Here is a 144,179-nt window from a genome sequence, read left to right as displayed (position 1 = left end):
AAGCAGACTAGCACTAGCAAAAAGGGCATTCCTGGACAGGAGAATTCTACCAGTATCAGACATAGGTCTTAATTTGAGGAAGAAATTTCCGAGATCGTACTTTTGGAGCACAGCATTGTAAGGTAGCGAAACATGGACTGTGGGAAAACCGGAACAGAAGAGAATGGAAGGTTTTGAGACATGGTGCTACAGAGAAATGTTGAAAATTTGGTGGACTGACAATGTAAGGAATGAGGAGGTTCTGTGCAGAATCGGAGAGGAAAGGAAAATGTGGAAAACACAGACAAGGAGAAGCGACAGTGTGATTGTTGGACATCTGTTAAGACATCAGGGATAGACTTCCATGGTACTAGAGGGAGCTGTAGAGAGCAAAAACTGTAGAGAAAGACAGAGATTGGAATACATCCAGCTAGTAATTGCGGACGTAAGTTGCAAGAGCTACTAAAAAAAAGATTGTAAAAAGAAAATACAATTTTTCATGCTAGAAGAGAAAAAGGAGAGTGAAATTTCAAATTTCATGATCGAACCGATGTCCTCTCCAGTAACTATATAAAAAAAAGCTCTGCAAGAACGCATCATATGTGTGGAGTGCTTAATCTAAAAACAATGTAAATATCAGTTCTACTCTGGTTTTGTGGTCCCTGGCAAGGGGTATTGGTTAGTTACATGAAATTCTTTGTTAAAAATTATTTTCCGGAAAGTTAGTTGAGCTACAATTAGCAGGGCAGCGGCCAGACGCCTGTGCGGATAAGATAAATACTATCAGCATTTGCAGCTCTCTTATTGCACCACCAAGTCTTTCATCATATCCGCTTCAAACCGTCTGACATGCCCGAGATCTGACGTTAAGGATCGCGCCTGGTCTGAATTTTCGCCGGCTGATGTAGCAAGTCAACTCACACTGCATAGACTGAGAACGTAGAAACTGATCGTGAGCACATTTTAGTACAACACTTTCTGCCATACTCTTGGTATGTACCATAGCTCATAGTGTTTCTGTTGTAATTACTGAAACATATTTTGTTACATTTTCTACAGAATGTTACTGAAAATGGAGAAGTCAGCGAAATAGTGCTGCAAGTTTTCGTCATATCTGTTCTTCTGGACGACAAAACAATCGTTGGCGCTGTGGTGGGTTCTTAGATTTACTTCTGGAGGTGTCCCAGTTGTTACTGCAGCACATACAAAATATTATATCACTTTATAATAACTTCGAAAAGATGCAATACGTATCTTTGAAACAATATATGGCCACTGGAATGTCAAACTTATTTGCGAATGTCACTGAATACTATAGTATCACCTGATGCAGAACAAGATAATTGTCTCCTCTCTTGAAGTACAGTTGACTATAAACTCTGCTACATACTTCTGACTAATGCAACTCTGGCATTGCTGGCTCTGTAGTGAGACGATGTGTGCAGAGTGGGGTGTGAGGGGCCTCTGCTGTGTCGTAAGTAAGCATTTGCATGGTGCCCCTGGGAAATATGGGCCCCGCAACGAACGTTTGACGTCATACTAGCTGAGTTGCCCGATTACCACTCAAAGACAAAAAAAAAGGTATAAATGATGACTATACTGCCAGCATTTACTTTATTAGGTCTTAGTCATGTTTATCATTATTATTTGATTTTTTGTTTTACTGTTATTATTATTGCTTTTATCATAATCTGTATGTATAGCACTTGTAAAAATACTTCCGCATTTACTTTATTAGGGTTTAGTCACTACTCTTTATTCATATTGTCACTAGAGTAAGCTAATTTTCTCATTTAAACTATGTTCATGATGTAACTCTCATGTGTGAAATGCTGCATGTGTGGAACACTGGTCCGAAGTAATCAGGTTAAATAAATAAATAAATAAAAATAAATAACTGACAACCTCAGCTGCCGACAGGTGTTGTTGATATACCCAGCCATTGACCTTCGTCTGTGCGAATGCGCACAGGTTGCCCAAACGCTTACGGGAATCGCCAAAGCGTGCGCGAGTAATGAGTGGGTGGGCAAATGTCTATAAGGAACAATACATATGTAGAATTGTGGACAGTTGGGAATGTGAGTCTCACGGGAAGCGTGCAAGGGATAAGTCCCTGCAGTTGCGCTATGCATCTGTGTCCTCGGTGGCTCAGATGGATACAGCGTCTACTATGTAAGCAGGAGATCCCGGGTTCGACTCCCGGTCGGGGCACACATTTTCAGCTGTCCACATCGAGGTATATCAACAACACCTGTCGGCAGCTGAGGTTGTCAGTTAGTGATCATTTACTCCAGGGAAAAGCTTCGTATATAAAAAAAATGGTACGTCACTCAGAAATTACCAGAATGGGATGGAAAGCAGTAGATGTGATGTATGTGTAGAGACAAATAAATAATTACAGTTTTAGGAAACGTGGATGATTTATTCGAGAGAATCAGCGTCAGAAATTGAACAAGTCATTAATGCGTTGGTCCACCACTTGCCCTCATGCTAGAATTTATTCGGCTTCGCAATCGTTGACAGAGGTGTTGGATGAAACTTACTGGCAGATTAAAATTGTGTGCCAGACCGAGGCTCGAACTTGGGACCTTTGCCTTTTTGCGGGCAAGTGCTCTGCCAACTGAGCTACCCAAGCACGGTTCACGACGCGTCCTCACAGCTTTAATCCCGCAAGTACCTCCTTTCTTCCAGGAGTGCTAGTTCTGCAAGGTTCGCAGAAGAGCTTTGTGAAGTTTGGAAGGCAGGAGACGAGGTACTGGCGGAATTAAAGCTGTGAGGACGGGTCGTGAGTCGTGCTTGGGTGGCTCAGGTGGTAGAGAACGTACCTGCGAAAGGCAAAGGTCCCGAGTTTGAGTCTCGGTCCGGCACAGAGTTTTAATCTGCCAGGAAGTTTCGTATCAGCGCACACTCCGCTGCAGAGTGAAAATTTCATTCAGAGTTGTTGGATGTCCTCCTGAGGAATATCGTGTCAATCTAAGTCCAACTGGCGCGTTAGATAGTTAAAATTCCAAGATAGTTGGAAGTCCCTGCCCTTGATGCCTCAAACATTCTCAGTTGGAGAGAGATGTGGCGACCTCATTGACCAAGGTAGGATTTTGGAAAGCGCGTAGATAAGCAGTATAAACTCTCACCGTGTGTCGGCAGGCACTATCTTGCTGGAATGTTGTGGTGAGCGTACTGTAAGACCTTCAGTACAAACACCATCAGATTATTTGACTTGTCACTCTAACGAAGTAGGCGAGTGTCAGCAATATGTCTCGTGGTCTTATCGTGGCGTGTTTATCTTCTGCCGTTAGGTCAGACGATATAAATGCCATTTGCACGCTTAGAGTAGCAGATTGACGGTGACCAACTTCAAACAGAACTTGATTAATTTTCACACACATTTATTAAAATAATAACAAGCATAAAAATTACTTAACTTGGTTCTGGATGCTATTTACAATTGACAATCTGAAGTTCCTTTGGTACTGGTATGTTAATTTTATTCTCACACATATCTCTGACACTTGACAAAAGTGTCTTTACATTTATCTTCATGGCTATGTACAGGAATATGGTAATCTTATTAGGTGCAGACTGAAACTTGACTATAGACTGGTACAGACAAATGTAGAACTCGTACAGACTGGTACAGACAATTGCAGACTGGTACCTTTTGTGAAGGGACTGGTACAGACTGGTGCAGACAAATGCAGACTGACTAATCGGAGGTCTGTACACTCGTTATAATACCTCGCACATTCATGTATCACTGCGCGAGTGTGATCTGCGAGGAGAATAGGTTCTATGTTAGCAGCAATCTCATTAGCTGTGTTACATATCAATACGTGGATCGGTGGAAGCAGAATTTGGTCCGTCTCTATGGCAGCGCCATCTCGTAGAGCGGAGAAGGACGAGCGCTGCGCCTGCGCTGTTGTGCTTAGCGGGGCGCGCTCTAGTGGGAAAGTTGTGTATGCTCTGATTACGTGGAACTATGTACACAACAAATGTAAACCCAGGATGGCCTGCCATGAAGAACAACAAAATGGGGACAGAATATCGTCGCCTGCATCTCGTGGTCGTGCGGTAGCATTCTCGCTTCCCACACCCGGGTTCTCGGGTTCGATTCCCGGCGGGGTCAGGGATTTTCTCTGCCTCGTGATGGCTGGGTGTTGTGTGCTGTCCTTAGGTTAGTTAGGTTTAAGTAGTTCTAAGTTCTAGGGGACTTATGACCACAGCAGTTGAGTCCCATAGTGCTCAGAGCCATTTGAACCAGAATATCGTCGACGTACCAGTGGGCTGTCGGCCACCAAAGGCATGCTGCCATGAAATGAAATGGCAGTCCATATCATCACTCATGTTTGTCAGGCTGCATGGCGGGACCGATTGAGATGGCACAGTGGTTACAAAATGGACTCAAATTTGGGAGGATGACAGTTCAAATCTCTATCTGGCATTCCAGATGTAGGTTTTCCGTGATTTTCCTAAATTGCTTCTGGCAAATTCCGGGATATTTCCCGTGAAAGGGCACAGCCGATTTCCATGTGCTCCATCTCTAATGGCCTTAATGTCAACGAGACTTTAACATCAGTCTCCCTTCCGTATAGCGGGTGACATTCAGGCTGGGGCCCATTTTGTTCTCATCCACAACACCCTTAGAGCACAGTGGTATGTCGACGATATCCTACACAGCTCTTTGTTGCCCTTCGTGGTAAGCCATGCTTGTCTTACATTTCAGTAAGATAATCGTCGCTCGCACATGGTGAGATTTTCTACTGCTTGTCTTTGTGTTGTCCAAACCATACCTTGGCCAGAGAGGTCGCCGGATCTCTCACCAACTGAGAATGTTTGGAGCATTTAGGGCGGGGCCAGCCAACTGTGTCCGGACTTTATCGATCCAACGCTTCAGTTGGACAGAATTAGGCACAATGTTCCTCAGGGTACATCCAACAAGTCTGTCAATCAATGCTAAGCCTAATAACCTCTTGCACAATGGTCAGAGGTGGACCAACGTGTTACTGACTTGTTCAATTTGTGAAGCTTTTTCTCTTGAATAAATCGTCCATTTTTTCTGAAATTATCATTTGATTCTCTGTGCATGATCTTCGTCCTACTCGGATAATTCCTCCGTGGTGTGCCATTCTTTTTGTCTTAGAGTGTACGTCGTGAACGCTCGGTTACGTCTGTGGCCAAGCTGGAAATCAGTACGTCGTATGGCATCGAAAGCATGAGTCTATTTAAACACGCAGCCACGAAGTATCAAAGTGGTCTGAAACAGTAACTCGCTTCCCGCTGTAGGCGGTCCCTGCAAATCATAAGACCGCTACTGCCACTGTTCAGTACGTCACATGGCCCCTATACCTCGTTGGGCCCAGCATTCTATAGAGGCGACGTATGGAACTCTTGAGGGTGTGTCTACGCCGGTGTCTCTCGTTCGTCATTGCATCTGGCAGCGACTGTACTTACTTGTCGTCGTGTGGCGTGGCACCGGGTTTGCCACGGGACATCGTTCTTCGGACGTTTGTGAAGGGCACGTTCTTCGGACGTTAGTGAAGGGCACGGTTTTACATTTATGAAAATGTGCATCACATCTAAATTTTAGCAATACCCCAATGAATAATTAGGGCAGCTTCTTTCAGACAGTACTTCATTACAGATACCTGCACCATCTGCAAAAATGATATTACTGTTAATATTGTTGGTAAGGTAACAAAAACAAACATGAACAGGGTCTCGAAACACTACCTGGGATACACCCGAATTTACGTCAACATCTCTTGATGACTCTCCATCCAAGACAGCTTGCTGCATCTCCACTAGAAAAAACTCCTCAATCCAGTCACAAATTTCACTTGATATCCCATACGATCATACTTTTGATAATAAGCTTAGGTGTGGCATTGAGTCAAATGCTAGTCGGAAATCGAGAAATACTACACCTACCTGACTGCTTTATTTTTGGCTTTCAGTATGTCATATCAGAAAAGTGTGAGTTAGGTTTCACATGATCGATGTTTTCGAAATCCGTGCTTGTTGGTATGGAGAAGGTCATGCTCTTCCAGATACCTCTTTATGTTTGAGCTCAGAATGTGTTCCATGACACAACAAATTCACGTGAATAATATTGGTTACTAGTTTTGTGGCTGACTTCTCCTAACCTTCTTGTGGATGGATGTGACCTTACGCTTCCTTTCAATTAGTGGGCACGGCAGGGATCTACGACAGATTACAGTTAAAAGGCGGAGGGGGGGGGGTAATCATACTGCAATATAAATCCTGGGGCTTTGTCCAATTTTAAAAAGTAGATAAACTCTTTACTGACTGCAAACGTTAAGTATACAATTTCTCGTAGGACAGGAGCCATTGCTTTAAATTGTACGAGGGTCATTCAGTAATTAAAGAGACAAATTGGTCTGTGGAAAAAACCGTTAGTAGGGCGAGTTTGGTACTTACAGGGCTTTAAGTTGGCATCACTGGGATGAGCCCTGATCAGCTGATGTATCAACAGTGTTTTGTTTATAACCTCAAAAATACATTTCAAGATGGCGAGTCTGCTTCAAACGTCCACATTAGTTGAACGACGTTCTGTTATTCTGTTTTTACTTGCTGAAGACGAGAAACCAGTGAATATATACTGTAGAAAGTCTAAAATGGTTCAACTGGCTCTAAGCACTATGGGACTTAACATCTGAGGTCATCAGTCCCCTAGACTTAGAACTAGTTAAACCTAACTAACCTAAGGGCAGCACACACATCCATGCCCGAGGCAGGATTCGAACCTGCGACCGTAGCGGCAGCGCGGTTCCAGACTGAAGCGGCTAGAACCGCTCGGCCACAGCGGCCGGCTTTTTCTTACATGGAGTTCGATTTTCTAAGAAGTGCTTTCAGTTTTGATCACATGGTTGCTTGCATGCTAGCCATAATATCTTTCAGATGCTTTAAGATGTAATATAACTATATAACTTCCAGTACATAACACTATACTGTACTTCATTTTGTGTAACTGACTGCATGTGTGAATTAACCTTTTTGCAAAAATATTTGCCATTTTGAACCAGTTTATTAGTCATATTCCTCCTAGAATTGGCCTTCAGAATTCTCTTATAATCTGCATCCTCTGTACCGTAGAAGAAGGTGTACTTCCTCGACTGTTCGATAAGTTTGTTTGCATCATTTCCACACGCTCACTGATAGCACGGATCTGCCTGCAACCGCTGCTGTCTCGGCCGCACCCGTCGGTGTGAGAACACGGCAAAAAATGCGGCTGCGGGCGCTCACAGCCGCCATCCGCGGCGGCGAATCTGTATTTTGAGACAGACGCGGTCGCGCCGGCGGCTGTCCGGTCCCCGTGGCAGCAAGACAGTCCTCTGTGTGTGATAGACACGATGCAACGACGCAGGTCACAGACCTCGCGGGCAGACCGCGTTCTGTGTGGCCAAGCCTTAAGGCGCACCACAGCCTCGGTTGCCACGGAAACGGCATCAGCGGCGCTGCGTCACGGTTTTCCCACCTCGAACCGCTGTAGCTGCCGCGTGCCGCGCTGCAGGTCTGCGCCACCAATCACAGAACGCGCTGAGCGTGACGTCAGGTACGCAACCCCCTGCTATACGAACTTTTGCCGAAGCGCTGGTGCGGACGCAGCAGCAGCTATGAAATACGTACACTATGTGATCAAAGTTATCCGGGTCTTGTGAAGCAGGGGATACAACCCGTCGGCTTTGACCAATGACGTCATGCATTAGTCATAGATAGTAATGTCTTCACTTCGAGGTGTAGATAATAAAACAGTTTTGTGTTCCGGATAAGCGCTATCATTGTACATTAAAATTATTCGCAAAGATGTTGAGGTAATTTGGAGTATTAGTTTGTTATTGTAGAACAATTTATACTGTCTTATTTTCGTTTATAGGAATGGATTTGTCTGTTTGTGGGTATGTAATTTTCGTTACTGTCTGTCTAGGCGAGCTTCAGTTATTCCTCGATATTTCCGTGTGGTAAGTTCACTTTTCCATTTGCTTCTTTCACTGTATTTCACTATTTTGACATATTTCACTGTTTTATTCCACCAATATGTGTATTTTCGTGTTGTGAAGTACGTAACAGAAATTTCTCAGCTGTCGATCTTCTTTCGTTTCCCAGCACTAGTATCAGTACGACATTTACGAATGTGTACTTGCTATATCACAGGCGAAACCCATGACACAACTAAAATTTGTATCCCGTCCTTCACTTCGCCTTTACACCGACACTATACATGTCAATTGGCGAGCAAGATACAAATGTTGCGTATAGCTACATAGCTCAAGTAACGAATGGGATACTACTAGCGTCCAAAGCAACAAGAAAACTGTACCCCATAGTGAAGTACGGGATACAAATTCTACATGTGTCGTCTTGTTGTCTCCGTGTTGTTCAGTTGTGGTACAGGTTGCAAATGTAACTTACGTCAATTTCCACCTTTTAGTTACCAGTGTACATACATAGAGGTCAACGGAAGTCTGGTATACATATATTACATACGTAGGTCCTTCTGTCATCAGTCGTACTGATATGTATGTAACAAAAGACTGTTAATAATAGCGGAGACGAAATAAACAACAAATGTACAATTTGTATCCAGTTTTCCACTTAGGGTTTGATACATCGTTCAAGTGAAGAACAGGACAGTAATGCTAGTGAAAACGAAGAAATCGACGTACGCTGAACTTGTATCCCGTTCTGCACTTAAGCAATACAGTTCTAAAGAGTTTCGAGATACAACTGACATACATGTAACGTGACGTATTCTTTGCTAGTAATATATTTCATTCATTTGTATTTTGCGGAGAAATACTAAGATACAAACCCGCGATATCGTTAACGTGAAAATGCTTCTGGCCCTTATATATGTGAAGTACAGTTTTTTTCTCTTGCATTCCTTTGTTTCTGAACATTCTTCTCAGCTCTTTCATCTTTGTAATACATGCTCTCTGGCCAATTCTGATGTCATTGGCCAACGCTGACGGGTTGTATCCCCTGCTAAACTAGACCCAGTTTTTCGTTATTAGGTGCATTGCGCTGCCGCCTACTGCCAGGTACTCCATAAGAGCGACGTCAGTAATCATGAGACATCGTGAGAGAGCAGAATGGGGCGCTCCGCGGAACTCACGGGCTTAGAACGTGGTCAGGTGATCGTGTGTCACTTCTGTCATACATCAGTATGCGGTCATCAGTCCCCTAGAACTTAGAAATACTTAATCCTAACTAACCTAAGGACATCACACACATCCATGCCCGAGGCAGGATTCGAACCTGCGACCGTAGCGGTCGCGCGGTTCCAGATTGACGCGCCTAGAACCGCTCGGCCACACCGGCCGGCTCCCTATATGATAGTGAAGTGGAATCGTGAAGGGGCACGTACAGCACAAAACCGTGCATGCCAACCTCGTCTGTTGACTGGCAGAGGCCGCTGACAGTTGAAGAGGGTCATAATGTGTAATAGACAGACATCTAACCAGACCATCACATGGTAATTCCAAACTGCATCAGGATCCACTGGAAGTACTATGACAGTTAGGCGGGAGGTGAGAAAACTTGCATTTCATGGTCGAGCGGCTGCTCATAACCCACACATCACGCCGGTAAATGCCTAATGATGCATCGCTTGATGTAAGGAGCGTGAACAATGGACGATTGAACAGTGGAATAACGTGTGGAGCGACGAGTCATAGTACAGAACGTGGCGATCCCATGGCAGGGTGTGGGTATGCCGAGTGTTCTGTGAAAGTCATCTGCCAGCGTGTGTGGTGCCAACAGTAAAATTCGGAGGCGGTGGTGTTATGTTGTGGTCGTGTTTTTCATGGAGGGGACTTGCACCCCTTGTTGTTTTGCGTCGCACTATCACAGCACAGGCCTACATTGGTGTTTTAAGAACCTTCTTGCTTCCCACTGGTGAAGAGCAATGCATCTTTCAACACGATCGAGCACCTGTTCATAATGCACGGCTGGTGGTGGAGTGGTTACACGACAGTAACGTCCCTGTAATGGACTGGCCTGCACAGTGTTCTGACCTGATAGAACATCTTTGCGATGTTTTGGAACGCCGACTTAGTACCAGGCCTCACAGACCGACATCGATACATCTCCTTCAGTGCAGCACTCAGTGAAGAACGGGCTGTTATTCCCCCAGAATCCTTCCAGCACCTGATTCAACGTATGACCACGAAAGTGGAAGCTGTCATGAAGCTTAAAGGTGGGCCAACAACATACTGAATTCCGGCATTACCGATGGAGGGCGCCACGAACTTGTAAATGATTTTCAGGCAGGTGTCCGGACACTTATGATCACATGGTGTGTCATCCCATTTCAAGCAAACTACTTCGTGAAAAAAACTGATTTTTCTGCATCTTACAGCCTGATATTTTCGCTCGACAAAGGACTGAATTTGTTTTGGTTATTCGTCGTGGTTACTTGCTGCATCACTTTTATGTAAACCACTAGACGAAATTTTATTCAGTGTGCAGACGTAAGAACACATTTCGTCCACTTGCGTATAGTTCATTTTAGGTGGTGTATTACTGTGTATGAAATTTAGTCAACATAGCGAAATCGTGTTTAAAGTTGATAACAGAACGATAGCTATCACCCTTATGGAGATATTGGGTGACATATTGGCGGGCGCACCGCGCGGGGCGCTCGCGATACGACCGATACTTCGCCCTGTACGTCGTAAATCATGTGGCTGTATCGGCCCCGAATTTCTTAAACGGTACCAGATATAGAAAACTTTTATTTTTCAAATTATAGCTCGTAAGGAGTCATGTATTTTTTTGCATTGTAAGTATGCAAAATCTATTCATCTATCGAGACTTGAAAGTAACTATAGTTACTGTCACAACATGGCGCCATATGTGATGACCTCAACCCGGAAAACCACACTCTTTGTTATACTTCTCAATTGGTCACGACCCCACTTTGTTTATGAACTGAAAAAACTAATATTCACGAGAAACTGCTCTGAAATTAACCTGAACCGACAAAATTGTGTATATATTCTCTGAAACTTCAAAGACATCTAAGACAATATCTGAAAGGAATTAGAAAATGTGACAAAATTTCGTGAATTACACACAATACTGTTAATAATCGCATGAACACTGGGGGGTTTCACCATACATCTACCCACTTTTGAGTATAACCAGTGTCTCTTAATACTACTACTTGTAGCAATACAATATCAAATGCTTTTATTACTGGGTAAACAGTCCCTATGTGATTTGACAGCTGAAATTTATAATTCACACTCACGTCACGAAATGCACCAATACGGGAATAGCAGCTTTTACGTTATTGGTCAGAACGCAAGCAATTATGGCGGTCGCCGTAATTTTCGTGCGAAGGCATATTTCGCGACAAAATACTCTTATTAGTCACTGTCACATATCTAGTCTCATAACAATACATAAAACTACATAAAATAACTACAATAATTTTGACATGCAAGGAGAATTAGTTCTAATGAGAGGAAGAAGTTTATATTTACTGGTGTTTCAACAATGACTACCAGGCAACTTTTAATTCACTGATCGTAATTTTATTTTCGTTAGCAGAAAGCAAACATAAATTAAACAAAGAATTTATTTGAATAGAGTCTATAATTCTTATACTTTTAATAGAGAAAGAAAGTTTCTAGATCAGGGGATAGCGTTCGGCGAAATCTCTTAACTTTTTGTTGCATACGAAGTGTTGCGTTGGGCAGCACGATGTCGGCGGGTTATGATGATGAGAGCAGGATACAGGCAGTTCCGCTGGTTAATCTCCTCCGGCGAAACGCAAATAAAGTTCCGACACAGCTGTATCATTAACCCCGTGGTGATTAACAAACCACAAGACGCCAGTATACGACCGTTGTTGACATGTCCTCTCTTTCAAAGTACATTACGTAGAGATCGCTCGATTTTACACTTTATGCACTGTACGTGACGCTATCGTCCATAATTACACAGTTCGTCACATTCATATAGTCTTAGCCACAAATACACAGTTCATAGAATCGTTCTTGTGTGTGAAGCACACCGTAAACAATGTCCACTCTGTTCTCGCATTTCAAACTTCGACAACGTCACTGAAAGTCATTTATATTGCACTCTTAATTAAAGTTTTCACTTTCACGGTTCGATAGAATGTGACATACAACAGTTCCACCACCCAAAACCAATACCAGCAAAGTTCATTCGCATAAAAGCACAGTTCGCGTCGGCCACAACAAAGTATTGTTAGCGGCACTTTCACAGTCCGGTTTATTTGCTCTTAAAGTCCGCTGGCGATGGCATTACATACCGCAGTGGTAAAGAAAATTAACAATCTGATAGTTCGGTATCACTGTCCATACAATTACGTATGCTTTTCATAAAACACAGTACTATTTTTCCGCGCACGCTTCACAGACACACCATCCACCATCCCCTCTACTACACAACAACCTTCCAACTATCGATATCACTATCGCTGTCCCCATGTCTATAGATGTTATATCGTTATCGTAAATTACATAAATCTTTATAAATGTTATTGACTGCATAAATAATATTCCAAAAGAGAACTTTACAAACTTTACCACTGTTACAAAGCAAGAAACATACTTATCCATTGGCAAACGAAATAATCACAATTACATCCTTACATTTAAAAACCACAGTAGAATGTTACATAATCACAATTAGAAATGCCCATATGAACAAAAGAAAAAGAATAGAAATCTAAAGAAAATCACGAAAAAATTTTATATGCGTAATTAGCAATGCCTTCACAAATGGATCGATGAACTTTTGTAAAACGGCATTTAATAGGGTATGAAATGAGGATTGCAGTGACATGGACCACATCAATATTTACAATATACTATGTAGATTTACAGAAGTTAACTCGAAACTAACTTGCTGGTGTGTCATAAAATGTAATTTGCTAAGTATCTACAACTATTGATTATTTCGTTTTGTAAGCATCTTACTTTCTGCAATCTATTTTCTTCGTTCCAGACGCGTTTCGCCTTTTGCTTTGCGACATATTCAGTGCAATTTACACTGTTTCAGTTTTGCTTTGATATGCGATAGTTGTAGATTATAAAGCAGTTCGCATCTTCTTTTTTTATGTAAATAAGTGATTACTTACCGTTAATCGAGTTTTTGGCTGACCTATGCCTGTCTCTCACCTGGTCACATGCTGGAGGTCGCACTAAAAGTTTACTTACACTAAGCGATCAAAACAGGGTGCATATGTGGACAAGGAAAAAAAATTCCCGGATTTCTCTCGGATTTCCCGGTTAAAAATACACTTTCTCCCGGGTGGAAACATAGTTTTTCCCTGTTAATTGACAGTATATTTTATCTCGGAACTGTATAACTTATCAATCCTTTGAATGGTTATGGTTTTATACATGGACGTAGAATTTCCCGGTGCTTTAGAAAACGAAACACCTTTTGGAAAGATGTTTGATGTCCAGTAACATGTACGCTGCATATTTTCGTATTACGAAACTATAAATTCGAATTCCACCAAACACTGCATGTTACTTTCCAAAGCATTGAAATCGAGATTGCGATGCGTATTTGTAAGCCAGTCATAGCTCATGTCACGTGATCTTGCCAGTCGATGACAGCGGATATTCAGAGCTCTGGACACGTGGTGTAGTCAGCCAATAGCAACATCACTGTTAAGTGGCGCCAACACACGAGCAGGAAAAGTTAATGGTTTAAATTAATATATATATATATATATATATATATATATATATATATATATATATATATATATATATATAAAATGTTGCTACAAGAAAAACAAAGCTTTCACATATAATATTGGTCTCTAAGGCCAATACGCTGTAAGACAAGGTAAGCTATCATATATAATGTTGGTCCTTTATGCACGTATTACATTTTAAGATATATAACACAAATATGCCAGTAAATTTTTTAATAACGACATAAGAGTGTGATCTTCTGGGCTATAAATTCTTCTCATGGCTCGTCATGAAAGAGCTGATTTTTCAATGAGTCCCAGTTTCCCAGTGAAGTAGGCATCGAACTGATATTTAACTTTTCAATGTGGTTTTGGGATGTAAATTTCCTTGGGTACCAGTACTTTGTTATCCCATGTCTGGTTCTTTGTTATGGCATTATGCCATATGTGCTAGAAGATGAAAACGTACACTTGAAATGCAGTGAAAAGTTGAAACTAGCCACTAGTTTGAAACTAAACCCTTTGTCTCAAATATATTGACTGCCTCAGCGGAAAAAATTAATAAAAGAAAATTTCTTCAACAAACTGATAAAAATAACTTCTTTGTTTTGCATGGTAATTAATGCGTGACTGTCAGAAAGGTGGAAATAAAATAAAATCTGAAACTAATAACGTATTTTAGCCTTCCGTAATTATGTGAATGTATTTTAATTCACATGATAGCTCCCGGCCAAAGAAATCAATATTGTTTCATTTGACGTGAGTGCAGTAAACAGAGAAGAAACAGCAAAATCACTAAATGTAAACACAGGTCACGTGGAGACTACCCACTTCCCTATTATAACAGAGACTGCTCTGTGCATCAGACCCGTATTTACGATATTTCCGAACCGGGGCAATAGTAGATTGTGGCGTCCCTCGAGCGATTGAGAAAGGACGTCAAAAATTAAAAAAAAAAGTCGAATTTTCAAAAATATGTTCATTTTGTAGCGCATATCTTTCTGAAGACTCTGATACATAAAACATATGTGTCCGGGGAATTGTAAGACATAAGACTCCCAAGCTCCCAGCTTCAGGCAGTGTTGGCTTCGGTCACACAGCTTGAGGCTGTTGCCAATGGGCATCACTGTGGGGGTCCGGATGGGGGTTTGTCGGGGACGGCCAGCTCTTCCCACGCATCCCCCTATCGGACTACGACTGTGGCTGTCCGGGATACTGCCCACATTGAGGCTGATCCCTCACCTGTGGTACAGTGGGAGGTCATCTCGAGGTGTGGCAGGGGGCGAAAGACATTCCGGAGGGCTGAACAGAAGGCCTCTCCAGTTTGTCTGATAAACCGGTTTCAGGCTCTGTCTCACGCTGATACTGATCTTCGGCTGGACATGGCTGCTTGTCCTGTTCCAGAGGTTGCCCCTCAGTCTGCAAGATCCGGGTAGTCGCAGAGGGTGGGCTTACTGGTAGTTGGTAGCTCCAACGTCAGGCACGCAATGGGGCCCCTTAGGGATATGGCAGCAAGAGAGGGGAAGAAAACCAATGTGCACTCCGTGTGCATACCGGGGGGAGTCATTCCAGATGTGGAAAGGGTCCTTCCGGATGCCATGAAGGGTACAGGGTGCACCCGTCTGCAGGTGGTCGCTCATGTCGTCACCAATGATGTGTGTCGCTATGGATCGGAGGAAATCCTCTGTGGCTTCCGGCGGCTATCTGATTTGGTGAAGGGTGCCAGCCTCGCTAGTGAGATGAAAGCAGAGCTCACCATCTGCAGCATCGTCGACAGGACTGACTGCGGACCTTTGGTACAGAGCCGAGTGGAGGGTCTGAATCAGAGGCTGAGACGGTTCTGCGACCGTGTGGGCTGCAGATTCCTCGACTTGCGCCATAGGGTGGTGGAGTTTCGGGTTCCGCTGGATAGGTCAGGAGTCCACTACACGCAGCAAGCGGCTACTCGGGTAGCAGGGGTTGTGTGGGGTGGACTGTGCGGTTTTTTAGGTTAGATGGCCTCGGGCAAGTACAGAAAGGGCAGCAGCCTCAAAGGCTGCGGGGCAAAGTCAGGACATGCGGGGGCCAAGCAGCAATCGGTATTGTAATTGTAAACTGTCGAAGCTGCGTTGGTAAAGTACCGGAACTTCAAGCGCTGATAGAAAGCACCGAAGCTGAAATCGTTATAGGTACAGAAAGCTAGCTGAAGCCAGAGATAAATTCTGCCGAAATTTTTGCAAAGGCACAGACAGTGTTTAGAAAGGATAGATTGCATGCAACTGGTGGTGGCGTGTTTGTCGCTGTTAGTAGTAGTTTATCCTGTAGTGAAGTAGAAGTGGATAGTTCCTGTGAATTATTATGGGTGGAGGTTACACTCAACAACCGAGCTAGGTTAATAGTTGGCTCCTTTTACCGACCTCCCGACTCAGCAGCAGTAGTGGCAGAACAACTGAGAGAAAATTTGGAATACATTTCACATAAATTTTCTCAGCATGTTATAGTCTTAGGTGGAGATTTCAATTTACCTCATATAGACTGGGACACTCAGATGTTTAGGACGGGTGGTAGGGACAGAGCATCGAGTGACATTATACTGAGTGCACTATCCGAAAATTACCTCGAGAAATTAAACAGAGAACCGACTCGTGGAGATAACATCTTGGACCTACTGATAACAAACAGACCCGAACTTTTCGACTCTGTAAGTGCAGAACAGGGAATCAGTGATCATAAGGCCGCTGCAGCATCCCTGAATATGGAAGTTAATAGGAATATAAAAAAGGGAGGAAGGTTTATCTGTTTAGCAAGAGTAATAGAAGGCAGATTTCTGACTACCTAACAGATCAAAACGAAAATTTCTGTTCCGAGACTGACAGTGTTGAGTGTTTGTGGAAAAACTTCAAGGCAATCGTAAAATGCGTTTTAGACAGGTACGTGCCGAGTAAAACTGTGAGGGACGGGAAAAACCCACCGTGGTTCAACAACAAAGTTAGGAAACTACTGCGAAAGCAAAGAGAGCTTCACTCCAAGTGTAAACGCAGCCAAAACCTCTCAGACAAACAGAAGCAAAACGATGTCAAAGTTAGCGTAAGGAGGGCTATGCGTGAAGCGTTCAGTGAATTCGAAAGTAAAATTCTATGTACCGACTTGACAGAAAATCCTAGGAAGTTCTGGTCTTACGTTAAATCAGTAAGTGGCTCGAAACAGCATATCCAGGCACTCCGGGATGATGATGGCATTGAAACAGAGGATGACACGCGTAAAGCGGAAATACTAAACACCTTTTTCCAAAGCTGTTTCACAGAGGAAGACCGCACTGCAGTTCCTTCTCTAAATCCTCACACAAACGAAAAAATGGCTGACATCGAAATAAGTGTCCAAGGAATAGAAAAGCAACAGGAATCACTCAACAGAGGAAAGTCCACTGGACCTGACGGGATACCAATTCGATTCTACACAGAGTACGCGAAAGAACTTGCCCCCCTTCTAACAGCCGTGTACCACAAGTCTCTAGAGGAACGGAAGGTTCCAAACGATTGGAAAAGAGCACAGGTAGTCAAGTCTTCAAGAAGGGTCGTCGAGCGGATGCGCAAAACTATAGACCTATATCTCTGACGTCGATCTGTTGTAGAATTTTAGAACATGTTTTTTGCTCGCGTATCATGTCGTTTTTGGAAACCCAGAATCTACTCTGTAGGAATCAACATGGATTCCGGAAACAGCGATCGTGTGAGACCCAACTCGCTTTATTTGTTCAAGAGACCCAGAAAATATTAGATACAGGCTCCCAGGTAGATGCTATTTTCCTTGACTTCTGGAAGGCGTTCGATACAGTTCCGCACTGTCGCCTGATAAAGAGCCTACGGAATATCAGAACAGCTGTGTGGCTGGATTGAAGAGTTTTTAGCAAACAGAACACAGCATGTTGTTATCAATGAAGAGACGTCTACAACGTTAAAGTAACCTCTGGCGTGCCGCAGGGAAGTGTTATGGGACCATTGCTTTTCACAATATATATAAATGACCTAGTAGATAGTGTCGGAAATTCGATGCGGCTTTTCGCGGATGATGTTGTAGTATACAGAGAAGTTGCAGCATTAGAAAATTGTAGCGAAATGCAGGAAGATCTGCAGCGGATAGGCACTTGGTGCAGGGAGTGGCAACTGACCCTTAACATAGACCATTGTAATGTATTGCGAATACATAGGAAGAAGGATCCTTTATTGTATGATGGAACAAACACTGGTAGCAGTTACTTCTGTAAAATATCTGGGAGTATGCGTGCGGAACGATTTGAAGTGGAATGATCATATAAAATTAATTGTTGGTAAGGCGGGTACTAGGTTGAGATTGATTGGGAGAGTCCTTAGAAAATGTAGTCCATCAACAAAGGAGGTGGCTTACAAAACACTCGTTCGACCTATACTCGAGTATTGCTCATCAGTGTGGGATCCGTACCAGATCGGGTTGACGGAGGAGATAGAGAAGATCCAAAGAAGAGCGGCGCGTTTCGTCACAGGGTTATTTGGTAACCGTGATAGCGTTACGGAGATGTTTAGCAAACTCAAGTGGCAGACTCTGCAAGAGAGGCGCTCTGCATCGCGGTGTAGCTTGCTCGCCAGTTTTCGAGAGGGTGCGTTTCTGGATGAGGTATCGAATATATTCCTTCCCCCTACTTATACCTCCCGACGAGATCACGAATGTAAAATTAGAGAGATTCGAGCGCGCACGGAGGCTTTCAGACAGTTGTTCTTCCGCGAACCATACGCGACTGGAACAGAAAAGGGGAGGTAATGACAGTGGCACGTAAAATGCCCTCCGCTACACACCGTTGGGTGGCTTGCGGAGTATAAATGTAGATGTAGATGTAGATTTGATCTTAAGTCTGCCAAAGTGCAGCGCCACTCCTCTTCACACAGCATTCTTCTATCGCACGACACTGTATTTCGGTCTGTGGAATTGAAACGTGTATATTTTGCACTGGGAGCCATCAAACTATATTCAGGACAGTGGAAATTAAAATGTCCTATGGTGCCTCTCCTGCTTCCAGTCGGCCGGTTTCACATCCTGACCATCTTTTTTTAAAAAAAAAAGAAAAAAAACTCTTCAGACAATTTACAATCTTTATTCCCTATTAGCTAACAACTTGCTGCTTTGTGTGACATAAAATTAAGTATAGGATACATAAAACCAGTAAAGAGAAGAGACAAGCAAGACAGTACACATTTCTTCAATTCTTAGTTCCTAGACTTTTTCTCTCTCTAATCTTGCTACAGCTTTACATGGCGTGCTTTCCTTTCTGCGAAAGGATCTGTTACCTCATCAGAGTTCGTCAAACGTTTTGCTACATGAAAAATCGAAATGTCGCTGACTAGTACTGAAAAAACTGTAATTACAAATAGGCCCAAGATTGGTGTGGTTTCTCGACCTGATTACCTATATTTTGTCACTGTCTGCGAGATAAAACAAAATAGGCCTTTATAATACTGCAGCACCTGTAACACACGCCAACTAAACGAGTCTGTTTTGGCAGAAATGGTCATTTTTATAACACGGCAGAATATAATTCAAAAAGTACCAATATCAAATGCCTATTAGGCCTACTACAAGCAAAAAGCTTTACGTTAGGAAATAGTTTTACACTTCATTCATACGCTCCAGTTTCTCAAGCATGAGATCAAAAAGTAGTAGCGCGAAATTTTTATATAAACTTGGAATCGTCGTATTCTTCCATAATTTATGTGATGTCCCGGTTTCTTCTCCTTCCTCGTTCTAACAAACAATGTTGTCATCACTAATTCTGTATCTATTCCTGCCAGTGTCAAAGCTTATTCGCCGGTTAACTTAACTCTGCCAGAATCACCTGTTTAGTTATCCCGCAATTATTCTCGGGTTAGGCGTTATTACGTGTTCGCACAACGGTTTTCCGCGCTACTGCCAGAATAGACCTTAAAGCAGCTGCTAGCCGAAGACTGTACAACTGGCCCCTGCAAGCATATCGATCTGGCCAAAAATTTTCTGTCAAAATTTCATTTTCTTGGACACACCGAGAAGATAACACATAATCCCTCTTACCTGTTATTCCTGTTAGTCGTTTATTCGCACTCTGGTAGTCTGAAATAATGGATTTAGATAATCATAACAACGCTCATCATTCGCAAACCCAGTCGACCACATAATCAGACAGTGGTTGGCTTTCCTTCGTTCGGCTATACTCTGCTCAGCTCGTATAGCCCCTTTTGTCTGCAGGAAAGTTTATTTCTAGATGTGACGAGGGTTCCACTGGCAGAGACATCACGTACGCTATGCACGCATTCACGAATCAACCAATGATTCATTCAGAAATCAACTTAGAATGTGTTCAACAATGTTCAAAAACCGACAGGGACACGTTTCAAAGTCATACGAATAATCGATAGACCAAAGTGCGCTGGATGCTAGGCGCTTTGTGAAACAAGGTTTTTTCCTCAAGAATATTGCCCCCCCCCCGCCCTCCACACACACACACACACACACACACACACACACACACACACACACTCCTAGATACAGGTCTGGTGCGCAATCTGTCAGCTTGGGCACGCCAGTAATGTTTCTTTTTTTTTCCTGTGGCTGCTTACACAGCCACGTTTCTGTAGCCACAAGCGGAAGATGGTACTACGCAACTGCGCATGCGCATGATCGCATGATCCCACTCGTAACTGCTAAAACAAATCTAATGTTAACAGTTGTAACGTCATGCTCGTCGGAGGCAATTTGTTGTTACGAAGCATTCCATAGTCTTCCTAAAGCCTTTGACACATTTTGCTGTTGGCAGACGCTTGTATGAGCACTGTGTTTAGTTGCTGTATATGGCGCATTTCCTTTGCAATTTAGGTTTTATTTCAGTTTTTTCTCTCGTTCATGTTTCATTGCTGTAGTATTATTCTGCGGTAGCAGGATACAAAATGGCTCTGAGCACTATGCGACTTAACTTCTGAGGTCATCAGTCGCCTAGAACTTAGAACTAATTAAACCTAACTAACCTAAGGACATCACACACATCCATGCCCGAGGCAGGATTCGAACCTGCGACCGTAGCGGTCGCTCGGTTCCAGACTGTAGCGCCTAGAACTGCACGGCCACTCCGGCCGGCAGCAGGATACAGTAATATCCTTTGTCAGAGTATTGGTTCTTACCAGTCAAAATTACAAAAATTTAACTAATAACAAAAATAATGAAAAATTCCCGGAATTCAAAAAGTTCCAGGGTTTTTCCCGGATTTCTCCCGGATAAAAAAATTCCTGGGTTTTTCCCGGATCTCCAGGTTGTCCCAGGTCGTAGACACCCTGCAAAAGTATCCGGACACCTGGCTGAAAATGACTTACAAGTTCGTGGCGGGCTCCATCGGTAATGTTGGAATTCAGTTTGGTGTTGGCCCACCTTTAAGCTTCATGACAGCTTCCACTTTCGTAGTCATACGTTCAATCAGGTGCTGGAAGGTTTCTGGGGGAATAACAGCCCGTTCTTCACTGAGTGCTGCACTGAGGAGAGGTATCGATGTTGCTCTGTGAGGCCTAGGACGAAGTCGGCGTTCCAAAACATCGCAAAGATGTTCTATAGGATTCAGGTCAGAACTCTGTGCACGCCAGTTCATTACAGGGATGTTACTGTCGTGTAACCACTCCACCACATGCCGTGCATTATGAACAGGTGCTCGATAGTGTTGAAAGATGCAATCGCCATCCTCGAATTGCTTTTCAACAGTGGAAAGCAAGAAGGTGCTTAAAATATCAGTGTAGGCCTGTGCTGAGATAGTGCGACGCAAAACAACAAGGGGTGCAAGCCCCCTCCATGGAAAACACGACCACACCATAACACCACCGCCTCTGAATTTTACTGTTGGCACTACACACGCTGCCAGATGACGTTCACTGGGCATTCACCATAACCACACCCTGCCATCGGATCGCCACATTGTGCACCGTGATTCGCCACTCCACACAACGTTTTTCCACTGTTCAATCGTCCCATGTTTACACTCCTTACAGCAAGCGAGGCGTCGTTTCGTATTTACCGGTGTGATGTGTGGCGTATGAGCAGCCGCTCGACGATGAAATCCAAGTTTTCTCACCTCCCGCCTAACTATCGTAGTACTTGCAGTGGATCCTGATGCAGTTTAGACGTCTGTCTATTACACATTACGACCCTCTCCACTGACGACGGTCTCTGTCAGTCAACAGAGGAGGTCGCCCTGTAAGCTTTTGTGCTGTACGTGGCCCTTCACGTTGCTACTTATCACATCGGAAACAGTGGATGTTTAGGTGTGTGGAAATCTCGCGTACAGACGTATGACGCAAGTGACACCCAATCACCTGAGCACGTTCGAAGTCAGTGAGTTCCCATTCTGCTCTCTCACGATGCCTCATGATTACTGAGGTCGCCGACTTGGAGTACCTGGCAGTAGGTGGCAGCACAATGAACCTAATATGAAAAACGTATGTTTTTGGGGGTGTCTGGACACTTTTGATCACACAGTGTACAAAACGAAAGCACGTTTTTACGTTCGAAATTTTTTCTTCTCCTTTTTCATGTTCTTTGCGCTAATTGGTGTGGAGCGCTATTATTCGTCTGTCATTAGCTATATAGCGGTGTACTCAGCTTCGTGATGGCAACTGAGGAGCTACTCGACCGAATAGTAGCGACTCCGGTCAAAGAAAACCATCATAACGACCGAGAGAGCGGTGTGCTGACCACACGCCCCTCCTATCCGCATCCTCAGCTGAAGATGACACGGCGGTCGGATGGTCCCGATGGGCCACTTGTGGCCTGAAGATGGAGTGCTTGCTTTACTAGCTGTATACATTTTACAGAAAACTGTGATTTTAAGTTGCAACCACAGTGTGTAGACTTTATATCTCTTCCTATTTGGTTTGTTTATGTACATTTGCCAACCTACAACCTAACGAATTACATGCTGAAAAGTAACATTTGTTCATTTCTGTTCTCCTCATATCTGTAAGTGTGTGGCTAGTCAGTGAGAGATATAGAAAGTTGGATGTGACAACAAGTTTTGGTGTTCATCTGCCTTGAGTTATGGTTTATATATATATATATATATATATATATATATATATATATATATATATATATATATATTTATATTTATATTTATATATTGTGTAGGGGTTCATGTAAGAGTAAACTCATTGCTTACATTAATAAATAAAATGATAGAATATCACTTCAACGGATGATTATTATCAGAACATTAGCATCCAATCCTTTTCTCCTCAATATTACATGAACCCATCCACAAATCATTTAAACCAAAACTCAAATCAGCTGAGCACGAAAACTTTCAACCACTATCTGAGAGCTATTACGTTCACATTACATTCAACTTTCTTCAACTCTCCCTAGCTACACACACACACACAGATGTAGAGACGAGAACGGAAATGAACAGACTTTAGTTTTCAGCATATTCTTCCTTAAGTTGGCATAGGTTGGCAGTGTGTACATAAACAAACCAAATAAGAAGTGGCATAAATCGAAGGCACAGTAGCTATGACGTTAAATCAGTTTTTGGTAAAATACCCTCAGCTAGTGACAGAAGAATAACAGTGTTCCACACCAATTAGAGGAGAGAACATGAAAAATGTGGAGAAAAATGTTTGTAACGTGAAACTGTGCTTACGTCCTATAATTGCAGTTATAGTGCGACCTCCAGCCTGCGACCAGATGAGAGGAAACGCAGATGCCAGCCAAACTCTCGATTAACTGTACGTAGTCACTTATTCACGTAAAAAAATAAGAAGTGTACTGTTTTACAATCTGCAAATATCGCAAAGATTCCACTGGAAATGCCTTAAAGTAAAAGGCAAAAGCGTCTGGAGCAAATAAAATATATTACAGCAAGAAAGAAGCGTCTGTTATTTACAAAGCGAATATTCCTGTGTGTTGCTGCGGACTATGACCACGCAAACAAACTTGTTATTAATTATTTCGTTTTACCTTAAGACATTTTGTTTATTTGCAGCGTTTAGAATACTTCATAATTAGAAGTAGTAACTCCAGATTGCCAATTAATCTTTCCAGCATGGATGGCTGAAATAGTCTTCACAGACAGAAGACATTGCCTCTGATTTGTTGATTTCTTTTCCCGAACGATTTTAAATCCCTAATCGAATCTTTGTGTCAAACACCTTGGTTTAAAGTACCAAATATAATATTCTGTGCGTCGTCTTCAGTATCCCTAAAGTCTCATTGATTCCGGTCCTGCAAGTAGTTATGAAGGAGCAGTAATAATAATTGGTTTCATAGTTACTACTTTAGATGTTATGATCAAATTTCCGATTCGGTATTTGGTTACCAAAATGCTGTACTTATTTTTTGATTAACTTGCTTTACCAACGCAAACGGCAATTAAAAATAATTTTATACGACATTAATGCACCCTTTAATATGCCTGAGAATGGTCACATGATATTTGAAGTCAGTGGAAAAGTTTCCACTTCAGAAAAACGTATGGCGGCATATGCAGTACTGCATTACGATACATTTGCCATCGATGACTTCTGCACTGTTCGAGAACTGCCCGTGGATTCGAAAATCATGGATAATACGTAACCGATCATAGGTCGTTGGTCAGAGAGGCCAAAACAGTAATTCAACTTTATCATTTGCTGACAGTCGCCATAAGAAAATTGCGTTCAAGTTGTAACTTTTCCATAACATAAAGCTGTTAGTAATGGGGAATAGAGGTGCATACATATATACATCACAAGTGATATGTGCTAGGGGCTATATTAAAGAAATATTCTGGCAATAAATACTGCTACAGGGTTGCATTAACAAGAAATACATTCGTCTCACTGTTTCTTTTGCTGTGAGGTTCAGCCTGAAGACTGTGTTGATACAATGCCCCCACGACACTCTCCCTTGTGCAGGCCTCTTCGTCTCTACGTTAACTACTGCATCCTGCAGCCAATCGAATCTGCTTACCGTTGGCCAGCCTTGGTCTCTCTCTCTGCAATTTAACGACCAAACTGATGATTCCTTAATGCCCCAGAATATGGCCTGTCAATAATTTCCTCTTTTAGGCAAGTTGTGCCACAATTTTCTTTTCCTCCGCAGTTTAATTCAGTACCTATTTAGTTATACAATCTACATACCTAATATTCAGCATTATTCTTTATCACCACGTTTTGAATGCGTTCATTGTCTTCTTGACAGAATTGTTCATTGGCCAAATTTCACTTACACACAAGGCTACACACCACACAAATACCTTCATAAACTACTACCCAACCATTTAAATATCTATACGATGTCAAAAAATTTTCTTTTCCAGAAACACTCTTTTTGCTGTTGGCAGTCTGCATTTTATATCCCCCCTACTTCTGTCTTCTCAATTACTGTATCCCTTTAAAGTCATTGAAGTTTTACAACTGCAGTGTGATTTCTGTTCAAGTTTCAGATATCTTGTGTCTCTGTGTTTTACCGCTGATACCACCAGAGTTTCTAAGAGTTTCTTTCAGTTAAGACTGTCATAACCTTTCTCTGAAAATAAAAATGCCATAAACACAAGCTTCCCTTTCTTTAGTCTGTTTAATAAGCTATGTGGTATTATTAGTATTGCCTCGCGTGTTCAGAAATTTCGCAGGAATCTAACATTGTGCTAATGTTAGCTTGTATAAGCCCTCTCCCTCCCCTCTCTAAATACGAGTACTCCTTCCACCTTCCAGCCTTCTCTTCTTTGCTTAGGTCTGGCTTGGCAAATGAGCTCTTGACAGTTCTCTCTTTAACAAAGTTTTGTTCCCTCTTGATCTTTTTTAATTTCAGCGTATATATTTTCCAAGCGCAAAATCACAGTTGCGATTTTGGACTTTCGGTCAACGTCATGTTTTAGACATTTCTGTTCCATACGGCCTACTTTATTTGCTGAATTTTTATGTTTTCCCCTGTTGACAATTAAATTCAATATATCGCGTTTTATCCAAGGATTTCTACTGTAACTTGTTCCCATTTACATTCTCTGCTGCCTTCACCACTTCCTCTCTCAAAGATATTCAATCGTACTGTAGTGGATTCCTTCCTCTGTTTCAGTTAGTCGATGCCTAATCGTCCCTTTAAGACTATCGAAAAACGCTGGTTCTTAAATTATTCAGGTTCCATATCCTCAATTTGCTATCGTTTACGGTCTCTTGAATTGTAACTGCATTTCATAGCCAATAAAATATCCTCGGTCAGCGTCTGCAATGGGAAATGGATTACAATTTAAAATCGAGTTTCGAAAATTCTGCTCCAAATATGCATCCTTCTTTCATCATTCTTAAGCGAAGTGTTGGCGATGATAAAATTGTGCTCTGCGCAAAATTCAATCAGGAGGCTGCCCCTTTCATCCATTCCCCCAACTCTACCTTTTCCTACTATTTTCTCTTCCGATATCTGCAAACGAATTCCATTCTCTCATCACATTTTAAACTTTTGTCTCGCTTAACTATCTGAATAATCTCTTTTATCGTACATTCCTCCAATCAGTTCATCATCTGTGGTGTAGGTAGGCATGTAAACCTGTATCACCGTGCCAGCCGGCGTGGCCGTGCGGTTCTAGGCGCTACAGTCTGGAGCCGAGCGACCGCTACGGTCGCAGGTTCGAATCCTGCCTCGGGAATGGATGTGTGTGATGTCCTTAGGTTAGTCAGGTTTAATTAGTTCTAAGTTCTCGGCGACTGATGACCTCAGAAGTTAAGTCGCATAGTGCTCAGAGCCATTTGAACCATTTGTATCACCGTGGTGTGAATGTTAGCGTTATGTCTGTCTCGGTAATGATAATGTTATTGGCAGTTTAGAGATGGAGCTGAGTTTTGTGATACTACTTCACTGGCAGTTTCAATAGCTGACACTCACAGAGTGGTTGAAATACATGATCTTAACATAGAAAGTACCGAGGATCAACTGTCAGATATTTTCAGCAATAAATACATGACTACCACATAAGAGGTAACGTGCTATCGTTATAGTAATTTGCGTCTAGGCACTGCAATTTCCAATACTAAAAGCTGGTATGGAAAAAAAACAATAAAGTTTCTGTTCTAATGTAACTGGGTTTTCTCTTTTGATGCTAGTCAGTTGTCAGGATGAGCATTACTGCAAAGGTCATTTGATTCTAAATCATTATGTCAGGGTGGAAAACACTTAATAAATTAATTTTTCTCTCTTAACAACATGTGGGCAGGGTGGGTTCTATCTACGCTCGAGTATGAGGTAGAATGAAACAGCATTTTTACATAAGATAACTTTTATTGAAGATTTGTGCAACGGTTTCCTTACTGGATTGTTCTGGCTCGGAGAGCGGCAGCTGTGTCGTTTGCGAAGCCTTCATGCTGCGTGAGCGGCGGCGTCTGATTACGCCTGGCTGTGTGTATCTCATGTCGCCGTCTCGCCCAGTTCACTGGAGATGCGCACGTGCTGTGGCCCGTTCAATTATTGAGAACGAAGTCGTGAATCGGATGGTGATACCTTGGATGTGGCGTCCCAGTGTTCCTCTTCTCTGTGAGGCCGCGTGTGACAGTGTTGTGCGTCGGCCAGCGGAGCGGCGCGGCGGGGGAAGGCCAGCGTCCCGGACTCGAACAACGGACTCCAGCTCGCCAGTCTTGTCAGATCTTCATCCCCAGCTCACGGGTGACTGCTGATGTGAGGCCGTCTCCTTCCCGTCCTCACGAGTCACCCGGGTACATAAAAATCAGTCTTCAAATACCTTTTAACTTCTGTCTTCTGGCGGCGAGGCTGTGGCTTGCTATTCCATCACAGCGACGGACTTGGTGCTTCTGTGTACGATGTAGTCTCTTCCTACATTACGGTCTTCAGCACCAAAACTGAACTGAAAACTATCTTGTCGGGCGCACTGCATCTCGCGTATTTATTCACTGAAGGTGAACGACTTCAGGGTCATTGCCTCTTCTGTCACATTGAAAAGCTCCTCGAAGAATCTTCTTGACGTCGGTCATTGGCTTTTGGAATGTAGGCGAGGGCCTTTGATCACATGTGACAACAGAGGAACACGTGAGCCGGTCATTGCCTCTTCTGTCACGTTGAAAAGCTTCTCGAAGAATCTTCTTAACGTGGGTCATTGGCTCTTGGAATGTATGCGAGGGCCTGTGATCACATGTGACAATTGAGAAACACGAGCTGGTCTGGCGATGCCCTGACGGCTGACTCGACAGTGTCCGCTTATGTGGGGAGGGCGATGGCTTCTCTTGAACGTGCTGACTTGCAAGCACCGGACGTTGCCACTGCTGCTCTGTCCGCAGTTTGCCAGTGTGTAATTCTTCTAAACTAAACTAAGTTTTTCATTCATTTTCTAATTTCTACTTCACTTCACATTGATTTCACTACATTATTTACCTATCTTAAGTACCACTCAACACTGGGGCGATCGGTTTTCTAAATGAGATAGTGAACAATCATGAACGTTAATCATCAAATCTGTTTATGGTAAAATAAGTAAACACGAATAATGAAATGTGTGAAGGAGTACGTCGTAAAGAAAGTAAAGAATTGCTGTGTCTTGACCCAACTTCGTCTTTCTTCTTGTAGATTCACGGTACAGTTAATCAAATGCACGGCGCGTACCTCAACGGCGGTCCGTCATTGGCTACCGCTATCTTCCGCCGCTTCCAGATGGGAACGCCTATTCCGCGATCCGCCGCGGAAAAACGCTTGCCGCTGCTGTTGCCTCGCGCCGCGCAGTAGCAGGAATCAACATCGAAGAGGAAAACCGCACCGCGCATGCGCGGAGTGCCGCTGACGAAGTCTCGGGCGGGGCGGCCGTTGTGTGAGTTCGCAGTTAGTGTCACGCGGCAAGATCCGGTATCTCCAAACGTAAGTTCGCTGGATGGATTACGATTTTTCACGTCGTTCTATGTGCTTCTATGCCTGCATATAACTATACCTGAATATAACTGTAGACTACTCGCTAAGGGCAGTACAGATCTCAATATTCTGAGACTAGTCTGCTCAACCGGCAGTTCTCAAACTTTTTCCGTCGTGCTTTCCTTCTGAACCGTAAATTATTTTACCCTCCCCCTCCTACTTTTCTATCCTCCTCAGCACTTCTCGTCCCTGGCACAGAAACACTCCACTTACTTCGCTCTAATTTTTGCAACTAACAGTTACAACAATAACAATAATAATAAAAATTAGAGACTGCCCTTCGAACGTATCAAACATTGTTTTTAATTATCACACATTAGGGTTATTCAAAGGTGATGAAACTTAACGGTTACTTCTAGTTTATAAATAACCACGACTGTGTGTGTTATTAGATCTGAACAAAGTCTTCATTTCACTGCATTTTTTTTTTTTTTTTTACAAATTTGTTAGTTAAAGCTTAGCTTTTTCCGTCTACATTGCTTCTAATTTATTTAAAAAGTTTTATTATGTGAAATATTACGACGTACAAATGACGATAGAACAGTGAACTTTTAAATGCCAATCAAAACACTCTTATATTCAAACTGATCATCCAAAAAGGAAATAAGAGCAAAAATGCACTCGATGAAAATTCGGGATGTTTCTGAAATTTGCACGTTTACTGTGATGTGTATACGTGAATTTGTGAAGAAAGCAGAACCAGCTTTGGTATATCTCTGAAACAGGAACTCGCAGATCCCGTTCAGGCGCATTGGGGGCCCGTATTTCGTCTTAATACCATTGCGAAAAATGTTGACTCACACATGTAAGTTAATGCGAAGAGTAATAACGTGTCCACTGTCCTTCATCATTCCGAATCTGCATTTAGAAGTTTTTAAGAAACTTTGCTATAAGTTTATTTCCGAATGTTTTATTGTTTTTGTTGTTGTCTTCAGTCCTGAGACTGGTTTGATGCAGCTCTCCATGCTACTCTATCCTGTGCAAGCTTCTTCATCTCCCAGTACCTACTGCAGCCTACATCCTTCTGAATCTGCTTAGTGTATTCATCTCTTGGTCTCCCTCTACGATTTTTATCCTCCACGCTGCCCTCCAATGCTGCTAAATTTGTGATCCCTTCATGCCTCAGAACATGTCCTACCAACCGGTCCCTTCTTCTTGTCAAGTTGTGCCACAAACTCCTCTTCTCCCCAATTCTATTCAATACCTCCTCATTAGTTACGTGATCTCCCCATTTAATCTTCAGCATTCTTCTGTAGCACCATATTTCGAAAGCTTCTATTCTCTTCTTGTCCAAACTATTTATCGTCCATGTTTCACTTCCATACATGGCTACACTCCATACAAATACTTTCAGAAACGACTTCCTGACACTTAAATCGATACTCGATGTTAACAAATTTCTTTTCTTCAGAAACGCTTTCCTTGCCATTGCCAGTCTACTTTTTATATCCTCTCTACTTCGACCATCATCAGTTATTTTGCTCCCCAAATAGCAAAGCTCCTTTACTACTTTAAGTGTCTCATTTCCTAACCTAATTCCCTCAGCATCACCCGACTTAATTCGACTACATTCCATTATCCTCGTTTTGCTTTTGTTGATGTTCATCTTATCTCCTCCTTTCAAGACACTGTCTATTCCGTTCAACTGCTCTTCCAAGTCCTTTGCTGTCTCTGACAGAATTACAATGTCATCGGCGAACCTCAACGTTTTTATTTCTTCTCCATGGACTTTAATACCTACTCTGAATTTTTCTTTTGTTTCCTTTATTGCTTGCTCAATATACTGATTGAATAACATCGGGGAGAGGCTACAACCCTGTCTCACTCTCTTCCCAACCACTGCTTTCCTTTCATACCCCTCGACTCTTAAAACTGCCATCTGGTTTCTGTACAAATTGTAAATAGCCTTTCGCTCCCTGTATTTTATCCCTGCCACCTTCAGAATTTGAAAGAGAGTATTCCAGTCAACATTGTCAAAAGCTTTCTCTAAGTCTACAAATGCTAGAAATGTAGGTTTGCCTTTCCTTAATCTATTTTCTAAGATAAGTCCTAGGGTCAGTATTGCCTCACGTGTTCCAACATTTCTGCGGAATCCAAACTGATCTTCGCCGACGTCGGCTTCTACCAGTTTTTCCATTCGTCTGTAAAGAATTTGCGTTAGTATTTTGAATGTTTTATTACTTGAGAGTTTTGTTAACTCCTCATGTTCTATTGTTTTAAGTGTGGTTAATGGTGTAGGATCTGACGGGTTGTGGATCTAGTCTTACTCAAATGAAGGTTCTGGAACTCTGTCCTTGAATTGTTGACGAAGGTTTTTGAGATGCTACGCCAATTCTACTAATTTTGCCTAGATGCAAGTCCTTTCCTCTTTACGAATTCAGAGAAAATATCTCGCAGTTGCTATTCTCCATCTGTATTTTCAAAAGTCCACGTCTTCTCTTAAACGCAAGCACTTTATTGTTTAGACATATATTAGTATCTCTGTCTTGAAGTGATACGTTAAGATCATTCAGTTTCTCATAAACGTCGGTTCAGCTGTTCAACAAGAAAAGACGGACATCATCCTCCAGATCCGCAACTCGACAAAGAATTATATCACGAGACAACCAACGTACTTCCGCGTGCGATAGAAGCGATCATGATTAGAACCTATCTCCTCACAAAGACGGAAAATGGCCTACTGTTTAAAGCTCGAGCTTTCACAAAATTTGCAACACTGACTGCATCGTTGAGCACTTCATTAATTCCGTTCGTATTACTTTATAAGACAATGGATCCTTGTGTACCGTGAAATGTGTGAACTTTACAGAAGTAGAAAGGGCGCACTCTTCCTTGAACCCCTTTTCAGTTCCAGTAAACGCTGCTACCGCATCGTTGCATGTAACAACACAATTTGTCCGTCACAGATTGTTGTCAGCAAAAAAGTAATTTACAGAAAAGAAACTATCTTCGCCTGCGGTCCCCCCTTTCAGAGATTTACAAAATAGACCATCCTCGTGTATTTCGCGTTCGTAACACTAGCGAACAAAAACAAGAAGCTGGGAAAGATTTCCTGTATCAGTACCGTCATGAGGTCGCAGGGGGAATTTTGGGCTATCATGAAGATGTGGTAGTAATTACTTTTTCATGTCACGTTATAGCATTACTATGACGATCACGGTATCATCTGAGAGTGGTATCGATTTCACACTCGCCCCAAACCTTTCTTCGTGTATTTCGACGGTTGTGGGAAGAAGTAATTTCTCACAAACAATGGTTGCTGATTTGCATATTGCAATTAAGTACGATAAATCTTGAATGCTCGTAGTGCTTTCGTAGAAGCTAATACCTGGTTTTTGAGGAATCTGGAATTTCGTTTTAGTTGTTGCTAATTACGCTGTAAAAATTCGAGGGTTTCACTCATACGATTTGGATGTTTTTTTTTTTTTTCAGGTGTCTCCTTAGTTTTACACTCTTCAAGCTATTGGTGGCTAAATAAAAAATACATTACAATCTTCCTCGTTATTTCAACTGATGCTGCTAAACTGTAGTGCCAGATTATCAACTTGATGTTTACGCACTTTGGTTTAAAACTAACATTGCTGATAAGAACAGAGAAAGACACACAATTTGATTAAATTCGAATCATTTTCCTTATTAGAATCGCATACTTTCGAAGGAGAAGGCACTCGGTAAATCCCTCCCGTGGGATCTCTTGTCCCCACTGCGAATCTTTCATTTATCCATGGCAATGGAGGAACTTGGATTACTTTATTTTAAATCCAATTGACTGCTTCCAATGAACATGCACTAGTACTCAGCTTCTAGCCTACGTACTACCTTTCGACTGGTTTCGGAAGCTTGGCTGAAATCGTGTGGACCGTCACAGTACTATGATTAACAATCTGCTATTGAAGTCAGCGCTGTAAAGAAGTGGCAGTCACATTGTCCAGTGGTTTATTGTCATTGGTGATTGGTAAATGCTTGGTAAGCAACTACACATCTGCGTGTTTGGTTTGATTCTCACATTTCCTGCTGACAGGAACTACTGATAAGTTCTTGCGAAATAAATCAGCGAATTACCGATGCTGTCTCCGCCCCCGGTAGCTGAGTGGTCAGCGTGACAGACTGTTAATACTAAGGGCCCCGGTTCGATTTCCGGCTAGCTCGGAGATTTTTCTTCGCTCTGGGACTGAGTGTTGTGTTGTCCTAATCATTTCTTCCCCATCGACGCGCACGTCGCCAAAGTGACGTGAAATCGAGAGACTTGCACCTGGCGAACGATCTACCCGACGGGAGGCCCTGGACACACGACATTTATTTACCGATGCGGTAGCTTCCTAACTTGGTTCATGGAAGGAGAATCTGACGCTAACAATATTTGTTCGGCGGATGTCTGTTGTAATATGAAATGCAAAGATTTCAATGAATAGCCAGCGCCCCCCTTCTATTACTCTCTGTCCCCCATCCCCCCTCCAAAGTGGGGGGGGGGGAGGAGGGCGGACGCATACATCATTATTTAACGAAACTACTAGATGTAATGTTACAAATAACATTTGATAACAGTGTGCTATTTAACATTTGACTCCTCTCCAGGCCAGAGTAACTTTTAAGTGCTAGTCGAATAGCAAAAAACCTCTGTTTTTGACTGTTTTCATGTTTACTTCGGTCAGCAACACAAAAAAGTTATAAAAAACTGATAGTGCGCCTTCCCTCTTTGCCAGTGCAGTGATTTATGGCACTGAAAACGATTCTTCACCTCCAGTGCATGGCAGAATGGTGATTTATTCTTTTATTTGGCTGCTAATACTGTCAAAACAGGTGACATCCACAAAAAAAAAAAGGACTGTGGACTGCCGCGGTAGAATTTTATCTTTCTCTGATTAATATTAGCTCTCTGGCCAGTACCTAATGCATATTTTATCCTTTTTTGATATAATGTCTGCAAGAGTGTGACAGAAACTAACCCCAGAAGAGCATTAAGCATGGAATGGTAAACAAAAATGTGTTGCTTCTCTGGTCCTGCAACAATAAAATACAGGTACCTGCCAACTAATACCAAGTAATTTCTATAAACCTCCGTGTTACTCACTTACTCTTACGGCCTTCTGCCTCCCCTTCAATTACCCATCTCATCAATGTGTACTGAAATAATTCCCACTGCATCATCAGTAAACATTATCATCTACATCACATAGTCTTGACTCACCGCAGGAGCTGTTCCTATCTCAGTTGTCCTAGATAAATGAGTGGTCAGCGCGACAGAATGTCAGTCCTAAGGGCCCGGGTTCGATTGCCAGGTGGGTCGGACATTTTCTCCCGTCAGAGACTGGGTTTTGTGTTATCCTAATTTCGTCCCCATCAACGCCCAAGTCGCCGAAGTGGCGTCAAATCGAAAGACTTGCACCTGGCGAACGGTCTACCCGACGGGAGGCCCTAGTCACACGACATTTACCTTTAGTTGTCCTAGAAGCCTAGAACACTGACCTAATCTGGCACCCATACTTCTTTCTCTGGTCCCGTGATTCTCTCATGTACTACACCAATCAAGCTTTTCAGCACCTTATACTCTCACGGCCGATATATGCTTAAACGAGGGAGTACCCAATAAACGGGAATAACATTGCCGTGGGCGGAGCTTGTGTAGTACACATTCGTGCCGCGAGGCGTGCGTAGCGCAACTCAATGCCAGTTCAGTTCCGCCTGTGTTCACCGGGCTTGCGCTGTTTATCTGCAGTGACTGTATTTGTTAACACTGTTTTGTTCTTGTTTAGCTGTTTTATGACGAGAAGTTTAAGTGAACAAAATTACGGTATATTGATAATTTTTACTTATGGACCGTCTGACAGCAACTGAATAAAACACAATTTTAGTGCCATACGCGTTTCGCCTTTATTTTCTGCAAAGCATCATCAGTGGCCTGGAATATGTACATATGATAGCTATTTTATTTACTGTGCCTATAGGTTATAAACAGTTCTGGTGGCTGCTATTTCCTATTAAGTAGTAATGTTTTGAACTGTACTTACAGGTTGCGTGGATAATTTCTTACATATTACGCTCCTGTTGCATTTTTGGTGTTGTTCTTCTTCTTATGAACGCCAATTTGCGGTTTTTTCCACATTCCACAGCACTATGCACTGAACGCTTGTTTTAATGCAATGTTTAGGTTTCTGTTGCCGACTGTCAGATGTTTTTGCCAAAGATCGAAACTTATGAGTGTAAATGTTAAAGTGTCTCTGGTCTGTTCGTTTATGCATTTGTGTGTGCGTTTGTGTATGTGTATGTGTGTGTGTGTGTGTGTTTCGGTGTGATATTAATTTAACTTTTTTTTTTTGCTCTGTGTGTGCGTGTGTGTGTGTGTGTATGTGTTTTGGTGTGAGATATATTTTTTGTGCTGTGTGTGTGTGTGTGTGTGTGTGTGTGTGTGTGTCTGTATTTTCGTGTGGTATAATTTTGTGTGTGTGTGTGTGTGTGTGTGTGTGTGTGTGTGTGTAAGTGTATGTATGTGTCCAGATGGTGTGGGGAAGAGTTTTCTTGTTTTATGTTATCATTTCCTTTATTAAGTGTAGTAGGGAGCTTGTGCTGATGTGTGTTTGTTCATTTATCACATGTTTGTTTTCTGCTATGGCTTTCTGGATGTGGAAGTTTTCTTGTGTTTGTATAAGATGTTTGTCATGGTTGCTTATTCTCATTATTTTCATTTCTTGTTCCATGTTTGTAGGATGATGGTTGTAGTGTTTTAAATGCTCTGCAAATGTGCAATGGTTTGTTTCATACTTCCAACATCTGATATGTTCTTTGTATCTTGTTTCAAAATTCCTGCATGTCATGCCTATGTATACTGCATCACAACTTTGACATTCAAGTTTATATATTCCTGATTGTTGGAATTTGTCTCTCTTGGTAATTGGCTGGCTTAGGTGTGACTACAGACAGGACTAAAATAGTTGAAGATGTCATTACAGCTATGTCAAGCATTCCCTGTAACGAGTACAACAGGTTCAAGGAAATACATCTGAGACTCCATAAGACGATACAGCACAAAAAATTCAACAAAACATGCAAAAAGAACGATTTAATTCGAAGTTACATTAATGTAAAGGTAAAAAACAGTTCTACAGTGGCACAAAAGTCGAAATCATTTGCAGAACGATATTGGTTACTACATGAAATTAAGATGCTCTATTCGAAAAAAACAGCACCTAAACATGATGCTCTATGAGACTCATCTAGAATTGGCAAAAAACGTAGGAAATGCCGCAGTTTTCATGGCACTAGTAGAAAAAAACTGAACACAACACATACACAGCAATGAAACATTTACAAAACAAACATAAACAGAAGATAATGAAACTAACAGTAAAAAAGACGCAAAAATACGTTTACATTTTAAATGTGAAACCACATGAACTCCAACACACATTCCATCCACGCTTAGTTAACCTAACAGAGACAGAACTACACGAAAATGAAAAAATGCTCTTGGAAAAACGTTTGAAATACTGCACCAATAGCAAAGTCAACAATCAGTACATAGAAAATCTCATTGTAGAAACTGAACACATCCTTACACATGAAGAACAACAAAATAATTGTGAAATAAACATAGGACTGACAAGAGAGCTAGTAAAAGAAGAAATAAAAGGCATAATAAAACAAACACAGCAGACGCACAATAAGAACAACCAAACAGAAGCAGCCACTATGAAATGATTAAAACAAAAGTTAACAAACAATAATGTATTAATAACAAGAGCAGACAAGGGAAATGTAACAGTACTCATCGATAAAGAGCAATACATCACAAAAACCAAGGAATACATAAACACCAATGCCATACTAAAACTGAAGTCAGATCCAACTACACGATTCCAGGCAAATGTGAAACGAACACTGAAAAAAATTGAACACATACTCACAGACAAACAGAAATACTACTTAACACAGAAAAACTCACAAGCACCAACACTCCACAGTCAACCGAAAGGACATAAAGATGGAATACCAATGAGAGCTGTTATCAGCTTCAAGAAAGCCCCAACATACCGCATAGCCAAACACCTCCAAAAGTTAGTTACAAAACACTATAAAGTAGAAAACAACAGAACAGTGATAAACACAGGAAACCTAATAGAAAACATACAGAACATACAGGTACCACACACAGCATCACTGATTTCATTCGATATAGAAAATATGTATACCTCCATCCCTATCACAGAAACAATAGAAATCATAGAATAAAATCTCTCATCCCACAGCAACCTCACCACAGATGCAATAAAAGAACTAACAGATATGCTCAGACTGACAACTGAACAAAACTACTTTCAGTTTGAGAAAGAATATTATCTACAAATTGATGGACTGCCCATGGGATCCCCAATATCAGGAACACTAGCAAATATTTTCATCAGTCACCTAGAAAATCAGATATTTGAAAAGATAACCACAAATGAAAGTTTCAAAATCATATATTGGTACAGATACGTGGATGACATTATTTGTCTGGTAGATGAGCCAAGTGAAAAAATAGATGAACTCCATTCAGAAATAAACAAAGCTCACCAGAACATAAAATTCACACTTGAAAAAGAAAGAGAAAATCAAATAAATTTTCTTGAGATTACAATTAAACAAGAAAATGGCAAACATACATTTAACATCTTTAGAAAACCAACAGCCACAGACACAATAATACATTCCACATCCAACCACCCCACAGCCAGAAACTTGCAGCACTAAGCCACATGTTACATAGATTAAACAGAATCCCACTCAGCAAGAGAAACTATGAACAAGAAATGAGTACAATCATACAAATAGCTAGGAACAATGGGTATGACACACATGTGGTACACAGGCTCAATCAAAAAATAAAAACACAAATAAAAAACAAACACAACATTTCCAGAATACAAAAGAACTCACAAACTGAAAACTTACAAACACACTCAACAAACACTCACAATGACAACACCACACAGAAAAGAACCAGATGGTACACCATGACCTACACACATAAACTAACACACAGAGTTGCAAACATCCTAAAGAGACAGGGCTTCAAAAAAGCATATAAGCCTGGGCAAACCCTTCAATCACACCTATGCCATCCAGCTACCAAGAGGGACAAATTCCAACAATCAGGAATATATAAACTTGAATGTCAAAGTTGTGATGCAGTATACATAGGCATGACATGCAGGAATTTTGAAACAAGATACAAAGAATGTAGTGGACTGACAAGGCAGCCAGTCCACAGAGACGGGTAGCCGAAAGGCACACGTATACACACGCTGACTGGCGCGAAGTCTGGAACAGGACACGTGATGAATGTGATAAAGAAAAGAACGTAGCTACTAGAACACTTAACTTTTATATCGTCCTTTGATATACAGCATTCTTGATGATACAAGTGAGACTATCTTGAGATACATGCAATGGTACAAATGGCGCCTTGCTAGGTCGTAGCCATTAACTTAGCTGAAGGCTATTCTAACTGTCTCTCGGCAAATGAGAGAATGGCTTCGTACGTGTAGTCGCTAGCAATGTCGTCCGTACAACTGGGGCGAGTGCTAGTACGTCTCTCGAGACCTGCCGTGTGGTGGCGCTCGGTCTGCGATCACTGCCAGTGGCGACACGCGGGTCCGACTTGTACTAACGGACCGCAGCCGATTTAAGCTACCACCTAGCAAGTGTGGTGTCTGGCGGTGACACCACATTCCTCCCCCGCAAATCGGCGAACGGTCGTGTGATAAGGCTTCCGCCCGCCGTGGGGAGGACCCCATGTTGACGTATGCGACGAGGTGGGGAGCCTAACAACAGGCGAGGCTGTGCCACCCGCACCCTGCCATTCGGTCCGAGGGGAGCTAGGAAACGCCTGAAAACCTAGTCCAGGGTGCACGTCAACATGCGGTGTATGCGCCCGTAATGAGACAGGAGGGGCCGAAGGGTCGACCTCCATTGCGTCGGGGGATCCGACGCGCGATTACGACATCTGGGCCGGAGCGGGCAAGAGTTCCACGGCGGAGGACAGCTGGTCACGGGAAGCGATCGGCGGCGCGTGACCCAGGGAGGCGCTGGGCGGCTGCAGTGAAGCGTCCACTGCGGGAGGCGCCGGCAGGAGAACAGGCGGCGGCGCGGCGGCGCCGGCATGTCGCCATGAGGCAATAGGGAAGGCAGCGTCGGTAACACCTGCGGATGAGGCGAGCCAGTAGATGGGTCCCCAGGGCGCTGACCGGACGGCACCGTCGCTGAAAGCAGACGGGGAGCGGCAGAACCCAGGCGACGACAGAGGCGCATCTGATTGAGATGCCGACGCACCTCACCAGAGGCCCCCAAAACCAAATACATCGCGCGGCCGAGGCAGCGAAGAATGCGCCCTGCGAGCCAACGCCGTGAACCTCAATAGTTGCGATAAAATACAACGTCGCCAGGAGCAAAAGCAGGAGTCTGCCGCTGCACAGGAACCTGATGCGGCGGATGCAGCAAAGACATCAAGGTTCGATGAGGACGACCGTGGAGCAACTCAGCCGGCGAGCGACCATCGCGGGGCTGAGAGCGATACGAGGACAAAAAGAGCAATAACGCGTCCTCCCGAGAATGCGACTCTTTCAACTTCAACATCTGTGACTTGAAAGTCCGGACCAATCGTTCAGTGGCACCGTTTGACTGAGGCGAAAACGGCGCGGATGTCAGATGTTTAATACCATTGGCCTTGCAGAATGACTGAAATTCTGCGGACATGAATTGTGGGCCATTGTCGGAAACAATAGTCTGCGGAAGACGTTCAACGCAAAAAATAGCAGACAACACTTGGATGGTGGCAGAAGACGTCGTGGAAGACATCCGGACAACAAAAGGAAAATTACTGGAAGAATCGACCACAACCAACCATCGAGCATTCCAGAATGGACCGGCAAAATCTATGTGCAAGCGTTGCCAAGGGGAAGTGGCTTTCGGCCATGCAAAGAATTTCCGCGGTGGCGCGGATTGTTGTTCGGCACTCGCCAGGCAAGAAGAGCACATATCCGTAATCGCAGCATCGATTCCGAACCAAGTACAGTGCTGACGAGCAAGTTGTTTCGTGCGCACAATACCCCAATGTCCTTGGTGAAGAAGCCGTAAGACAGAGGACTGTAACGACCGTGGGACCATGACTCTGGACTGGTCATTATCAGAACGCAACAACAAAACACCACGTCGTACAAAAAGTCTCTCCTTGTGAGCAAAAAATCGGCGAACCAACGGATCCTCGATCCGTGACTTCGACAAGGGCCATTGCGTAGCAACAAAACGCAAAACAGTAGCAAGGACAGGGTCAGCAGCTGTGGCTGTAGCCACACGACGAAAATCAATCGGAAACGATTCGACCACGTCATCGGTTTCCGAATCAATGAACATGCAAGCAAGTGCGGAAGAATCGAATGCTTTATCCTCAGCAACAGGCAAACGGGACAACGCATCAGCGTTGCCATGCTTAGCAGGGGACCGATATAAGATATCGTAGCGGTGGGCGACCTCATCACGCAATGCGTGGGGAACATTGCGCGCTCTGAAAATTTTCGGTTGCGCGTTCACTTTCAGTTCCAATTGTGCTTCGTAGTTCTTAGCGCAACCAAGGCCCGGTGCAAAAATGTCTGCAAATTCGTCACACAGACGAGAAACACTGTCTGAAGGCATAGTCTCGTTCACTGATAGGACCTGATTGACGATAGACAAGTTAAACAACTGAAATAAATCTAACCCAAACAAGTTCACTGCAGTAGAAGAACGAATTACGTAAAACGACACAAGTTTTGTTTGTCCCTTGTATGTGGCAAGAAGGCTGCACTGTCCTAATACAGGGATAGCTTGTCCGGAATAACTCGTGAGCTGAACATTTGCGGCACGCAACGGAGGTGCGCCCAGTTGTTTGTACGTGGCGTGATTGAGCAATGAAACTGCAGCTCCGGTATCGAGCTGGAACGGTATCACTTGTCCGGCAAAGTCCAAATCTACAAAAAGTTTATTGTCCTGCTGACGACAAGAGCGACTGTTTTGTGCAACGTGAGCAGACACTGGTACAGAATCACGTGCGACGTGACGGGATTTGCGTCGACGTCGACGCACACTTTTTGTGGGACGAACACAGTCACTGTTAGCGAGAGGAACACTGGGCGGAGTGGCACTAACTACATGAATGTCCATGGGCGAAGGGTCACGAGCCAGATTGTCCTTGGTTCTATTCCAGCGCGAAGCAAAGGGCCTGGAATGGTTGTGAGTGTCTGATCTGAGCTTTTTCTGGCAAACACTTTGAACATGTCCTTTCTTATTACAGAAAAAGCAAATAGCTTGGCGTGACGGGCAATTCTCACGCGAATGTCTAGTTGCACACCGCGGGCATGATTTCACTACATTTGATTGCTTGCGCGGGACACGTGGCTGCGCGGACATGTGCGAGGGCAGGTTAGCGTTCCGTGCAGCGGGCCCGGCGGGCCGGTTAATGTGACACATGGCTGGCGAAGTTGCAAATGATTCCTGAGCAAAGTCAAGTGTGTCTTGCCTATCCAATATGTCTATCACTTGTTGAAGGGAGGGATTAACTAGTTTCAAAATCTGTTCCCTTATACGAACATCAGAAACGTTCTGTGCTATTGCATCACGCACCATAGTATCTGAATAAGGGAGTCCACAGTCACATTCAAATGCACACTCCCTAGTAAGTCCTTGCAAAGTTGCAACCCACTCCCTATTAGTCTGACCGGCCGTACGTTTTGTACGAAAGAACGCATACCTTTTTGCAACGACATTTACTGTTTCTTTCAAATAGGCATCTAAAGCAGACAAAATTTCTTCGTATGACAGAGTTGCTACATCGCGCCGGGGAAACAATTTCACTATCACACGGTAGGTGGACACACCTACACACGAAAGCAAAAACGGCTGCCGCTCATTACCTTGAATTCTGTAGGCGGCGAGATGAAATCCAAATTGTCGTGACCATTCCGGCCATGTCTCGTTGGCCGCCTCGTAGGGCCTAAATTGAGGTGCAACAGCATGGTGTGGCTGCGGTAGCGATGAAGCGGCGGCGGCCGCATCGTTTTGCAGCGCACGTTGACCCTGGATGAGTTGTCCAAGGGCATCCAATAACGCCTGCGTCTGCTGATTCTGCAAGCGATAAAATTCGGACAGTACATCTGGAGAATGTGGCGAAGCCATGACACAAGCAAATTAGTGCAATACGAATGCTAAAGTCCCTTTTTAGACTCGTCGCCAATGTTGTGGACTGACAAGGCAGCCAGTCCACAGAGACGGGTAGCCGAAAGGCACACGTACACACACGCCGACTGGCGCGAAGTCTGGAACAGGATACGTGATGAATGTGATAAAGAAAAGAATGTAGCTACTAGAACACTTAACTTTTATATCGTCCTTTGGTATACAGCATTCTTGATGATACAAGTGAGACTATCTTGAGATACATGCAATGGTACAAATGGCGCCTTGCTAGGTCATAGCCATTAACTTAGCTGAAGGCTATTCTAACTGTCTCTCGGCAAATGAGAGAATGGCTTCGTACGTGTAGTCGCTAGCAATGTCGTCCGTACAACTGGGGCGAGTGCTAGTACGTCTCTCGAGACCTGCCGTGTGGTGGCGCTCGGTCTGCGATCACTGCCAGTGGCGACACGCGGGTCCGACATGTACTAATGGACCGCGGCTGATTTAAGCTACCACCTAGCAAGTGTGGTGTCTGGCGGTGACACCACAAAGAACATATCAGATGTTGGAAGTATGAAACAAACCATTGCACATTTGCAGAGCATTTAAAACACTACAACCATCATCCTACAAACATGGAACAAGAAATGAAAATAATGAGAATAAGCAACCATGACAAACATCTTATACAAACACAAGAAAACTTCCACATCCAGAAAGCCATAGCAGAAAACAAACATGTGATAAATGAACAAACACACATCAGCACAAGCTCCCTACTACACTTAATAAAGGAAATGATAACATAAAACAAGAAAACTCTTCCCCACACCATCTGGACACACACACACACACACACACACACACACACACACACACACACACACAAACGCACACACACACACAAATACACACACACTCACACACACACACACACACACACATGCAAAAAAAATTATACCACACAAAAATACAGACACACACACACACACACACACACACACACAGCATAAAAAATATATCTCACACCAAAACACATACACACACACACACGCACACACAGAGCAAAGAAAAAAGTTTAAATTAATATCACACCAAAACACACACACACACATACACAAACGCACACACAAATGCATAAACGAACAGACCAGAGATACTTTAACAATTACTCATAAGTTTCGATCTTTGGCAAAAACATTTGACAGTCGGCAACAGAAACCTAAACATTGCATTAAAACAAGCGTTCAGTGCATAGTGCTGTGGAATGTGGAAAAAACCGCAAATTGGCGTTCATAAGAAGAAGAACAACACCAAAAATGCAACAGGAGCTTAATATGTAAGAAATTGTCCACGCAACCTGTAAGTACAGTTCAAAACATTACTACGTAATAGGAAATAGCAACCACCAGAACTGTTTATAACCTATAGGCACAGTGACAAAAATGTAAATAAAATAGCTAACATATGTACATATTCCAGGCCACTGATGATGCCTTGCAGAAAATAAAGGCGAAACGCGTATGGCACTAAAATTGTGTTTTATTCAGTTGCTGTCAGACAGTCCATAAGTAAAAATTATCAATATACCGTAATATTACACGCAACTGAGGAAGACAGGACTACAAAAGTTGAAGATGTTAAGTGAACAACGCGCAGCTGTGAAATTTTGTTTTCTACTCGGTAAAAATGCTGCTGGAACTGTTTTAATGTTGAGAACAACTTAAGAAGATGACTCTATTGGAGAAACTCAAGTTTACGAGTGGTTTGCTCGATCTAAAAATGGCGCCTTGTCGATTGATGCAAACCTCATTCTGGACGTCCATCAACTCCCGAATCGACGAAAACACTGAAAAAATTCGAGAGCTTGTGCTCATAGATCGTCGACAGATAATTAATAAACTGTCAGAGATTAGTGGATTATCTTGGTGCTCCGTGTTCTTAAAAAATGACCCGATTTGTGAGAGGAGATTGGTTCTTCCATCACGACAACGCACCTATACACACAGCCATTCCTCTCAGGTTTTGGCTGAAAGTGGTACTGTTCCGCTGACCCACACATCTTACTCGCCTGACCTGGCTCGTGCGACGTTTTTTTTTTTATTTCCGCGCATAAAAATGGGCATGAAAGGGCACCGATTACACAACACTGATGAAGTCAAGAAAAAACGAGGGAGTAGCTTTCAGCCATTTCTAAAGATGACGACAAAAAATGTTTCGAAGAGTGGAAGTACCCGTGGGGGATATGTATTAGTTGTAATGGAGAGTATTTTGAAGGCGATAAGAATGTTTTGTAAACGATTTGAAAATATATAGCTTTCAAAAAATTATTCTGCTTTTTTCTTGGTTACCCGCTCGCACTGTTCTTTAGTAAACGTCAGTCACGTTGTAGGGAAGCAGCCTACTCACGATATATAGAATTCATATGCTTTCCATTGTTTGGGCACAGTGAACTTTATTTACAGGCATCACGTCTTTGTTAATCACTTTCTGGTTTCCAACATTGTAGTTAGAGAGCCTGTGTTGAGAATGGCAACAACAATATATAGAAATTTTCCACCCACCGCCCCACAACGTCTTGCACAGACAACAGAGTCTTTTTCCATCCACACAGAGCAGTTTCTTATTATTACCGAAAATCCGCGGCTCGTGGTATTGCGGTAGCGTTCTCGTTTCCCGCGCAGGGGGCCCCGGGTTCGATTCCCAACGGGGTTAAGGATTTTCTCTGCCTCGAGGTGACTGGGTGTTGTGTGACTTTCATCATCATTCACTCGCAAATCGGCGTAGTGGCGTTAAAGAACTTGTGGAGCGGCGGCCTGGTTCGGCATTATTATATTACCCAAACATAGTAGTACCTCATCAGCGATATGGCATTGTTTTATTTTTGCCTTCACTTCTCTCCTTACTGCTAAGATTGAAAAACAAAGAGAAAAAAACTTAAGTTCACCATCATTTTAACTTTTTTCTCTGCAAACCACACTAGACCAAGCAAAAGAACCTGCATTCAAGTTTACTGCCGACAGTAATGACTGTGTATATTGCATATCCTCAGTCCACAAATTTACTGGAACCTCTTCCTGTACTTAACAGCCATTTGTTCCAGATATTGTTGTAAATACACACAGAAGTTACAAAGTACTCTAGCCTCTACACTTTACATGCATTTACCCATAACTCTTCTTGAATTAAACAATAACCGTTCCCTGAATCTAATGCTGTGGCTACTTCAAAATTGACCACTGGTCGCGACATTGCTTCCTCTTAGCCACGTGCTCTCCTCATAACTACTTCGTGGTCATGATTTAGTGGTCACTACTTACTGCACTTCCTTTACGTAACATACTGTTCCACTTAGGGCTGGGCAAACGATACTCGCATTCGAACGGGCAATAAATTTATTCTTCAGACACCTCAGCGTTTGATGCAGTATCGAGCTAGTTCGAACAATCAAGTGACATTTGACTAGCGCAGGGTGAGTGCAAGAGAGAGGCAAGAAACTACGTACTAGCCACAACAAAAAGCTGTGGCTCTGCTTAAAATTTGGCAATTTCTTGAAACACTGGAGTAAATAGCATTAAATCCTACCACTGCACAAACTCCTGTTGCGTTTGAAGAAATTTACGAGTTCTCATACACTAGCGATCTGTAAGGATAGATAAACATTTATGTTGATTTTTAATTAAAGGTAACAAAGAAGATACTATTATCCTCTAGAAGTATTACTTGACTGAGCTCAGTAAAATATTTTATTTGTCTATGAGAGGCAATAATGATAGGTTGTAAGTGAGCAGTTAAATCCCTGTTCACATAATAGAATAACAGACAAAAACTTTAGCAGCTTTTAATCAGTTTGAACACAAGACTGCAACATTCAGATGAAACAATGGAGACTGTTAATCAAGAATTAAATGTCGAACAACCGAAATGTATCGTAATAAAGTAACTGTAATTTGTATCGTGAGAATGAATCACAGCGGCAAGACCTGTCTTGGAGAGAGAACATTACATCTCACTAGATGGCAGGACGAGCGAAAGCTCGAGAATTGGACAGATCATGAGTGAAGTTTTTTATTTGTTAGTTGCTGTTGTTACGCGTGAGCTGCACCTTGGAAGATATTTCAGTCAGTGTTTCACAGTTATTTTTGTTACTAAAATCCACAGTGCATTATGAAAAGATTGAACATAATCTGAGATTTCCTGGACTGTGGCCGAAACGGCTCGAAAAATTCGAGTCATGTTCAAATACAGTAGTAGATCCAATGTGACGGAACAACAGTTACGTAGTAATATTTGTGTGGTAAATTGTCGCTACTTCATGTTTTAATACGCAGAAGCGACAATTTTGACAGGCAACGTAACTCCTTGTGGTCTACTGCAAGTAAAGAAATACTATCAGCGGTCCAACACCTCCTTGTGCAGTAGCTAGGAGCAGATCTTAGTCGGTAACCACTTCTTGTATTGTTTTACCTAGAGTGGAATTCGGGAAGCGGTTAACTTTAAGCAGTAGTAAATTATACAAAACTTATACCAGTGTACGCTTCTTACAGTAAATACCACTTATAATTTAAGAAGCAGTCTATAAGTCACCACCTACCGTGTGACCCAATGTGCTACTAATTCCTACAAACAACGAAATTGTTACTGTGCGGAAATGCCCTGACTATTCGTCTAAGGTTACTGCGTCCCAGAATAAGATGATTTTGCTTATTAAGTTATTAAACTCGTCTAAAGTTACTGCGTTCCAGCGTAAGATGATTTTACTTATTAAGTTATTAAACTCTTGCAATCATATATGCGCACGCATCTGGTTCGACAGTACTAAGATATAACAGTTCTTGCACACTTTCTTTGTAGGCATAAAATCGTAAGTTTGGGATCGATCCTAATATTACGGTTAAAGCCTGCACGTCGATGTATACGCTACGTACTTTTTGTGATTTTACGCACGTAATGTACCTTTATGATGATCACTAATTAAAATGAATGGCACATAATGAACAAGTTTGCGTGCACCACACTGTCGTTATCACAACGAAAACCTCACAGTAGGTATTTGCAGTTATCTAGCAAATGTTATGAATTTCAACGAATTTACTTATCATACTCAATCTTTTTGATAAATAAATCTTTAAAAATAATTACAATCACAAAATGCGTCTACGTCCGTTGATCCATTTGTATCATCGTTTCCTGCATTGAAATGACGTAAAACGACTTGACTGATCACAAGGCTAGCAAACATTTTATACTTGCGATTCTTTGTTATTATTAATTATCAGGTAAACAACTTGTTACTTACGATACTGCTCTTTTAAGGAAGCCTAATTTTCATATACTATATCTGGCGTCAAATTAGTATCCAGAGATGTAACTGGTTGTTCAGTCTGCGATATAATATTCAATCGCCGCAGATTGTTTTTGTTTTTTCACGTAAAAAAATTAATGTCCTTACTACATATCTATTTAGACTTCAAATAAATAATCCAGAACTATAGTCTTCACATCTCCTGCCTTTAAACTAAACGAGCTGTTTTGAAAGTTTCTGGACTTCAGTAGTAATTATTTTCAGACAGTATCTCAGACATGATGTTAAAGTGCTAAATCTTTGAACTTCACAATCTCAAATATTAGCATCGAAGAAATATCTGTCTGGTAGTGTCCAGTACTATTCCTTGTAATGAATCCTATTATTTCAATTCGTATAATTCCCTTTATTTCATCAGGAAGAAAAAAGGTCTTTTAGTGTACTTCTTGTAGTGGGGATATTTTCATTTCTCTTTATCCGCAGCTCGTGGTCTAGGGGCTAGCGTTGCTGCCTCTGGATCCCGGGTTCGATTCCCGGTCGGCTTGGGGATTTTCCCTACCCGGGGACTAGGTGTTTGTGTTGTCTTTCTCATCATTCGTGACAGTGGCTACATAGGACTGTGAAAAAATTGGGACTTTGTACGCGAGCTGATGACCGCGCAGTCGTGCGCTACACAAACAAAACATCATCATCAGTTTTCTTTGAAATTAAGAGTCGGTATTTTATTTCAGTTTAACACACCTTTGCTTTATTTGAATTCTGTGTACGGTAATGAACGATTGAAAGTATTGCTAACCCGCAAGAATGCTATTCGACACTGAAAATAAAAAAAATAAATGCTTGCCACAACCATTTTGTGCCATACATAATAAGAACAAAATTAAATCTCTTTCAGTGTTGACTAATAACTACCTATCTTTTCCTACTTTAAAGGCCATCCGGCACAAAGAAAAAGCTTTGAATGTGATATGTGAAAGATTCCAGCTGATTATTAATCGACTTTTAAAGTAAGATATTGTCGATGAGTGAACAATTTTAATATCGTACGACCAATCATCATGTCCTAAAATTCGTTAGTGCCAACAAAATACCAATCGTCGCTAGATAGGTTTCTATTCTGCAAAGCGAAAACCAATCAGCTTTTTTACAACAATGACGCAACACACTATTCTCTCGACGAGTGCATAATTCCATAACTCTCCACGTCCATCACTCGATTCTATCAATGTGAACCAAATTCCTATCCCAAGTGATTAAAGCAACACTCAGTCATAGATGAATCTGCGGACTGGGACACTAATACGATTTTAGAGAACCAGTGAGATCAGATCCGTTTACAATCACGACTTATTGACTACAATCTGGTCTCCGTACTGTCTACACAACATAACACTCGCTTCGAATAAATATTTAACCCACTCCTCACTATCAAATAGTTAGATCTCTCTCCTTACGTTAAACGTTCAACACTTTAACGTTTACTAAGAATTCACTAGGGGAAACAGTATCAATCCTCCGACTATATAGAGTTAATCAGTACCACCAAGAGCGAGCAGCACCATATCTCTAGGAAGACAGAGTTCAGCGCCCCCTGTCAGTCCTGATTTAATTAGCTTCCCATCGGTGGTCGGCCCTGTTCTGTCGCAGACTTCGAGAGCATCAGTACTTAGTAATAGGAACACAATACGTAACCTGCGTTCTGTGAGTACTATTAGTGTGTAATATAGCAAGCAGTTTTTCATTTATTTATAGAAAGAAAGTGTCTGTTATTCTTGCAGAGTGTTTTGTACAGATGATTGGATTCCTGTCCGGCTATTGCAACTTCTCTCCTTCCTTGCAGATTCCCACAGCAGCCAATACAACAAACTCCACTCAGCAAGTGCTACTGTTTTGCTGAGATTAGTGCCAACAGAGCTAGCAAAAACTATACACATGTCACCTGTTACTGAGAATACCCAGTTCAGTTCTTCTGGGTTGAGTCTTCCCCAAAATTATTTTAACCACTGCTAATGTAACCCTTTGTAAAACCATTTAGCAACCATTTACCAAACAAGTGTAGAGCGATACCATTACTTTTAACAATTAATTCAATTTTTAGATGGCCTTCGACTCTTCTTCGCATGTCCGAATGCCATCAAAGTAATATTTGACACTCGAACCGTTCATGCTGCCTGCACACTGTAAAAGGTTTCTTTGAAGCTCACATTTGAATTCAGCCTCGCATCAGCACTGGTACAGTATAACATATGGTTCTAAAGAATACGTAAAAGTAACATATAATAATAACATCAAACACACATTTTATACATATTCTTTACAATACAGCCACTGCGACAATATATTGAGGCGAAACAGAGTACTGTGACGACACTTTAAGTAATACAATTTCCTTTCGACCGGTCATACTGTCCATAAGAATCCCTAACATTGTCTTATATTCATTGCGCAACTACCCTAAAGCCAACCAAACTTTGAATTCATTCCACTACCTATCTGCAAGGGACTGTGGGTCTTTACGCCAGTTGGCTGTGTTGTGAGCCGATTAAAGCTTTTCGTAACTCTTGTTTGTGGAGTGAACTATGTTTCGCTTGCTTCTGTATCCTAGTAGTGTGCCAATCACAATTCCGTCAGTTGGTGATGGATTTCAATCGGCGCAGTGCCCTTTGCGTTCAAAAACCGAATAACTGCGCGCAATTCGCACTTGGCGGTGACATCCAATAGGAGCTCCCTTCTCAACGGCTGCCGAGCCAAGACTGAGCGCCTCAGCGCGGCGTGCGCATGTTTACACACAGCGCGTTAAGCACTCTTCATAACAGTGTGACCAACTGCCACACAGAGTTCTGTACTTACAAAAAAATAGGAGACCTCACTTTTGGGATTACCCTCGTAATACGATTTGACCCAGATGTCCGGCGATTTCGAAGTTCTTGTCTGGGGTCAGTAATTTAAGTGTTGGTAGGCATAACTGGCATATTTAGCTTTCATGATTATTATAAGTGGTACTCGTACATTAATATACATACAATGTATATAATAAGATGCCCATTTTAAGTTAAATGATATTTATTGGTTTAGATAGTAAGCTATTTGCCGCTCTTAATGGTTGAAATGGCTCTGAACACTATGGGGCTTAACATCTGAGGTCATCAGTCCCCTAGAACTTAAAACTACTTAAACCTAATTGGTCTATGGAAAAAACCGTTAGTAGGGCAAGTCTGGTACTTATATGGCTTTAAGTTGGCATCACTGGGATGAGCCCTGATCAGCTGATGTATCAACAGTGTTTTGTTTATAACCTCAAAAATACATTTCAAGGTGGCGAGTCTGCTTCAAACGTCCCCATTAGTTGAACAACGTTCTGTTATTCTGTTTTTACTTGCTGAAGACGAGAAACCAGTGGATATATACTATAGAATGTCTAAAAATGGTTCAACTGGCTCTAATCACTATGGGACTTAACATCTGAGGTCATCAGTCCTCTAGACTTAGAAGTAGTTAAACCTAACTAACCTAAGGACGTCACACACTTCCATGCCCAAGGCAGGATTCGAACCTGCGACCGTAGCAGTCGCACGGTTCCGGACTGAAGCGCTTACAACCACTCGGCCACAGCGGACGGCTGCCGCTCTTATTCTTTCGTTAAAATGTGTTTGAAATACATTGCAACTTATATTGCTACATAATTATAAAAAAAAGATTGACTCTATTGAAGTAATAAATTCGCTGATTTCTGAAGTCATTTTATCCAGTGTAATATGATACTCCATTGGGGAGGGAGCTGTAGCCCCCATAGATCCCCCCCCCCCCCCCCCTTGCCAACGCCCCTGATGCCAACAGTCATATACCTAAAGAATGCCGCATAGCTAACAAGGGGAAGACAAGGGGTTTGGATCACGGATTTTTTGCAAACTTTGTACTTCTTTTGTACATACATTAGGACTACATAATGTGCAAGTAGTAAGTGGTACTACTTAGGCGAATTAGAGGCAATCGCAGGAAAAGTTTCAAGCGTCTGTGATGTACCGGTGCATTGCACCCCCGAGACTGAGCTGGTGGCGGGTATGTGATTAGCATTCGGATTCCGTAATCGGTGGATCGCTGGGTCGAGTCCCGCTCATGTTTCTTTTTTCTTTTTAATTTACGAATATTTTCTCCAACACTAATATATTATTTTAAGCATTTTACGCCTGAAAGGTAATATAGTGAAAATCTATATGTGCCGGCCGCTGTGGACAAGCGGTTCTAGGCGCTTCAGTTCAGAACCGCGCTGCTGTTACGGTCGCAGGTTCGAATCCTGCCTCGGGCATGGATGTGTGTGATGTCCTTAGGTCAGTTAGGTTTAAGTAGGTCTAAGTCTAGGGGACTGATGACCTCAGATGTTAAGTCCCATAGTGCTTCGAGCCATTTGAACCATTCATATGAACTTGTATTGAACTTCCGGTGTTATATGGTTGTTCGCCAATTTTTGTTATCACAACAAATGTTACGTTTATAATTATCGACAAGTAAACGACCAAATGCATAAAGTTTTCCTAAAAATGCATGCTTGTTGTGATTTCCGAAATCCTTTATACCTGCAGTCGGGTAAGATACTGATAACTGCTTTGTACCTGGGCGTTTCGATCTGTACACACAGGTTTTAAGAACGAGAGACAGCCTTGGATAGCAAACATCGATAAATAAAGTGTAAATAACTTTATTCAGTACGGTGGGGTGGGTGGACTGCCGTAGCCTGCTGTCAACCACTGATGGCTACGGCGGGGACGAAGCCTCTCCGTCGTTTCTAGATCCCCAGTTCCATACAATACAAGTGGAACGAATGCAGTTTTCCCGCCTTCATTAGTACTCTTCAGAGTTTCTGGGAAAAAACAAAACTAGCTGACATTTTGAAAAAAATTCTCTTTCTTCCGATAATTTGGATACAGACCACGAGTAACGCAACAGTTTTGTAAATATTTGTGTCGAATATTGGTGATGTACGACAGAATATATTTTGAGAGCATCTTCACGAGAAGCAATTTCTCGTTCGTTGTCAATAAAATATGAACAAGTCTGAAGGCGCTGGATAAAGTTTTTTAACTTGTAATGAAAAAATTAGTAAACAGTGAAATAACATTGGAAATTCAAAAAGGGTCATGCAAACACACGTGTATTCTCATCGTATTACCTTTCAAATGTAATATGTGCAAAATAATGACTGGCGTTTAAAAACAAACAAATTTAAAGAAATGGGAGCGCAGTGGGTCTCGTTCCGGCGATCTACCGAGTACGGAGCTTGAACGCTTACAACATGACCGCCGGCAGTTCGTGGTCAGGGTCACAACGCAACAGTACATCATCGACGCGTAAAGCTTCGCGTGCGATTTTCTCGAAATCGTCTTAGTACTGCGCCTTACTACTTGCGCATTATGTTGTCGTAATGGACTGTTTAGAATGTACAACGTCTCAAGTAAATCCGTTATCCGAACGTCGTGGCCTCCAGTTGTGTGAAATGCAACTCACCATCACATCTCAGTCTTCTTGTCCATATCTGAAACGTGTGTTCGACCGTTGTGGGTAGTAGGATGTGTTCTTTCCGTCTATTTGGTGTTAATCGTGTGGCTTTTTTAATGGATGTTGTGAGGCATGTTCTTTGTTCAGTGTGACACTAAATCGAAAACTGGTCTGGAAGTTAACCAAATAATATCCATGAAATCTTCACTCTGTTACGCTCCAATCAAGTCCCTACAGTAACTTACTGATAACACAATACTCAGCTGATAGGCTTTGTTTAGCAAACATCTGCAGGTGGTCGCTCATGTCGGCACGAATGATGTGTGTCGCCATGGATCAGAGGAAATCCTCTCTGACTTCCGGCGGCTATCTGATTTGGTGAAGACTGCCAGTCTCGCTTGCGGGATGAAAGCAGAGCTCACCATCTGCAGCATCGTCGACAGGACTGACTGCGCACCTTTGGTACAGAGCCGAGTGGAGGGTCTGAATCAGAGGCTGAGACGGTTCTGCGACCGTGTGGGCTGCAGATTCCTCGACTTGCGCCATAGGGTGGTGGAGTTTCGGGTTCGGCTGGATAGGTCAGGAGTCCACTACATGCAGCAAGCGGCTACACGGGTAGCAGGCATTGTGTGGCGTGGACTGGGCGGTTTTTTAGGTTAGATGGCCTCGGGCAAGTACAGAAAGGGCAGCAGCCACAAAGGGTGCAGGGCAAAGTCAGGACATGTGGGGGCCAAGCAGCAGTCGGTATTGTAATTGTAAACTGTCGAAGCTGCATTGGTAAAGTACCGGAACTTCAAGCGCTGATAGAAAGCACCGAAGCTGAAATCGTTATCGGTACAGAAAGCTGGCTGAAGCCAGAGATAAATTCTGCCGAAATTTTTACAAAGGCAAAGACGGTGGTTAGAAAGGATAGATTGCATGCAACTGGTGGTGGCGTGTTTGTCGCTGTTAGTAGTAGTTTATCCTGTAGTGAAGTAGAAGTGGATAGTTCCTGTGAATTATTATGGGTGGAGGTTACACTCAACAACCGAGCTAGGTTAATAGTTGGCTCCTTTTACCGACCTCCCGACTCAGCAGCATTAGTGGTAGAACAACTGAGAGAAAATTTGGAATACATTTCACATAAATTTTCTCAGCATGTTATAGTCTTAGGTGGAGATTTCAATTTACCAGATATAGACTGGGACACTCAGATGTTTAGGACGGGTGGTAGGGACAGAGCATCAAATGACATTATACTGAGTGCACTATCTGAAAATTACCTCGAGCAATTAAACAGAGCTGGCCGAAGTGGCCGTGCGGTTAAAGGCGCTGCAGTCTGGAACCGCAAGACCGCTACGGTCACAGGTTCGAATCCTGCCTCGGGCATGGATGTTTGTGATGTCCTTAGGTTAGTTAGGTTTAACTAGTTCTAAGTTCTAGGGGACTAATGACCTCAGCAGTTGAGTCCCATAGTGCTCAGAGCCATTTGAACCATTTTATGAATTAAACAGAGAACCGACTCGTGGAGATAACATCTTGGACCTACTGATAACAAACAGACCCGAACTTTTCGACTCTGTAAGTGCAGAACAGGGAACCAGTGATCACAAGGCCATTGCAGCATCCCTGAGTATGGAAGTTAATAGGAATATAAAAAAAAGGGAGGAAGGTTTATCTGTTTAGCAAGAGTAATAGAAGGCAGATTTCAGACTACCTAACAGATCAAAACGAAAATTTTTTGTTCCGACACTGACAATGTTGAGTGTTTATGGAAAAAGTTCAAGGCAATCGTAAAATGCGTTTTAGACAGGTACGTGCCGAGTAAAACTGTGAGGGACGGGAAAAACCCACCGTGGTTCAACAACAAAGTTAGGAAACTACTGTGAAATCAAAGAGAGCTTCACTCCAAGTGTAAACGCAGCCAAAACCTCTCAGACAAACAGAAGCTAAACGATGTCAAACTTAGCGTAAGGAGGGCTATGCGTGAAGCGTTCAGTGAATTCGAAAGTAAAATTTTATGTACCGACTTGACAGAAAATCCTAGGAAGTTCTGGTCTTACGTTAAATTAGTGAGTGGATCGAAACAGCATATCCAGATCCTCCGGGATGATGATGGCATTGAAACAGAGGATGACACGCGGAAAGCGGAAATACTAAACACCTTTTTCCAAAGCTGTTTCACAGAAGAAGACCGCACTGCAGTTCCTTCTCTAAATCCTCTCACAAACGAAAATATGGCTGACATCGAAATAAGTGTCGAAGGAATAGAAAAGCAACTGGAATCACTCAACAGAGGAAAGTCCACTGGACCTGACGGGATACCAATTCGATTCTACACAGAGTACGCGAAAGAACTTGCCCCCCTTCTAACAGCCGTGTACCGCAAGTCTCTAGAGGAACGGAAGGTTCCAAACGATTGGAAAAGAGCACAGGTAGTCAAGTCTTCAAGAAGGGTCGTCGAGCAGATGCGCAAAACTATAGACCTATATCTCTGACGTCGATCTGTTGTAGAATTTTAGAACATGTTTTTTGCTCGCGTATCATGTCGTTTTTGGAAACCCAGAATCTACTCTGTAGGAATCAACATGGATTCCGGAAACAGCGATCGTGTGAGACCCAACTCGTTTTATTTGTTCATGAGACCCAGAAAATATTAGATACAGGCTCCCAGGTAGATGTTATTTTGCTTGACTTCCGGAAGGCGTTCGATACAGTTCCGCACTGTCGCCTGATAAACAAAGTAAGAGCCTACGGAATACCAGACCAGCTGTGTGGCTGGATTGAAGAGTTTTTAACAAACAGAACACAGTATGTTGTTAACAATGGGGAGACGTCTACAGACGTTAAAGTAACCTCTGGCGTGCCGCAGGGGAGTGTTATGGGACCATTGCTTTTCACAATATATATAAATGACCTAGTAGATAGTGTCGGAAGTTCCATGCGGCTTTTCGCGGATGATGCTGTAGTATACAGAGAAGTTGCAGCATTAGAAAATTGTAGCGAAATGCAGGAAGATCTGCAGCGGATAGGCACTTGGTGCAGGGAGTGGCAACTGACCCTTAACATAGAGAAATGTAATGTATTGTGAATACATAGAAAGAAGGATCCTTTATTGTATGATGGAACAAACACTGGTAGCAGTTACTTCTGTATAATATCTGGGAGTATGCGTGCGAAACGATTTGAAGTGGAATGATCATATAAAATTAATTGTTGGTAAGGCGGGTACTAGGTTGAGATTGATTGGGAGAGTCCTTAGAAAATGTAGTCCATCAACAAAGGAGGTGGCTTACAAAACACTCGTTCGACCTATACTTGAGTATTGCTCATAAGTGTGGGATCCGTACCAGATCGGGTTGACGGAGGAGATAGAGAAGATCCAAAGAAGAGCGGCGCGTTTCGTCACAGGGTTATTTGGTAACCGTGATAGCGTTACGGAGATGTTTAGCAAATTAAAGTGGCAGACTCTGCAAGAGAGGCGCTCTGCATCGCGGTGTAGCTTGCTTTCCAGGTTTCGAGAGGGTGCGTTTCTGGATGAGGTATCGAATATATTGCTTCCCCCTACTTATACCTCCCGAGGAGATCACGAATGTAAAATTGGAGAGATTCGAGTGCGTACGGAGGCTTTCAGACAGTCCTTCTTCCCGCGAACCATACACGACTGGAACAGAAAATGGAGGTAATGACCGTGGCACGTAAAGTGCCCTCCGCCACACACCGTTCGGTGGCTTGCGGAGTATAAATTTAGATGTAGATGTAGATGTAGATATGAATGCTTAAGAATAGCGTACAGTTTTTCTGTAGTGCACACTATTCGCTTGACATCTTTTTTCAGGAGGTCTAAATAATCTTCTTCCTCCAATGCCCAATCAACACTGATTATCTCAACTCTCGTCGGACATGTTAGGAAATCTCGCTGATCCAAGAGTTCTAATAAAGCTTGTTTATTTTTCCACGTTCTCCCAACAAGCTTCTCTCTAGATGCGTCAGGTAAACTGTTAATTAATACTTCCATTAAATGTGCTTCAGGTACATCATTGTCACGAATTCTTGATTGGGCAGCACACTGCTCCACAACATTCCAGTATCCTCCCCAAGAATCGGTTTAAACTATGGGCCCAACAACTGTAACTGCAGTTTCTTCTACATACCTGGCGAGCAAATTTCTACTTTGAAATCCATTTCAAACAGACTGTATTATTCAAACTGTTCTAAATTCAGTAAACTCCACTAAAGTGCATGTGGTTGGCTACGAAACGTATATTTCTCTAACCATCTTGGAAATACTGAATGTGTTTCCCCCTATGGATTAAATATGGGAAATTTTTGTACATTCCTTTACCCGTACCAAACATTAACACTTCTTTCGATTTGCCACATTCTCCTTGATTTACCTCACCCTGGTCTATACTCTTAAAGAGACTGCTAGATGTTACTTCTGTGCCGTCCGTTGTGGCCGAGCGGTTCTGGCATGGACGTGTGTGATGTCCTTAGGTTAGTTAGGTTTAAGTAGTTCTAATTCTAGGGGACTGATTACCTCAGATGTTAAGTCCCATAGTGCTTAGAGCCATTTGAACCATTTGTTACTTGTGTATTCCCTTGTATACTCTTTCCAAGGCCCACAAATTCACTACTGCCGTCTGGTGCCTTATATTGCGGTGGGGCATAGTGAAAACTAGTTGATATCTTTTGTTGCCTTTTTGCTATTTCTGTTAATTCGGCCGAGCGGTTCTAGGCGCTACAGTCTATAACCGCGCGACCGCTACGGTCGCAGGTTCGAATCCTGCCACGGGCATGGATGTGTGTGATGTCCTTAGGTTAGTTAGGTTTAAGTAGTTCTAAGTTCTAGGGGACTGATGACTTGAGAAGTTAAGTCCCATAGTGTTCAGAGCCATTTGAATCATTTTGAATCTGTTAATTCAACAACAGTTTAACCTATCGACCTACATGTCATTCTCTCTCTCAGCCTTTCTACATCCCTCATCTGAACGTCTGTCTGTGACTACCTTCTTTTTTAATGGTGCTAAACCATGTTGGAGATAGTGACTCTCATTTTTCAATAATGCTGGTTCCTGCTCGAACACTTTGGACAGAGTTCGCAATTTGCGAAATTCATCACAGTTCTGTTACTCTTTTGCTATAAGCTAGGCGACAGAAGCATTCAGAGTTGTCACTTGCGCCTCCACCGTATTTAATACTGAACCAAACCGACTATTAGACTAGAAGGAAGATGCTCTAATCATTGTTCAGCTTTGATGTTTCTCTCTCATACAATTGAAGAATCAGGTTAATTCTCCTTCCCTTTTGTTTTTTCTAATTTCTCTCTCTTCTTGTTTCTGTTTTTCCGGATTGACCATAAACTTAGTAAAAAGTATCGGCACATCCTCCCCCTCCCTTATTCTGACAAGTTTGTTATATTACTGCACCAGGTATCCACACAGAAGTAAACCAATAACCTCCTTAGCGTAGTAAATACACTTACAGGTTACAAGACAAATACGACTCTACTATTTTCACATGAAACCAGTCATGGGGTAACTTTACACAAGTTACAGCTCTCGAGCTCAGTTATTCCAAATACTTGGCTGCTAGTCACTGCCCTGCGTACTAGCAACTGAGTCACTGTCCATCCACTGCACATGTTGTTCCCTTACCTGTCACTCACTCAGTTTCTCACGTCCGCATTTAACTACTCATGCACATGCAGTCCAGGTTTGCAGATTATTTACCTTAGTCCCTGTGCTTGTGTGGTTCCTCGTGTTGTTGTGTAACCGTCATCCAAAAAATCATCAGCAGAAGATCAGTCCATCTACAACTGCAAGTTAAAATTTCTTCTTCTACATTCAGTCGTCCTGTATAGGTCGTACTTTACTGTAAAACATAAATTTAGGGCAGTATCATCTCGTATTTATACCTGTTACCTCTACTACATACACTTTCAGTCCCTGAGGTGACTGTTAATAGCAAGCAAGCTGTGTAGAAAGCTTTACCTGAAGCATTGCGAGAAACTAAGAATTGATCTGAAAGTCTGCAGGTCCTGTGACAAAGGTGTCAGTATCTGTGAGTAGCTGTCAGACAAAGAAAAATATTACTAAAAATATAGTTCTTGTCTTCACTGGATGGGTACGACTCTACTTAACTGGCCCCTTATTCCATTTACCAGTGCAACTAAATCTGTGTTGCGAATAACATATGATAACATTGTGAGAACAGATTCTGCAATTTTACATTCATGCTTGGGCTTCAGGCCAAAATCTGTTGTATGTCACAGTAGTAAGAAAAGAAAGCGTAAATAAAGAAACCTTTACTTTTCCTTCTTTGTCAGTGAAGCGATTTACTGGACTTATATTGTCCCTTTATCACCACTGTGCAACATGGAGGGGTAATTTATCCTTTAACGAGGGATGGAACTTAAATGGTGGCAACACTTTTGTGGAGACACCATGCAGTGGATTCTGGTATTGTCGCTAATAGCACACGTTGTTGACATATCTACCTTACGTCCAGCAAATGGACTCGCCCGTCCCACGTCGCCGGCGTGTGCACAATCGAGGGAAACAGTCACTTGTGAGCAAGCGGTCTAACGTAACGGTGTCACTATGTTCTCGAAACAGGAGTTGGATCAAGATTGAATGTGCCAGAGGTCGTACAGCGCGACAGTGTCATCAAGGTCTTAAGAGGCGTGCGGGGAATCGGCATTGCGTACTGAACAGTGGCACGTTGGGTAAAAGCCTTCAACGAAGGTCGGCAGACTGTGGGAGACATGCATCGGGCAGGTCGTCCTAGCGTCTCTGAACAAGAAGTGCCTGCTGTTGCCGCGTTAGTGGACAGTGATCGACACCATACGATCCGTGAGCTCACCCACGAAACCGGATTAGCGCATACGACGGTGCTTCGCATCCTGAAGGAACGCCTGGGCATGTGAAAAATTGCATCTTGATGTGTTCCGCATGAACTGACGGAAATACAGGAATGGATGCGTTACGACGCTGCTCAGACGCACTTGGAACGCTATGAGCGCGAAGGAGAGGCTTTATCGTAACACTGGGTGAGACATGGGCCACATCGTGCGAGCCAAAACTGAAACGCCAATCCAACGAATGGCGTCGTTATGGGTCGCCGCAAAAGTCGAAAGTGCGTCAGAGCCCCAGTATGGTGAAACTATGGTGATTCTCGTGTACGACTGGATGGCGTTATCCTAACGCATTACGTTCCTCCACGGCAGGAGGAAATTCAGAGAAGTGGACAGCCGCAAACGGAAGCGAAGTGCTTCTAGCATCGCAATAAGTGCCGCAATCACGATACTGCCTCTGTTGGTAATTTGAATAGCCCAGACTTTTGCAAACATGGTACGCAGTAGGCGCTTCCGACAGAATCACTGGTTTTGGTGGCGCCAGTGTAGATATATATGGCTTTCGGATACTGTGATAAGAACACCGCCAGAATTTTATTGTTAATGTGAGTCTCATTCTCAAAGGCAATGCCAGTTATTATGTTCACTTTAGGCAGTTTCACTGGAAATGTGTAATACATCTGGCTTTTTCAGCCATCATTTTTTTAAATAAACATCTCTCAACAGCCAGCTATCAATCAATCATTTCAAAATTATTAAAATCAAAGTATTACTAAAACAAAAGACTGATGATATTACTGCCGATGCACTTCGGTGGCGTTCGGGTCACGCCTTGCTGGCTTGGCGCGCGAAGTGTCTCGGGCAGTCCGGCTCTCCGGTTCTGACCGTTCCAGTAGACTGCCATGTTGTCTGTTATAGCAGAAATTGTTTTATGCAATTTTATTTACTACAGTTCCGACCGTCGCTAGGTACAGACATGTTGTCTGTAATAGTAGTATTTGATTCATGTAATTTTATTCTCCAGTTCTGACGGTTCCAGTAGACAGACATGTTGTCTGTGGCAGGATGTATTTCATGTTATTTTAGCCACATATAATGACTGTGGAAAGATATGTTCAATATGTTGTGATCAAGAATAGTTTCTCGTGTCTACATCAATAAAAACGCGAGTGGCATCCCAAATGAGTTATAGTTTATTCGTAGTAGCAGTTCCTTGCGAAGTTAATTTCAGCCTCAAGAAAAAGAATCCACGACCTGAGTGTTGTTTTCTGCGCTGGGGACTTCATCATTATGAAGACAGCGGGTTAGTGAAGTGTACAAGAACTTACGTATTCCACACAGGGCAGTGGAAACAATTAGGCACCTCACGTGTACTGCATGCACACTACAAATGTGCTCAGTGACACGTCATCTACAGTAATGCAGAGGAGGTAAAGGAGGATGAAAGTATTAACACTATCTCACTTTTATTCCTCCTTTTCTTGCCGTAAATGGGATGCTAAAACTACTTAGTCTAGGTTCTCTAATGATATTTCCGGAAATATCCTGATTATCTACATACATTTGCGCTGCTGGGGAAGGAGGGGGGAGGGGGGGGGGAGAGCTCTAGTGATCCAGAAACATCCAGTTGCGCACTGCATGGTTAGATTTGTGGCGATCGGTCTCAGGTTATTAGATTCATATTGGTTCCTTTTAAGGCGAAATTTGGCGCAGATGTACGGCCAGCGTAGATAGATTGGAGGTTCATGCACTTCGACCAAGATAGCATCGGCAGAGGTGAAGCGTATTGCACCCTAACAAGCTTTCAGCACTTTCTATTGGCATTTATTAATTGTGTTGAGCTGAGTGCCAAGTGCAGATCCATAACAACTCCTACAATCAGTGAATGGACATACCATAGTGTGGTAAATTTTGGTGCTGACGTTAAAGTCCTACCGAGTCCTGCCATAGGTCTGATTGCATTGACAACCATATCGCATTTCTTAGCTACATATTTTGTGTGGGTTTCTCAGGTTAGCTTATGGTCGAAGAAGAGACCAAGGTATTTGGTTACCGTCTTCAAAAGGAAGGTTGCTATAATCACGGACAGATTTACTATTTGCCTCGAACCCTTTGATAGACCCTGTGTATTACTCTCATTCATGTGTAGGGTGTCCTTCTTAAGAATCTTCATTTATATCCAAAGATGGTCTTGTGTATGTTGAAATATGTGCATAGATACCACTAAAACCGCGAGTGTTTAAAAAATCTAGCTCCCGTGTCTAAAACACCTTCAGTTGTCTGTTTACTTTACAAATGAGTTAATGTGTTAAATATTTGACTTCAAGCATGTAAACGAGACAAAGCTATTTTTGGGAGACGCTAAGTTCTCTTATTCTCATACACCCTAACAAGGAGAGGTCTTCAGCGGTGCACAGCTGGACGAAAAAAGAAATTCGGAATTTTGTGTAATGCACAATAGCATTAAAATAGTCCCATTCTGTAGTCTGGCTGTGTGGTATACTTGATAGGATAATAGCATTGCACGCAAGAGGTTGTCTCCACAATTCTCCTCATATGAAGTAACTTTTTTTATTTTAAAATCTTTATCGAAATTACTATGATCATTATTTTTATTCAATAAAATAGTTTAAATGTAATCTCTATTCTTTTGTCATATGATTTTCATCACCATATGAACTTTTTCATTTGTTTCATTTTTTTCTTTAAACCGTTCTTTTTCCAATCGCAATTGTAGTGAATATGAATTTAATTATATTTATCTCTTAAAATATTCAATTGCTTGAAAGTTCCAATCTGTCAGTTAAAAAACAAAAGAGGACATGATCTATTTTTGTTGTGCAATGGTCTGAAAAATGTATTTTTGTTACCAGATGTGCGATTTTTTTTGCACGATAATTGTCATAGAAATATTTAAAACATTTCCTGAATACCTAATGCGCCATGGAAAAAATAACGCAGTTGAAAATTTAAATGAGAGACGGATTAGTAAGTGAAACGAAAGTCGAGCAAAATGACAAATAGATATAATGTACGCAATAATGTGCACGAAAAAAATAGGGTTATAAAACAAAAGAAATTAAATCAAAATTATTACATAAAATTAATTAAAAACACATGAACAAAGATTTCAAGTGAGGAAAGAAGAAAAATGGGAGCAAATAAAGAAGTAGGTATTATGATTAAAATTGTGTGACAAACGAATGGAATTTTAAAAATTACATTTAAATCAATTAAGTGAATAAAAATGGTCAAAGTCATTTTGATAAAGATTTAACAATGAAAAAAAGGATTACTGCCCCTGATTACCCATAGCCTCCTGCATGGGAGGTTCTTATCCTAGCCACTCCACCATGCAACCAGACTCTCTAATGCACCTTTTTTAACGCTGTTGACTGACACAAAATTCCCATTTTTTTTGTTTATTACTCGCAAAGGAGAGCCCACCAGATAGTTTTAAAAAATGGTTCAAATGGCTCTGAGCACTATGGGACTTAACATCTGAGGTCATCAGTCCCCTAGAACTTGTTGTTGTTGTTGTGGTCTTCAGTCTTGAGACTGGTTTGATGCAGCTCTCCATGCTACTCTATCCTGTGCAAGCTTCTTCATCTCCCAGTACCTACTGCAACCTACATCCTTCTGAATCTGCTCAGTGTATTCATCTCTTGGTCTCCCCCTACGATTTTTACCCTCCACGCTGCCCTCCAATACTAAATTTGTGATCCCTTGATGCCTCAGAACATGTCCTACCAACCGACCCCTTCTTCTGGTCAAGTTGTGCCACAAACTCCTCTTCTCCCCAATCCTATTCAGTACCTCCTCATTAGTTATGTGATCTACCCATCTAATCTTCAGCATTCTTCTGTAGCACCACATTTCGAAAGCTTCTATTCTCTTCTTGTCCAAACTATTTACCGTCCATGTTTCACTTCCATACATGGCTACACTCCATACAAATACTTTCAGAAATGACTTCCTGTCACTTAAATCTATACTCGATGTTAACAAATTTCTCTTCTTCAGAAACGCTTTCCTTGCCATTGCCAGTCTACATTTTATATCTTCTCTACTTCGACCATCATCAGTTATTTTGCTCCCCAAATAGCAAAACTCCTTTACTACTTTAAGTGTCTCATTTCCTAATCTAATACCCTCAACATCACCCGACTTAATTCGACTACATTCCATTATCCTCGTTTTGCTTTTGTTGATGTTCATCTTATATCCTCCCTTCAAGACACAGTCCATTCCGTTCAACTGCTCTTCCAAGTCCTTTGCTGTCTCTGACAGAATTACAATGTCATCGGCGAACCTCAAAGTTTTTATTTCTTCTCCATCGATTTTAATACCTACTCCGAATTTTTCTTTTGTTTCCTTTACTGCTTGCTCAATATACAGATTTAATAACATCGGGGAGAGACTACAACCCTGTCTCACTCCCTTCCCAACCACTGCTTCCCTTTCATATCCCTCGACTCTTATAACTGCCATCTGGTTTCTGTACAAATTGTAAATAGCCTTTCGCTCCCTGTATTTTACCCCTGCCACCTTTAGAATTTGAAAGAGAGTATTCCAGTCAACATTGTCAAAAGCTTTCTCTAAGTCTACAAATGCTAGAAACGTAGGTTTGCCTTTCCTTAATCTTTCTTCTAAGATAAGTCGTAAGGTTAGTATTGCCTCACGTGTTCCAACATTTCTACGGAATCCAAACTGATCTTCCCCGAGGTCGGCTTCTACTAGTTTTTCCATTCGTCTGTAAAGAATTCGTGTTAGTATTTTGCAGCTGTGGCTTATTAAACTGATTGTTCGGTAATTCTCACATCTGTCAACACCTGCTTGCTTTGGGATTGGAATTATTATATTCTTCTTGAAGTCTGAGGGTATTTCGCCTGTTTCATACATCTTGCTCACCAGATGGTAGAGTTTTGTCAGGACTGGCTCTCCCAAGGCCGTCAGTAGTTCCAATGGAATGTTGTCTACTCCGGGGGCCTTGTTTCGACTCAGGTCTTTCAGTGCTCTGTCAAACTCTTCACGCAGTATCGTATCTCCCATTTCATCTTCATCTACATCCTCTTCCATTTCCATAATATTGTCCTCAAGTACATCGCCCTTGTACAGACCCTCTATATACTCCTTCCACCTTTCTGCTTTCCCTTCTTTGCTTAGAACTGGGTTTCCATCTGAGCTCTTGATGTTCATACAAGTGGTTCTCTTATCTCCAAAGGTCTCTTTAATTTTCCTGTAGGCAGTATCTATCTTACCCCTAGTGAGATAAGCCTCTACATCCTTACATTTGTCCTCTAGCCATCCCTGCTTAGCCATTTTGCACTTCCTGTCGATCTCATTTTTGAGATGTTTGTATTCCTTTTTGCCTGCTTCACTTACTGCATTTATATATTTACTCCTTTCATCAATTAAATTCAATATTTCTTCTGTTACCCAAGGATTTCTACTAACCCTCGTCGTTTTACCTACTTGATCCTCTGCTGCCTTCACTACTTCATCCCACAAAGCTACCCATTCTTCTTCTACTGTATTTCTTTCCCCCATTCCTGTCAATTGTTCCCTTATGCTCTCCCTGAAACTCTGTACAACCTCTGGTTCTTTCAGTTTATCCAGGTCCCATCTCCTTAAATTCCCACCTTTTTGCAGTTTCTTCAGTTTTAATCTACAGGTCATAACCAATAGATTGTGGTCAGAGTCCGCATTTGCCCCTGGAAATGTCTTACAATTTAAAACCTGGTTCCTAAATCTCTGTCTTACCATTATATAATCTATCTGATACCTTTTAGTATCTCCAGGGTTCTTCCATGTATACAACCTTCTATCATGATTTTTAAACCAAGTGTTAGCTATGATTAAGTTGTGCTCTGTGCAAAATTCTACCAGGCGGCTTCCTCTTTCATTTCTTAGCCCCAATCCATATTCACCTACTACGTTTCCTTCTCTCCCTTTTCCTACACTCGAATTCCAGTCACCCATGACTATTAAATTTTCGTCTCCCTTCACTATCTGAATAATTTCTTTTATTTCATCATACATTTCTTCAATTTCTTCGTCATCTGCAGAGCTAGTTGGCATATAAACTTGTACTACTGTAGTAGGTGTGGGTTTCGTATCTATCTTGGCCACAATAATGCGTTCACTAAGCTGTTTGTAGTAGCTTACCCGCGTTCCTATTTTCCTATTCATTATTAAACCTACTCCTGCATTACCCCTATTTGACTTTGTGTTTATAACCCTGTAGTCTCCTGACCAGAAGTCTTGTTCCTCCCGCCACCGAACTTCACTAATTCCCACAATATCTAACTTTAACCTATCCATTTCCATTTTCAAATTTTCTAACCTACCTGCCCGATTAAGGGACCTGACATTCCACGCTCCGATCCGTAGAACGCCAGTTTTCTTTCTCCTGATAACGACATCCTCTTGAGTAGTCCCCGCCCGGAGATCCGAATGGGGGACTATTTTACCTCCGGAATATTTTACCCAAGAGGACGCCATCATCATTTAATCATACAGTAAAGCTGCATGCCATCGGGAAAACTTAGAACTACTTAAACCTAACTAACCTAAGGACATCACACACATCCATGCCCGAGGCAGGCTACGGTTGCGCGGTTCCAGACTGAAGCGCCTAGAACCGCTCGGCCAGATAGTTTAAAAAAGTCGATCGCACGGCTGGGGAGCTCTCCCTGTAAGAAAAAAAATAAAAAAAAAACGTCGCGCCGTGAAGGAATTGTATATAAAACATTATCGGTATTCTTGCCGAACATTCTCGGTATTCTTGCCGCGTCAGTTCTGGATAAAATCTCGAGCTTTCGACGATTACCTCCATCGTCATCGTCAGCAGCTCACTGTCTTCACTGCTGCTGTGATAGCCTCTTTATAGCCCGTGGACGGCTTCTGATTGGTCGGCGATTACGTACTGCTGTCGCAGACGGGGTCACTGTGTGCGCCGGTGGTGCCACAGCTTTCGTTGGAACGAAAATCTTGGAAGGAACGTCTCTGCTGCTTCTCTGCATCAAGCGCTCGTTTCCATGCACAGCTCAGATGGTATGCGCTATCGCGGATAAAGTTCTTTTGGTACATTCTTATTTCAAGAGCCTCCTTAATAAGAAAATCTCAGTACGTGGAGGCATGGGACAGAATTTTTGTTTCATTTAACAATATTTTATGTTTGGGCTCCGCAATTGCCGATTTCTCCATGACCTGTTCGTAGACATCTATCGCCACATTCCTCCACAAACTTACCAACACACTGTCAGACGAACAAACAAGCTATTAAGCAGGTGGTCATAATGTTTTGGCTCATCAGTGTATTTTCACTAAGAAAAGTTGGACGATTAAAGATTTCCGTTATTAATGAAATGGAACTACACTACTGGCCATTAAAATTGCTACATCAAGAAGAAATGCAGACGATAAACGGGTATTCATTGGAGAAATATATTATACTAGAACTGACATGTGACTACATTTTCTCGCAGTTTGGGTGCATAAGTCCTGAGAAATCAGTACCCAGAACAACCACCTCTGGCCGAAATACGGGCTTGATACGCATGGGCATTGAGTCAAACTGAGCTTGGATGGCGTGTACAGGTACAGATGCCCATGCAGCGTCAACACGATATCACAGTTCATCGAGAGTAGTGACTGGCTTATTGTGACGAGCCAGTTGCTCGGCCACCATTGACCAGACGTTTTCAATTGATGAGAGATCTGGAGAATGTGCTGGCCAGGGCAGCAGTAGAACATATTCTGTATTCAGAGAGGCCCGTACAGGACCTGTAACACGCAGTCGTGCATTATCCTGCTGAAATGTAGGGTTTCGCAGGGATCGAATGAAGGGCAGTGTGGTGTCACCGCCAGACACCACACATGCTAGGTGGTAGCCTTTAAATCGGCCGCGGTCCGTTAGTATACGTCGGACCCGCGTGTCGCCACTGTCAGTGATTGCAGACCGAGCGCCACCACACGGCAGGTCTAGAGAGACGTCCTGGCACTCGCCCCAGTTGTACAGCCGACTTTGCCAGAGATGGATCACTGACAACTACGCTCTCATTTGCCGAGACGATAGTTAGCATGGCCTTCAGCTGCGTCATTTGCTACGACCTAGCAAGGCGCCATAGCATTTGATATTGAGATTATAACATGTACCGTCAAGAGCGATGTTCTTCAATTATGGATTAAAGTTAAGTATTACATCAACTACGTACTTTATTTGCTACTATTAATTCCCTTAACTGTTCCAGACCTCACGCCAGCCTGCGTGAGCTTAAGCGCGTGCCTTTCGGCTTCCTCTCATAGTGACTTGGCTGTCTTGCCAAGTCACAACAGGCAGACCCACGGGTCGTAACACAGCTGAAATGTAACGTCCACTGTTCAAAGTGCCGTCAATGCGAACAAGAGGTGACCGAGACGTGTAATCAATGGCACCCCATACCATCACGCCGGGTGATACGCCAGTATGGCGATGACAAATACACGCTTCCAATGTGCGTTGCCATTCGTGCACCCAGGTTCGTCGTTGAGTACACCATCGCAGGCGCTCCTGTCTGTGATGCAGCGTGAAGGGTAACCGCAACCATGGTCTCCGAGCTGATAGTCTATGCTTCTGCAAACGTCGTCAAAATGTTCGTGCAGGTGGTTATTGTCTTGCAAACGTCCCCATCTGTTGACTCGGGGATCGAGACGTGGCTGCACGATCCGTTACAGCCATGCGGATAAGATGCCTGTCATCTCGACTGGTAGTGATACGAGGCCGTTGGGATCCAGCACGGCGTTCCGTATTACCCTCGTGAACCCACCGATTCCATATTCTGCTAAAAGTCATTGGATCTCGACCAACGCGAGCAGCAATGTCGCGATACGATAAACCGCAATCGCGATAGGCTACAATCCGACCTTTATCAAAGTCAGAAATGTGACGGTACGCATTTCTCCTCCTTACACGGGGATCACAACAACGTTTCACCAGGCAACGCCGGTCAACTGCTCTTTGTGTATGAGAAATCGGTTGGAAACGTTGTGGGTGTCGCCACCGGTGCCAACCTTGTGTGAATGCTCTGAAAAGCTAATCATTTGCATATCACAGCATCTTCTTCCTGTCGGTTAAATTTCTCGTCTGTAGCTCTTCACATCAAGCTGAAATACATTAAAATATGCAATGTCATTTTTGTTCCCAATTTATTAATTCACTTCTCCTTTGTGTGAGGTTAATAACTGGCAACATTGCTATTTTTTCCTGTGATTTTCCTACAGTTATCAGTCAACATATTTATGTAGACAGGAAATGACTACCTATATCACAAGAAGGTATAGGCGCAAATTTGTGCGAAAATATTTGTGACAGTTTCAGATCAAGTTCTTTTTCACGCTTTCACCGTAAAATACCATCTTTATGAAACAAAAGAGTTAGTAATGCAGGTTACTGATTGTGAAACCATCCCATTTCCCTAGGCCACGACTGAAGAATCTCTGAAATTCCTCAGAAACAGGTACTGAGTCTGCCTATGGGAGACACGTGGCTCATTGTAGAGGGCATTTAGAGTAGTTTGTTGAAATGTTAATTACATTCTGCTGCACATTTTTGCAGTCAAATGCTGCTTTTCGACTCTGATACGTGCGGCGTCATATGATGAGTAAACCTACAATGTAAGAAGTATTTGCTTTAGAATTAACTATACAAGTATTCATTTTATTTCATAGTGATTTAATGGCACCAAAATTATAAGAATAAAACATTGCCGCCCCCAATCAAGTACCCCATTTAGTAAGGATAGGCTGATGGGGTAACAGTAACTCAGGCAGAAAATGGTTCAAATGGCTCTGAGCACTATCAGACTTAACTTCTGAGGTCATCAGTCCCCTAGAACTTAGAACTACTTAAACCTAACTAACCTAAGGACATCACACACTTCCATGCCCGAGGCAGGATTCGAACCTGCGACCGTAGCGGTCGCGTGGTTCCAGACTGTAGTGCCTAAAACCGCTCGGTCACACCGGCCGGCTACTCAGGCAGACTCTCTTCGTAAGGAGCTACACGAGCAGTGGCTTTAAAAATCTCTGTGTAAAACAAAATATTATTTTAAAGTGACTGATTTATTTTGAGAGATTTAGAACCATTAAAACTGAAATATTCGTAAATTTTACACATGCTTCTTTAATTAAGCTATTGGGTGGGTGAACCACAGCTCTTAGTCCTGGCAAACTGCAGGGAGCGGGTGTGACCTTGAGGTGTCCAATTTCGTGACAGGGAGTGGGTGTGACCTAGAGGCAACCAATTTCTTGACAGCCGCTCTGGCAGGATTTGTTCAAATTCCACAAGACAACTCTGCTTCTGTGTCACTGTCACGTCAGCCATGGCACCTGACTTAGGAGGTTATATTTACACTGTCATGAAATGGAAGGCTTGCTGGTTGTGGTTGTGGATAAATAGAGCTGTTTATCACACACGTTCTGCAGAGGGTTGCTTCCTCTTGTGATAATCTTAACTTTGTATTTGTATTATCCTTTCCCCCCCCCCCTCACCACCCCCCATCCCCCCTCCTTCATCAAGCCCGATTCCTGAAGCGTATATCAGGATCATAAAAACTAAAAAACTGAAGTGTCTGCACAAAACCATTAAAATATGCATCTGAACTGAAAATATGTGTATTATACACACAGTTAAGCGCAAAGTGCTTTATATGTACATTATGCAGGTATTTGTCCCCAAATGGTCAAAATATGGAAACATGCATAGAAAAAGTCTACATATTTGGAGCCAGAATAGTAATTAAATAGGTAAGTACTAAGTTTCCCCGATGTTAATCAATCTGTATATTGAGCAAGCAGTAAAGGAAACAAAAGAAAAATTCGGAGTAGGAATTAAAATCCATGGAGAAGAAATAAAAACTTTGAGGTGCGCCGATGCCATTGTAATTTTGTCAGAGACAGAAACGGACCTGGAAGAGCAGCTGAACGGAATGGACAGTGTCTTGAAAGGAGGATATAAGATGAACATCAACAAAAGCAACAAAACGAGGATGATGGCATGTACTCGAATTAAATCGGGTGTTGCTGAGGGTATAAGATTAGTAAATGAGTTTTGCCATTTGGGGAGCAAAATAACCGATGATGGTCGAAGTAGAGAGGATATTAAAATGTAGACTGGCAATAGCACAATGGCAAGGGAAGCGTTTCTGAAGAAGAGAAATTTGTTAACATCGAGTATAGATTTAAGTCTCAGTAAGTCGTTTATGAAAGTATTTGAATGGAGTGTGGCCATGTATGGAAGTGAAACGTGGACGATAAATAGTTTGGACAAGAAGAGAGTAGAAGCTTTCGAAATGTGGTGCTACAGAAGAATGCTGAAGATTAGATGGGTAGATCACATAACTAATGAGGAGGTATTAAATAGAATTAGGGAGAAGAGAAATTTGTGGGACACCTGGACTAGAAGAATGGATCGGTTGGTAGGACATGTTCTGAGGCATAAAGGGATCACCAATTTAGTATTGGAGGGCAGCGTGGAGGGTAAAAATTGTAGAGGGAGACCAAGAGATGAATACACTAAGCAGATTCAGAAGGATGTAGGTCGCAGTAGGTACTGGGAGATGAAGAAGCTTGCACAGGATACAGTAGCATGGAGAGCTGCATCAAATCAGTCTGTGGACTGAAGATCACAACAACAACTAAGTTTCAGCTACGTCCAATGATCCTATTTGTATAGAATTCACAACATGTATAATCTGCCCTATGCTTATTAAAGGGATATTAGCGATCGCAGCATACATAAACAGACAGCGACAGTGTGCTGAAAAACAGCCTCCGCGCATTAAGTTCGCCAAAAAAGGAAATTACTCGAGAATTGGCGAGAAAGAAGACTGACATCAGGTACAACCGACATAATCCTTAGTTGTGACTTTAGCTAACACCAACATAAACTTTGAATAAAAAGAGATCTACTTCACTCATGTGCTTAGTTACAAGTCTCCTTGCGGCAAAGACGTAAGTATCACAAAAACTACAACCTCCTTTTTAACGTACAGCGTCTTTCTAGTGTTCCTATAAACTTTCATACTTCATCAGCAAACCGAGGGTGCTTCAACTGTGCTATTAACAGGTATCACGTGTCAGCTTTCACAGTTCAAACATATGCTTACGTCCTCTAGGGCCGCTAAGATCAGTTTAGGGTTCAAATGGTTCAAATGGCTCTGAGCACTATGGGACTTAACTTCTGAGGTCATCAGTCCCCTAGAACTTAGAACTACTTAAACCTAACTACCCTAAGGACATCACATACATCCACGCCCGAGGCAGGATTCGAACCTGCGACCGTAGCGGTCGCGCGGTTCCAGACTGTAGCGCCTAGAACCGCTCGGCCACTCCGGCTGGCTCAGTTTAGGGAACATGAATTTTTTTTTTTTTTTTTGACACAGTCTCCAGTTTTGATTTCCTCATTACCCTGTTCAATTATAATGGAAGTCGTCGTATGAACCTAAATATTTAGTCAGTATACTTGCACGGGCGCAGTGCTCTCAAGTGTTGTCATTAAAGATTTTGTTGAACTAAGTGAAGGGCTTTCATACTCATTGCTCTGTTCAATAATTACGTTCATGATGTACAGTCAGGCAGTAGTAGCCGACCGCGACAGACGCAGCAACAGTTAAGTAAACCGCTTTTGTGACATTTACGAGTTCCTAACCAGGAGCGAATTTTATTATATCATCTGTGTGCTTTAATTGTTTAGTTTCTTGAGTTTCTGCGTGTCAATTTAAAATATAATAGCCACAGTTTTCGCGTTTTCGTTTGCGTTAGAAAGTAAACCGATTTTGTGATATATTACAAGTTCCTTGTCAGGGGGAAATTATTTAGTTTCACCTGAGTGCTTCGGTAGTTAGGTTCTTGAATATCTGCGTTTTACTAGACACAGTTCGTGCGTTTTCGTCAGGGTCTGCAGTAGATTTCCGCAGCTCGAGTCGATAGTCCGTTTATCTGCATAGTTTAGTTTTCCACGGTCTTTGATATGGCCAGGTACTGCGATTGTCGTATGCGGATGCGAGCCTAGTTGGTGACACTTCGCTCTCAGCTTCAGGCTGTGATAGCTTCGGCTGCAGTGGATGGGCACCACTGTTGTGGAACGGCCGTGGGGATCCAACGGACGTCCAGCGCGTCAGAGTCCTCCGATCGGCCCTCACCGGTGGCCAACCCAGTTACTGCTCGCACTGAGGCTGACACCTCACCTGTGGTCGAGTGGGAGGTCGCTCCAGGGCGAAGCAGGCGGCGGAAGACTTCCCAGGCGGCCGCATGTAAGGCCTCCCCGGTTTGTCTGGCAAACAGGTTCCAGGTGCTGTCTGTGGTTGACACTGTCGCTGAGCCGGATGCCTTTGCCTGTCCTGTTTCAGAGGAAACCACTCAGCCTGCAAGATCCGGGCAATCGCAGAGGGTGGGACTATTGGTAGTTGGGAGCTCCAACGTTAGACGCATTATGGGGCCCCTTATGGACTTGGCTGACAAGGAGGGAAAGAAAAACAATGTGCACTCCGTGTGCATACCGGGTGGAGTTATTCCAGATGTGCAAAGGGTCCTCCCGGATGCCATGAAGAGCACAGGGTGCAGACAACTGCAGGTGGTCGCTCACGTCGGTACCAATGATGTGTGTCGCTTTGGATTAGAAGAGATTCTCTCTGATTTCGAGCGGCTAACAGAAGTGGTAAAGGCTGCCAGTCTTGCTTGCAAGATGAAAGCAGAGCCGACCATTTGCAGCATAGTCGACAGGACCGATTGCGGACCTCTGGTACAGAGCCGAGTGGAGGGTCTGAATAAGAGGCTCAGACGGTTCTGCGACCGTGTGGGCTGCAGATTCCTCGACTTGCGCCAAAGGGTGGTTGGTTTCGGGTTCTGCTGAATAGGTCGGGTGTCCACTACACGCAGGAGGCGGCTACACGGGTAGCAGGGGCTGTGTGGCGTGGACTCGGCGGTTTTCTAGGTTAGAAGGTCTCGGGAAAACACAAGAAGGGCTTCAGTCACAAAGGGCGCAGGCTGAACACAGGAAAAACGTAGATACAGGAACCATTGGTATAACAGTTGTAAATTGTCGTAGCTGTGTTGGGAAAGTACCAGAGCTCCAAGCGCTAATAGAAAGCATGGATGCTCAAATCGTTATAGGCACTGAAAGCTGGCTAAAGCCAGATATAAGTTCAGCAGAAATTTTTTCGAAGAACCTAACGGTGTTCCGAAAAGATAAGCCAAACATGGTTGGCGGTAGCGTGTTTGTTGCTGTTAGAAGTAGTTTAACTTGTTGCGAAATTGAAGTAGATACTTCCTGTGAGTCAGTATGGGCAGAGGTCATTGTTGGCAACCGGAATGAAATAATTGGATCCTTTTACCGATCTCCCAGTTCAGATGATTCAGTTGCTGAAAGGCACAAAGAAAACTTGAGTCTGATTTAAACACGTACCTGACTCATACGATAATAGTTGGTGATGACTTTAATTTACCCTCGATATGTTGGCGAAAATACATGTTTAATTCCGGAGGTACGCATAAAATATCATCCGAAATTGTGTTAAGCGCATTCTCTGAAAATTATTTCGAGCAGTTACTTCATGAGCCCACGCGAATGGTAAACGGTTGTGAAAACCCACTTGACCCCTTAGCAACAAATAATCCTGAGTTAATAACCAGCATCAAAACCGATATAGGTGTTAGTGAACACAGGGTTGTCGTGGCGAGATTGAACACTGTTATCCCCAAATCCTCGAAAAGTAAGCGAAAAATATACCTATTCAAAAAAGCAGATAAAAATTCACTTGACGCCGTCCTGAGAGACAATCTCCACTCATTCCAAATTAATGATATAAGTGTAGACCATATGTGGCTTAAATTCAAAGAAATAGTATCGGCAGCAATTGAGAGGTTTATACCAAATAAACTAACAAACGACGCAGCTGATCCTCCTTGGAGCCGGCCGAAGTGGCCGTGCGGTTAAAGGCGCTGCAGTCTGGAACCGCAAGACCGCTACGGTCGCAGGTTCGAATCCTGCCTCGGGCATGGATGTTTGTGATGTCCTTAGGTTAGTTAGGTTTAACTAGTTCTAAGTTCTGGGGGACTAATGACCTCAGCAATTGAGTCCCATAGTGCTCAGAGCCATTTGAACCATTTGATCCTCCTTGGTACACAAAACGGGTTAGAACACTGTTACAGACACAACGAAACAAACATGCCAAATTTAAACAGACGCAAAATCCCCAAGATTGGCGATTCTTTACAGAAGCTCGAAACTTGGCGCGGAGTTCAATGCGAGACGCCTATAACAGTTTCACAGCGAAACTTTGTCTCGAAACCTGGCAGAAAATCCAAAGAGATTCTGGTCGTATGTGAAGAAACAATCAATGCCTTCTCTGCGCGATAACAATGGAGATACTATCGAAGACAGTGCTGCCAAAGCAGATTTACTAAACACAGCCTTCCGAAATGCCTTCACAAAAGAAGACGAAGTAAATATTCAAGGATTCGAATCGAGAACAGCTGCCAACATGAGTAACGTAGAAGAAAATACCCTCAGAGTTGTGAAGCAACTCAAATCACTTAATAAAAGCAAGTTTTCTAGTCCATACTGTATACCAATTAGGTTCCTTTCAGAGTATGCTGATCCATTAGCTCCATACTTAACAATCATAAACAACCGTTCGCTCGACGAAAGATCCGTATCCAAAGACTGGAAAGTTGCAAAGGTCACACCAATATTCAAGAATGGTAGTAGGAGTAATCCACTAAATTACAGGCCCATATCGTTAACGTCGATATGCAGCAGGAGTTTAGAACATACATTGTGTTCGAACATTATGAATTACCTAGAAGTAAACGGTCTATTGACACACAGTCAACATCGGTTTAGAAAACATTGTTCCTGTGAAACACAACTAGCTCTTTATCCACATGAAATGCTGACTGTTATTGACAACGGATATCAGACAGATTCGGTATTCCTGGATTTCCGGAGGGCTTTTGACACTGTACCACACAAGCGGTTCGTAGTAAAATTGCGTGCTTATGGAATATTGTCTCAGTTATGTGACTGGATTTGCGATTTCCTGTGAGAGAGGTCACAGTTCGTAGTAATTGACGGAAAGTCATCGAATAAAACAGAAGTGATTTCAGGTGTTCCCCAAGGTAGCGTTATAGGCCCTTTGCTGTTCATTATCTATGTAAACGATTTGGGAGACAATCTGCGCAGCCGTCTTCGGTTGTTTGCAGATGACGCTGTCGTTTAATGACTAATAAAATCATCAGAAGATCAAAACAAACTGCAATACGATTTATAAAAGAATATCTGAATGGTCTAAAAGTGGCAGTTGACCCTAAATAACGAAAAGTGTGAGGTCATCCACATGAGTACTAAAAGGAACTCGTTAAACTTCGGTTACACAATAAATCAGTCTAACCTAAAAGCCGTAAATTCAACTAAATACCTATGTTTGACATCAAAAAAGTTCAAAGAAAGGCAGCACGTTTTGTATTATATCGAAATATGGGAGAGAGTGTCACAGGAATGATACGGGATTTGGGCTGGAAATCGTTAAAAGAAAGGCGTTTTTCGTTGCGACGGAATCTTCTCACGAAATTCCAATCACCAACTTTCTCCTCCGAATGCGAAAATATTTTGTTGACACCGACCTACATAGGGCGGAACGATCACCACGATAAATTAAGGGAAATCAGAGCTCGTACGGAAAGATATAGGTGTTCATTCTTTGCACGCTATACGAGATTGGAATAATAGAGAATTGTGAAGTTGGTTCGATGAACCCTCTGGCAGGCACTTAAATGTGATTTGCAGAGTATCCATGTTAGGTGTGCAAATGACGTTCTGTGTTATATCAGCTTCTCAAAACAGCTTTTTAATTTGTTCTGTTCTGTGTGACTGGTGATAATTTCAGTGGATATCGTGTACATTACGAACATGAGGTCGACATGTGTCTTACTTGTTCAGTTTCTTGTGAAAGAGAATAATCACAACGTTGTTCCAGTTTTGGGGTCGTTTAGCGTAAATACGACTCCTCCGACAAAAATTTCGAAGTTTCTGCGGGGATATTTTCTGAGAACCTCGGATTAAGGGACCTGTGGCTCGTCACATAGCAGGACAATGCGAAACAGAGTAATGCAATATCCCTCAGACAGACCCTATGGTACTGTGCTGTGGGTGCCGTCGCTGTGGGAAAATTTCACCACAGTTCGTTGTCTCGCTCTTTCAGTGCACTCAATGAATTCGTACACGTGGTAGACTCTACGTGTCAGTTAAGTCTCCATCAATAAACCTTTCCATTACCGTTAATGCACATTTTACACTGCTGGAAAATAAACCTAAGCAAAAACAAGAAGTGCTGAATGCATGGTTGAAGACATGGAGAAAAGTGGGCGTTACTGTTGTCAAGAAGTTCCATGTGTAAATGGAACAATATTCTTTCCAAACAAGGCGCACAGCACACCCCGTCGACATTTGCACTGTTATCATGTTGTTTTAATGGTCTTGCCAATGCTTTGCAATTGCTAAATATGTATGGGAATTGGATGTATGTACCAGTCTCCTTCTCCATTTTCTCTCTGTACATCTCTTCGTTCTCCTCACGTGGATCATCTCCTTCTCCCTCCTCTCTCTCTCTAATCTTCTCTTCCTCTCTCCCTGTGCATCACTTCCTCTATGTATATCCCCTTCCTCCCTCTCTAATCTTGAGCCTTGTTTTTTGCTATTTGCAAATTCAGATTACATAGTGAACTTTCCCACTTCCTCTGAAAACTGACTGGGAGGACGAAAACAGGACAGCACATTGTTGTTTAGACAGTTTCTGTTTGAAAATATACGAAATGAGAAAGAATATATATACGAGGGTGAGTAAAATGAAAACCTTAAATTTGTAATAAAAAATCGAAATTTCGCACCGTTATCCTGTAAGTTGGTAAACTTGCTACAAACAGCGTGCAGAATGGCCTGTAGGTGGCATCATAGTGCAGATGCACACCTACCGCCGCAGTATCAGTATAAAGATGGCAGCCCCACTTGCGACTTGCACCAGGGAAGAACAGCGTTCTGTTATTCGGTTTTTGCGTAGTGAAGGTGTGAAACCTATTGAAATTCATCGACGAATGACGGTTCAGTACGGTGATGCATGTTTGTCACATAAGCAAGTCTACGAATGGAGTAGGATTGTGCAAGATGTGCTCCAGTTTCACAAAGTGTCTGCAGGATGGATGCCACGGCAGCTGACTCCAGAAATGAGAGAACGACGTGTTGATGCTTGTGAAGAACTTTTTAGGCGCCTTGAACGAGAAGGTGATGGCTTCCTTGCAAGAATCGTTACTGGGGACGAAACCTGGGTTCACTTACACCAACTGGAAACGAAGGGAGCGAGCAAGGAATGGTGCCATTCCTCATCACCAAAACCAAAGAAGTTTCGAACAGAACCATCAGCAGGGAAGGTTATGCTGACTCTCTTTTGGGACGAAAAAGGCGTCATTTTTGAGCATTACATGCCTAGAGGGACCACTGTCATCAGTGCATCATACAAAGATCTCCTAAAAAATCATCTGAGGCCTGCAATCAGATCAAAGCGACGTGGATTGCTGTCAGCAGGTGTCCTTTTACAACATGACAATGCAAGGCCCCACACTGCCCGTACAACAGTTGCAATAATCACAGACCTGCATTTTGAGTGTCTTTCTCATCCACCATACTCACCAGACCATGCCCCAAGTGATTTCCGTATGTTTGGACCACTCAAAGACGCAATGGGAGGAAAGAAGTTCCGTTCTGATGAAGATGTACGCCACGTGGTGCATGAATGGTTGCGTGGACTACCAAAAGAATCTTTTTCTAAAGGAGTTTATGCACTTTGTAAGCGCTGGAGGACTTGCATTGGGCGTGGGGGAGATTGTGTTGAAGAGTGATACAGCTCTGTACCACTTCTGCACAATAAATAATATTTTAAAAAATATTTAAGGTTTTCATTTGACTCACCCTCGTATATAGCGTGTGTGCACATGCATGCTTGGGAGAGAGTGTGAGAACATATGATTGCTATGGGGTTATAGTTCTTAATAAAAGAAAAAAATCAGGATGCAATTAATAAAGCTTGCCATTTCTGTTTCCATATTCCTCTTTTTATTTTCCAGAATGCCTACGCTACAGGACATAGTAACTGCAATGGCATCTGGTCATGAAGGGTGAGTATTCTGTTTATTCTTTATGGAATTTGCAAAAGGTTTGTTGTACCTACAGCAGCTGATTGATATTGCCAGGCAGTCTTGATACACCAACACGAGGGAATTGCCTACAAGGTAAGAGGATGCTAGTTTCACTAATTGTATACTTACCCCTGTGGACAATGCTGGTACGGCGCTGTTGTGCTGTGGCACTTGGCTCAGAGAGAGCCAATTCAAACACTGGTTGCGGAAGAAATCTCCATAGTAAACACTTGGCCAATAAGGTGAGGTGGCAGCGTACAGTTTCTAATCACCAGACAAGTCTCTAAAATGACAATGAGATCGTTTGTTAATCGCATATTATTATTTAACCATTTACTTTTTAACAATTTTAAATTTACCTTTATTCATGTTTTAATTATTACATTTTATCACTTTAATAAGTTACGCACTTGGGAAGTCTGCTGTAGACTTTACCTGTTGCACTATTTACTTATTGCATTCTGTACAATTTTATAGACTTTGTAGACTTACAGAAGCGACAGTTAACGAGCTTATGGGACAAACATATGTTGTGCTTCTGTACTGCAGTGTGTTATGAACAGCAGCGCTATTGGTAGCATGACTCCGCCGGAACTGTGGCTTGGTTTACACCGTATTTTAAATGTGTGACAAGCTAAGCTGATTTTGTGAACATTTTACGGCTTTTTTATAGTAGTATTTGTGAGAAAATAGGTATGCCTCGTCATATTTTAAGCGCATGTTTCCACATGTATGAAAGTAATAATTTTTCATTATGGAAAATTTTATTGTTTTAAGATGTAATCTGTTAGTTGTACTTCATTTCCAATTTTTTGTTGAAGGTATGAAAGTGATCATTTCTGGGCAAAACTCTTGTGATCATTGACGAAAATAAATGAAAAAGAAATTTATTCTACATTTCCTGGATCACTCTTTTAATTCGCGACTATGACGCAGCTCCGGAAGTTATTCATAGTATCTTCTTGACTCAGTTGCCCTCAAACATCACTTTCAATAATTAACAATCCCAAAACGTTGAAACTTGTCTTCTAAGAAGAGGATTCAAAGCCATTTTTTGTTTAGTTTCAAATTTGAAACTGCCATTTTGCAATTGTTCTTTGTGATCATAAGTGATGTTCTTAGAGTGTGTCCAGGATTAGGAAAACAATGTTTGATGTCTTATTGGTGCTGACTGGGATGAAGTGAGGTGCGGTAAAAATTGTCTTTTCGTGGAATCGAACTGATATGAAACAGCCAAAATTCCGTTAACCATTGTTTTAAAACTGTTGCGGTCTTGCCAACTCAAGCGCCACGCGTTACTATGGATCCTACTGCGAGTTTGATGTGATCAAGATCGAAGTCTGAGAGATGAATGTTGCCTTAACTCATCGCAGCTGTCCATCAGGTGATTCAGCCAAACAAGCCATTTACGTCTCCGTCTTGCACGACTGTAAGGCAGATGACACAACAGAATATTTAATTTTAAATTTTGATGGCGCTGGCCATTAGGTTGCAGACTAGATAGCAGCCGTGATTTAAGAGGCCATCCATTTACCTCCAGTGAAGGGAGAGGTGGAGCAAGTGAGTGGTTCGTACATCATTTGCTGCTGAAATGAAAAACTTGTTTCTAATTTTCTAATGGTATCGGAAAACTTGTGCAATGATCGACCGATTGCACTGACAAGCAGGGTTCCTATCTAGGAAAATGGTACCATTGTAAATTTTATACTGTTATGATAAATCTGGAAACTATACTGTTTCATGTTCCTTTGTGCTACGAGGGTAATCCCAAAAGTAACGTCTCCTATTTTTTTATACGTACATAGACCTGTTTGTTACTACAATGTTTTGCATCAGTTTACAGCTTGAACATTTAGTTATTCGACATAATCACCATTTCTGTCGATGCATTTTTGTAGATGCTGTGGCAGTTTTTGTATGCCCATGTCATACCAGCTCGCCGCCATGCTGTTCAGAAAGTTATGAATCTCTTCTTTCACCTCGTCGTCGGAGCTGAATCGCTTTCCGGCCAAATGTTCATTTAACCTAGGGAACAGGTGATATTCACTGGCGCCAAGTCAGGACTACAGGGTGGGTGATTATGTTCCACTGAAACTGTTGCAGGAGAGCAACGGTTTGACGAGCGATGTGTGGGCGAGTGTTGTCATGGAGAATGTGTACGCCCTTGCTCAACATTCCTCTTCTCGGGCTCTGAATTGCCCGTTTGAGTTTTTTCAGAGTCTCACAGTACCTGTCAGCGTTAGCTGTGGTCCCAGCGATTCAGCTCCGACGACGAGGTGAAATAAAAGGTTCATAACTTTCTGATCAGCACGGCGGCGAGCAGGTATGACATGGGCAAACAAAAACTGCTACAGTGTTGAAAGGGTCCTGTAGCCACCTTTCGTTAGTCCGGTAGCCCATTTTCACTGGTATTTCTCTTTCCTTCCTTGTTTCTCTTTTCTCATAATTATCATAGTGGTGTGATAGAATGAATGTGGTTGTGTGTCACGTTGCTAGACGGTGGCGTAGTCTGCTGCAGAAAGTCTGCGATAGTCATACAGATTCATCAGCAGTTGTACAGAATAGCCAACTCTCGTAGTGGTCAAGTAGGCAAAGAGATTTTCGCTACTTGTGAGAAATCCACCTGCGTTAGGTTGGTGGAGGAAGTGGCATCTTGGGTTTTCCGGGCCACGCGAAGCGTGGAAGAGGCTGGAGAAGAAGCGGGAGGCAGTCTGCCGCCAGTACGGGAAGTGTCCACAGCTGTGCTCCAGTCGAAGAAGGGTGAGTTAGACTGACCGCGTGGCGCGTTGTTACTTGGAGAGAGGAGAGATGTTAGCTTTTGGTCTCGCTTTTCAACTCTGAAAGATTGCTTTGCCTTGTCGCAGCAAGGACTGTAAAACTTTGGCAAATTTTTCTGTTAGTAAATTTCTATAGCAGACTTGTATCCACCGGAAGAGCGCCACACAAAGGTGTCGAGAAGAAGTGAGCACTCGCTTCTGTATGAATGTCTGTTTGCCTTCAGCTGTGCCTGTATAAGCTTTCATTTTTCTAAATATTAATAGCTTTGCCTTATCGTAAATTTTCCTTACTTTACGTGTCTTTCGTCCGTGGGGAGCCGACCACGTGGTTCAACATTAAAGTTTTGTTGGGCTACCGTCATCACTAACTGTCAGGTTTCATGTTTGTTTTAAAGAACGTTAACTGTTCATGATTGTATGATGTGATATTGTTGCAGCTTGGCCACGGTATCTAGAAATTGCGTCTCCACAAACCACGTGGGCACGCGGGTGTACTGCGAAACGTGTACCGTTTCACGAGTTATTGTGATCAGTTATCAGGCAACAGCAGTTGTATGAATGATTCACACCAATGATTGTAGTTGTAGATTATAGCGGTGAACGTATCGACGCATTTCTTTAATGTATTAGGAATTAATGTTATCAGGAATTGTGTACATGCCTCACATCCTTATCTTTGGAATAAATGATTTTATCTACAATTTTCTCTTGTGTTCCGAGATTACTTTTTTGCACGTAAGCCACTCACCTCGTAGCTTTCCCGTTAGCACATCCAACGCGTTTCCTTACGCACAGGTCCGGTGATTAGTCTCCCCTTGTATTTTTTAACAAATGCTTTAGATTAAGTCTTATTTTCAGGTGTGTTGCTGCGAACTGATCTTCTGCACAGTGTTCATTCATGTACTATTTTATTTTAAATGTTTGATTGTCGTGAACAGTGCACGGGCAATACTATTAATTACATCGTATCCCCCATGAGCGACATCACAACGTATGCATTTTTGTGAGTTTTTGGTCTGTGATCAAATTAATTTATTTTCCGACTCGACCAAACCTTCGATTAGTTGTATGGTTGGAGTCGGTGGCGACCCTAATCTTCTCACGTTAACTTCACAAGCAATAAGTATTTACATTCCCAATAATAACGTAATAACCCGTAGAAACAGGATAGTTACGGTGTCTACAAAAATGCATCGACAGAAATGCTGATTAGCTCGAAAAATAGCTAAATGTCCAAGCTGTAAACTGACGTAAACCATTGTAAAAATAAACAGGTCTATGTACTTATGAAAAAATAGGAGGCCTTACTTTTGGGATTACCCTCGTATATGCATACGTTCATATACAGCAAGGGTGTTTTACCCTCGCCCCTGAGCACACGAAAACCATCGTCATAATCACTATCATCATCATCATCGTTATCATCTTGCTTGTTGTAGGTCTGCTGCTCTGGAATACAATAAAGGATCACACTCTACAGGAGAGGGGGACCGCTACGAGGAGCGCATGCTGGCCCTGGTCTTCCTCCGCTGCCTGCGATATGGGCTACACTTCCAGTTGTGTGCCAACAATGGCGATGCTGGGAAGTTCGATGACGTGGTGTTGGTATGGCGACCTGAGGGACAAAATGAGGTGAACACCCTGCTCGTCCAGCTCAAGCACAAGACCTCCCCGACGGCCATGATCGTACACAGTGGCGCGTGGCTGTCAGAGGCCACGAAATGCGACTTCGGGCTCAGCATGTACTGCACCTCGTACAGAGAAATTAGCGAGACACTGGATACGAACAGAGTCACATTCGCCTTGTTGACGAACGCCTGTCTGGGCGACAGTAGCCTCGACGTACTTGAGCGCCAGTATGTGGGCTCCTTCCCAGGTCTGGAGCTGCTAGAGGCTGGTGGCCACCTGTACAAGCTCAAACCGAACAACGAACAGGTTTGGAAGGCAGTCCATGAGGACATCAGCTTTGTGGAGAATTTCTACCTGCTGTGCCAGCAGAGCAGTTCTAATAACATTGTAGGCGACATTTGCAGGGAGCTGGAAGAATTGCTGGGCGCCGGTGACCTATGCGAAACCTTGTGTGACAGCTTGTGCAAGAGCATCAGGGACTGGATGAACAACCAAAGTGCGTGTTTGACCAGTGCTTGGAGCACATGGCAGGCACTCGTGGACGAATACGTCAGGAAGGAGGTGACCGAGTGCAGAGCAGTGACCACCAGACTCGAGTACTGCAATGTGGAAAATGTACGGAGCTACGTGGAGTCGTGTAACCCAGCGTGGTTGAAGCCTCCAGAAAGGCAAATGGCGGCTCTCTCTGCTACGAAGATTCACCAGGCACTGGCTAATGAAACGCACATCATGGTGGCTGTGGACCGATTCAGAGTGCTGCGACACCGGATTCTCCGCTGTTGGGGACCGTACTGCCGATGGCTGGTAAGTTTCAGAGTGATGGAAGCTAGTAAGAAATTGTTATTTTAACTTGAGATTTGATGCAATCAAAGAAAATATTTTATTTTACTAACCACTGTCAGCAACTATTGGTCATCATCACAAAGATTGAAAATAGTGTGAGATGGTAATCAACTAATACTTTATCACATGAAATACATATACAGGGTGTTACAAAAAGGTACGGCCAAACTTTCAGGAAACAGTCCTCACACACAAATAAAGGAAAGATGTTACGTGGACATGTGTCCGGAACCGCTTAATTTCCATGTTAGAGCTCATTTTAGTTTCGTCAGTATGTACTGTACTTCCTCGATTCACCGCCAGTTGGCCCAATTGAAGGAAGGTAATGTTGACTTCGGTGCTTGTGTTGACATGCGACTCATTGCTCTACAGTACTAGCATCAAGCACATCAGTACGTAGCATCAACAGGTTAGCGTGCATCAAGAACGTGCTTTTGCAGTCAGTGCAATGTTTACAAATGCGGAGTTGGCAGATGCCCATTTGATATATGGATTAGCACGGGGCAATAGCCGTGGCGCGGTACGTTTGTATCGAGACAGATTTCCAGAACGAAGGTGTCCCGACAGGAAGACGTTCGAAGCAATTGATCGGCGTCTTAGGGAGCACGGAACATTTCAGCCTATGACTCGCGACTGGGGAAGACCTAGAACGACGAGGGCACCTGCAATGGACGAGGCAATTCTTCGTGCAGTTGACGATAACCCTAATGTCAGCGTCAGAGAAGTTGCTGCTGTACAAGGTAACGTTGACCACGTCACTGTATGGAGAGTGCTACGGGAGAACCAGTTGTTTCCGTACCATGTACAGCGTGTGCAGGCACTATCAGCAGCTGATTGGCCTCCACGGGTACAATTCTGTGAATGATTCATCCAACAATGTGTCATTCCTCATTTCAGTGCAAATGTTCTCTTTACGGATTAGGCTTCATTCCAACGTGATCAAATTGTAAATTTTCACACTCAACATGTGTGGGCTGACGAGAATCCGCACTCAAATGTGCAATCACGTCATCAACACAGATTTTCTGTGAAAGTTTGGGCAGGTATTGTTGGTGATGTCTCGATTGGGCCCCATGTTCTTCCACCTACGCTCAATGGAGCACGTTATCATGATTTCATACGGGATACTCTACCTGTGCTGCTAGAACATGTGCCTTTACAAGTACGACACAACATGTGGTTCATGCACGATGGAGCTCCTGCACGTTTCAGTCGAAGTGTTCGTACGCTTCTCAACAACAGATTCGGTGGCCGATGGATAGGTAGAGGCGTACCAATTTCATGGCCTCCACGCTCTCCTGACCTCAACCCTCTTGACTTTCATTTATGGGGGCATTTGAAAGCTTTTGTCTACGCAACCCCGGTACCAAATGTAGAGACTCTTCGTGCTCGTATTGTGGACGGCTGTGATACAATACGCCATTCTCCAGGGCTGCATCAGCGCATCAGGGATTCCATGCGACGGAGGGTGGATGCATGTATCCTCGTTAACGGAGGACATTTTGAACATTTCCTGTAACAAAGTGTTTGAAGTCACGCTGGTATGTTCTGTTGCTGTGTGTTTCTATTCCATGATTAATGTGATTTGAAGAGAAGTAATAAAATGAGCTCTAACATGGAAAGTAAGCGTTTCCGGACACATGTCCACATAACATATTTTCTATCTTTGTGTGTGTGGAATGTTTCCTGAAAGTTTGGCCGTACCTTTTTGTAACACCCTGTATACAGGATGTATCACCTAAAATTTGCACCACAAATATTGCGGAACTGGAAAGTGCTATTGATGTGTGGCTTTCACAGAATGTATTGCTAGTCAGGGGCTTGTATTGTTATCCAGTAAACCTGTTTTAATGTTACTTAGAAAGTACATTTTTTGTGCGAACATATACGTTTTTAATGGAACAGTGCCTATTGACATTAACAAACTAGAAGTAGTGTAAATCAGAATTTCAGTGGTGTGTGTTGCAGGATTTTAGTGAGAATCTTTTATGAGATATCGTATTTTGCGAAGTCCCCATACCAACACTTGTACGATACCTATGGTAGCACACACTAAACGACACAAGGGTGTACACTAGTTATGTGGATTGTGACCAGTATTGAGACAATTGACCATCAAAGGTGGTATTCGAAACGACACTATCAGTGGCAATACATGCTTCCAGTCAGGTATGGAAAAACTCCTGCACACATGCTAGCATTTCAGCAGACTTGTAGTAATACATCATTGCATATCATCGGGTGTAGTTGCTATGTCCTTGTAGACTACATCTTTCGGCTTTCCCCACAGAATAAAGTCCACAGGCGTCAAATCCAGGGAATGGGCCAGCCAAGGTGCAGGTCCTCTGCATCCAATCCAACAGTTTGGAAGAAGCTTAGATGGTTGACCATCCGGTTTGCCATACACTGTTGGCAAACGGGGTGCACTCAGCCCTGGTAAGGCAAACTGAGGTGCTACTTGATAGAAAAGTAGTGGCTTCAGTCTTGGAAACTGACATACAGCCAGGAGAGCGGTGTGCTGACCACATGACGTAGGATGCCACCTAGTGGTGTTGCGAGCGCGTGACTTGGTAACAGGGGATCATCCTAGCAAAGATACGGGCTGTAAATGGAGAAATCCATCGAGATAAGTTGCTTTGACCACAAGCCCCTCCATATCCGCATCCAGTGACGCCTGTAGGCTGAGCATGACTTATGAGTGTGTATGTGTGTCTCTCTCCCTCTATATACCAAAAAACGTTTTGCATCACCCCAGTTCCCAGAACTCCTGAAGATAGACGTTGACTCTGGATATTTTATCACAGACACAGTTCCTATGACTGTTCAGAGATATCACTAAACCGGCCCAAAGATGTAAACAACCATGCATCAGCAGCACCTATTAGACGGAGGGGGTTCGACAGCCGATCAGTTCCAACCATTCCACCAGGAAGGAGGTACATGGCTCGTGTTGACTGTAGTTCAACCATGCCTAGACGGTCATTACCGTGATTCGATCGCGTCCGTATTGTTACTTTGTGCCAGGAAGGGCTCTCAACAAGGGAAGTGTCCATGCATCTCGCAGTGCACCAAAGCGATTTTGCTCGGACATGGAGTAGATACAGAGAGACAGGAACTGTTGATTACATGCGTAGTTCAAGCCGCCCAAGGGCTACTACTGCAGTGGATGACCGCTACTTACGGCTTATGGCTCGGAGGAACCCTGACAGCAACGTCATCATGTTGAATAATGCTTGTCGTGCAGCAACAGGACGCCGTGTTACGACTTAAACTGTGCGCAATGCGCTGCATGATGCGCAACCTCACTCCCGACGTCCATGGCGTGGTCCATCTTTGCGGTACAGATGGGCCCAACAACATGCCGAATAGGCCGCTCAGTATTGGCATCAAGTTCTCTTTACTGATGACTGTCGCATATGCCTTCAACCAGACAATCGTTGGAGACGTGTTTGGAGGCAACACGGTCAGGCTGAACGCCTTAGATACACTGCCCAGCGAGTGCAGCAAGGTGGGCGTTCCCTGCTGTTTTGGGGTCGCATTATGTGGTCCGACGTACGCCGCTGGTGGTCATGGAAGGTGCCATATCGGCTGTACGATACGTGAATGACATCCTCTGACCGATATTGCAACCATATCGGCAGCATATTGGCGAGGCACTCGTCTTCATGGGCAACAATTCGCGCCCCCATCGTGCACATCTTGTGAATGACTTCCTTCCGGATAGCGACATCGCTTAACTAGGGTGGCCACCATGTTCTCCAGACATGAACCCTTTCGAACATGCCTGGGAAAGATTGAAAAGGGCTGTTTACAGACGACGTGACCCACCAACCACTCTGAGGCATCTACGCCGAATCGCCGATGAGGAGTGGGACAATCTGGACCAAAAGTGCCTTGATGAACTTGTGTATAGTAGGGCACAACCAATACAGGCATGCATCAATGCAGGAGAGCGTGCTATTGATTATTAGAGGTACTGGTGTGTACAGCAATCTGGACGACCGCCTCTGAAGGTCTCGCTGTATGGTGGTACAACATTCAATGTGTGGTTTTCATTAACAATAAAAAGCGCGGCAATGATGTTTATGTTGATCTCTATTCCAATTTTCTGTATAGGTTCTGGAACTCTCGGAACCGAGGAGATGCAAAACTTTTTTGATGTATATATATTGGCACCCCATAGCGTCCCTTATGTGTCCCATCGACTTACTTCAGAACAGGTGCATTTTGTGGCCAAAACATCTACATGAGTTAACTAACACGCTCCTAATACCACTGCAGCACAATTCTGTCCTTGTGAGAGGAACTGATATTCTGCTGGAGATGTCACAGCCCTCGGGGAGGACATGTAGCACGAAGGAATGCAGGTGGTCCACAATAGTAACTAGTCCACAGGTCTCATAGTGGTTTGGATTACCACCAGAGGTCCCCTGGAAGTCCAGAGGAACCTCCATCATAGCACAATACTGCCATTACCAGACTCCTAGCATGACACAGCGAATGTTTCGCACAGGCATTCGCTCGAATGACGGCAACTCTGGACATGACCACCGATTGTGTGTAGTGAGGAACGAGATTCATTTGACCAGGAGATACGTTTCGACTGATCCACGGTCAAGTCTCAATGATCCTGTGACCACTGAATCATAACTGATGATGTCGTTGAATCATCATGATGACCTCGAGCGTTCGGCATCTGTACCAGGTCGGACTAAAGGAAGACATCAGATAAGTTCAGCGGTAAGTTGCTAGATTTGTGACTGATAGATTCGAACAACATGCAAATGTACGGAGGTTCTTCGGTAACTCCAATGGGAATCCCTGGAAGCAAGGACATTCTTTATGAGGAACACTATTGAGAATAGAGAACCGGCATTTGAAGCTAACTGGAGAACGATTCTCCCGCCTCCATCACACATTGCGTGTAAGAACCTCGAAGATGAGATGCGAGTAATTAGGGCTGATACGGAAACATATACAGTCGTTTTTCCCTCCCTCTGTTTGCGAGTGAAACAGGATGGAAAGTGACTAGTAGTGGTATGGGGTACCCTCTGCCACGCATTATGGCGGATTGTGGAGTATCATGTAGATATACACTACTGGCCATTAAAATTGCTACACCACAGAAGCGAAATTTAACCGACAGGAAAAAGATGCTGTGATATGCAAATGATTAGCTTTTCAGAGCATTCACAAAAGATTGGCGCGGTGGCGACACCTATAACGTGCTAACATGAGGAAAGTTTCCAACCGATTTCTCTTACACAAACAGCTGTTGACCGGCGTTGCCTGCTGAAACGTTGTTGTGATGCCTCGTGTACGGAGGAGAAATGCGTACCGTCACGTTTCCGACTTTGATAAAGGTCGGATTGTAGACTATCTCGATTGCGGTTTATCGTATCGCGACATTGCTGCTCGCGTTGGTCGAGATCCAATGACTGTTAGCAGAATATGGAATCGGTGGTTTCAGGAGGCAATACGGAACGCCGTGCTGGATCCCAACGACCTCCTATCACTAGCAGTCGATGTGACAGGCATCTTATCCGCATGGTAGTAACGGATCGTGCAGCCGCGTCTCGATCCCTGAGTCAAGACAACAACCATCTACACGAACAGTTGGACGACGTTTGCAGCTTCATGGACTATCAGGTCGGAGACCAACGCTGCGGTTACCCTTGACGCTGCATCACAGACAGGAGCGCCTGAGATGGTGTACTGAACGACGAACCTAGGTGCACGAATGGCAAAACGCCATTTTTTCGGATGAATCCGGGTTCTGTTTACAGCATCATGATGGTCGCATCCGTGTTTGGCGACATCGCGGTGAACACACATTGGAAGCGTGTTTTCGTCATCGCCATACTGGCGTATCACCCGGCGTGATGGTATGGAGTGCCATCGGTTACACGTCTCGGTCACCTCTTGTTCGTATTGACAGCACTTTGAACATTGGACGTTACATTTAAGATGTGTTACGACCCGTGGCTCTACTCTTCATTCGATCCCTTCGAAACCCTATATTTCAGCAGGATAATGCACTACTGCATGTTGCAGATCCTATACGGACCTTTCTAGATACAGAAAATGTTCGACTGCTGCCCTGGCCAGCACATTCTCCAGATCTCTCATCAATTGAAAACGTCTGGTTAATGGTGGCCGAGCAACTGGCTCGTCACAATAAGCCAGTCACTACTCTCGACGAACTGTGGTATCGTGTTGACGCTGCATGGGCAGCTGTACCTGTACACGCCATCCAAGCTCTGTTTGACTCAATGCCCATGCGTATCAAGGCCGTTATTACGGCCAGAGGTAGTTGTTCTGGGTACTGATTTCTCAAGGCCTATGCACCCAAATTGCGTGAAATGTAGTCACATGTCAGTTCTAGTGTAATGTATTTGTCCAATGAATACCCGTTTATCGTCTGCATTTCTTCTTGGTGTAGCAATTTTAATTGCCAGTAGTGTAGATGCAGATAACACATAGGGGTCCTGTGCTGCGAAGCTCCGTGTGCAAAAACGTGGCTGAATGGTGAGCTTCCAAACACTTGTGCCTGCACCAGCCTCGTACTCTGTCATCATTTCTGTCCTGGGTGGTCAAGCCTTTGCCCTCTACGTTCTGTGACGAGGCGTGGAGGTCAGTCAGCTTGGCGCCTGCTCGTGGTTCCACCGCCGTTTAACCATTTTCCACAGATGTAGTTACGAACAGCCTACCAAGTTTCGCTATTTCCGAGATACGCGTTCCCAGATGCTGGGCCATAGTAACAAGCTATTTGTCAGAGTCGCCTACATGTGTGGATTACCTCAACTGCCGTTTGTATCGTCGATATGACAGTTCCCCATTAGTCTCTGATGCACTAGTATACGTTGCTCACCCTGCCATATGGCTGCAACGTCATCATTCGGCGTTCAGTCCCGCTGTGGGCAATGGTCATAATATTTTGACTCGTACGCAGGGCGCTCAGGAACAGTCTGTAAAGCTTGTAAAGGTGCTGCAGGGTAGGTTGCGATCCGAAATAACTGTCAAGAAAAAACTTGGATACGTCGCGTCGTTTCAGAGTCAATTAGCACTGAAGTTAGCCAACCAGAACGCTGAGCGGAAGTTCACGCACCACGTCAGATACGCTTAGTGACAGTTATTATCACATTGTTGGTGATAGCGCACGCGATGGCTCAGCATTTGGCTCTGGTTCGGCCCTTAGTATCGTCATGTCCAAATTTTGTATCGCTCTGTTGTTTGGTTTTAGGAAACGAAACGAAGAACACATTTGGCAACACCGTCTATGGCGGGTCGTTTGGCTTTGCACAAGCAACGGGTTGCTAACTTAAATGCTAATTAATTCTGAAACGTCGCAATGTATCGAATTTTTTTCTTAACAATAATTTTTCAGCACACCTTACCCTGCAACACCCTGACAAGTTTCTCGGATTCTTTCTGACCATCTTGTATAGTTTGTAATTCATCGGTCCTCATAATGTTGTCACATTACAGCTCCTTAAGCAAACTCTCCATCTGTAGCACTGAATTCCTTAATGAAAATTACTACAGTCTTAAATTACTGAAGGTCTCCAAAGGCCAGCTCATCTGGAGATAAACACGGGAAAGCTGAAAATTAGGCAATAAACACCTAACGACTAGCTGACTACGTGGCCATGAATTTTCTGCTACAAAATTTTATTTCCCGTTGTGTTACCTCTTCTTCTTACAGGCCTCTTTTACTGCAGTGATCAATTACATTGTTCCAGTTTTAGCTTTGTTGCGAGTTTTGCAGAACTCCACAGCTTCCCCAGATATTTTTGGATTTATTCAGTGCATCTGTTTAAAATGAACGTTTCAGCTCCATAAAACACTAGTATTTGATTATCATATTACAGCCTCTTAGCTTTGTCCATTTTCTGATGCATCTTTTATCGTAAATATCTTCAGTAAGTCTAAGTGCTGTTTCAGTTTTTGTGGTACTGAATTTCATAAACAATATTTTATATGCTAGTGTCTTAAATGATTTCGCCAAAAAATAGGGAAGCTATTTTTTTGGATGCCAAACACTTACGTTTCCTTTTATGACGAGGTACGGATTCTTTCCCTTTCTTTTGTTTCTTTAAGAATATGTACTCGCTGTGATCTGTTGGAATGTTCCAAATCAGAATAATAGGTTATTATGCAAGAGCTAATCTGACTACCATGGTAATGGCTCTTCTTAACTTGAGTCTTTGTTCCATTTTAACCTTTGATTTGTTCAAGTTTTCGAAAAGTTTTGAGAGGGACAGACGGAAATTTATGGAGACACTCCACCATCTTGTCACATTACTGTATGCTGAAAATTTTCCCTGAACCTTACGTTAGATTTTGCACAATCTAGTGTTTGTCTAATAAGTGCACTGACTTTGAGGTCTAGGCCTAACTCCTTTAGATTTTTGAAGGGGATGTTACGGTCCACTGAGTCATAAGCTTATTTAAAGTCTACGAAGGTGAAAACTTATCCCCTAGGATACATTTTTTATTTCTGAGTAATAGATTCAAAACGAACATATTCTGGCAAGTATGCCTTTGACCTCCAACTGCTTCATATTTACCGAAATTATTTTAGCATTACTGTTGTCTATGGCCCACTAAGCAGAGCTGTTTTCTAGTTTACTATTATTAAATACTATACAGTGAAGCGATCATTCTAGTTAGCACTGAAACATTGTAAGATATTTTTGTGTCGTTTATTGAGTCACAAAATATGACTTCCTTGAACATTTAAATCACTTTTACAAGATACTGATTTTATGGAGTGTTATAACAGCACTAGTATTAGAAACATATAAAATCTCTGTACAGTATTACTAAAATAGGTGTTGAATGGAATATTTCCACAATAAACTGTTTCGCCTAACACAGACTATTTCAGTGCTCTAGTCCCCCACAAAATCTACACTATGTGATCAAAAGTATCCGGACACCTGACTAAAAATGACTTACAAGTTCGTGGCGGCCTCCATCGGTAATGCTGGAATTCAGTTTGGTGTTGGCCCACGCTTAACCTTGATGACAGCTTCCACTCTCGTAGGCATACGTTCAACCAGGTGCTCGAAGGTTTTTTGGGGAATGGCAGCCCATTCTTCACGGAGTACTGCACTGAGGAGAGGTATCGATGTCGGTCAGTGAGGCCTGACAGGAAGTCGCCGTTCCGAAACATCCCAAAGGTGTTCTATAGTATTCAGGTCAGGACTCTGTTCAGGCTAGTCCATTACAGGGATGTTATTGTCGTGTAACCACTCCGCCACAGGCCGTGCGTTATAAACAGGTGCTCGATCGTGTTGAAAGATGCAATCGCCATCGCCGAATTGCTCTTCAACAGTGAGAAGCAAGAAGGTGCTTAAAACATCGATGTAGGCCTGTGCTGTGATAGTGCCATGCAAAACAACAAGGGGTACAAGCCCCCTCCATGGAAAACACGACCACACCATAACATCACCGCCTCCGAATTTTACTGTTGGCACTACACACGCTGGCAGATGACGTTCACCGGGCATTCGCCATACCCACACCCTGCCATCGGGTCGCCACATTGTGCACCGTGATTCGTCTCACCACACAACGTTTTTCCACTTTTCATTAGTCCAATGTTTTACGCTCCATACACCAAGCGAAGCGTCGTTTGGCATTTACCGGTGTGATGTGTGGTATAAGAGCAGCCGCTCGACCATGAAATAAAAGTTTTCTCACCTCCCGCCTAACTGTCATAGTATTTGCAGTGGATCATGATGCAGTTTGGAACTCCTGTGTGATGGTCTGTATAGATATCTGCCTATTACACATTACAACCCTCTTGAATTCTTGGCGGCCTCTGTCAGTCAACAGACGAGGTGGGCTATACGCGTTTGTGCTGTACGTGTCCCTTCACGTCTCCTGTGGTGTGCGTACTGTAAGGCCTTCACTACACACACCATCAGATTATTTGACTTGTCGCTCTAACGAAGTAGGCGAGTGTCAGCAGTATGTCTCGTGGTCTTATCGTGGCGTGTTTATCTTCTGCCGTTAGGTCAGACGATAGAAATGCCACTTGCACGCTTAGAGTAGCAGATTGACGGTGACCAACTTTAAACAGAACTTGATTAATTTTCACACACATTTATTAAAATAATAACAAGCATAAAAATTACTTAACTTGGTTCTGGATGCTATTTACAATTGACAATCTGAAGGTCCTTTGGTACTGGTATGTTAATCTTATTCTCACATATATGTCTGATACTTGACAAAAGTGTCTATACATTTATCTTCATGGCTATGTACAGGAATATGGTAATCTTATTAGGCGCAGACTGAAACTTGACTATAGACTGGTACAGACTAATGCAGACTGGTACAGACTGGGACAGACAAATGCAGACTGACTAATCAGAGGTCTGTACACTCGTTATAATACCTCGCGCATTCATGTATCACTGCGCGAGTGTGATCTGCGAGGAGAAAAGGTTCTACGTTAGGAGCAATCTCACTGGCTGCGTTACATATTAATACGCGGATTGGTGGAAGCAGAATTAGGTCTGTCTCTATGGCAGCGCCATCTCGTAGTGCGGAGACGGACGAGCGCTGCGCCTGCGCTGTTGTGCTTAGCGGGGCGCGCTCTAGTGGGAAAGTTGTGTACACACTATGTGGAACTATGTACACAACATCTCCACTTCAGTATGACAACGCAGACAGTGGACCTAGGGATGTTAAGGAGTGTTGATATCTCGCTTACAGACGTATGACACAAGTGAAAATCACCTGACCACGTTCAAAGTTCGTGAGTTCCGCAGAGCGCCCCATTCGGCTCTCTGACGATGTCAAATACCTACTGAGGTCTCAGATATGGAGTACCTGGCAGCAGGTGGCAGCCCAATGCACCTAACATGAAAAACCTATGTTTTTGTCCGTATACTTTTGACCACATAGTGTATTAGTTCACGGGGAGTAATGGTGGTTCTTAGTGCCAATAGATCTTATCAAGTTTAATTACTACGAAGTGAAAATGGAATCATACAGAGATAGAACAAAAATGTGTTAATTGATTCTTCTGAAGAGAAACAAGGCATTTAAAGCTGTTTTATGTTGTGAATAAGTAGTGTAAATTTCAATATGCGAAAATTCTGAAATAATTATGCAAGCTGTATTTAAAAAAACGATTTTTGAATATATTTGTGTCTAACTGATCTATTTCAACTATCTTCAGGTGATTGTAGATGATGAGACTGAAGATAGCTCTGCGATTCTGGATGAGCTTACGAACGAGATGCAAAGTGGACGCCGAAGTCATCGCCGCCTCGTCGTTGTGTCGTGGAGGGGCAGGCACTGCTTCAGCGACACTTGCTGCACAGCCGACATCAGCAGCGACAGCTGGAACGACTTCCTGAACATTAGTGTCACGTTGAACGGGGACTGCTACGGATGCCGCCTGCAGGACCTGGTGGCGGACGTCGACGCCCTCCAGTCACTGCTGGACGGCGAGCCGGCACTCTTGCTGGCTCTAGCACAGCTGTCGCAGCCTCTGAGGATGGGCCGGGAGCTGGAAACTCTGCCCGCGCACTACGTGCCCAGGAAGCTCGTGGACCAGCGGGTGTTGACGGGCGAGTTTTTCTCCACTCTGGTTAAGATTCAAGAGCGAGAGAAAGAGCACGTCAAAGGTACTGGAAGCAACACAATAATTGTGGAGGGGAAGCCCGGAGTGGGCAAGTCAAAGATGCTGTCACATGTGGCGGAAAAAATAAAAGAGAAGGTCCCTTCCTGCTGGCTATTGAGAGTTAATCTATTTAAGTTTTACGCAGTTTTAGATCACAGTAAGAATGGTGTGAGTGCTGCAGAAGACATCTTGAGGTGGACAGTGTTTAACGAGGGCGTTCTAGGTGAACTGGAGTACACACTGCTTAGACACTGCCTGCTGCAGTCCACGCAAGTCGTTTGTCTCGTGGACGGCTTCGACGAGGTGTGCCCCGACTATGTCGACAAGTGTCTCGAGGTGCTCCCTCTGCTGTCTCCACGCAAGGGAAAGCTCCTGGTGACGACGAGGCCAGAACCGGTGAAGCTCTTAGAGGCTCAGATGGGAGTGTCGGCACACACGCTGGAGCCTTTCAGTGAATCGGAGCTAGAATATTTCTTCACGAGCCATTCCTCGAATGGACACATCCCAGCCATCAGTGGTCTCAACAAGAACTTGAGGAATCTTCTGAGGATCCCTCTGTTTGCTGAAATGTTCGTAAATCTGTCGCAGGAAATTGATGAGACGTATGACATTGTGACTCTGTACGAAGCTTTCTTCCGAAATAAATTCAGAAGGCTGTACGAGGAAAAATTGGGTGACAACTTTTCCGCTCCCGGGAAGAGGAGAGAGGTCGAGAAGGCGCAGGAGAAGCACGAAGAACAGCTGATGCTCCTCGCGGCATCGGTTCTGTTGCACAGCGCAGACGTACCGGCAATGTCACCGTCCGATAGGGGAGACTTCGTGAAAGCCGGAATCGTGTACGAGTTCTCCTACAGGAAACCAGAATTCCTGCACAGGACGTTCGCCGAACACTTCCTCGCCAAGTGGTGCTTCCTCGGATACGGAGATCGGAGCCGTGCGGTGGCGTACCGTAAGGCCTACCTCACCGGGAGACTGGATTTCTTTCGAGAGTCCTTCGACCGCAGGGCAGTGAGGGGTCGGCCACTGCTGGAGGCGGTGCTGGAGGCCCTGTCCGCTGGTGACGAAGGCGAGATGAGGGCACTGCTGGCCGGGGGCTTTGATTGGAGGCAGACAGACGCGTGTGGGCGCAACGCGCTGCACCTGGCGGTGGGCCGCGGGTCGCTCTCTCTGCTGCGGCGACTGTGCAGACGCGCGGGGGAGGGCACACTGTCTGCAGAGGACGGCCTGCTCGGGTGGACGCCGGTGAGGTACGCCTGGGAGCGCAAATGGTGGTCTGCTGTGGAAGTGCTGCTGATGGCGGGAAGTGAATTCAGCCACCTGGGGTTCGTGAACGCAGGGCAGCACGACCCCGTACAACTGCAGGCCGCGTTTGAGCAGGGCGGATGCCGGGCCCTGTACCAGCACATCCTGGAGGTGAAACGTCGCGTACAGAATGACACCTACATCTGTATGGTGCGAGAAGAATTAGAGGTAAATTAACTTGTACCGTGCATTACATGTAACTAATCCAGTACTGCTGGCTGGTAACCTTATTTGGAATCTTGGCTTTTGCAGACGAATGCTATTACCGACTCAGGTACGAATGACTCGCGCCCCACCCTTGCAGCTTTACTTCCGACAGTACTCTCCCCTACTTTCCAAACTCCACTCAAGTTTGGAAGCATACCAGGGATCGGTACTCTCGGAAGAAAGTATATTGCCAAAAAATGGCTTACCCCATGTGGTGTGCGTACTGTAAGACCTTCGGTACACACACCATCAGATTATTTGACTTGTTGCTCTAACGAAGTAGGCGAGTGTCAGCAATATGTCTCATGGTCTGTTTGTGGCGTGTTTATCTTCTGCCGTTAGGTCAGACGATAGAAATGCCACTTGCACGCTTAGAGTAGCAGATTGACGGTGACCAACTGTAAACAGAACTTGATTAATTTTCACACATATTTATTAAAATAATAAAAAGCACAGAAATTACTTAACTTGATTCTGGATGCTGTTTACAATTGACAATCTGAAGTTCCTTTGGTCTTTGTACGTTAATCTTATTCTCACATATCTCTGATACTTGACAAAGTGTCTATACATTTGTCTTCACGGCTACGTACAGGAATATCATAATCTTATTAGGCGCAGACTGAGACTTGACTACAGACTAATGCAGACTGACTAATCGGAGGTCTATACACGCGTTATAATACCTCGAGCGTTCAGGTATCACTGCGCGAGTGTAATCCGCAAGGAGAAAAGGTTCTACGTTAGCAGCAATCTGATTGGCTTCGTTACATATTTATACGTGGATCGGCGGAAGCAGAATTTGGTCTGTCTCTAAGACAGCGCCATCTTGTAGTGCAGAGACGGATGAGTGCTGCGCCTGCGCCGTTGTGCGTAGCGGGGCACGCTCTATTGGGAAAGTTGTGTACGTGCTGACTACGCGGAACTATGTACACAACACCCCAGCTGAGGAGATTGTTTCCAACGTGAATTTTCACTATGCGGCGAAGTGTGTTCTGCCTTCGTTTCTTCCAGGAGCACTAGTTCCTAAAGTTGTGCAGAATGTCTTCTCTGAAGCTGAGAAAGTAGGAGAGACGAAGTGTAGTTGTGAGAGTGGTTTGGAAGTCGTGCCTCGGTAGCTCAGTACATAAGAGTATTTGTCTGCAAAAGGCAAAGCTTGCAGGTTTGAGGCCCGGTCTGGCTCGCAGTTTTCATTTGCCAAGAAAGGTGCACACTCCACAATGGAACGAAATTATGAGGGACAATTAAATGAAAACCAGGCTCCCTCCACAATGGGACCGTGCAATGGTCACATTCAAAAGTAATCATCACATGTATTAAGACAATTACCCTATTGGGAGACAAGATGATGAGTTTCAGTTTCATAGAATGTGATCAGTTAATGACGGATTCACAACATTTCCCACTCTTGTACTTCCTCGTCTGGCTGAAACAGACATCCACACGTCTTTCTTCAAGTCACCAAAGACTTCAAAATCGCACATTGAAAAATCCAGGCTGTACGGAGGATGTTGGAGTGGTTCCTAATCAGATCATTGAAGTGTAGTCTTTGTCCGATTGGCAGTGTGGGGATGGGCGCTATCGTGCAACAGGATGAATCCCTCTGACAGCATTCCTGGGCGTTTTGACTTTATGGCGCACTGGTTCTCTGCAAGTGTCTTCAGAGCATTGGAGATCAATTGTGATACCACACGCGAGGAACTTGATGCGTAGAGGGGCCCTGCGGTTGAAAGAGCAGGTCATCATGACCTTAGCGGAACTTCTGCAAACAGCTTTGGATTTGTTTGGTGCGGTAGATGTGGAATGTTTCCACTATCGTCATTGCTGTTTGCATTTGGCTTGTTGGAATGCTCAAAATGGTTCAAATGGCTCTGAGCACTATGGGACTTGACATCTGAGGTCATCAGTCCCCTAGAACTTAGAACTACTTAAACCTAACTAACCTAAGGACATCACACACATCCATGCCCGAGGCAGGATTCGAACCTGCGCGGTTCCAGACTGAAGCGCCTAGAACCGCTCGGCCACAACGGTCGGCTGTTGGAATGCTGTTGCATAAAATCGTCCTGTTGCACTGTAATGCCTACCCTCGACGCTGCCAATCGGACGAAGGCTACGCTCCAGCGATTTGGTTGGGATCCCTCTGCACAGCCTGGATATTTCACCATGCGATTTTCACAACTTTGGTGACCCGAAGAAAGACGTGCATGTACGTCGGTTTCAATTGTGTAAGGGTTCTGGAAGTGTACGAGTGGGTGTGGTTGTGGAAACGCGAGTAGCCAAACACATTCTACGAAACAGGAATTGATCGTTTTGTTTCCCAGTGGGATAAATGTCTTGACGCATGTGGTGATTACTTTTGAATGGAACCATTCCATGTCCCATTGCGGCAGGTGTCCGGTTTTCATTGACTACTCCTCATAATAAACATAACTAATATTCTCTCAACACTTGCATGTGTGAATGTTACTAGACCTTTACAATTAGCAATGATGCACGTAATTTTCTGCGCCAATAATAGTGCAGTTTATATCTACGCTGTTTATTACAAAGTGCGATCCCGCAGTAAGAACTGTCACAATGTGAATAAAGTCATCCCATCGAAAACAGACATTATCTTTAGCAGTAGGCGAAGGCCTTGTTAGGTTACACTACACCTGACTTGAAAGTAGAACCCAGCTTGACACCCGTCTGCACTGTTATCACGAAACAACAAGCATGAAGCACCGTGGTCTGACATGAATTAACGTAATGAGTCTGCTCATAACAGTGACCACCTCAAATACCGTAACACGTAGCGCGTTAGTCTGCTAGACAGGGAGGTGAGTCCGACCTTAATCGAATGCGCGTCGCAGTAGAGGACGTGACAAGGTACAGCGGCCACGCTGCGTGTGAATTTTAGGCAACTGTCACGGTCGTTTGCGCAAATGCTGCGCTGCTCCCCGAACTGCACCTCCAAGTATACGATATGCACACAGTTAAGGTACGAGAACACACACAAGAGACTTAACAGGCTTCACACACAGATGGTGTACACGACTTCCTCCACTTAGGCTATCTTCACGACTGTAGCGTTAGGAAGAGCATATGCCTGGACTCGAAGTTAAGTAATAAAATAAAATTTTCCAGACCCGAAAAAGCGGCCTTCATAGTAGACAGGGAAACGAAAGGAGAATGATCAGCAGAACATAGACCCTCTGCAGCTCTGCCTGTGTCTCATAGACTCGACAAGACTAACCAGAAAATTAAGACACGTCGATATTTTTTAAAAATAGATTCGTCATAATATGCTACAAAGATATGTAGTTGCGACCTTAGCAACAGTGGAGGGAAAGTGTGTATCTGTTGTGTACATAGTTCCGTGTAGTCAGCGTGTACACAACTTTCCCACTAGAGCGCGCCCCGCTAAGCACAACAGCGCAGGCACAGCGCTCGTCCGTCTCCGCACCACATGATGGCGCTGTCTTAGAGACGGACCAAATTCTGCTTCCGCCGATCTGCGTATTAATATGTCACGCAGCCAATGAGATTGCTGCTAACATAGAAATTTTCTCCTCGCGCATCACACTCATGCAGTGATACCTGAACACGCAAGGTATTATAACAAGTGTACAGACCTCCGATTAGTCAGTCCGCACTAGTCTGTAGTCAAGTTTCAGTATGCGCCTGATAACATTATCATATTCCTGTACATAGCCATGAAGATAAAGGAATAGACACTTTGTTAAGTATGAGAGATATGTGAGAATAAGATTAACGTACCAAGACCAAAGGAACTTCAGATTGTCAATTGTAAACAGCATCCAGAATCAAGTTACGTAATATCTACGTTTTTTCTTATTTTAATAAATGTGTGTGAAAATTAATCAAGTTCTGTTTAAAGTTGATCACCGTCAATCTGCTACTCTAAGCGTGCAAATGGCATTTCTATCGTCTGACCTCACAGCAGAAGATAAACACGCCACGGTAAGACCACGAGACATATTGCTGACACTCGCCTACTTCGTTGGAGCGACAAGTCAAATAATCTGATGGTGTGTGTACCGACAAAGGTCTTACAATACACACCCCACAGTATCATTTACTGGTATTACGTCGCCCTATCAGCGACGACTTTGGTTAACTCGGTACAACGTGTAAACGGTATAAGCTACTAAAATTATTCAGGCGGCACATCTCAGTGTGCTTGACAAAAAAGTCTAATGAAATATCGTTGAATCACGTTCTTTATTTTTGTATTCCTAAAAAAACAGATATTTATAGGTTTGATGGTAGACGCATTTCTCTTTACATTCTCAAATAATGCGATCAGAGATAGGTAACGGACGAACCAGAGAAATCTAAACATTGGATGTGTACGAGACGGCTCGGCGGCTAGGTACTACGGAAACAAGCAATGTAAACAGCCACAGGGTTGTCAAGAACGTGTAATTCGTTTTACATAAACAATGAATATAGTACAAACAGACGTTTCCTCTTTTACAGCGTTACCATAACGAAGGTTGTGGTACTAAAGAGAAGCTAACATAAAATAAAATGTGTTTCCTTCAGTACAAAATGAATCACTTACCATGTAATTTGTTATGCATTAATTACAACGAACTGTTTCCGATTTTTACAACAATACCATAACGAAAATTAAAATCAGATTATTTTCCTTTTCTACAACAGTACCACAATGACAACGAAACCGAGATTACTTTGCTCCTGTACACAAATATTAAAATAAGTGTTTAAAATGCCCACCATTCGGGATGATGATAAGGGCGTTAAACAGCAAGGTCATCAGCCCCCGCCCCCCCCCCCCCCCCCAATTCGGTTCGACAAATGCTTCATTACGGCGCACCCAGTTCGTCGCACTCGTTCACACACATGCACATTTGCCTTTATGGTACTGGCAACCGTGAAAGTCCTCTGCGTAAGTTCGTCCACATTATTTACCTTCTGAGCATGAGTAAGTTCCTTCATATGGCCCCAAAAGTAAAAATCCAGTGGGTTTAAATCAGGACTGCGTGCTGTTTATCAATGTGGATGAAAACGTCCTATCCATCGTCCTGGAAATCGTCTATTCAAAAATCTTCGTACTCTGTGACTAACGTGGGATGCAGCACCATCGTTGAGGACCCACATGTTATAACGTACGGAAACTTTTTGGAAATTTGTGGTAAGGTTCTGTGGAACCAAACTGCTGAGGTCATCGGTCTTTAGGCTTACACACTAATTAAACTAACTTACGCTAAGGACAACACACACACCTGTGCTCGAGGGAGGACTCGAATGTCCGACGGGGGTAGCCGGGCGAACCGTGACAAGGCGCCTGAGACCGCGCGGTCACCCCGCGTGCCATTGACGTACAGTTAACGGAATGTTTTCTAATAAAGTTGGTAGCTAGGTTTCCTCTTGAAAGGTTCGGTAATGGTTACCAGTCTATCGTGCAGATAAAACATAAGACGGAATAACCTAAGCATCGACTTTATCCGCTCATACATTTACGGAAAAGTGTTGCTACTACTTGGTGTGGATTGTGTACACTCCACGTCTGCATGTTAAGGAAATTAGTTATTCCGTCGCGTGAGAAACACAATTCATCTTTAACGGGTATTTTGTTTACAAAATCATGCTGCGCGCTTTGTAACAAAAACCACACTGCGAATTGTCGTTGCGGAGGGAAATCTTCCTCTTCCAACGCTTGTACGCGTTAAATGTGGTAAGGCGCAGACGCTCCTCTTTCAAACTGCGACAAACGACAGTGTGCGATACACTTACTTGGCGGGCGATGCTTCTAATACCCTGAGTAGGATCTTCGTGGATGCAGTCGAGAATTTGTTCCTCAGCCTCCAACGTACGTTCTTCGCGTTGTGGGCCTCTGCCTTATACGTGGGGTAGTAAAGAGCAGCATCTCTCAATCTATACAGATTAAGTAGGTAGTGTAAGTTGTATTCTGTGATTATTTATTTGATAATAAAACGGAAGCATATCAGAGCAGACAATAGGTTTCACGTACAGACTTAAATATGAAAAAGTAAAGATAACTACTGTACAAAATTGTTAAGGTTTTCGTGACCTCTTGTTGACAAACTGTTGGCTTCCGTCCGCCACCAGAAATGGAGGATGAAGCTCTGACAATGCCAGCCATTTGAGCTGGCGAAACGTCAGAAAAATCATCAAACAAACATCGGCCGCAGAACCAGACACAGAAGCTAACGGGCAGTTTGATAACAGGTGTACTGTGTTACGAGTGAATTGCAAAATAATCGACCGAGCGAAGTGGCGCAGTTGTTAGCATACTGGACTCGCATTCAGGAGGACGACGGTTCAGACCCGCATCCAGTCATCCTCATTTAGGTTTTCAGTGATTTACCTAAATCGCTTCAGGCAAATGGCGGGATGGTTTCCTTGAAAGGCCACAGCCGATTTCCTTCCCCTTTCCTAATCCTATAGCACCGTTTGCTTCTCTCTCCCAAATCAACCAACCAACCAAAATAATCGACTAAAAGTAGAGATTCATGATGATATAAACCTTTGGTGCATACCAACAAATATCGATCGTGCGGGAACTCTTCGTCGTGGGAAGCGTTCTCGACAATCTCGTATAGCTGCCGTCGCAACACCTTTTAACTCGCCATAAATTAAATAAATGTTGCATGGTTCAGTGACAGTAAATCTCCCTTCCACCCTAACCACATTAGGCCGGCTGTTCGACACAGATTTTTTGGGATTTTTTTGGGTGGTAAGAATTAATTCGAATTTAATCAAATTTTGACATCATTTCATTCATATTTCGAACAGGTTTTGCGAATTTTTTCAATAATTTCAGCCAAAAATAACAAAGTTATGTTGTGACGTCCGCTGAAGGCTGTGAGTATAGTTCTTCAATTGCGTGCAGTATAGTCATTCCGATTTTCATCTGAAATCAAAAAGGTTTTGAGTTTACATTAATTACTTATTTTCTAAGAATATGAACCTCAATGCAGGTGAAAATAATGCAAATTAAGCATTTTGCAGGCGTTGGAACAATTTACTTCGATTCCTCTATATTTTTTCTAATTATACAAATAAAAGTACCCTTAAAATCATGATATCATCTCAGATTTAGTTCATATAATTCGTAATTTTGTAAAGAATCATAGTATCTATTTTCATGATGATACGTTCTATACTTTTTGAGTTAGACTGCACTCAAATGTGAAAAAAGTCATTTCGAGATAAGCGCGTTTGAAAAATAAATTCGCGGAAACTAGAAATTCAAAGAAGTTAACAATAGCGTAAAATGTTTATCGATTAATCTGCGAGTCCAGCATCATATACCAATCCTTCGTCTTCGTCATAGGCTTCGTTTTGCACTTGCAGCAGTGCTTTCGAGCTTTCCGACCTTCCTTCGATTCCAGCTAACTACGTCGCTTCTGTCGGCTCACGCGCTGGTTACCCATTTGTTCGGCATAACTGAAGCTTTGTGTGCCTACTACAATTTCTGCCTCGTTCATCACCATCAGAAGGGATGAATTTCCTTCACTGAATAAGCCCGCTGCTACATGCGATGCCAATTCAACGACTTTCAGTCCGGAGTTCAAGTGTTTAGGAGGTGGAATTAAAACTTTCATTCGCAGTTTGTGTGTGGCCACCTAAACATCTCTCCAGTAATTCATCCCTTGCTAAATCTTAATATATTGTAAGAATTTCCTTCTGTACCCGATGTGCACTCGGTTCTATGCACATAAAATCTAAACGAATGCGAATTTCGCTTTGAAATTTTGACAGATATTCTTGGATAGTTAACCTAACGATTTATGCAATTTAAAAAAATCGTATATTTTTAACCTACTAATGTGGTTTCCCCGATTAACAGAGCTGAAATAACGTCAACGCAGATAACATGACGACTGCCCGGGATTGGAGCATTGCAGTGACTCAACCACGCTGGCCACCGTTGCCTACGTGTTTGCGACTCACGCTCGCGATTTCAATATCCGCAGCGGAAAATCTGCACCTATATCATACTCCGCGAGCCACTTAATGGTGTGTGGCAGAGGGTGCTTTCGGTACCACTATCTGATGCCTCCAACACTGTACCACTCGCTAATAGTGCAGGGGAAGGAAGAATGATTGTCGGTAAGCCTCTGTATTAGCTCTAATTCCTCGAATTATCTCCTCGTGGTCAATACGCGAGATGTATGTAAGGGGAAGTACTATGTTGTCCGACTCCTCCTGCAAAGTGTTGTCCCGAAATTTCAATAGTAAATCTCTCCGTGATGCACAACGCCTCTCTTGTAACGTCTGCCAGTGGAGTTTGCTTAGCATCTCCGTAACGCTCTCTCGCCAGCTAAACGATCCCGTGACGAAACGCGGCGTTCTTCGTTGGATCTTCTGTATCTCATCTATCAGTCCTCCATGATAGGGGTCCCAGACAGATGAACGATACTCAAGACTCGGGCGAAAAAGCGCCTTATAAGCCAATTCTTTCGCGGATGAGTTACATTTCCTTAAGATTCTTCCTATGAATTTGAGTCTGGTGTCTGCTTTTCCCACTATGTTTTATATGTTCGTTCCACTTAATGTCGCTCTGGATAGTTACTCCTACATATTTTACGGCAAACGCTGTCCCCCGCTGTTCATCATCAATAATGTAGCTGTACAATCGTGGATTTCTTTTCCTATGTATGCGGAATATGTTACATTTATTTACGTTCAGGGTCAACTGCCAGAGCCTGCACCATTCATCAATTCTTTGCAGGTCGTTCTGCAAATTCCTAGTATCTTCTGGCGTTGCTACTTTGGTATAGACAACTGCATCATCCACGAATAGCCTTAAAGAGCAGCCGACGCTTTCTACTAGATCATTTATATAGATTGTAAACAGCAACGGTCCTATGACACTTCCCTGTGGTACTCCGGATATTACCTTTAAATCTGTAGATTTAGTTCCGTTAAGAGCGACGTGTTGAGTTATATCTGCAAGAAAGTCTTGAATCCAGTCGCAGGTCTGCTCCGATACTCCGTAAGCTCGTATTCTTTTCATTAAACTGCCATGCGGTACGGTGTCAAATGCCTTACTGAAATCAAGGAACACGGCCTCAACCTAAGCGCCGTTGTCGACTGCGCTGTGGATCTCATGGAGGAACAGAGCCAGCTTAGTTTCGCTGGGTCTCTGTTTGCGGAATCCATTTTCATTTTTATAGAGGAGATGTTCATTTTGCAAAAAACATCATAATTCCCTAATTTTACAAAAATGGTTCAAATGGCTCTGAGCACTATGGGACTCAACTGCTGTGGTCATTAGTCCCCTAGAACTTAGAACTAGTTAAACCTAACTAACCTAAGGACATCACAAACATCCATGCCCGAGACAGGATTCGAACCTGCGACCGTAGCGGTCTTGCGGTTCCAGACTGCAGCGCCTTTAACCGCACGGCCACTTCGGCCGGCTCCCTAATTTTACAACAGATTGACGTCAGCGATATAGGTCTATAATCATGTGGATCTGTCTTACGGCCTTTCTTAAAAACGGGAATGACCTGAGTTTTTTTCCAGTCGTTACGAACCTTTCATGGCTCAAGTGATCTACGATAAATTACTGGTAGAAGGTGAGCAAGTTCTTTCGCACGAACCGATGCGGCTGTGTTGGAGGAGGAGGTGCAGCAGGCAATCTCGTAAAGGTTTCATCCTGTTTAATGAATTCTCCCAGTCTGTTGTGCATAAAGAAAAAACGAAATGATCGTAAGGCATTGTTGGCCGGGAGGCCCCAACCGGGGAAGTTCAGCCGCGAAGTGCAAGTCTTATTTCAGTCGACGAGACGGTGGGAAACTTGTGTGCCGGCGATGAGGATGAAACGATGGTGAGGAGTGGAGAAAAATCACCAACCAATCTCGGGAATCGAACCCGGGCCCGCTGCATGGGAGGCAGGCACGTTACCACACAGCTAAGCATGCGGGCCTCTGTGCGTAATGTTTCCACAAGTCACATCAAATCCGGGTGTGCTGTCCAATGTCAACATGTCCAAAAACAGTGACCTGGGACAACCGCAGGAAAGGGACAATCATGTTACTAGACTTTTAAATTAATTACTGTGATCTACTGCCATGAGTTTTTGGCAGCCTATACCGTTTACACCCCGCATATTGGATGTGTCTCCCACGTTTCATCAAGCGCTATTTCTCTCTTGTTGCGACAGGAATCTGAAGTTTAGTTTTTTGCAAGGTATAGCCGGAGTGAGCCCAGACAAATGCTGCTCATCAAGTGTCTCACGCGATGGCCAGCGTCGACGGGGGGCCTAGATTTGTTTCCTGTTACAAACGGAATGATTTTAAAATGGAATTTTACGTGCCCTAGAGTAGTCTAGTGTTTTATTCGTGCATATTACGATGGTCACTCCAAAAGAAATGCACACTATTTTTTTTAAATCCATCTATTACTCTACATGTTTGAAAGTTTTACAGTGTGTAGATACATCCTTTAGGAACAATATTTTCATTTCTACACATAATTTCCATCCCTCTCAACGGCCTTACGCCATCTTGGAACCAGCGTTTGTATACGCGGACGGTAAAATTCTGGACCAACCTGTTGGAGCCACTGTTTGGCAGTGTGCACAAGGGAGTCATCATCTTCAAATCTTGTTCCACGAAGAGAGACTTTCAGTTTCCCAAAGAGATGATAGTCACATGGAACCAGGTCAGGACCGTAAGGCGGGTGTTTCAGTGTTGTCCATCCGAGTTTTGTGATCACTTCCATGGTTTTTTGACTGACATGTGGCCGTGCATTGTCGTGCAACAGCAAAACATCATGCTTTTGCCGATGTGGTCGAACACGACTCAGTCGAGCTTGAAGTTTCTTCAGTGTCGTCACACATGCATCAGAATTTTTGGTGGTTCCACTTGGCACGATATCCACAAGCAAGAGTCCTTCGGAATCGAGAAACACTGTAGCCGTAACTTTTCCAGCAGAAGGTGTGGTTTTGAATTTTTTTTTTCTTGGGCGAATTTGCATGATGCCACTCCATTGATTGCCTCATCATCTCTGGTGAAAAATAATGGAGCCATGTTTCATCACCTGTCGCAATTCTTCCAAGAAATTCATCTCCACCATTCTCGTACTGTTCCAAAAGTTCGCTGCGTACCGTTTTTCTTGTTTCTTTGCGAGCCACTATCAAGATCCTGGGAACCCACCTGGCACAAATATTTTTATTAACGCCAACACTTTCAGTATTCTGCAAATATTTCCTTCCCCTATCCCAATGTAGCGTGACAATTCGTTGACTGTGATGCATCTGTCAGCCGTCACCAATTCGTTAACTCTCTGCACATTGTCTGGAGTGTGTGCAGTACGAGGCCTGCCACTGCGAGGACAATCCTCAATATTGCCGTGCCCGCTTTCATCACGTAACCTGCTTGCCCGCCGACCAACTGTACTGCGATCGACAGAAGCATCTCCGTACACCTTTTTCGACCTCTTGTGGATGTTTCCCACTGTCTCGTTTTGACTGCACAGGAATTCTATGACAGCACGTTGCTTCTGACGAACATCAAGTGTAGCAGCCATCTTGAAGGCATGCCGTGACGGCGCCACTCACGGGAGCAGGTTGAACTAAGTTTGAAAACAAGCGGGAAGGATGTATCTACACACTGTGAAACTTTCAGATGTGCAGAATGAAAACTGCATTTTTACAAAAATAGTGTACATTTCTTTTGGAGTGACTCTCGTAACAGCAACAGTTATAAACACGAAGATTAACCAGTACTCCAGCAGCTACTACGAAGTGCTGCTGCACGTGGGAGCAGACGCAGTGGGCCAGAGCGGTGCTGGGGGACTGGCTATTCTTCGTGTTTTACTGCCCCCGTTAATACACATCGATAAAAAGAATATCGCACTAGACTAATTTGCGACCGCTCTGCCGATTGGGCACATAAAATTTTATTTGTAATGGCAAATAAACTTACACTTTCCATTGACGTTTGGCGTCGCTTAAAAAAGTGATGAGCAGCATTTGTCTGTGCTGACTCCAGCTAAACATTGGAAAAAAAGAAACTGCAAAAACCTAGCGGAATGCCAGAGAAAACGCGACTGACGACTCCTAAGAACGGCAACATGTGTACATGTCATTAACTATCAGATATGGTATGCCATTCCTGTGTAGCTCATAGTCTAACTCCCTTTTTAATTTACATAATAATGTGGCAATTTACTTCAGTTCTTACCTTGACTAGTGAAATATAGTATGGGCCCTTCTCACGTCCGTCGGCCGTCGTAATTTAATATATTATTATTATTATTTTTATTTTTATTTTGATTGTTGCCGACTTACGTGGTGGGCCTTAATAAAAATGATATTTCATTCAATTTTGATTTACGATTAAATGCTTTTGTGAAGTTCTCCTTTTTAACAATATTAATCTTCAGTATAAATTATTTGCTACGTTAATGAACGTTAGACTCACTGAATTTAAAACAGGAGCATGTAAGTCGAACAATGGGATAAACTTTTCATATAAATTTCCTCGGCTAGTCAGTTCACTTTAAATCAAAAAACGTTTAGTTATTAATTACAATTGCGGCCAACACACGCGCGGAGTATTTTTTCTTACCTCCGTTAACCATTGCATTGGAGTCCTGGCTCTGGCTCTCGGCTGTGGTACTGAAAATAAGAACCTTAAAGCTACGTATTTCTGCAACTTCGTGCGGCTGTGGAGAAAAATGAATATTATGTTAATGGCGGGCGAGTTTTTCGCTTCCGCTAATTTTTTATAAGTTAATATCGCCACGTAATGGCGTCGTTGGCTGCATCGGCCGCTGCGATTGTTGAACTGTAAATTACTTGAATGCAGGTTAATTCAAGGAAGGCGGACATGAAATCGGGATGACCTCTTACAAATTAAAAGTGAACAATAATATTAAATCAATATATTATCTGCTTAATTCATACAAATATGCTTACATTTGCCAGCACTCGCAAGATGTCCGTCTACACGCAACCGAGACAAGAGAAGAAGTGAAAACGACTAAAAAATTAACAAAAGAGAGTATCTAGTTGTCCCTTTAGATCATTTTGTTATATTTCTTTGCACTCGAAACTTACACAGAGAAATTATTATTTTACGGGTACATTATAAAAAATCTGTATCATTCAAGTTTTAAATGTCTCTTCTTTATAAATACCATTTTTTAAGTCTTTTCGTAATATAGCACTGGGGACAATATACCTTGCAGTTTTAGGTTTTTGTATGCAGTTTCATTTCAGTATTGTTGGTGACATTCGAGGCATATTCGGAATATAATGGCCGTTCGATGAGAGAAAATTGTACGTTCATCAGTAAAAAAACATTTAACGTCGTTTTTCATTTTCTACAAACGTATTTCGCTTTTCCACGTTACCGCCTTTTCTTTACAATAAGAGAAGTACCCCGTGACGAACGGCTGCAGTCGAATAAAAGTACCTCTAAAATTCTAAGACGAATCAGTTCTGCGACCTATCAATGTCATTTAACTTTCAAACTCTGTGTATATGTGCAATCGATGCGTGGAGGTTGTTGTTGTTGTGGTCTTCAGTCCAGAGACTGGTTTGATGCAGCTCTCCATGCTACTCTATCCTGTGCAAGGTTCTTCATCTCCAAGTACCTACTGCAACCTACATCCTTCTGAATCAGTTTAATGTATTGATCTTTTGGTCTCCCTCTACGATTTTTACCATCCACGCTGCCCTCCAGTACTAAATTGGTGATCCCTTGATGCCTCAGTATATGCCCTACCAACCGATCCCTTCTTCTAGTCAAGTTGTGCCACAAATTTCTCTTAATGGTCGTAAAGACTACAGAAGAACATGTAGCTGGCCTGCCTGGCTAGCCACGCAGTCTAACGCGCTTCTTCCCGCGCGGGAAGGCGTGCCGGTCCCTGGCACAAATCCGACCGGCGGATTAGTGTCGAGGTCCGGTGTGCCGGCCAGTCTGTGCATGGTTTTTAGGCAGTTTTCCATCTGCCTCTGCGAATGCGGGCTGGTTCCCCTTATTCCGCCTCAGTTACACTACGTCGGTGATTGCTGCGCAAACACTGTCTCCACGTACGCGTACACCATGATTACTGTACCACGCAAACATCTGGGCTACACTCGTCTGGTATGAGACGTTTCCATGAGGGATCCACTGTGGGTCGAACCGCACAATAACCCTGGGTTCGGTGTGGGGCGGCGGTGGGGTATGTGGACTGCTGTGGCCTGTTGTGGGGTTGTAAACCACTGAGAGCTACGGCGAGACGAAGCCTCTCCGTCGTTTGTAGGTCCCTGGTTCAATACACAATACACATTACAGTGTAATGGATAACTATTATATCTATCAGATTCACAAGAGTCATAAACGAGTTATTACTTGGCAAAAAGCCCAGCATTTGCTCGAAACATTGTATGTTACCACTTGCTTATAGACTCATGTTTCCCAAAACAGAAGGTGATGTGTTTCTGTAGGTGCTTCCTTTATTCACTATCGAAGTGCAAATGTGGAATTTGAGTGAGGTGATTAAAATACAGAACTATGGAACAGTACACACACTTTGACAGGGTTAACATGTGAATATGTTGCATCATTTTCAATGTATCTGCGCTGCTGTAGTTAATGTAAAAAATCGCACTGGTCACTTTACTATCCAGAACTCTACGATGTTTACCGTACAAACGCGGCCGACACTAATAGTTCAAGAGTGCTTTGTGACAAGATTGGGACGAAAGAGTATTTTCATTGTGGCACAAAATGTAGCCATATCGAAAAACTCAATAACTTCTTAGTGATTATTGTTTTGTTTTATCACAAGTAAGATCATTAAAAATAGAATCCCTACTAACATAGTCTCACGTTTCAGTTTGCTGTAAACCAGATGTATGAAGATATCCCAAGACAGTGTCTCAATCTCATCGCCGAAAAGGCCTGGGAGCAAGGACACGTATGGGTAAGTATGATGATTTTTTTTATAACAACTGATGCTTTATCTATGAGGGAGGTGTCACATTAAGGCCTGTGAAATTTTTCTGACTGAAAATATTTGGTTACTCGTTGATAGAGGTGTTCTGGTTGCGTTATTGCACTATGATACTGTAATTCGATTGTTCAGTGGTTCACGCCTATTGCAAATTTAAGTATTTGGTTTGAGTAAAACTGTAAGATTTCCTTTCGAAAATACGCTGAAGAAACTGGTGCACCTGCGTAATATCATATACGGCCCCAGCGGGCGCACAGAAGTGCCACAACACGACGTGCCATGGACATGACTAATGTCTGAAATAGTCCCGGAGGTAAGTGACACCATGAATCCTGCAGGGCTGTTCGTAAGGCCGTAAAAGTACAACACGTTGCAAGGCACCCCAGAAATGGTCAATAATGTGCATGTCTGGGGAGTCTGGCGGGCAGCGGAAGTGTTTAAACTCAGAAGAGTGTTTCTAAAGCCATTGTGTAGCAATTCTGGAGGTGTGGGGTGTCGCATTGTCCTGCTGGAATTGCCCAAGTCCGTCGGAACGCACAATGGACGAGTGGATGCTGGTGATGAAACAGGGTGCTTACGTACATGTCATATGTTAGAGGCGTATCTAGACGTATCAGGGCTCCCATATCAATACAACTGCACACACCTCACACCAATACAGAGCCTCCACCAGCTTGTACAGTCTCCTGCTGACATCCAGGGTCCATGGATTCATGAGGTTGTCTCCATATCCGTACACGTCCATCCGCTTGATACAATTTGAAACGAGACTTGTCCGACCAGGCAATATGTTTCCAGTCATCAACAGTCCAATGTTGGTGTCGAGGGGCCCAGGCAAGGCGTAAAGCTTTGTGTCGTGCAGTCATCAAGAGTACGCGGGTGGGCCTTCGGCTCCGAAAGTCCATATCGATGATGTTTCGTTGAGTGGTTCGCACACTGACACTTGTTGATGGCCCAGGATTGAAATCTGCAGCAATTTGCGGAAGGGCTGCACTTCTGTCACATTGAACGATTCTCCTCTGTCGTCGTTGGTCCCGTTCTTGCAGGATCTTTTTCCGACCGAGCGATGTCGGAGATTTGGTGTTTTCCCGGATTCCTGATTTAAAGGTCCATTCGTGAAATGGTCGTACGGGAAGATCCCCACTTCATCGCCACCTCGGAGATGTTGTGTCTCATCCCTCGTGCGCTGACTATAACACCACGTTCAAACTCACTTAAATCTTGATATCTTGCCATTTTAGCGGCAGTAACCGATCTAACAACTGCGCCAGACACTAGTTGTCTTATATAGGGGTTGCCGACTGCCTGTTTACAAATCTCCGTATTTGATTACGCATGCCAACACCAGTTTCTTTGGCGCTTCACTGTAAATCTTTCGGCAACAAGGAGGAGAAGTCAAAAAGTAAAGGGAATTTTGCAGTTTGCCACCGAAGGGTTTGGTAACACTGCTAGTAACCAGGGCTGAAGTATGTCGTCTGGAACAGTTCTACACAACGTGTCAGTCTTATTCTCGCGCTAGTTGTGTATTTTAGCAGACCGTGGAACATGGCAGCTCCATTGTCGATCTGCACCAAGGAGGAAATAAGGGCAGTCTTTCGGTCTTTGTTCGCAGAAGATGTTAAGCCTGTGAAAATTATTCGTCGAATGCAAGTGCACTGCGGTGACAGCTATTTATAGCGTAACAAGATCTACGAATGAACAGAGCGCTTGAAACAAGGAATGGCGAGGAAAGATCGGGCACGTCATCGACGTCAACAACTGTGGACAATTTGGAAGTCGTTGAGGGAGTGGTGATGGAAAACACAGTGGACCAAATCGCCAGTACTTTACATATCAGCCATGGTTCAGCACATTCCATCTTATATGACAGGCTAAACTTTCGGAAAGTATGTGCAAGATGGGTACCGACGAACTTCCAGCGTAGCGTAAGACGCAAGGGATGGCCATCCCTCGTAAAAATTGGACTCGTTATCATCGCGAGGGAGATTGATTTTTACAGCAAATCGTTACGGTAGACAAAACGTGGATGCCGCATAACGAACTGGGAAGTAAGGTCGCGAGCATGGTTTGGAAACACCCATCATTACCAGAGGTTAAGAGATTTAAACGTCAGCCATCAGCTGGTAAGATTATGCTAACAATGTTGTGGGACATGGAAGGTGTTGTAGCCTTTCAATTCTCCCCAAGGCGCGAAACTGTGAACAGTGAGAGCTACTTTGATGTGTTCCGAACTAAACTGAAACTTACAATCAGATCCAAACGTCGCGGAAAACTGCGAAAAGTTGTTACCCTGCAGCAAGAAAACGCTCGGCCACATTCTTCAAAACGGACGGCTGGAGCAGTAAAGAAGTTGGGATTCGAATTGCTGGAACACCCGCCATACAGTCGAGGCCTGGCTCCAACCGGTTTCCATGTTTGGACCAGGGAAGGAAGCGCTCAGGGGAAGAAGATTCGCAAACCGATGTAGAAGTCATTGATGCGGTGCAAAATTGTTTACTGGCGCAACCAGAAAGCTTTTTTCCGACGGAATCAAAAAACTTGTGAAACGTTAGACAAAGTGTGTTGATGTCCAGGGAGGTTGTGTAGAAAAATGTGTGTTTCAATTTTCTGTCATCAATATAAATATTTTTTTTTTCTAGTCCCCTAGAACTTGAGAACTACTTAAACCTAACTAACCCAAGGACATCACACACATCAATGCCCTAGGCCGGATTCGAGCCTGCGACCATAGCAGTCGCGCAGTTCAGGACTTCGCGCCTAGGGCCACTCGGCTAGCGCGGCCGGCTTCTTTTTCTCAAAAATCTCTTTACTTTCTGACTTCCCCTTGTATTTATGTTTTTTTAAGGAATTTGACACTTAAAATGTTCAAGTGTTTCCGAAGATCCAAATTTCAGTTTCTTAGCTTCACCTTCAACAATATCAGCAACAAAACAAATTATTCTGTGCTCACTTATACTACCAAAGATAGTAAGAATTATAAACGTCCAAACCGAAACAGTTGAAGAAATTAATGAAATTTAATATCTGAGATGGAGGAATCGTAAATGAAGCCCACAACGTAAAATTAGGATTCAAAACGTACATGAAATATTTTATGCCCTGTGTGGTATCCTAAAGAGCAAATGTATATATAGAAAAACAAAAACTGGGATCTGTAAATCACTTATACTCAACATATGCATGTGAAAGTTGGGACTGAAGAATATTCATCAGGAATATAGTAGGCAAAATTTTTGGGGCAGTGAAGGGCCATGTCAGATGAGGAGGGCGCATTCGAAAAAAATGTGTAAGTATCTGATGAAATGAACTCGCATTCAGTCACGTATCCCGATACGACAAGAGTCACTTTTTCGATACGACTAAAGCCATCCACTGAAAAGATGTACTATCTTAGCCAGTAAGTGAAACCCTTCTTAGCTCACAATGAATGACTCCAGAGTGTCGAAGAAGCACATATGATCATGAGTACTCGCTGATTGCCTAGAAATACCTACTGCTTTACTGTGGATCTAAGAATCAATCTTGACGCACCAAGTCCTCAACTGAATTAATACGATTACTCTAAGACAATCACATAATTAGCCAATGAATCTCTCTTTAGCTCATCTACGCTACATGTGAAACGTACCTCAAGAGGCCCATAGACTGGCGATCATATTGCGCAATATTTCATATTGCACAATGATAATGACCGTCTTAAGATGATATTGAAGGTTGCCTAATATAGTGTACAATATACTGACGAATGGACTGTAATTAGCTTTTACTGACCTAACTATTTACAAGTGGTAAGGTCTCATATTGCGCAATATTTCATATTGCACAGTAATAATGACCGTCTTAAGATGATATTGAAGGTTGCCTAATATAGTGTACAATATACTGACGAATGGACTGTAATTCTCTTTTACTGACCTAACTATTTACAAGTGGTACAGTCTCTGGCTAATATTGCGCGCTGCGCAACAGAATTATAGGATTATTTTTTTCGAAATCCCCTTATTCCGCAGTTATTCCCAATTGCGATGCAAAGGGTTGAAAATGAGATGAGCGTATGGCATTTATTGGCCGGGATATCCCCTTCGGTGTTCGGCCGCCGTATTGCAAGTCTTTGTAGTTAACACCATTTCGGCTACTTGCGTGTCAGTGATGACGAAAATGATGGTGAAGGACATAAAACACCCAGCCCCTTGCTGGGAATCGAACCCGGGCCCCCTTGCGCTGTAGGCGGTAACACTACCGCTGCGCTACGGAGGCGGGGTTGAAATTTGGCTAAAAGATGCCAACAAAATTCCTTGGTAACGGTACAAAAGCGTGGCGCCCTGCGATTTCAGCCTTTGCCTTGCGGCGTTTCAAACAGCAACGTGTCGACACGTGCGAAAAAAAGGCCAAAGCTCAGAACTTCATGTGAGGTGTAAGGTGGGTTAATGGTGTCACATTGGCACCAAATTTCACTACAACTCTTCCCAACGCCGCCGTCGACGTGTCACACGATGGGAAGGTCGTCGTAACCCCTCTTACTCACATTTCACCCCTTCTCTTGTCGCCTCTGCTGTGGAGGTCAGAACCGCGACGCCAGCGTTGAAGTCGCGTGGTTTGTTTACTGATGCCCCCGAGGAAAACGTTTCACACACACAGCTGCTCAGGATCCACACGAGAGGGCTACGGGGGGGGGGGGGGGGGGGGTTGCATAAAAGCAACAACCATTTTCCCTGGGGCGTTGATATCCACACATTTCGTTGTGGACAACTACAGTTCACAATGCGATGAGCAACAGGACGAAGTTCTTCACAGCCTTCGACACTACTGACAACCCTCGACGCTTCATGCCTTCCCTGAGAACACTGAGGGATGCACCTCTAATGAACGTGATTGCATTCATTCAGAATGCAGCGCAATCGGAAATTTTACTCTCGTGTAGAGGTCGGTACCACTAGGGACCGCTCAGTACCAATCGATGGAATCTGAACGTGACTCGAAGCAGCAGAAGGTGCTTATGATTTTTAAACCTCCTGTTTCGCATCCTCCTGTAGCTTGGTGATGAGGGGGTGCAACATTGACACACGTGTGAACAGAGCGGCAAAGGGTTCCACTAAGAGTCTTCGGTTCAGGAAAACCATTCGTGACATTCACCTACCTACCCTTAGCGAGAATGTTACACGTGAAACTGTACTGAAACAACCTGTGAAGTATCCAGAATGAGATTTTCACTCTGCAGCGGAGTGTGCGCTGATATGAATATTCCTGGAAGAATTAAACTGTGTGCTGGACAGAGACTCGAACTCGCAGTAAGGTAAGAGATGAAGTACTGGCAGAAGTAAAGCTGTGAGGACGGGGTGTGAGTTGTGGTTGGGTATCTCAGATGGTAGAGCACTTGCCAACGAAAGCCAAAGCCCTGAGTTCGATTCTCGGTCCGGCACACAGTTTTAATCTGCCAGCAAGTTTCAACCTGTCAAGTATTCCCAGGCGCCTACAGGCAGGCACGTGAAACAGAAGGTGTGTCGAGGGGTTGTCTGCCTGCAGGCAACTCGAACAACTTGGCAGGAGCGAATATTGCAGTCGTGCTGCACTGAAGTAGTATGATCATTTTCGATGGGGAATCAGCCCCATAATGTCCTTTGAGATGGCTTCATACATGTGCGGTTGTCACTACCACACAAAGTGAGTGTCCTTGTGCCATGTTGAGTCATCATCAGATTATGTATCTCATCTGCATGTAGAAATTTGAAGTAAATAGGCACATCAAAAAACGTTTTGCGTCACCCCCATTCCCAGAACTCCTGAAGATAGACGTTGACTATGGATATTGTATCACAACACAGTCCTGTTGACTATTCGGAGATGTCACTAAACCAGCCCAGAGATGTAAACAACCATGCATGAGCAGCGCCTATTAGATGGAGGTGGTCTGATAGCCGATCAGTTCCAGTCATTCCACCAGGAAGCAGGTACACGGCTCGTATTGTCGGTAGTTCAACCATGCCTATATGGTCAATACCGAAGTTCAATCGCGTCCGTATTGTTACTTTGTGCCAGGAAAGGCTCTCAAGGGAAGTGTCGAGGCATCTCAGACTGAACCAAAGCGATGTTGTTCAGACATGGAGGAGATACACAGAGACAGGAACTGTTGATGACATGCCTCGCTCGTGGCGCCCAAGCGTTACTACTGCAGTGGATGATCGCTACCTACGGATTATAGCTCAGAGGAACCCTGACAGCAATGCTACCAAGTTGAATAATGCTATTCGCGCAGCCACAGGACATCGTGTTACGACTCAAACTTTGCGCAATAGGCTGCATGATGCGCAACTGCACTCCCGACATCCATGGCGAGATCCATCTTTGCAACCACGACACCACATAGTGCTGCGTAGTGCCGAATGGACCGCTCAGGATTGGCATCACGTTATCTTCACTGATGACTGTCGCATATGCCTTTTAACCAGACTACCGTCGGAGATGTGTTTGGAGGGAATCTGGTCAGGCAGAACGCCTTAAACACACTGTTCAGTGAGTGCAGAAAGGTGGAGGTTTCCTGCTGTTTTGGGGTGGCATTATGTGGGGCCGACGAACGCCGCTGGTGGTCACGGAAGGTGCCGTAACGGCTGTACAATACGTGAATGCCGTCCTCCGACAGATAGTGCAACCATATCGGCAGCATATTGGTGAGGCATTCGTCTTCATGAGCAACAATTCGCGCCCCCATCGTGCATATCTTTTGAATAACTTCCTTCAGGATAACGACATCGCTCAAGTAAAGTGACCGGCATGTTCTCCAGACATGAACCCTATCGAACATGCCTGGCAAAGATTGAAAAGGGCTGTTTATGGATGACGTGACCCACCAACCACTCTGAGGGATCTACGCCGAATCGCCGTTGAGGAGTGGGACAATCTGGACCAAAAGTGCTTTGATGAACTTGTGGATGGTATGCCACAACGAATACAGGCATGCAGTGATGTTCATGTGGGTCTCTATTCCAATTTTCTGTACAGGTTCCGGAACTCTCGGAGCCGAGGTGATCCAAAACTTTTTTGGATGTGCGTATATGCAGAGTGAGTCAGGAGAAAAGGTGCATGCTTTGAGGGGTGTACAAGTGATGATTCTGAACAAAAAAACTCCTAATAAACATATGCCCTTTTCGTAATCGTTTCCGAGTAAACCAATGAAAACTACTAGGAAAGCTAAACGTGTAGCGGCGTCCTTACTATGTCAGTACGACTTCACTTGCGCATGGTGCAGTTGTTTACCTCAAGTCTCAATCCGACAGTGCTTGTCGTAGTGCAAGGAACTACAGTGTTGTTACGTGAACAACGAATACAGTTTTGTGTGGTGAAAATGCCACGGAGCTTCACACATGCAGAGTATGCTGACATGGTGTTTGTCTATGGTTTGTCCAATGGGAACTAAAGAGGTGCTGTGTGAGAATACCAACAACGATTTCCGAATCGCAGAGGGCCAGGTAGCAGGGGGTTTAGCTGGGTGTTTCACGGATTGCGTGAGCGTGGTACGCTTCCCAGCGTAAATGTTGTCTCTGAACGTCCCGTACAACAAACTCTTAATGTAGCTGAGAACATTCTTCATTAGTGGAACGCAACCCTACTACTAGCTCTAGAAGAATTGCTGCCCAGCTTGGTATTCCACAGACACGAGTGATACGCACAGTACACGAGCACAGTCTGTATCCCTTTCATCGGCAGAGTGTACAACATCTGCATGAAGATGATGCTGCCGCCCGGCAACAATTCTGTCAATGGATCATTGCCAACGATCGATTAATTCCACGTATTCAGTTCAGTGATGCGTCAGTATTTACCCGCAACGGAATCAGCAACACGCGCAACTATCATCTATGGGCAAATTAAAATTTGCACGCTACTGTGGAAACGAAATTTCAACGACGTTTCTCAGTCAACGTGTGATGCCGTATTATTGATGACCAACTCATGGGTCCAGTTGTTTTAGATAACTGTCTTACTGGGACACGGTATCTTGAGTTTCTTCAAAATGTGTTATCTGAATACGTGGAGGATATTCCTGTGGCAACACGAGCCCATGTGTACTTTCAGCATGACGGAGCTCCTACACATTCCGTACGGCCAGTGACACAGTATCTCAACACAACGTATCCTGGTCGTTGGATCTGTCACCGGGGAGTCATTGCTTGGCCACCGAGGTCACCCGATCTTACCCCATTGGATTACTGTTTGTGGGGGTGGCTGAAGAGTGACGTCTACAAGCGCAGAGTGGACACAAGAGAGGAACTTCTAGCTCGTATTTTGCGTGCTCGTGCCCAGGTAAAGGAATGCGAAACTGAGCTCCGATCGTCGACGCAACACCTGTCCACAAGAGCAGCATCATGCACTGAATTTGACGATGGACTGTTTGAACATCTTCTGTGAGGAAATGTACACAATTAAACAAACCATAACATAAAAATATCTTAATTTTCCGTCACCTGCACCTCTCCTGCTCCTAGCTGTTTACATTGGTTTACCCAGAGACGGTTAAGAAAAGGTCATATATTTATTAGAAGTTTTTTATTCAGAATCACCAGTAGTATCACCCGTCAAAGCACGTACCTTACCTCCTGACTCAACTTGTATACATATGGAGAGAGAGAGAGGGGGGGGGGGGGAGAAAATATGTAGCCTATGTCCGCTCACATGTTCACAAGAGTATCGTTACGAAATTTGAAGTAAATCGGCCAAAAACTTTTTAGAGATTTTTGGTAACCATCTTTCCCCTTTATAGATTACACATGTATATATTTATAGTCAGAAATCTTATGTTGAAAATGATCTTCCTCTTGTCTTGAAGATAAAGTACGAAAAATATCATGAAGGTCGGAATAAAACTGTAGTTTTTTTTTTAATTACAAATAAATAATCAAACGAACACTCTTTTTTATATACCGGATCGTTACAATTGAACTTTCCATATCTAACACGTTATAACATGAAAACTAATTACCCTACAAACACCAAAGTTGGTGGCATTAATGTTAAGGAAGAGAAATAATGCAGAATCAATTCAATTGAAACGCTTTTAATACGCTGCTACGGTACATCATGCCATTACATACCAGTATCATGACTGCTACAAAAGCTGTTCAATATGACGCCGATCAGTGTCCAGAAGAGTCTGAAAGCGTAGGATTGCATTTTGCACGGCAGAACGAAGCATGTCCGTGGGTATGGTGGCTACCTCTCTTGATATGCTGCACTTCAGTCCAACACATGTGTGAATGGTCCCCTGGTAAACCCTGTCCTACAGATAAGACCCACAACCAGAAGTCACAGGGAGTGAGAGCAGGTGATGGTACCGATCAAGCTTTTGGAAACGACAGGCTGACAATTCGATCGTTTCCAACTGTGTTTCGGAAAAGCAGGTGAACTTCACGAGCGAAGTGCGGTGGGGTCACATGCTGCATGAAAACTGTTGAGTTCATGGCGTCTCTCTAGTGCAGAGCGGGTATGACATGCTGGAGAAGCATATTGCAGTAACGCTGGCCAGTCACACTGCACGTCTTTCATCCTATAGCGCCAGTCTCTTCAAAAAAGAATGGGACAATGATGAACGTAGCTGTGAAGCCACACCATGTGCTGACACGTTCACCATACAGAGGAACTTCATGCACAATGAATTGTGGTGAAGATTCCCACCCTCGGCAATTCTGTGTGTTCAGCTCATCCGTCAGAGAAAAATTAGCTTCGTCTGTCCATAAGATGGTCCAGGGCGAGCCCTCGTCAACTTCAATCCTTACGCGAAAGTGGAGCTCGACATCAGCACGCTGTTGTGCGTCCTGAGGTGCAAGCTGCTGTACAATATGGATCTTGTATGGACACCATTTGAGAATGATTCGAAGCGCCTTCCGCACAGTGGAACACGGGATGTTCAACTGTCGTGAAACAGCACGTGTACTGCCTGACAATCGGGAGTTTTGAGCTGCCTTGTCTGCCATAGCAACAGCGCTTTCATCAACAACCTGTAGTGCAAGCGCTCGTTGGCCTCTTCCCATAGCGACGCCCGGTTCTCCAGTTCATTCAAACTTCTTCATAATGCTCCACACAGCACGTGGATAAAGAAGACCCTTCCATAATCCTTTCAGCCAGCAATATTCCCGAAGTGCAGCTGCAGCACTGCTGTTGTTTTGATAACAGAGCTTCACCAGTAATGCCCTGCTCCTTTTGTCCAAGGCCATGTTGACATGTCAGGTGCACTGCGGCTGGTCAGGTGTGTGTGAGACTGTGAACCACCATGACTGATCATGACACCTGGTGGCCATAGTTGGAACTGGACGGTGGCGCTGTGATGCATGGAAATCGTGAACTTCATTCTCTGGAGATTAATGCTACCAAGTTTGGTACCTGTACGCTAATTAGTTTCTGTCCTATAACGTGTTAAGTAGGGAAAGTTTAACTATAACCACTCAGTGTATAGATTATGCAAACTTATTACTTACTTTTGAGTTATAGTACTGTAGTGTGCCCATGGGTTACTTTCTAGGGGGAGGGGGGGATAACCAGGTGGTACGGAGTAATTTTAATACACTCTTAAGACAAAGAAAATGATACAGAGTTATGCAAGTTGGTCACAAATTGTAAATCATGAAGGTATCGTCAGAAAATCAAATTTATAAACTTTGGCGGCCGATGGATGGATGTGTGATGTTGCAGAGCAGTTTCACCTCGTAGCTGGCAAGGATAGTAAACAACGGTCGTGTCGATACCAGGGTATAAAGTTTTTCCAAATTTCGTTCCGTATATTCATATGCACAGTGATTATGCCCCACAGACAGATACATGAGCAATACACACAGATGTCTGCGTTTCAGAGAGGATGTTGAGTTCAAAGAAGCCAATTGGAGTAATAGGTAATTTGCTGGACATTTGAATGGGACTGATGTAACTATTCGACGACGTTTTCAGGAATGAGTGAACTATGGTCGAATATAATGCCAGGAAGAAAGTGGTCGACCTAGAAAGATGACAGAATGTGTCGACCAAGCAATCGTCAAGAGGTACTCATAGCCCTGTGTTCACCATTGTCATCCATCATACGTGCAACAGATGCTTCAGTACCCACAGAGATCAATAATACGCTCACAAAAAGGGGACTAAGCTCACGGCGTCTCTTGCACCAACTACCATTGACCTCTCTACAGCAGGCCGGTGTGGCCGTGCGGTTCTAGGTGCTTCAGTCTGGAACCGCGTGGCCACTATGGTCGCAAGTTCGAATCCTGCCTCGGGCATGGGTGTGTGTGATGTCCTTAGGTTAGTTAGGTTTAAGTAGTTCCGCTGATGACCTCAGATGTTAAGTCCCATAGCGCTTAGAGCCATTTGAACCATTTGAACGCCCCAGACAGTGGTGAGATACCAACCTGACTGTCACCCAATAGCCGGGAGTGATGATCTGGGATGCCATTTCATTTCATAGCGGGACCTTTTTGGTTGTCAACTGAGCTGCCTTTAAAGCACAGCGGTATGTCGATATGTCGACGATGTTCTTTGACCAGGTTTGTTGTCCTCCATAGTAAGCTATCCTGGGCTTACATTTCAGCAAGATAATGACTAACCACACACAGCGAGAGTTTATACTGCCTTTCTTCGTGCCTTTCAAACCCTGTCATGGCCAACAAGGTCGCCACATCTCTCCCTAATTGAGAACATTAGCATTACTGGAAGGAACCAACTCGGGATTTTGAGTGTCTAAAGCGCCAGTTGGACTGAACTTGGGACAGTACCCGTCAGGAGGGCATACAACAACTCTGTCAACCAAAGCCACGACGAGCAGCTGCTTGCATAAGGGTCAGAGGTGGACCAACGATTTACTGACTTACCCAATTTGTGAAGATCTTTCTCTTGAATATATCACCCAATTTCCCTGAAATTGCAATCACTTGTTTGGATGTATATACACATCACAACTACCCATTTCCATCCCATTCGGATAGTTCCTATGTGGTACTTTTTTTTGTCTTAACGCGCATTTTGGAAGGTGAACGGTAACTTTTAAATAGCCGTAAAAAAGTTCCAGTTCCGACTATGTTAAAAACCCTCGTAATACCGACATGTAAATCGTTTCCTCGAAAGAAAACCAGCTGACTACACTATAATACTTCTCCTTTACCCGAGAATTAGGGGCTGGTCACGATCCCCCTTGCCCCCAGGCATAGGTGCCTAGTACTGCAGACAGCACAAAACAGTTACTGCCCTTACTACATTATCACTTTGTTGCGATTATATTCTAAAGACAGATGTTATTTTTCAGGTTCCCATTTTCATTGACCCTCACAACTTCAGAACAGTAGGAGTTTTGAGGTATTTTCGCGAGAAGAGAGGAAATGGCAGCTACAGCAGCAGCAGCCCCTGTCGTGCCACCGACGTTGCAGATGGGTGCACCACACCCCTGCCAGAGGATCAGGTGGGGTCTCCAGCAGGCTCCAGTGGCTGTGGGCAAGCAGCGAAGTGGCATGAGCACTGGCTGGATAGCGACGAGGGCACCAGGTACTCGTTACTACATTATTATGACAATTTTAAGGCACAAGTAATGTATCTCATTTCAAAGAGATGTAAAAAAGCTACAGTTCTAAACTGTTTCACTTGTTCATTTACTTAAAAGCTATTTTTTTGTACTTCTGCCGTTACATACAAATATTCGGTTGACGTCAAAGTTTGATAAGCGGTTCTCCATTGTAAATTTGCCCTTAGAATATATGAACAACTACTTTTTGATTTGAATTTTTGAAATTCTTTGTATCGTTTTTGGCTAGTTTTCATCCATCACTCATAATATTTCTTCTTCTTCTTCTTCTTCTTCTTGTGGCGGGGTTCTACAGCTCTCGCCACATGTCACATCTCTGTCGCTAAATGCCTTGATCTTGCCGTTCTTCGTCATTCCTTTCTATTCCTCTTCTCTACCATCGCTTCTTGAATATGCATGCATATCCCATGGAGGAATGTGCCATTCTTGACAACACAGACACCGCAATAGTGTGTTTATCCACCGATACCAGGCAGCAACTTTCAATTAAAATGTCCTCCCCTGTATGGGAGTTACATAATGTGTGTATGAATATATGTTGCGACAGAAACGACAACATATGGAAATTTGGTTCTGACCGTGAGTCGTACACAGATAGTTAAAGCAGTTAAGGCAACCACACACATAAAACGAGAAATTCGGGCTCGAGTCCTGGTCTGGCATAAATTTTCATTGTCATCATTCCCATATACAGCTGATGGTTTTCATAACGGCTGTAGTCGCTACAGCACCTGTTCCTTCGATCATGCATGCAAGTCTGAAGGAACTATGCATCGTACTTTTGAACGCCACAGGAACTGCAACGTCGTATTTTAACTTTGGTGTACCCCCCCCCCCCCCCCCCGCACTCATCCCCCCCCACCCTCCCCCCCGAGATGTTTTCGTACCACAGATATGCCCGATGTAAACCAGTTCTTTGGTTCAACAAATAAAAGTACCACAGACTGACTGCTCTCAAAAGAATGAACAGGTAAACAACAGTTAATCTAACGGGTGGCCAACAGAAAGCCTACAGAATAGTTTCACTTGAAAAGAAAGAACGAATAACTTAGTCAATATGTATAACTACAACAGAATGTACCCCCTGTTTTCATTCGGTTTCTGGTTTCTCTCAAAAGAAATGAATGGCCATAAAACAGCAGCTAGCTAAATCAATTATTTCCTTTCAGTTGTCTCCGTAGACTGGTTTCACTCAAAAGGATGAATGAAGGATTTAATCGATACATCAAACTACAACCAAATACGAGTAAGTCGAATGTTTTCTAACAAACCACTGAATCGATTGTTTTACTTCGTTGTTCTCATCAAGCTTCTTATAATATCTTGTTGACTTAGTTGTTTTAAGACGTCACTTTCATTACTTAATGGTGTCAAATCGTTGAGCATTGTGTTATAATAGGAAGGTTCGAATCCGCCCTCTGATATATTTCAGTTTTGAAAATGACATTTTTCCACTGTTCTTTGCGATTATAAGGGGCAAGTACGTCCTTCCACAGCAGTGATATCAGGGGAACAACGTTTGATGCCTTATGGGGCCAATTTTGGGATGAAATGAGAAATGGAAGAAATCGACTTTCGCTGGATACTAACTCATATGAAAGTCCTTTAAAACTTCTTTTAAAAGTCTTGTGGTTATGCTAATTCATGTGCGATTCGTTTGTCTGGGAACCACTCGGAGTTTGTCCTGATGGAGAGCGAAGTTTGAAAAGTGAATGTGTTTAGCACAAGCAGTCCATTCAAAATAATTACGTCTTCGTCTTGCAAGATTGTAAGGAACCCCACACCAAACTATTGGTATTAATTTTAAATTTTTGACGGAGCTGCCCTCCCTGTTGGAGCCCAGACAGCACCTCTAATTTAAAAGGCTTTCTCCTCCAGTGAGGAAAGAGATTTTGGAAGGGAGTGGCGAGTACATCCCATGCTGCTCGACTGAGAAACTTGTTTCTAAAGGTACTGGAAAACTGATACAGCGATAGACAGAAGATGTTGGCAGGCAGGGTAGGGTGTCTATGTTGCGAAATTGTGCCATTGCAGATTTTATAATGGTGTTCTAATATATTAGAAAGGTGTTGTGTAGATACTTTTTGACTTACTTTCGTACTAAATAAGTATATTCATATTCAGAAACGGTGCTGCTACCCCCGCACTTGAGTACCCTAAAACCAACATCACCACCACCACTGTCATCATCATCATCATCATCATCCTGCTTGTTGTAGGTCTGCTGCTATGGAGTACAAGAAGGGAGCACTCACTGCAGAATTTGGAGCATTGTACGAGAAGCGTGTGCTGGCCCTGGTCCTCCTCCGCTGCCTGAGGCGTGGGCTTCTCTTCCAGTTGTCTCCCAACAATCGCGATGCAGGCAGGTTCGACGATGTGGTGCTGGTGTGGCGACGCGAGGAACATTCTGAGGCGCACGCCCTGCTCGTCCAGGTCAAACACAAATCCTCTGGGAGGAAGACCATCCCCAGCCGCATGTGGCTGACCCTGTCTCCCAGGCCTGACTTCAGTCTCAGCAAGTACTGCACTTCCTTCAGAGAAATTAGCAAGTCACTGGTGAAGGGCAGAGTCACATGCGTCTTGCTGACGAACGCCTGCCTCGATGACAGTAGCCACAGCATGTTTCAGCGCCAGGATGTGGGCAGTGTCCCAGGTCTGGAGCTGCTAGAGGCTGGTGGTGACCTGTACAAGCTCAACCCTAAAAACGAACAGGTGTGGAAGGCAGTCCATGAGGACATAAGCTTTGTGGAGAATTTCTACCTATTGTGTAATCAGAGGGATTATGTGAACATATTGGGCGACATTTACAGAGAACTGGAACATTTGTTGGGCGCAGGTAACCTGTGAGGATCCATCTGGTATGTGTGATGACCTCATGTCTTGGATGAACAAATAGTGTGTGTGTTTGACGAGTGGCTGGAGCAATTGTTGGACACTTGTAGTTGAATACACCAGGAAAGAGACTGAGTGAAGAATGGTGACCACCAGACGTGAGTATTGCAGTGTGGCTGTTGTTTCGGGTTAAATAGAGTTCTGTAACTCAGCAAAGATGAAGCCTCCAGAAATGGGAACGGTGGTTCTCTCTGCTACTAAGACTCACCAAAGACTGGCTCACAAAACGCACACCCTGGTAGCTATGGACAGGTTCTTCGCTGCTGGGTATGAAAGAGTAAATTTTTTGAATTGTACAAATTTGTTTTATACGATCTCAGAAAATATTTTGCATCATTAAATTAAAAAAAAAGAAAAGAAAGAAAGAAAAAAGAGGTTCAAATGGCTCTCAGCACTGTGGGACTTAACTTCTGGGGTCATCAGTCCCCTAGAACGTAGAACTACTTAAACCCAACTAACCTAAGGACATCACCCACATCCATGCCCGAGGCAGGATTCGAACCTGCGACCGTAGCGGTCGCGCGGTTCCAGACTGAAGCGCCTAGAACCGCTCGGCCACTCTGGCCGGCCATTAAATTCAATTAGCCACCATTGGCCACCATCAAAACATTTCAAATCAGCCTCAGATGATAACCCAGAAATGCTTTGTTGTGGCAAATGCATATATTTATTGCTGAGCCAAAACATAATTACCATGTGCTTAATAGCGTGTTCCTCCACTATTGGAACGCAATTGCATGGGGGCTTAATTAAATATAATGCAAATAATTTTAATTTTAGTAGCTGTCTGTCCGGCTACGCAGTCTCGTAACCGGTTGGCCCTGACTAGTATTACTCCGCAATCTGACTGCATGGAATAACAACAAAGAATGAAAGGAAATTTCCGTTAACACAATGAATTAATTAAGTCCCCAGCAACTATAAAAGCTACGAAACAAAAAACTCCGAAACAACAAAGCACAAGTGTAACTGTTCTGTGTGTGGAAGTGTGATTCAACGTAGACATCTGGCACAGTTCTTCCTCACTTCGACAAAACGCCATTCACAATGAAGTAATTGAAAAACCAGAAATACTATGATTGCACATAGAAACCAGAATTACACTCTAATACATGAACACAAGCCAGATGCATTGTTGACTGAACCTGTGACCAAGAGACATTGTTAGTTAGGAAATTTGAAATACAAAATTTTTTTTATTACCTCATATATATTGACGAAAAATACACTCTGGTTATTACAACATCCCCAATCGAACAGCATCGGGTGTCTAGCCCATTAGAACAACTGCACACGACATGCTCACAACTAGTACTGCTATTGACATCCTCTCAACAACCACTAACCACGACAACTTCTCAACTAGCACTGCCAGTGGAGGCGGCGGAATAAAACTCTTTGGCGCAATCTCTGGCGCTGTGACTCAGTGTAGCCACCTTTCACAATACAGCTGCGAATGTGCTTGACATGCGTTCGATAATTCTTTGGTAGTTTTCCAGACAATGTGGCTGAAGGAAAGTTTCAGAGAGAACATCGGGCAACACTGGACTGTAACAGGTGAAAGGAATACGGTTGAAGTTGGATGCATAGCTTTCAGAGATGAAATAGTAAAGGCAGCACACGATCACATAGGTAAAAAAGCAAGACCGAGTAGAAATCCCTGAATAACTAAGTTTAAATGATGAAAGGAGAAAATATAAAAATACAGCAAGGGAATACAAATGTGTAAAATATGAATTGACAGAAAGTGCAGAACAGGTAAGCAGGAATGGTATGCAGAACTAGGGGACGGATGAGACCTTCGAAGAAAATAGAAGCGACTGTGTGAATATCAAGAGTTTTGCAAGTACTAAGCAAAGGAGACAATGAAAGGAAACTAACTTGAGGTCAATGTTGTAGAGAGAGCAAAAGGAGGAGATGAAGATAATAAGGGAGATATGATACTGTGAGAAGTATTTCACAGAGCACTGAAAGGTAACAAGGTCCCTGCAATAGATTATATTCCCTGAGAATTACTGAGACCCTTGTGAGAGTTAAAAAAAATTGTTCAAATGGCTCTGAGGACTATGCGACTCAACATCTGAGGTTATCAGTCCCCTAGAACTTAGAACTAATTAAACCTAACCAACCTAAGGACATCACACACATCCATGCCCGAGGCAAGATTCGAACCTGCGGCCGTAACTGTCGCGTGGTTCCAGACTGAAGCGCCTAAAACCGCTCGGCCACTGCGGCCGGCGTGAGAGTTAACCGTGACAAAATTATTGCATCTGGTGTGCAAGATATACGATACTGGGGAAATACACTCACTCACACTTAAGAAAAATGTAATAATTCCAATTCCAAATAAGGCAGTCGCTCTTAAGTTGTGAATTAGTTTAATAGGTCATCAATGCAAAATACTGACACTAGTTATTTACACAAGAGTGGAAGAACTGGTATAAGGCAACAACGTGGAAAATCAGTTTGGGTTTCGGAGAAATACAGGAACACAGATGCCTGATCGTACCACTTATCCAAGAAGATAGATTGAAGAAAGAAAAACCTATGTTTATAGCATTTCTAGATTTAGAGAAAGCTTTTGACAATGTTAAGTGACCTATTGAAATTTTGAAGAGAGTAGGAATAAAATACAGGGAGTGAAATCGTATCTACATCTTGCACAGAAAGCCGTCCGCATCTATAAGATGTGAGGGGCATGAAAGGCAAGCAGTGATTCAGAAGGGAGTGAGACAGGATCGTAGGTATCTCCAATATTATTCAGTCTGCACATCGAGCAAGCAGTAAAGCAAACCAAGGAGATATGCAGGAAGGGAATAGAGTTCAGGGAGAAGGAATGAAATCTCTGCCGTTTGACGATGACACCAGAATTCTGCCAGAGACAGAAGTGGGCTTGGAGGAGCATTTCAACGGAATACACAGTGTCTTGAAAGGATATAAGATGAACATAAATAAAAGCAAAACAAGGGTAAAGGAATGTGGTCGAATGGTGAGGGAATGAGATTTCAAAATGAGACGCTAGAAATAGTAGAAGAATTTTTGCGCTATGGGTCGTAACATAACTGATGGTGGCCGAAATAGAGAGGATACAAAATGTTGACTGGCAATAGCAAGAGAAGTATTTATAAAAAAAAGAGGAGTTTATTAACATCTAATATCAGTTTAAACCTTTCACACCTGTATTTCTTCTGGACGAAGAAAAATTTTCTTTATGCTGTAACGCTCTTAGGTGATCTTTTAGTCATTTTAGATGCAAGCTTTATACAAAATTATGTACCCACTTCCAAAAAGTACTTTGTCATTTCTTCTTTTTATGTACTAAAATAACTAATTTTGAAATATTCACTGCTTTGATAAATAAACTGATCATTCAAGAATTGCCATGCAAAATAACAATAATAATATTCATTTACACTGTAGAACACAAGTAACAAAACACGTCTGTGTATTCTGGCGGCCACAAGCTGCTGTGCACTACTACGGTGCGTTGTTGGGATTTTTACAGTGAAGACCAATAGTTGGCAGTACTTGTACATGATGAAAAGACTGAACATTCACAAAAGTGTTCATGAGGTTTCCACGTAGGAAAGAAATTATTCTGTTGCAACGAAGAGACAGTAAAATTTAATCTACACAATTGCATCAGTGAGTCTGAAAGGGATAAGTGTTAGGAAGTCTTTTTTTAGGGTATTTGTCTGGACTGTAGCCTTGTGCAGAAGTGAAACTTGTTAGATAAGCAGTTCAGAGGAGAACGGGGTGAGAGCTTTTGAAATGTGGTGCTACAGGAGAAAGATCACAACGACAACAACGTGGCACCAAATATCTAGTCACGAATTGCCATAAATTAAGAGCCAGTGCTCTGTGGGTGTGGAGCTGCCGTCCAATAGCACCCCATATGTCTTCCACCGACTTCAGAGTGAACGAATTTGTTGGCCAAAATGTCAACATTCATTATCTCATGTCACAAGGTAAAAATCGCGCTGCAGTGGTTAGAGAAGCATAATTGTGAATGTTGACATTTTGGATGGAAGATTCCATCGCTTTCATCGATGGAATGAATCCCCGTTCGTCACTATTCTTCTCATATACTTTCCTTGCTGTGTTTCATTTGGAAAACGCCACCAGTCAGCATTCAGTCTCGTAGTGGCTTGTCAGTGCAAGTGTAGAAAACTACATTGTCAGTTGCTCATTGGTCCTTTTAGTATTGCGAAGTTACGGTTCCGTAAACTAACCTTGGCCACACCCATCAGCTGTCATTCTCCAATGGTAGCTTTGAATTCCTTGACGAAAGTTATTATATTTTTAAATTAGTGGAAGGTTCGAAAGCCAGTTCACCTGAACGAACACAGTAAAGATGAAAACGTAGTTTAGCTCATTTTAAATAGTGGTAACAATAAACATGTAACGACTGAAGACAGTTTTGTCATTATTATTATTCACTTTTAGACCTTACTGAATTGTCTTTTGCCCTTTCCTTGCCCCCATATTACAGTCACTTCTTCAGCATGAGCAAGTAGTTCAAGTCGTCTTTGGTTTTACTTCCTGGATAACTGCTCATTCCTGAACACTCTATCCCAAATTCTTCTTTTCGCGGTTGTGCTACCTCTGGTTGTTACAGGTTTCCTTTTACTGCTGTGATTTATTTCATCGGTCGGTGCACAATAGCACACGTTATCAATGTGTTCCAAAAAGCCACCAGCAAAAACGAGATTTTGCAGAGCGTCATATGTCAGGTTCTATTGATCACAGAAATAATGAGTTAAGTAATTTAGATAGCCCTTGGTATCATGATCATTTGTCTACCTACTGGAAGAATGGATTTACTGTATCTGTCCTGCAGTACAAGGTCAAAATTTACACATTGCACACATCATCCAGTCCAGGCAATTTGAGTAAATCAGTTGTTTCTTTTGCATTAGGTGTAGTCTAGGGTGGACCTTAAGTGGCTTATGAAAGGTTACAGAACTCCTCCCTTGGGATCAAAGACGATTTGCCTGTTAAATCACCCATAGTGACCTCAGAGAATCTTGGTCCTCGCAGATCAGAGATAGAAAAGATTATTATGGTTTTAGTAAACTGCAGGAGCATTCAAGGAAAGGTCCCAGAATTAGCATCGCTTACTGACGGTTATAATGCACAGATAGTATTGGGAACAGAAAGATGGTTGAAACTAGACGTCAATGACAACGAAATTCTAAGTTTCGATTGGAATTTTTATCGTAAGAATTGGTTAGTCGCCAATGGTGGTGGCGTGTTTATTGCAGTAAAAAATTCGACAAAATCTAGCGAAATTATCACGGATACGGAATCTGATGTAATCTGGTTGAAACTGATTATCAAAGAACGGTCAAAAATGGTGATCGGATGCTTTTATAGACCACCAGTGTCAGGTAGTATAGTTGTAGAGCGCTTCAGACAGAACTTGCAGAATAGCATTAGTAATTTTCCTGATCAGGTCGTTGTAATAGGTATACCAGGTATAGATTGGGAGTGTTATACCTTCAAAACTGGTGGCAGAGACAAGGATTCGTCTGGCATTGTTCTGGATGTCTTGTCTGAAAATTACCTGGAGCAGACAGAGAACCTACTCGTGAGGGTGACGTCTTAGACCTCCTGGCAACAAACAGACCTGAACGTATCGAATCAGTTAAGACAGAGGAAGGTATCAGTGATCGTAAGGCTGTGACAATATCTATGACGGACGGGATACAAATTTCAGAATATCTCAGCAGTCAGCATCAAATATTCTGTGATGAGGACGAAGATGTGGAGAACAAACGGAAATGATTCAAAGGTGTCCTTCAATACGCTCTAGACAAGTATATTCCGGTAAGGTTTTAAGGGAAGGAGAAAATTCATCATGGTTTAATAGCCGTGTTAGAAAAGCGCTACGTACTCAAAGAGAACTTCATCTCAAATTCAAGAGAAGTAAAAACCTAGCTGACAAACAAAAGCTGAACGAAGCGGAAATGAGCGTAAGGAGAGCAATGAGAGAAGCGTTCAATGATTTTGAAAGTAAGACGTCAACCGACCTGAGTAAAAAGCCTAAGAGATTTTGGTCGTATGTAAAACCAGTAGGTGGGTCAAAATCATCTATTCATTCTCTCAGCGACCACATTTGCAACGAAACGGAAGATAACAGAGAGAATGCCGAAATATTGAATTCGGTCTTCCGAAGATGTTTCACCGCGAAAAATCGTAACACTGTCCCTCATATCAATCGTCGTACGAACGTCGAAATGGCAGATATTGAGAACCGATGCGGAAATGAAAAGCAGCTACAATCGCTTAGTAGTGGAAAGGCGTCAGGACCAGATGAGATACCTATAAGATCCTATAAGATTATGCGAAAGAACTCGTTCCCCTTCTAGCAGTAATTTATCGTAGATAGCTTGAGCAACGAAATGGTACCTGACGACTGGAAAAAAGCGCAGGTGATTTCCGTTTTTAAGAAAGGCCGTAAGACAGATCCACACAACTATAGACCTATATCGTTGACGTCAATCTGTTGTAGAATTATGGAACATGTTTTATGCTCAAGTATTATGACGTTCTTGGAAAATGAATATCTCCTCTATAAAAATCAGAGAGGATTTCGCAAACAGAGATCCTGCGAAGCTCAGCTTGCTCTGTTCCTACATGAGATCCACAACGCAGTGGGCAACAGTGCTCAGGTTGATGTGTTCCTTGATTTCAGTAAGGCATTTGACACCGACCCGCATTGCTGTTTAATGAAAAAAAAAAAAAAAACACGAGCTTACGGGGTATCGGTGAAGACTTCCAATTGGATTTATAAAGGAACTTATATTTTTTCTCATATTGATAAGACCCACGAAATATGCAGTGGCAGTACCTAATTAGTGATCAATCTTATCAGTCACAATATTACGCCTATAAACTCAGGGCAGAATCATGATCGGAATGTGCAACAGAGGAACAACACGTCGGAAGTGAATATTATAGAAATGACAAACGAAACACCTACAAACACTAATAATGGGGCGTTAAACTAAACGTGGTCTTATTATGCTCCCCAATGTTGATTACAGATAGTCGTGGGGGCGATCCAAGGTAAGACAGGTATTGATTTCCAATACAGAACAAGCTCAACGCCGTAAGAAACACTTTGACAAACAGCTACATTTGTGGTTAGAGGAAAAGTATTACTTAAGACCCATGTGAAATCTTCTCTTAGCCAAGAAAAACGCCAAGTGGCAAATAAGGTATACTGGTCCGTACATTATTGTACATATTCCGCACGACGGACATTATTTACTTGCACATCCTCACAAAGGTAAAGTCAAAGGACTCTACGCACACAGAGACTTGAAGAAATTCTACCAAGCTTAAGTATCACATTTCACATCTATTTATGCACACAAGTGAAATAAGTAACCTATGAAAAAAAGAAGAAATACGATCAGGGTAAAGTAAGTCTATTTTATGCAGCTACCTGAATCAGAGCATTTCACTACCATTATTTACATTTTTCAGTCACTGTATGCACAATACACAAGCAAGCTATGATATACACATCAATTGATGACTAACAATGTAAGCACAGGGTGTGCTTGCAAGTTTTGACTGAATAGTTTATGATCACAGTGCTATTTTAGTTTTAAGTTTATGTACGAAGGATTCTAGAGCGAACAAATGGCACAGACCTCAGAACAAAGTAGCTGTAAGTTTTTTTATGCCACTTGTGCATCAAGATTGTAAAGTACAAGGTAAGATACAGAAAATATTGGACTCCATAAGGTACTACATAAGTATATGGTCCCGAGAGAGAATATTTTTTCTGACGTATCCACACCACTAGGCATTATCTGTGAATACATCGTGAAAAACGGTATTAATTTTTTTTGAATGCTGCGATGATGAAATGATTTCTGGCTGCTAATGAAAGTTCAGCGCGGTATATACCATACGCATGACAAGCTAATCTAAGCAAAGTGCATCTAAAGATATAACCTATGAATAAAAACTAGTGTGATCTTACAGAAACACAAATAGTTTTTTAACTTTATACACTCGTTAGAGTGCCAATACACTTTTGAGGTATGATTTGTAAACGTTATCTGAGGCAAACTTAACACTGTCTCTCATACTAATAAAAAAAAGAAAGAAAGGAATATGTACGATGTAAGTTACAGGAAACTGACCGGCAAAGAAATTAGGTAATGCCAAAAAAAATACAATTCTTTATAGGTGGCGATCATCAAGATGCTACGAGACTTCAACCGACGATGAGAAGCAACTAAGTTACACTAATGTCACTACGATTTACGATCGACGTTATAAAATATTTCCAACATCACTGAGAAGTACACTACCTGAAGCTCAGCAACACCAGAGATTTTCTTCGGCATGAAAGTACTAAGAATCTACGTTGACTTTAGGAGAATACGTACACTGATTTTCTCTTGCGTTTATAACATTTTATCCAATCTGAGTTGAAGATATTTTGTGGAAGAAGTAAAGTAGGGAGTGACTAAGATCACGTTCAGTATAAAACAGTATATATAAAATAAGAATTGTGCACATACCAGTGATACAATGATGAACACACGAACATGAAAAGATGTACAAACAGACAGACTTAGGAAGCAACACAGCGTACAGCAGCCAAACTTCATTATCAGTCTGTTGTTCGTATTACCTAGAATTTTGGTTTCCTATTGTAAACGTCGTGTGACTACGGCCTACTGTCGGGTAGACCGTTCGCCAGGTGCAAGTCTTTCGACTTGACGCCACTTCGGCGACTTGCGCGGCGATGGGGATGAAATGATGATGATTAGGACAACACAACACCAAGTCCTTAAACAGAGAAAATCTCTGACCCAACCGGGAATCGAACCCGGGCCCTTAGGTTTGACATTCTGTCGCGCTGACCACTCAGCTACCGGGGGCGGACAATTTTCTATTAATGTGTGAATATAAGTGTGTGTAGTGATTTGTTTATTTATGTTTTTATTTCATTCTGTTTGGAACCGCGTGACCGCTACGGTCGCAGGTTCGAATCCTGCCTCTGGCATGGATGTGTGTGATGTCCTTAGGTTAGTTAGGTTTAAGTAGTTCTAAGTTCTAGGGGACTGATGACCTCAGATGTTGAGTCCCATAGTGCTCAGAGCCATTTCAACCATTATTTCATTCTACTTGTTTTTGATATGTGTACTATGCGTTGTTACAATGTTGGGTGATATAAAGATGAAATCCCCCACCCCCTCTCCCCCCACAGTAACTCGAGGGCGGTTAATGCACAGATTTTGCCTCATTTGGAGACAATTTGTAGAAGCACTTTTGGTACATTCATTGTTTTAGTCGTTTCGATGTATAAGTGCATTTGTAGCACGATCCTAATTTAGGGAACTGCTGTTGTTCTCGAAAATGCCCTGTGAGATGTAAGATATGATGTAAGAGATGTACGATATGATCACAGTCAGGAACTGTACTACCAGAGCCACATATTTTCTGAGAACACATTCACCTACCAAATTGTATAATGAAATATTTTGAGCAATTTATACACCGATAAAGTTTTGGAAGAGAATACAGGAGCAAATAACGAACGTGGGCATAAACTACTAAAAACTAGCCAGTGGTCTCATGAGCTACTGTTTTTTTGAACGGTAAAAATGAATGGAACATTGTATAGTTATTCAGTGACAGTCATTTATACGCATGGAGGCAAGTGAGAACAAGTTTTATACCACGAGCCTTCTGCTTGGAAATAAAGGAGACTTGGTGAATCGAGGAAGCCTGCTACGGTACGTGTGTTTGTCTCTAGGACGGTGTGCCGTTGGCAAGGTAAACAACAATAAAGCGCTGTACTTACCTTTGTGCAGTGAACGTGGGAGGTGCTCTGTGGTCCCTTCTCGCATCTAATGTGTACGACGAGTTAAAGCGGTTGCAGTAGTTTCGCAAATGCTGCGAACGCTGCACAAAACACTTCATAAGGATGTATTGACCGGCATGCGCGACATCGCTACCCTGAGGTGCGTGCACGGCTACTGGACGCCAAACGGTGCGTAGCGTGCTGCCAGACTCATTGTTGCGTGTGTGCTTATTATTATTGACTGACGGAGTGAAGCAGGAGGACAATTTGAACGGAAAGCAAAGTTTGCCTTCAAATGGACACTCACCAAAGTGCAAAGAGATCTAGAGACACAATTTCCTGACCCACCTCATAAAGTCTTACCACTACAGAGCTCATGATCTACGTCCCACGTTACGAAATAAAAACCACACCCATGTTCGTTGAATGGCTCTGAGGTCATCAGTCCCCTACAACTTAGAACTACTTAAACCTAACTAACCTAAGGACATCACACACATCCATGCTCGAGGCGGGATTCGAACCTGCGACTGTAGCGGTCGCGTGGTTCCAGACTGCAGCGCCTAGAACCGCTCGGCCACTCCGGCCGGTTGTTCGTTGAACTTAAGGCAGAACAATACCTATGTTTATGTATAATATATGTTAGAGTAAGTTAGACTAAGCACTAATCTCTGTGAATTTTATTTGGTATATGTTTATCTCGCCTGTGATGAAACAACAATAAAAAGCCATAAAGGACATATACTGGGACGCTATCAAATAGATACTGGTATAAAAGAGGGACGTAGAGGGGAGCATAAGCAATTTTGAGGAAGAATTTATCAGACTTACCACTCCAGCTACTCTTGTTAACCCTATACCCTGGATCGACACTCCAAAATATGCGACGTTCTTGTGAATTTCTTTTTGTTTTCAGGAAAAATGTAATTGTAGAATCATAGAAAAGACTTGTGAAATGTAATTTTCTTTTCAACGTGCTACGGAAAATGTTATTTGTACACATTAACAATGACGCTGCAAACAGTCGTAAAGAACTGAACAATGGACTTGTATATAATGTAATGTAATAATAATGTATTTGACGCAAAGGACGACGCAGTAAGTTTTGTGTATAGTATGTAAGTTAGTGTATATTTTGTGTACCCTAGTGTATATATTCTGTTTTCATTGCTACGTGCCAGGGCCAGTACCAAAACTATGTAAGCAAAGTGATGATGAGAAATCCCTTAAAAGACACTTCAATTACGTGTGTAAAGGAGTGAAATGACTATCAGTGTGTAAAGTGGTTGGGTTTATTGCCCAGAAGTTGACATTTCTGGAGACAATTCGCCCAAGGGGGTGATATAAAGGAACTTAACAATTTTTTTCTCATTGATAAATGTATACATAATAATTCGACTCTCATACCAAAGATTAATTTGAAAAGTATTTAACACTGACGGACAAAAGAAGATTTACGCTCTTCGTTCATTGGTTCTGGTAATAGTTACCTTTTGTTGCTCTCATGACCTGGTGGTAAGACGTGCTGTGTAATTACTAGTAATATTGTGCTAAATAATGAAAGCAAGTGCTGAAACAAAGGGACTTTTTTATTTACGATACCATGGATCCCAGCTCCTGTAACTCTGGAAGGTTATTATTATTTTAATTTTCTATGGAGAATTTAGATGGAGGCGACGATCTTCATGACGGCGCTACTCAACAATGGAAGTACGTCAATTTTAATATTTTGGTCTTATTTGCGGCGACATTCAGATCCTGCAGTCTTTCTTTTCATTTAATTACTAAGTTCGAATGGCTCTGAGCACTATGGGACTCAACTGCTGAGGTCATTAGTCCCCTAGAACTTAGAACTAGTTAAACCTAACTAACCTAAGGACGTCACACACATCCATGCCCGAGGCAGGATTCGAACCTGCGACCGTAGCGATCTCGCGGTTCCAGACTGCAGCGCCAGAACCGCGCGGCCACTTCGGCCGGCTACTAAGTTCGATTATTTTCTTTCTGAGATGAGTAAATGCATTTTAACCACAATTATTTTTACCCAGTCCACGGGGAATGATGGTACTTAGAATGTACGTTCCTCTATCGTGATCGTACATTCGCATACAACCGAGTGTGTACCGACGTAACTATACGTATAACCCATTTCTCTTACAGTATTAATTCTTATTTGAACCACTCACTCGCGAATGTACGTGCCCTCTTATTTTGGGTAGTCAGTTGGGTGTATTCCTTAGTAAAATTACTTTTAATATTCAGTGACTTAGTTTCTACAATTGATCATTGCCTCTGTCGGAACGGTTCTTCATGCGAAATATTTATCACGCGACATCCGTACGAACTCTCATTTCAAAATTACGACACTGACTGACTAAGCTTTTAAAAATTTAACAGGGCGGTTAAAGATTGAAGACTTTCTTGCAGATAGAGCTCAACATGTCGTTCTTAACGGAACAAAATCGACAGATGTAAAGGTAATATCCGGAGTACCACAGGGAAGTGTGATAATAATTAAAGTTAAGCTTTCAAATCACTGTGGAAATAACTCCACTGGTCAGAGTAACGTCAAATTGCACCGGTATATTATCAGAGAAGGGAGAAAACGTATGGTAGAAGAAATATAGATAGTTACAAAATGTAGCAATGGATGGAGCTGTAAGCACCATAATTTAATAGTGGTCGACTACAAATGACAAATGAATCATACAGCAATGCCTAAGGTGTACGTTTGACGTTAAACAAACTGTACCACTCAGTGTGCATGGGTGTACAGGTGTGGTACTCTTAGTTACGTAAGCCCATCCACCACGGTAAGGTCATATCACATGGGATGGGAAAAATCGGTTTTTAATTGTCCTGAGACCAAAAACCTCATAAAAAGCATCAATAACAATCAAATCGGATTATTAATGTCCGTGTGATTGGTGCAAAACATGTTCAATATGCCGTCCACCGTTTTCTACAAGTTGAAATCGAGAAATAGCGTGTACCACAACTGATCGAAGAGTTTCGGGGTCACGTTCAGAAAGTGTTGCGCAATGCGTGCCTTCAATGCAGGTAAGTTTACAGTCGGAACACTGGACAGAACATCTTTCAGATAGCCCCACAGCCAGAAGTCACACGGATTAACATCAGGTGATCGGGATGGCCTGGCTGTAGGGAGATGACAGCTGATAATTCTAGCATTTCCCAAATGGCGCTTCAGCACTTCCTTAACTGAATTTGCGTAAAAACGATACCATCTACGCTGTTGGAGAGCTGGAAAGACGTGGTTACTCATAGCTCTTACCAGTGACGGTACAGGAAATAGGAGCGGAAGCATCTGTATCTTCTAAAAAATATGGCCCTATGAGAAACGATGCCGTAAACCCGCACCACACAGTGACCTTATCAGGATGAAGTGGTACTGGCTGATTTGCGTGTGGATTTTCCGTTGCCCATATTCGACAATTCTGTCTATTGACATATCCTGTCCACAAAATCTTCCACAGCCAATCATTGTCCACTTCCATGCGAGCAAGAAATTCTAAAGCAAAGGTCTCTCTTGGTGGCAGGTCAACAGGTAGCAACTCGTGGACATGGGTAATTTTGAATGGATAGCATAGAGGGATGTTTCGTAGGATTTTACGCACTGTGTCACGGGTATGTCCAGTGTTCGGGCAACGCTCCGTACACTACATGTTCGCACACCACCACTCGTCTCCTCCCACATTTCTGTGACCACTGCTTCCACTGACGTCGAATCAATTCGTTTCCTCCCTCTATCAGGTTGCACACTAAAAGAACCCATCTTTTCGAATCATTTTCTCCAGACCCACAGCAGTCATCGAACCAACGCCGTTTTCCCAACCCCACAGTGCCTGTAACTTCTGCAGAGCGACGTGTGCAGTCATCATTCTTGTAATACAGCTTTACAAGCAGCACGCGATCCTGCATTGAGACTGTCATGGCGAACGTCGCAGGCGCGAAAAGAGGAAAAGCCGTTTTTTTTTTACTTTATTATTTTACAACCTGTACAACAGGCAGGCTGTCAGCAGCATTCGACGCTGCTCTTCAGCCATAGAATACACAATGAGAAAAAACATTAAGACTACACATAAGTTACAGAACGGTAGGCAATAAAACAGTAGACACATAAAGACAAACACGGAGCCCCGTTCACACTCGACGATAATCCACACGGCAAACTGTTGATACGACACACAAACACTGAAGATGGCGATGGCACAGGTGAACGATGGGGTGCGACGGTGAACACTGAACACTAAACACGACGGCACACACGAGACAGTGATGGCGATGATCTCCGGCGCGCGAAAGTCCTCGTAGCGTGTGCGAGTCCGGGGACCTGCCAAGAAAGGAGGAGGGGGGGGGAGGGAGAGGGGAGAGCAGAGTGCCATGGGCAGAGGAGATAGGAGGAAAGGAGGAAGGGGGAGGGGAAGTCTGGGGGAAGGATGGAGGAAGAGGGATGGGGGGAAAAGGAGAGAGAAGGGAGGGAGGGTGCCTAAAGGAAAGGACACCGGAAGTGGGGGGGGGGCAGGATCAAAGTTGATAGGAGGGGTAGATGGAGGGGAGGAGGACATCATCAGGGAGGGGGAGCTGGCGGAAGCCACCTTGGGAGAGGGTAAGGAGGGTGGAGAGATGGAGACTGGGTGGGACGTGGGAATACAGGCATGGCAGCGGGCGGGGGTGGAAGAGGATGGGCGAGACAAGCGGGTGAGGAGGATCGAGTTTGCGGGAGGTGTACAGGATCCGCATCCTTTCAAGGAAAATGAGGAGGTGGGGGAACGGAATGAGATCGTACAGGATCCGCGTGGGGGAGGGGAGATGGATGCTATAGGCGAGGCGGAGAGCATGGCGTTCAACGATTTGAAGGGATTTATAAAAGGTAGGGGGCAGAGATCTGGAAAAGCCATGTACCTGGCCTGTTTATACCAACTTCAGTGGGTAGTGCGCATGACAGGTGTTTTAATTTACGTATTATAACATATACAGCGCCATCTATTGATAAATTTTCAAATTTTTTCTTCTTCTGCCATATGCTAGCCCGCTTCTCCGATAATATTCCATTGAAATTTGACGCCATTCTGATCAGTGGTGTTTTTTGAAAGTTTAACTGTAATTATAATCACACTGTGTATAAATGATTTGGTAGAAAGCGTAGGCTGCTCTTTAAAGCTATTCGCAGATGGTGCAGTTGTCTGTAGCAAAGTAGCAACGCCAGAAGATGGTAAGAATTTGCAGAACGGCATGCACAGAACTGACGAATGGTGTTCTGGCAGTTGACTATGAACGAAAATAAATATAATATATTGCGCCTACATAGGAAAAGAAATCCACGACCGTACAGCTACACTACTGATGACAAACAGCTGGAGACAGCGTCTACCGTAAAATATCTAAGCGTAACTATCCAGAGCGACCTTAAGTGGAATGACCACATAAAACAGATAGTGGCAAAAGCAGATACCAGACTCAGATTCATCGAAAGAATCTTAAGGAAATTTAACTCATCCACGAAAGAAGTGCCTTATAAGACGCTTGTTCGCCCGATTCTTGAGTATTGTTCATCTATCCAAACTCTGCTGGCAGACGTTACAAGAGAGGCATTGTGCATCACAGAGAGATTAACTATTGAAATTTCGGGACATCACTTTGCAGGAGGAGTGGGACAACATATTAACATATTACTCCCCCCCCCCCTCCGGTCACACATACATCTCGCGTATTGACCACGAGGAGAAATTTCGATAAATTAGAGCCAATACAGAGGCTTACCGACAATCATTCACTATTCGCGAGTCGAACAGTGTTGGATGGATCAGATAGTGGTACCAAAAGTACACTCCACCACGCACCATTAGGTGGCTTGCGGAGTACGATGTAGTAGATGGAAGCACCATTTGTTCATGGGCAGTTCCTGAGAAAACCACGGAAAACGACGATTTTTGGGTACAAAAAGTATCAATAGCGGGGATGGCCACTTCTATAGACTCTATTAATGACAGATCGTCGAAATTTGACCACACGTTCTTAAGGTGATATTCTCCAGGAACCTAGAAGCTTTAATCGATATCATTATTCGTCATCGAAATCCAGAGGTCCAAATTGTTATACATTTGCACGTAAGGTATGCATGATGATATAAAATGTAGTTTTAATTGACGTAATGAACATATGGCAAGGGTTAAAGGGCAATTGCAAGGGTTCTCAGGTCAGCAAAATATGTTTTAAGTCAGCTTTTTTCCAGTAATAGAACTTTGACACGATGTCTCTCCATGTCATGCATTTACAAATATGCACAAAGTGGTACCACAATGACAAAAATGGACTAAAAGCCTCTTAACATGACTTAAAATGACTCCCAAAAATTATATAAATCTGCAAAAATTTGCAAATTCATTAAAATATGTCTGACAATATTTTTGCTCTTTTAAAGATACAAAACTTAAGCCGAGCATTTTTATTGAACTGCGATATAAGAACAAAGTAAAGCAAACGATTGTGTGTTACCCTTGTATTATGCATACTTATTTGCTGTTTATGTATGTCAACGTATATAAATGTGTCGAAGTATATAAATAAAATGCAAAAACTTTAGTGACCTACAAAATTCATTTTGTATAAGTACTGTAGATGGGAAAATAATGAAATCATTGGAAAAATGCTCCTGTTGAGGGTAAAAAAAAGCGAATATGTTACTTTTTAAAAGACTCTAGCAGAAAAGTGGGCAACTAGCTGCCTCAATCCTTATGCCGCCTTGTTCGCCAGAAGTGTTGGCATACAAACACATTTGCACTTTTTTTATGCTGAAAGAGATAGCAGAGAGCGAGTGACGGTGAAAGATAGAAAACGCAGCGAGAGCAGGAGTGTCAATAAAAGAGAAAGAGACGTGGGTGAAGATAATAGCAGTAA

The 144,179-nt window shown here is 43.1% G+C and overlaps 1 protein-coding gene across 1 annotated transcript; it reads left to right on the top strand.

The window, feature by feature from the left end:
• Positions 1–28,398: 28,398 nt before the first annotated feature.
• Positions 28,399–128,465, top strand: LOC126210076 (uncharacterized). Its single transcript, XM_049939203.1, has 7 exons — positions 28,399–28,528; positions 78,556–78,606; positions 82,844–83,837; positions 95,077–96,993; positions 111,871–111,957; positions 124,262–124,497; positions 126,754–128,465. The coding sequence occupies exons 2-7, from the start codon at positions 78,557–78,559 to the stop codon at positions 127,379–127,381; spliced, it is 3,912 nt and encodes a 1,303-aa protein (XP_049795160.1). The 5' UTR covers positions 28,399–28,528; position 78,556; the 3' UTR covers positions 127,382–128,465.
• Positions 128,466–144,179: the final 15,714 nt, after the last annotated feature.

This window comes from Schistocerca nitens, chromosome 10, assembly GCF_023898315.1.
Source record: "Schistocerca nitens isolate TAMUIC-IGC-003100 chromosome 10, iqSchNite1.1, whole genome shotgun sequence".
Classification (NCBI taxonomy): domain Eukaryota; kingdom Metazoa; phylum Arthropoda; class Insecta; order Orthoptera; family Acrididae; genus Schistocerca; species Schistocerca nitens.
This window is presented reverse-complemented; position numbering and strand designations above follow the sequence as displayed.

Coding starts and splice junctions, on each gene's coding strand:
- LOC126210076 (XM_049939203.1), top strand. CDS start 78,557: ATGCCTACGCTACAGGACATAGTAACTGCAATGGCATCTGGTCATGAA. Junction 78,607..82,843: donor ATGGCATCTGGTCATGAAGG/GTGAGTATTCTG, acceptor TGCTTGTTGTAG/GTCTGCTGCTCTGGAATACA. Junction 124,498..126,753: donor GATAGCGACGAGGGCACCAG/GTACTCGTTACT, acceptor TGCTTGTTGTAG/GTCTGCTGCTATGGAGTACA.